At 40.3% G+C, this 123,508-nt stretch overlaps 1 protein-coding gene across 1 annotated transcript; it reads left to right on the forward strand.

Moving 5' to 3' along the window:
- The first annotated feature begins 47,762 nt into the window (after positions 1-47,762).
- On the forward strand, positions 47,763-108,944 carry TFAP2D (transcription factor AP-2 delta). The gene is made up of 8 exons (XM_004018884.5): positions 47,763-48,112; positions 49,157-49,654; positions 53,199-53,259; positions 63,653-63,818; positions 64,148-64,266; positions 82,084-82,225; positions 86,797-86,910; positions 108,192-108,944. The coding sequence occupies exons 1-8, from the start codon at positions 48,074-48,076 to the stop codon at positions 108,409-108,411; spliced, it is 1,359 nt and encodes a 452-aa protein (XP_004018933.2). The 5' UTR covers positions 47,763-48,073; the 3' UTR covers positions 108,412-108,944.
- Positions 108,945-123,508: the final 14,564 nt, after the last annotated feature.

Here is a 123,508-nt window from a genome sequence, read left to right on the forward strand (position 1 = left end):
CACATTGTTGCTGCTGCTAAGTTAGTGGGCAGATTTTCCACTGTCTCTACTCTAGGCATCACCAAATGATAAAAGATAACAAATCTAAATCTTTTTTATTAGGGTGTAGTTGTCTTACAGTGTTGTGTTACTTGATGCTATACAAGGAAGCGAATCAGCTGTATGTATACATGTATCACCTCCCTCTTGGACCTCCCTCCTACCTCCACCCCATCCCACCCATCTAAGTCACCACAGAGCACCGAGCTGAGCTGCCTGTGCTATATATTATCTGTTTCACAGGTGGTAGTATACAGATAGGTAAACACTCAAGTACCAATAACTCTTACTGACACCCCTACCAACCCACCTGGGCATCCCCAGACCCCACAATGGCTCCTTTCTCAAAGATAGGGACTTCTACCATCTTCTTCCACAGCAGAAAGTTTCCCAAACAATTGGTATGACAAAAGAGACTGACACCAAACAGGCACAGCTTGACTTCATGGCACACCACATGGAGTTTTTCTAACAATGAAGAAACTTTAGTATTTCCTTGTTATTTGAGGGTATAAAGCCATAAGCCTCCCATCTATCCTGTGTCGGCTTTGAAATGAGCAGACTGGCTGGAAAACAAGAGGCAATTAGCATGTGAAGAATAAATAAACAGAACTCTGTGGCAAACCATGTTAAAAAAAAATAATGTCTTTGTTTAGAAAAGAGGAGCTGCAAAGTTTAAGATGGGGAGACAGTAGGTTAGTAACAGCACCTTTCTGTTTCTGACTCCTAATACACAGTTTCAATAACCTGACTTGACCTCAATACATCATCAATAACCTTTTTTCCCCACAGCTCCCTGATTCAAAGTTTTTCCCCACTCCAATGCATCAGACACACAACTTCAATTTTCTTCAATAATGTTCTCACCATCAATTAAATCAATTAATTTTTAATCAATTTATTTTTAATAGCATTGAGTTTATATTCCTCTACGTGGTATACATTGCCTTCCATATAAACCCTTCCTCTGTCAAATTTCCAATTATTTTTCCATTGGTATTTCATCTCCCCCTTACCCCATCCCTCAACCTACACCCATTCATATACATCCACCCATTTCAATAAGGCCAATATCTTCACTGTCTTCCAATTCAGGAATTCTCATCTCTGCTTCCTTGTTTCCTATGATTTTTCAGACCAGTCTAAAAATATTTACTGAGATTCAGCTTAAATGACTTACAAAGCCCAGCAAGGAAACTGTCAAAAATGTTAAGACTTAAGGAGCTGGTCTCTAACATGGGTAACAAGACATGTATTCACACACACATATGCACACAAACACATACAGAACAGACAGCCTATGTGATGGTTAAAATACATTTTCTAGGGATTTCCATGGTGGTTCAGTGGTTAGGACTCAGTGCTGTCACTGCTGTGGCCCAGGTTCGATCCTGGACAGGGAAATAAGAGCCCAGCAAAAAAAAAAATTCCATTTTCTATTTCTCTTGAGCAATAGTGTCTCTTGAGCTGGGACACTTACCTTCATGTCCCAGCCCTCCTTCAAAAAAGTAAGACCACATGTCTCAGTTCTGGCCATGGGATTGGGATGAAAGTGACATATGTCTCTTGCAGGCCTGGCTCATAACAGCTTATTATACTCATCAGCACTTTTTTTCTTCCTCTGTCTTTCACCAACTACAGAAGAACCAAGAGAACTCTGAAACAGTGCAATCTAATAGAAATTCAATATGGTCACATGTGAAATTTTAACACACACAAAAGTCAAATTAATTTGAATACTGTACTTTATTTAATCTATTACATACCAAATATTGCCATTTGCACATGTAATCAATTAAAAAAATACTATCAATTTTTTATCACACTAAGTTTTCAAAATCCATGTGTATTTCACACTTGCAATACATCTCAGTTTATTAGGACATCACGTTACAAATGCTTGATAGCCACATGCAGGCCCCTGATGACAATGTTGGACAGCATGGCTCTAGGGGATAGTAGAGACCTAAGATGGAAGGAGTGGAGTTTCTGAGTCACGCATCAAAGGCCACCTCCAAAGTACTCTCTGTGAATTACTACATGAGCAAGACTAAACTACTTTGTAAAACTACTAGGATTTTGAGGTTGCTTATTACAACAATTAGTCTGTCATATTTCATACATTCTTATTTTATGAAGGCACATGCATTATTATACTTTCAGATACTTTTACCATTGTATCAATGGTACAGACAGAGGGTACTCTACAAGTCTAGAGGAGACAAGATCTCTGTAGACTGGGATAACCCTGAGCGACTTCACAAAGGAAAATGGTATTGGAAAGGAGAAAAACTAAAATAAATGAGAAAAAACAAGGAAGGCATTCTAGAGATGAGTCAAGGTAGGGGAAAGTCTGTGCATATAGAACTTAATTTCACAACAAACTAATCTATCATAATAAAGCATTCTTTTAGGAGATGATGAAATTATGGTAGAAGACATACTTTGAGACCTTATTGGTGCCATCTTCACAGAAAGACTGAGTAGATGTGAACTTTAATTTCATAAAGTAAATCTTATAATATTACTCTGTAACTCAAAAAAGTTTTTAAATCCTCTGCAGAGTAGTCTGGTAGAACAGTTTAAATGAATTAAACGAGAATGACTTTAAGCAGAGAAGTCCATTTGGAGAAAATTTCAGTAGTTTTGGCAGAAGAAAATAAAGTCTGAAGTAGGGAGTTTGAGAAACAAAAGTAAACAGGAAAACATTTAGGGAGTACCTATCATTCACCAAGTTCATTCACATATAATCCCCCTTTAAATGTTTTGGGAGTAATATCACCATTTTTGCTAAAGTAAAAGTGGGCTTAATGAAGTGAATTAACATATCCAAGTTTTCACACTAGTAGAGGCTAGACCTGGGATTTAAACGTAATTTCACTTCTCTTTTCATTTTGGAGTCATTGTGGACTAATAAATTGTCTGTAAAGTGTACTCAACACTCAGAAGAGTAGTATAAAGTATGACAGGAGAGGAAGCAGTCAGAACTTTAAAAAAATAGAAGAGCAAAGTGTTACTAGAGTGAGGAGGAGAATGGAAGCAAAAAAATAACTTTAGGAACTTCCTTAGTGCTCTAGTGGCTAAGACTCATTAATCCCAATGCAGGGGGCCTGGGTTTGATCCCTGGTCCTGGAACTAGATCCCACATGCTGCAACTAAAATCAAAAATCCTGCATGCTGCAACTAAGATCCAGCACAGGCAGATAAATAGAATAAGTAAATAATTTTTAAAAAAATAATAAGACTTTAGTTAGTGGAGGTAAGAGGATAGAGCACAGTTTTGTTTGAAGAGAGAACAAATAGTGCTTATTTGTAGACAAGGAAATTAAGCAGAGGTCTGGACTGGTGATCTGTTAGGGAGAAGAAGAATAATCAAGGAAAACCTCTCTTGCCTTGTTTAGTTTTTCTAGCTCTTGTTCTCCTCTAAACCCACAAAGAACTCCACAGTTTATTCCAGGTTCAGTACAGTATTCATCTATCTTATAGCGGAAAGAGCAGAGAGGGAAGATATAACAAACATTTATATAAGACCAAGATGGCTGAGTGATCTTGGTCAAGTTTCTTAACAGTGATAGCTTTTAGGACTTATTACAGATATTCCAACTCTTTGTAGGCATAGGGTAGGATTTAACTTTCTTGCTCCCTTTGATGTGAGGCATGCCCATGTGGCATAGGTTAGCCATTGCGATATGAGCAAAGATAACAAAGATGCTTTAAGATCCTGCATGTGATTTACCACATTTTCTTCCTCTGTCAAATAAATCCTAAAAGCATGTGTTAAGATAAAGCTTCAATCAACTTTGGTTCTTGAATAGAAATTTTTTAAAGATCCTTCTTGCTAATCTAGAAGAGCAGCAAGGAAAACAAAAAATTAATCCTCACTATGTTAGGCCACTGAGATTGGGTTTTGTTTATTGTTACAGCATAATCAAACCTACTCTGATTTATATAATAAACATTCTCACATTCAGTCTACGTCTCGTGTAAGTGAGATGATTGGATAAGTTTAGTTTTTGTTTTCCATTTCTAAAGCCAAGTGAGACTGTTAAGATGAAATATTATTCACTATGTGTGATATATAATAGTAGAGCACATTGATTAAATCAGACAAGGGTGCCCAATCTGGTTTTTTTTTTTTTTTTTTTTTTTTTGCTAATTTTTCTCTCTTTCTGCCTTCTTGTTTGTGTGATTTAAATAATAATAATAATTCTATTATATCCTCTTTCTTAGTTTATTGGCTATAACTTTTTAATCACTTTATAGGTTGCTTTAAATACTTATATTTTTAACTTATTACATCTTTATAGATCTTTAACTTATCATAATCTACTTTCAGATGAAAGTATACCATATGCAATGTAAGAACTTTAGATTATTGGATTTCTGTTTGTTCACTCCCAACCCTTATGCTATTGCTGTCATACATTTCACCTTAATCCTGTTATAATCCCTCACAACACTGTGATTATTTGTGTTGAAATAGCCAGTTATCTTGTAAAATGATTTGAGTAACCAGAAAAAAATTGTGTTTATCTATGTTGCTATCTATGTTACATAACCTTTTATGTTGATTCGTATTTCCATCTGATATCATTTTCCTTCTGCCTAGAGAACTTGCTGCAATATTGTGAAGGTCTATTGCTGATGAATTGTTCAACTTCTGCGTGTCTGACATAGTCAGATACTCTAATACATTCTCAAATGGAACTTTGTAAAATTCCTTCTTGCTTTTGTTTTGTCTATAATTTTAAGATTGATTGATGGTTTTTCTATTACAAATATTGCTCTTACATATCAAACCATAATCCCCACCATCATCACAACCATTTACTGAGTACTTACTGTTCTCCATCAGTCACATGAGTACTGTAACATACAGTGTCATTGAATATTTGTACCTAGAATGAGGTATTGTTACCCTCACATAATCTGCAGGGAAACTAAATTCAGGCAGGTTGTTATTGCCCAAGGTTACTAAATCACTAAAACTCTTGATGACACAAAGGACGAAATTATTTAGAAAAATATTGACATCGACAACCCTAAGTTTAAGTCATCCCAAGTAGACTAGACTTGGAGTGTAAAAAAACTTTAGAAACATCTTGAACAATTCATCTTGAATTTATTTTTATATGTTATATCCAAGTATGATAAAATATAAAATTTGTGTCTAAATAGATATCAAAATCTATTTTTGATAAATAGAAAATAAACATTTTAGTAATAAGAAACCATTGTATCATAAATGCTTAGCATTATATTTTTCTTTCTTTATGGTATATAAAATAAAGGAGCATCTTATATGGCAACCCACTCCAGTACTCTTGCCTGGAAAATTCCATGGATGGAGGATCCTGGTGGGCCACAGTCCCACCAGGGACTCTTTGGAGTCCCAAAGAGTCGGACACGACTGAGAGACTTCGCTTATAATCAAAAGACATTTTGGATACACTAAAATGTGGTATGTCACTGTCTTTTGATGTTTTTTCTTTAACAAGATATTTGCAGAATCAATGGTATCTGAGCACATTACAGCCCCTGAACACTTATAAAAAGGGCATAATTTCTCAGGATAAAGAATCAAGATTAGAATTAGACTTTTCTCTGTAGCTATAAAACATAGCAATGAAAATCAGTTATTTAAGATGTCTAACCTTGTCCTCATTAGTTTTACATTCAGTTCAGTTCAGTCACTTGGTCATGTCCGACTCTTTGTGACCCCGAGGACTGCAGCACACCAGGCTTCCCTGTCCATCACCAACTCCCGAAGCCAGTGCTTACATTAATCACTGGTAAAAGTCATTTTTTCCCCACAAAAAAAAATTGCTCTACCAATTTTTTTTGTTTTTATTTTATTCTTCCTTGTTGAACTTTGAAGCAGAAATAAAAGTTTAGATCAGACTACTTAAATTATTAGTAAATGGACTCTTCTTTACCAACATAACTCCTAAGCATGAAACTTTGGAAGGAAACAAACAAAAAAACCAGAATGAGCAAAGAGGGGAAAAAAAAACAGCTAAATGCAATTTCTTAAGTAACATACCTAACTTGGAGTACTATTAAAAGAGGACTTTTCTACTTGTCAAAACAGTCATCTTCTCATTACTGAACTGACCTTCCAATGATATATTTCAATATCTCATGAGAAATTAACTGTGTCAAGCTATCAGTAGTGTTCAAGGAAGAGTAGGGAGTATGAATGATCTGCCCTGGGTGCCAGCAAGGAAAGACTGTGTTGTCTACAGAAAATCTTACAACAGTGATAAAAATCCAGCTAAAAGTTGATCTGCTTTTTTTTATTACCATGTACTAGATTCTGAATGATGTCAGTAATACTCTTCCTCCCTGCCAAAGTGGGCTGCTCCCACCTATGTTTTCCCTTTGGTTCCCAACTGGGTCATCACATGCAAAAAAAAAAAAAGAAGAAGAAGAAGTTAATATGGAGAAGTATGGGACAATAAAGGCGACATGGAGAAGCTTGTCAATCTTTCCAGGTACCCTACAGGGGAGCTGACGATTCCCAGTACATAGAAATTCAAATATCCACAGAGTTAAGGGCTTCATAGAGAAGCTTTTTTTAAGGTTTTCCTACTCATACCCGATACACGAATAAGGAAATGATAACATTCAGCATTTGTACAATTAATGAATCAAATTAAAACTGGCAATAACACACTTCCTCCTTGTTCTTTTCTGTCATGCACCACACCCTAAGGCAGGAGCAGATCGCACAGAGCAGCTTTCTCTGCTGCCTGGAGGACAGCTTGGCACCTGGATAATGAGGCAAAAGCAATAAATGCAAGGTTTCTGAAGCTATACAAATTGGAGAGTAGCAGAATCATTGGTCAGGAACCAAAAAAGTGGAAAAAAAATTGTGATTCTTGTACAGAACATGTGTGTTCCTCTCGCCCCTGGGGTTACATATACAGCAGACAATCCATGCTGACAAACTATCTTTTATAGACTTTGTGGGCTAGTTGCATAGGGCTTTATTGTTGTGGGTGTTTTTTTTTTTAATTTACCCCCCTGAAACCATGTGGGTAGACAGGTGTTAGGGTTAAAAATTCATATGGTATGTGATAGGATTTTGGTGAGGAAATGGAGCAGAAGGGATGGACATTTGAACAGCTTGTGAGGTTTGAGAAGTGAAAAGGGAAGGGGGGGAAGGATTTTTGCCTATTGAAAAAAAAATAACTGAAATATACAATTGTGCATATTGAGGAATCCAAAGGTCTAGCTCTAAAATTAGAGAAGATATTTTATAATATATATCAGGACTAACAGTCTATGTACTAATAAAATGGGAATATTTTTTCCTCCAGAGACTTTCCTAATTAGCCCAAGGACACATTAATTCCATTATTAATCAATAAATCAATGTGAGACACAGAGAGAAAAAAGAAAGCAGGCTCCTGTTACAATTTTAGTTCTTAAGAGCCTGTCTGCATCTATTCATTTATTCAGCAAACATTTGTTGTACTCTTAATAAGTGCAAAAATTCTACTAGCAACTTTGGAGGATGTACAGGATTTTTTTTTTTAATCAGTGATATTGCTTTTAATTTATAAATAGGAAATAATATTTAATAAAAATAGTTATAGTATTTTTAATCCTCCATATGCATCTTTGGGAAGGTGTTTTATATGAATTATTTATAAACGGACAATAATGACACAGTGAGGCAGAGATTTTTTTATTTCTATTTTATAGGAAATTCAGGATCAAAGATGACAGAAATGGTACATACGGAGTCAATATTTGAACTCGAATCTTTTTGTACTTTGCTATATGAAGGACAAGAAGAGCACATGTAGGAAGCAGCAGCAACGCAGTACAAAATAATTCAAAGACAGAAGTGCAATTTCAGCCCTCTTCTCTCTGCATCCTTCATGTGTTTCAACATCTTAACATCAATCTCTATTTTGCTATTTATTCAATAACTCATTAATGAATATTGATTGAGTTCCTAATGATATCTGGTGCTATTCTAATGTTGGGTGGCAGAAGTAAATAAAACAAAGTCCTTGCCCTTATGGAGCTTACCTTCTAATGTGGGAGTTAGGCAGACAATAAACAAGTAAGCAAGTATATATAAGCAGACAGTGAGAATTCCCTGGACCCAGCACATTCCCTGCCAAGGGCCTGGGATCCATCCCTGGTTGGGCAACAAAGATACTGCAAGCTGAGAGACACAACTGAAATATAAAAAATTAAATAAAAACAAATTAAAAACAGTATTAATGTCAGGTAGCAAAATGTGCCATGAAGAAAACTTAAGCAGCATAATAGAGAAATGGTTCTATTTTAGACCATTTACGAGAATCTTTGAAGAGAAACCTCTCTGGGGAAATGACATTAGAGGAACTGCAGTAGAGTAAGCCATGCAAATACCTGGAGATGGACGCTCTGAGTAGAGAGAAACGCTACTGAACTAGAACGTATTTGAAGAATTCAAGGGACAGCAAGGGTCCAATGTGTGTGTGGCTACAGTAGAATGATGCAAAGATTCTGGTGGAGCATTAGGTCAAAGGTGATAAAGTACAAACCAGATACTATAGATGCTTGGGGGTCATGAGATTCTCTAATTTTATTTAAAGTGTGATAAGAAGCTATTGGAGAATTTTGAGCATGGAAATCATATCATATGAAGCACAATTTTTTAAAATCACCTTGATTGCTACCTGGCGAACTGACTCTATGGGGGGAAAATTGAGGTGGGGGCGGAGAGAGAGAGAGATTCTTTCATTTCTGTAAGAACAGAATGATCTTTTCAATACATGGCACTGGGACATGGATATCCATGTTACTGGTTAAAAAAAAAAAAAAAAAAGTGAATCTTAACCTCTTCTTTTTTGGGGTAAGTTTTTGGCCATGCTGCACAGCCATACCCCGTGCAGTAAAAGCATGGAGTCTTAACCACTTGATCACCATGGAAGTTCAAATATTGATCTCTGATTCACATCTTACACAAAACTTAGTCTAAGAAGTCTTATAAATCTAAATGTAACAGATTGTGTACCTTTAATGCTAATAACTGTTGAATTTTGTCAAGCATCTTTTTTCTTGTCAAATGATAATATATTTATTCTCCTTAGCTCTCTCAATATTTTGAATTATATTACTGGTTTTCCTCTTGTTGAACTACCCTTGCACTCCTGAAGTAAACTCCACTAGGTCATGATGAATTTTTAAGGGTCCTCAGAATCTGTTTGCTAACATCTGATTTACAAGTTTGGCATTGATAAGCTATAGTTTTCTTTTTGGTTCAATTTTTTTCAGGTTGTTATATCAGTTTGTATTTGTTTCATTATGAGAATTATGGAGTTTTCCTTGTTTTACTATGACCAGAAGAAAAGTATAATTAGCTTTGTGATAACCTTATCTTTATATATTTTATAGAATTTTTTATTAATATCTTGCAACCCATACTTATACCTAGACTAGAAACTTGAGAGATGCTGTAGAAAAATATCATGATATTAGAATTTGCTGGCTACTTCAGTGAGGAATTACGAAAAGGGAGGCTCTTCAGGCTGATTCATCCCTTGAAAAGAAAGAACAAAACAGTAAGAATCTTTTGTTGCAAGAGAACTTTTTTGCCAGGAGCAAGAAACCTAAAACTGCTAAGGGTTATATTAACCATGTATTTTTCAGCCCATTAGGTAGCTTTGAGTCAAATAAAGCATAAGCAAAAATTAGATGTGGGAGGGTAGAAACTGGGGAAAATTAAGTTGTGATATGGAAAGAGCTAGAGAAAGGGGGGTCATGATCTGACAGGCCCCTCCAAACTCCAGCCATGTGCCCCAGCCTAACAAAAGTAATAATTGTCTACATTATAAACACTGTCTATGCAGACCAAAAAAAATGATTGCATGATATCACTTATATGTGGAATTCTAAAAAGCCAAATTCATAAAATCAGAGAGCAAAACAGTAGTTCCCAGGGGTGAGGGTTGGGGCCAGAGATTAGGAGTAGGAGAGATGTTTAATGGCACAAGAGCTAGTGAAACCGAGCAGGACCCTGTGGGACTCCTGGACAAAGAGGCCTTCCTGTGTCCCCCAGTGCTTGTTTGATAATGGGCTTCAGCCTCCAGGAGCTTCCCTGGGATCCAAAAGGTAGGTCAAATAGTCATTAATCAGGGGAGAGAGGGGATGCAGTGAGAAGGGAGGTGCAGTCAAGAAACAGGTTGCTGTTGTTCAGTTGCTCAGTCATGTCCGACTCTTTTCAACTCCATGGACTGCAGAACATCAGGTTTCCCTGTCCTTCACCATTTGCAGAAGCTTGCTCAAACTCATGTCCATGGAGTCGGTGATGCCATCCAACCATCTTGTCCTCTGTTGTCCCCTTCTCCTGCTGCCTTCTATCTTTCCCAGCATCAGGGTCTTCTCCAATAAGTAGGCTCTTTGCATCAGGTGACCAAAGTATTGGAGCTTCAGCATCAGTGCTTCCAATGAATATACAGGGTTGATTTCCATTAGGATTGGCTGGTTCGATCTCCTTGCAAGTCCAAGGAACTCTCAACAGTCTTCTCCAACACCACAGTTTAAAAGCATCAGTTCTTCAGGCCTCAGCCTTCTATATGGTCCAACTCTCACATCCAAACATGACTCCTGGAAAAACCATAGTTTGACTACATGGACCTTTGTCAGCAAAGACCATTGTCTCTGTTTTCATTTTTCCAACCAGTTGTTATTTCCACAGAAAAGAAATGATCATCCTGTGACATGATAGAGATGCTACTGCTATAATGGTAATCATATTACAATATATAGTTGTATCAAAGTAACACGCTATACACCTTAAACTTATTTAAGCCTTTGACTCTATGGATCACAACAAACTGTGAAAAATTCTTAAAGAGATGGGAATATGAGACAACTTTACTTGCCTCTTGAGAAACTTGAATGCAGGTCAAGAAGCAACAGTTTGAACCAGACATGGAACAATGGACTGGTTCAAAATCGGGAAAGGGGTACGTCGAGATTGTATATGGTCATCCTGCTTATTTAACTTATGTGCAGACCGTGTGTGTGTGTGTGTGTGTGTGTGTGTGTGTGTGTGTGTTATTGCTCTATCACTCAGTCATGTCCGATTCTTTGTGACCCCATGAACTGTAGCTTGCCAGGCTTCTCTGTCCATGGAATTCTCTAGGCAAGAATAATAGAGAGGATTGCCATTCCCTTCTGCAAGGGATCTTCCTTACTTAGGGACTGAACCCAGACCTCCTGCACTGCAGGCAGATTCTTTACCATCTGAGCCAACAGGGAAGCCCCTATATGCAGAGTACATCATGCAAAATGCCAGGCTGGATGAAGCACAAGCTGGAATCAAGATTGCCAGGAAAAATATGAATAACCTAAGATATGCAGATGATACTATCCTTATGGCAGAACATGAAGAGGAACTAAAGAGCCTCTTGATGAAAGTGGAAGAGAAGAGTGAAAAAGCTGGCTTAAAACTCAACATTCAAGCAATGAAGATCATGGCATCCAGTCCCATCACTTCACGGCAAATAGATGGGGAAACAATGGAAATAGTGACAGCTTTATTTCCTTGGGCTCCAAAGTCACTGTGGACAGTGACTGCAGCCATGAAATTAAAAGATGCTCCTTGGAAGAAAAGCTATGACCAACCTAGACATCATATTAAAAGGCAGAGACATCACTTTTCTGACAAACGTCTATATAGTCAAAGCTATGGTTTCTCCAGTAGTCATGTATGGATGTGAGAGTTGGCCCATAAAGAAGGCTGAGAGCTGAAGAATTGATGCTTTCAAACTGTAGTGTTGGAGAAGACTCTTGAGAGTCCCCTGCACTGCAAGGAGATCCAACCAGTCAATCCTAAAGGAAATCAACCCTGTATATTCATTGGAAGGACTGATGCTTAAGCTGAAGCTCCAATACTTTGTCCACCTGATGCGAAGAACTGACTCATTGGAGAAGACCCTGATGCTGGGAAAGAAAAGAAGGAAGGAGGAGAAGGGGATGACAGAGGATGAGATGGCTGGATGGCATCATCAACTCAATGAATATGAGTTTGAGCAAGCTCAAGAAGATGGTGAAGGACAGGGAAGCCTGGCATGCTGCAGTTCACGGGGTCACAAAGAGTTGGACACGACTGAGCAACTGAACAACAACAATACCTTAAATTTATACAATGTTATATGTTAAATATTTTGATAGGTAGATAATTTGAGTGATTAAACAACAATTTCTATATTCCTTCCATATAGAAAAAACCTGGGGAAGTCTGTCCTTTCCTGTTGATCGAAGGAACAAGTCAAGACTAAAGCCAGTGTTAGAAAGATGAGAGAAATGGGCAGAATTCTGAAGCTGATTGCTAAGGAGGCAGGAACTACAAAAGGAGACAGGGGTGAAGATTTTGATGGCAGTCTATAATTATGGACCACAACTAGATAAAAACACCCTGAACAACTGACAGAAAAGAATTTCAATAAAGTAGCAGTTGATCAGACTGGCAATACAGCATTTGCATTGCCAAAAAAAAAAAAAAAGTCTAAGTGTGACAAACAGAAGCTTGTCACCCATTTCCCATTCCTGGGCTTAAGGTAATTCATTCTCTACCTGTTGCTGCACCACCAACAAACCACACGTTATAGAGATGAAAGTCTAAAGAGGTTCAGCTCCTACAAGAGAAATTCCTGTCTATCTAGTTCTGCTGCGGTCCTGGAAAACAAGGAGCCAGGTAGAATTTTCTGTTGGACTCACCAAGAAGTCATCTCCCTTGCCAAGGCAGAGATGCCTTGTTCTTCCCAGGAGAATGTTAGAAAGAAAGAAAGAAAGAAAGCGCTAAGTTGTGTCCGACTCTTGCGATCCAATGAGCTGTAGCCCACCAGGTTCCTCTGTCCATGGGATTCTCCAGACAAGAATATTGGAGTGGGCTGCCATTTCCTTCTCCAGGGGATCTTCCCAACCCAGAAATTGAACCCAGGTCTCCCGCATTGCAGGCAGATGCTTTATCGCCTGAGATATGCAGGAAGCCCAGGAGAGTGCTAGGGACAGTTAAATTTATATTTTATTCTTTGTCAAATCTTGAGGAGCCATATCTGGATCCACACCAAGGAAAACATATCCACTGGAATGAGGACTAGACATAGTAGCCAGAAGTGACAACACATCTCCCACTGAGGATTGAGTGCTTTTCTGTTTGCAACTGATATGATTCTTAAAATCATAGCTGGGAAAAGCACACACACACATGTGCTACTGTATGTATGTCCAAATATGATGGGTTAGGAAACCACAAGTGCAATGCTGTGTGTGCATGTCTGACTCTTCGCAACCCCAAGGACTGTAGCCCACCTGTCTCCCCTGTTCATGCATTCTCAAGGCAAGCATATTGGAGTGGGTTGCCATGCCCTCCTCCTGAGGATCTTCCCTACCCAGAGACCAAACCCGTGGTCTCTTAGGTCTCCTGCATTGTCAAGTAGGTTCTTTACCACTAGCGCCACCTGGGAAGTCCCTCAAATTCAGTAAACTACTATTTTATCTGTCTGGCAACTCAACTCCTGGAAAAATTCCTCTTGTCCAATGGAAAATCTATTATGTATTGTTCAGATAGGACCAACCTCATTCCTCCCTAGCCTCTGTTCTGTGTACTATTCAGATATAGTGGTCAGCAAAATATTATTAGACCATATCCCCTCTGCCTCTCAGAGCTCTCATTCTAGTCATTAGAGAAAGTCAGTCAACAGAAAATGTAATATATATATAATATGTCCAAAAATCATAAATGCTAAAAAGAATTAAGAAGTATAAGGGGGATGGAAGCATATTATCCAATGAGTCCATACGTGATTTCAAAATAACATCTATTGGATGTTTATACATAATATGTTCCATAATTTTGAAATAAGGAGAAACTCAAGTAGAAAACAATAATCACTTATGAGTAACATTTGAAATTTTGTTTCCTTCTTCTTTTTCGAAAAAGTTCTTAAAGTTTTCTCCCACATCTGAAGCTTATCTAGTCAATACTGAAGATATTTTCAAGCTGATGTAATATAAGCACCAAAATATGCCTTTTATTTCATTTATGAGGTGGCGATGCAAATATTTGGGAATCTGCAAATATTCCCAAATTCACTTTTCTTTGTGTGGAACTGTCAAAGCAGAATCAGTGACTTTAAAGTATTTTAAATACATCTCTGAGACTATTTCTACTTTTTGGAAAATTTATCATTCATATGTAATCATTTGACTTTTTAAACCATGTGCAAAGGAAACAATAGAAGGAAAGGTTTGTCTTGTAATCATTTTTAAAGAATATATTTTAAACCATATTCCCCGAAATTCATGAAGCTTTAAGAAGAAAAGAAAGATTGTATGTCATCAGCTTAGCCATACCAAATAAGAAAACTCATGCATTAAACATTGCAAAAGGAAGTAATACAGCTTTAGTTCAATCTGTAATTTGTGAGCTATCACAGAGATTCTGTCTTGGCACCACTCAGAATTGTTCACTGAATGTCATTGTAAAGGTTTGAGAGGACTCTCCAAGGACCAATTAAAGGATGGAGAACTAGGAAGATTGTTCACCAGGAGGAAAAGCAAGGATAATGGTGCAAGATGGATGCGGTTTTCCAATTTTCTTGTTCTGTTTACAGCTAGCGAAACACAAACCAAAAATTAATAATAATAATAATAAACATCTCACTCAGCTATTTGTTTATGATCATTAAGATGGGATTTTGGGAGACTTCCCTAGCAGGCCAGGGAGGACTCTGTGTTTCCACTGCAGGGGGAACGGGTTCTATCCACAGTCAGGGAACTGTGATCTCACATGCTGTGTCCTGTAGCAAAAAAAAAAAAACCTCTTCAAGAAGGGGTTTTCATGCACTTCATGCTGAAGTTGTCTCTTTAATTCCCAGCAGCCTCCACTGTGTGTGTGTATACATACATATATGTGTGCGTATAAACACACACAGGCTTCCCCAGTGGCTCAGTAGTAAAAGAATCCACCTGCAATGCAGGACACTGGGGTTCAGTCCCTGGGTCAGGGAGATTCCTTGGAGAAGGAAATGGCAACCCATTCCAGTATTCTTGCCTGAGACATCCATGGACAGAGGAGCCTGGCGGGACACGACTTAGCGACTAAACAACAGCATATATACACAAACATACATATACATTTCCAACTTTTGTTCATTTTGTTATGACTCAAAAATAGAAATCAAAGATTCTTACCTAAGTATAGAAACCAAACATTTTAAAATATATTTTTATCAACTTAGACTCATTATCAATCTTCAGTGTTCATGTTTTATGTATTCTATATTATGCATGGATAATTGATACATAGACTCTAGCTTTTAAAACAGTTGAGCACCTATAATGGACACTCAAATGTTGATTTACTTATTAAATAAATGTTGATTGAATTCTTTAATAATTAACTAATTGAGTAATTGGGCTGATTGGATTGTCATCTGTACTTATTATGACCTTTAGGCTGAAAAAAAGTCCTCTTTTCTCTGGTGTATTTTTTACCTAAACCTAACTGATGTTTTCAGAGAGTTAAGAGAAAGTTACTGAGTTCATAACAGATAATGCTTCCTTTCACTTAGGAGTGTCTGTAAGGGTGGAATATGGATGGAGAAATCTACAGAAGGAAGGAGGATGGAATGGAGGGATATGTAGGGTTGCTTGCTAAGCCCATGGATTTTAACTTTCTCAAAGGTGTCAATCTTCTGTATTTTTCTATATGCTCACAATACCTGATGAGACATCCTGAAATAATATGTGTTCTGTTGAGGAAAAGCAGAAATTTAGAAAAGATTTAAATCCCCTGGAATGACTCTGTCCTGAAGAGCTTCATACATTTCTCTTTTGTCTCTTTTTCACTTCTTGGTTGCTTTCGTACTTTTCGAGTTTAATCTCTGAAGTAAACTGCAGCAATTTCTGTTCTGAAACTATGAAAGAGTGGAAAGTCTTGCAAAGGAAAAAAGTTCAGTACCAAGTCCAGTTAGAATAAAACTGGATAGAATGAAAAGTATTATAGTGCCTTGGGTTGAGTGAAGCCCTGGTCTGGAGCTAGCAGGTGGTGAAACAGAAAGAGTCCTGGTTGAGAGTCACCAGGCTTGTCCTTTAAGGCAATTTGCTTTCCCTCTCTGAGGTCCCTGGTGGCTCAGAGGTTAAAGCGTCTGCCTCCAATGCGGGAGACCAGGGTTTGAACCCTGGGTCGGGAAGATCCTCTGGAGAAGGAAATGGCAATCCACTCCAGTATTATTGCCTGGAGAATGCCATGGACAGAGAAGCCTAGTAGGTTACAGTCCACGGGGTTGCAAAGAGTCGGACACGACTGAGTGACTTCACCTCACCTCTGAGATCCAGCTTCTTCATTTGTAAAAGTAAGAGATTGAATCATATGTCTCAGTCCAGCTCTGATTTTCTGTAACCCTAACAATGTCCCTAAATTTCCTTAAAGCACATATTTTGCAACCATTTACAAATACCACAGATATATTTTGCACAGACATGCCAAATATCAAAATGAATAAGCATTCTCTTAAGATCTTTTTTTTCTTTTCATTTTGCTATGACCATTTGGTATGTAAACAACTGAGTTCCATTCAGTGTAAAGTAAGTCATGAGCACACTTTATATTAATATAATTACTATAGAAATTGTCCCAATATTTTTACTTTTTGTTGCTTTAGTCCCTGAGCCATGTCTGACTCTTTGTGACGCTTTGGACTGTAGTCTGCCAGGCTCCTCTGTCCATGGAATTTTCCAGGGAAGAATACTGGAGTGGGTTGCCATTCCGTTCTCTAGAGGAACTTCCCAACCCAGGGATCAAACCAACATCTCCTGCATTGCAGGCAGATTCTTTATTGTCTGAGCCACCAGGGAAATATTAGTTTAAAGGCCCTTCAAATTCAGTAGACTATGAGCTCCTTAGGGGTAGATATGCTTGCCTGGTCATTTTTATATCGCCAGCATATGACATTTAGCATGAAAAAAATAACATTTTAAATAATTGACCTGAACAGTGTATTCAGGCTGAAAAAAAAAAGTCTGCTGACTTGATCTCACTTCCAATGTATGACCACAAATCTCAAGCAGATCCTCAGTACTGCTTGGAGATTATACTGTCTTTTCCTGGTTCATTCAAGCAACACTTACAGATGTCTATTTTAGACTTCATGTTCTATCCTCAATCCTCCAACACCCCCTGCTTCATACTTGCTTCAAAAGAAAACATCCACAAGTTCCCATACGCTTCCTATCAGCATCTGTCCCCTTATGATATGTCTTCCTGCTACTGTTAAGGATGAGCCATCTATGCTCCTGGGCAAGTCAACCCATCCACGTGCACAATATATCCCATCCTCTCACACCAACGCAAAAATAATTGCTCCTTTGATAACTTCCTTTGCTATCTATTGAATCATCATGTCCTCTCTTTCTACTGGGTCTTTCCCATCAGTATATAAACACGTTATTACATCTCTTAGCCTAAAAAGAAAGCTCGTACTTAACCCTACTTCTGCCTCTTCCTGCTGTTCTATTTCATTTTGAAATCCAATCAGATCTCTCTCTCTCTCTCTCTCTTTAAAGAAAATCTGCAGTTATCAAAGTCACCAATGACCTCCACCTGCTGTTACAGTTGGCACTCCTTAATACTCCTCCTGGATCTGTCAGCAGCAACGGGCTTCCTTAAACAACTTTTCATATTTATCTTCTGAGACATACACTCCACTGGTTCTCCTCCAGGCTCATTGCATTCCTTCTCAACCCTTTTTGCTGATCTCCCCTCCTTTTCCAAACTCTAGACAGTGGCAGACACCAAGACTCAGGCTTTGACTTTCTTTTTTCCTATCTTTGTATTTACCTGAGCCATGTCTGTGGGTTTTTAAATGATCAAAATGTTGATCATTCCAAAATTTATACCAAATATACACCTTGAGCACCAACCTGCCTCCTTATATTGAATTGCCTCTTTTACACCTCCACTTTGAAGTCTGACAGGCTTCTCAAACCCAGTTATTCCTGGAATCAAAGTCATAAACTTCTCCCTCAATCTGTTCCTCTCTTAAGATTTCTATCATAATTCTCATTCAGTAATTCCAGTTATCATACCAAAATCTTTGGTGTCTTGCTTGATTTCTCTCTTTCTCTCCACCCCAGTCTGTCATCAAGTCCTGTCAGCTTTAAAATATATCCTGAACTGGACTTTTTTTTTTTTTTTTTTTTTTACCACTTTTGTCATTTTGGCCCAAGACACCATCATCATTCACCTGAATCATTGCAATCACTTTTTTCGCCTGAGCTTTCCTGGAGAAAATACTCGGCACAGCAGCCGGAGTGAATCTATTAATACTATGTCACATGAGGTCAAAATTCTTCAATCTTTTCATATCTCATTCAAAGTAAAACACTAGGGGTGGGGTCAGGGGCAGCCTCATCAAAATGATCAAGCCCCTATAACTCCTCTCATCTCCTCCATTCCTCCTTGCTATCTTCCCAGCTGACACAATGGCCTCCTTGTTATCCCTCGGAGACTCCAGGTACTCTCCTACTCACATTTTTTTCTTGCTGTTTCCTCTGCCCACAATGTTCCTCTCCCAGGTGACTTGCTTCCTCACTTCCTTCAGGTCTCAATCAAATGTCAGCTCAATAAACTCTCAGTCCTCCCTACCTAATATTTCAGCCCCACCCCATCAACCTCCAGCAGCCTCTAACTCCCTTTTCTGCACTATTCTAGAACACAGTAAGATCCTGTTAAATATATATTTAATGAGTGAACCAAAGGAAAGGGAGCAACATTAACACAGAGTATGTACTGGACACTTTTCCATTTTATCAAACATCTCAGAGTCTTCCCTAATGGTCCAATGGTTAAGACACAACACTTCCACTGCAGGGGGCCCAGGTTTGATCCCTGGGGGATGGAACCAAGATCCCATATGTCTCATGGTGTGGCAAACACACACACACACACACACACACACACACACACACACACACACCCCTACATATCTCAGAGTCATGAAGCACTGTCTCAGTTCTCTAAAGTCTTTCTATAATTAATAGATGAGAGCTATTTGTAATTAGCACATAAGCCTTTTGAAAACCACTGGATGCTATTGGGCTTCCCTGGTGGCTCTTAACACCTTACTTAAAACAGTTTGAAAAATCATTTGGAAAAAAATGCTTCTTGAGAACAGATGCTGCTCATAGAGCTGAGACAGAATGCCCAAGGAAGGGTTCCCTTTCTCCTCCACCTGTGGGGCTGAGTCACACTTGTTGGAGAGGTATGTTTGAGGGCCCTCAAAATCACACTGAGGTTCAGTGATTTGTGAGGACTCAAAGAACTCAGAAGAGCTGTTGTACTCAGGGTTGCGGTTTATGAGAGTGAAAGAATATAGATTAAAAACAGCAAGGAAAAAGGCACTAGGGCAGAGTCCAGGGAAGATAATTAAAAAAAAAAAAAACAAAAACAATGCTTCTTGAGAATGAGAAATATTAACCAGTGAAAATTACCCAGAAAAAATAATTGTTCGTCTTTGCTACACACTTAAGCTGGAATTTTCTTTTTCTCTAAGAAGACCTAGTAATAGAAAGAAGAGGACAAAATTTAATTGTAATTTGAATTGGATCTTTATCCACTAAAGAAAAAAAATTAGATAACACACCAAAACATACAGTACCTACCTAGTACACTCATAGTAGGGGAAAAGCACATCAAAATTCCCTTCCTCTAGTACATTATATGCATTATTATTTTGTAAAGTATTTTTTACAGTTTACCATTCAAACCATTTTTCATATCATAACCACAGTATTTTCCAAAACAATTTAAAATATCTATCCCAATTATATAATTTTCTGCAAGAAACAGATTTGATCACTAAATAGAATAAAATGTAAGGCCTTCTTTTTTGCTTGTCTTACTGTTTTTTTAAGGAACGATGTTATTACTTTGGCACTGCCTTCATGAATTACCTTATTTAATTACTACTGCAGATATTTTAAATATTGAAGGTTCTGAAAACTAAAAGTCATGAATACAAGATGAATTTAAATTTTAAACCACATTCGGGATATTAAGGGGCAAAAGGGTGGCAACTTGGTCAATAACTTCTCATCATATAATGTAAGTGGACGTTAAATGAAAAGAAATGCAATCATTATTTTTTTGAGGGAAGATGATGTTTGGCCATCTTCAGATGATTTCTTAGCCTGGAGGGAAGCTTCTGAATGTAAGCTGCTAGAATGACAGTGGAGAACTGAAGTTCAGCAAAATCTGGAGAGATTTAGGAAAACAAAGAAAAAGGGTTTAAAATAGAAAAAGAAGTATGAAATTAGTTCTTAATCCAGAGGGCCAGACTCTCCTGGTTTCAAATGAGCTCTTGAACTGCCATCAAGCTGCTCAAAATGGGGGTTGCTGATTGAAATTTGGGGGGGAAGCGACTCGCTTCTTCTGTTTGTTAGTGATTTACCCTTCCTCCGGACATTCTGTTATTTTCTTTCAAAGCTGCTGGTGAATCTATTGTTTAGTAGATGGTTTTTCATTTACCCATCAAAGCACCCTCCGTCCTTCTTTTCAGAGTATTGTCCAGGGGTGCGTACAGGAAGATGAAAGGAAGGATATAAGGTCGATGGTCACAGGCAGAAATTAGCTACAGTTACAAAACTAAGTAGTGGATATCTAGTGGTTTAGACTTTCTTCTCTTTGAATGTCTCCCAGGAGAGATGGGGCAGGGAGAAGAACATCCCTTCAGTTCCTACAGTTTTCCTCTCTAGTTAGTCATAAACCTGAGTGACAGACAAAAGATACTGCAAGGCCCCTGCTGTTCCCAGGAAAAGAAATTCATACAAGAATGCTTTTACATAAGCTTACACAGAAACCATCATTATGTGTGGCACCTCTAGCTCCACCCAAAACCATTCCCAATTAAAGTGACAACAGTACTAAAAATCATGCTGAGAATCATTTCTCCAACCACTGCAGCCCTCCTTTTTTTGGACTGAAAGAATATAAGGTCGCCTTTCTTTCTTTTGGTTCTATCCCTGTACATTTCCACTGGTGGATGAGGTGAAAACCTTGAACTTCTGTACTTTTAGAGCCTCCACTCCAGGGCAAATTACCGTATAATGACAGTCACATCCCCAATATTTTCATATAAGGCCATACGTCTTTCTTAAGATTATAAGAAATATAAAATGTAAACATTATATTAGCCATTAAGATGGGTGAAGACACTTCCCTGGTGGTCCAGTGGCTAAGACTCTGCACCTCCAGTGCAGGGGACTCTGGTTTGATGCCTAGTCAGGGAACTAGATCCTGCATGCCAATAACTAAGAGCTTGCATGCTGCAACTGAAAGATCCCATATGCTGCAACTAAGACCCAAACTAAGACCCAGTGCAGCCAAATAAATAAATATATATTTTTAAAGATGGGTGAAAATTGATTTTTCAAACTTATTAGTCTGTTCTACTTATGCTGTGATATGCCAAGAAAGGAGATGAAAAAAAAAAAAAAACCTCTAGAGTGGTAATATTGTAACACAACTAGTTTTGCACTCTCAGACCCCAAATTCAAGCTTGTGACAAGCTGAGCAAAGGGGATAATCATCCATGCGTGCTCAGTCGCTTTAGTCGAATCCTACTCTTTGTGACCCCATGGACTGTACCCCACCAGGCTCCTCTGTCCATGGGATTTTTCCAGCAAGAATATTGGAGTGGGTTGCCATGCCCGCCTCCAGGGGATCTTCCTGACCCGGGGAGTAAACTCACGTCTCCTCTGTCTCCTTCTTTGTAAGGAGATTCTAACACCGAGTCACCGGAGAAGCCCATCCATAGTCATCTATATTAGTAGTCCAATTGACAGGGAACACAGGCCAGGTATGGATGTGTGCATGTGTGTGTCTGTGTGTATCTTGCTACTTTCTGCTGATATACTTTGGAAGGTCTCGGTTCTGTTCAGTCACTCAGTCACATCCAACTCTTTGAGACCCCATGGACTGCAGCATGCCAGGCTTCCCTGTCCTTCACCAACTCCCAGAGCTTGCTTAAACTCATGTCCATTGAGTCAGTGATGCCATCGAACCATCTCATCCTCTGTCATCCCCTTCTCCTCCTGCCTTCAATCTTTTCCAGTATCAGGGTCTTTTCCAATGAGTCAGTTCTTCACATTAGGTGATCAAAATATTGCAGCTTCAGTTTCAGCATCAGCCCTTCCAGTGAATATGTGGAAGGACTGATTTCCGCTAGGATTGACTGGTTTGATCTTGCTGTCCAAGGGACTCTCAAGAGTCTTCTCCAGCACCACATTTCGAAAGCATCAATTCTTCAGAACTTACTTCATCCCTGTGTAGATTACAAACATATTCCCACATGAAGCAATGGGAAACTAAATAAGTCATAATTAACACATTCCATCTTGAACCAGATCCCATCCCCAACCCAATCTATATACTGGATTTTGCTCTGCTGTCAAATGTACATAAGTGCTTTCATGGGCCAGAGTAAACAGGAATCCCACCTGACTACTGACATGGTATTTGTGTGTCCTCCGTTGTTTCTGTTGTGGCTGTTAAGATTGTAACCAAGCAGAAACACAACACACTTCTCATTTTCACACTGCAACATGCCATCCCCACCAAACATGGTGGCGGCAGGTTTACTTGCTAAGTCGTGTCTGTCCAACTCTTGTGACCTGTAGATTGTAGCCTGCCAGACTCCTCTTTTTATGGGATTTCCCAGGTAAGAATACTGGGGTGAGCTGTCATTTCCTTCTTCAGGGGATCTTCCCGACACAGTGATTGAACCAGAATCTCCTGCACTGCAGTTGTAGTCTCTACAACTGAGCCACCAGAGAAGCCCACTAACAAGCATACACTTTGACAAAAACACGCTTACAGCCCTCTTATTACAAGGCATTTGTCAAGAGTGTTTCAAAAGTACCTATAACATATATGAGTACTCCCTCAACATTTGCATTATCAAGGCAACAAAACCATGCAATCCGGGCATCCTTACTACTAGAGAGAGAAAGTGACTCAAAACTGACTCACTATAACTTTAGAAGACTCTTGAGAGGCACTTGGACTGCAAGGAGATCCAACCAGTCCATCCTAAAGGAGATTAGCCCTGGGTGTTCATTGGAAGGACTGATGCTGAAGCTGAAACTCCATACTTTTGCCACCTCATGAGAAGAGTTGACTCATTGGAAAAGACTCTGATGCTGGGAGGGATTGGGGGCAGGAGGAGAAGGGGACGACAGAGGATGAGATGGCTGGATGGCATCACTGACTCTTTGGACATGAGTTTGAGTAAACTCTGGGAATTGGTGATGGACAGGGAGGCCTGGCGTGCTACGGTTCATGGGGTTGCAAAGAGTCAGACACGACTGAGTGACTGAACTGAACTGAACTGTAGAAAAATTATTTTAGGAAAAGTATAGTAACATTGGTGAAATGTGGCCTAAGTACTGCTGAGTTTTTTGAAAATCTAAAATGTACACATTCCTAAAGATGAGAAGGCCAAAAGCTGAAGATTCAGAATAATTCTGGAGATCTTCCAGAAGACAGTAGGAAAAAAAAAGCGAAAGTACTAATTAACTCTAGTACAAAATAAGGACTACTCCCTGGAGAAAGGGTTTAGAGGAAATATAACCCAAGTAATTGAAGTAAGTAGGACATGGGAGAATCTCAGGAAAACAAAATTTGAGAAGGTGTGAATGTTTGCAATTTATAGAAAGTTATAAGTAAGATTAACCAGACTTTGTCACCAAATTCAAAAATTTCAAAATCAGGACCTAAGTCATGAAATTTGAAGGAATTGTTTTTAGGATAAACCACTCACCACTGTGAGCAGTAAATCTATGATACAGATTTCATCAAGTACTGGCATAAACTAGAAGATTTGTACGTTGGAAAGAGATAAAAATAATAAACCTACAGCTAGAGAAAAGAAATCAGGTTATATATCATTGAGGTTTCTTTATAATGCTTTCACACAAAACACTATTTTATGTTCCTATCAGTGTGGTATCACTGGAGATGCATAAAGAGATGTTTTACTAACCTAAAGAGATGTTCCCTTATTAGATCAATGTCAAGAGTATGGTCTTAATCCCACTTGCCTGTTTGAATCCTAGATCCACCATTTAGGGCTCATTCCATTGAGGCTCAGTTGGTAAAGAATCCACCTGCAATGCGGGAGACCTGGGTTCGATCCCTGGGTTGGAAAGATCCCCTGGAGAAGGGAAAGGCTACCCACTCCAGTATTCTGGCCTGGATAATTCCATGGACTGCACAGTTCATGGGGTCACAAACAGTTGGACTTGACTGAGCAACTTTCACTTCACTTCACTTCCAACATTTAACCAGCTAATGATTGTGGTAAAGTTATTAAACCTCTCTGTGCCTTCATTTTCTTAGCTCTAAAACAGTAATGACTTGGCCTACCTCTCAGAGTTATTGTGAAAATTAAATAAGATGCTCCAGGAGACTTCCATGACAATCTAGTGGCTAAAACTCCACATTCCTAATGCATGGGGCCCAGGTCTGATATCTGGTCAGAGAGCTAGATCCCACATATTGCAACTAAGAGTTCTAATGTTGCAATTAAAAGATAGAAGGGTTTCCCAGATGGCCCTAGTGGTAAAGAACCTGTCTACCAAGGAAGGAGACTTAAGAGATATGGGTTCCATCCCTGGATCGGGAGGATCCCCTACAGGAGGGCATGGCGACCCACTCCAATACTGAAGATCCCATGTACCCAACTAAGACCTGGCATGGCCAAATAAATAAACTCAATGCTTTAAAAAACAATTTTTTGATAAATAAGATACCCCATATAAAGGATCTAGTAAGTGCAGGATATATATTATAGCAAGTACTCGATTAGTTTTGAGCATCATCCATAATAAATAAAATAAGCAATTTACTCAAAGTAATAAAGTGATAGTCCCAGTGTCACAGCTCATGTATGCTCTGAGAATCCTTTTTCCTTGCCTTGATGTATCTGTCACAAAATGTTAGATCAATGATTTTACCCATCAGTATAATCAGCTATTGCCACAACAATGTTGAATAACAACTAATCGCATACCCTCAGTGTCTTATATCAACACATACTTACCTTTCTCGTTCCCAGGAGTCGAAATTTCGCTGATCTCAGTCAGACGCAGCCGGGCTTGGCTCTAGGGCAAGGGCTAGGACAGACCTGTTCCATGGGTCAGATTTTCGGGTCAGGCTGAGGGTCAGCAGCCACCAGGACATCATGGTCATGGCAGAAGTACAAGAACAAAGCAAAACTGTGAACGCATATATTACACTTCCAGAACACTCCGCCGGCCAAAGCAAGTCACATGGCCAAAGTCAAATTAAACAGGGCAGTAAAGCATCCTCTACCCTCAGCAAGAGGAGGGAATGAATGTACGTTGAACAATAATCCTGACTATTATGACAACTGATAGCCAAGGTGAGAATTTTAAAATAAAGAACAGTGTAGAGAGGAAAGCCTGCCATTTGTGAAAACATGGATGGACCTTGAGGGCATTATGCAAAGGAAGGCAGAATGCTATGTCAGACAAAGACAAATACTTAAATATGGAACCTTAAAAAGCCAAAGCTGTAAAACAGACGGGGGTGGTGGTGGAGGCTGGGGATTAGAGAATTCGGGTACAAACTGACAACTAGCTGATACATAAGTTCTGAAGGTTGAATGCACAGCACTCTCACTATAATCGACAATACCACATTATAAACTTCAGAGTTGCTGAGAGGCTAGACTTTGTGTCCTCACTGCAAAAAGAGGATAATTATGTGATGTGATAGCAGTGTTAGCTAATGCTAGGATGGCAATTGTATTACAGTGAATCAAAGTATCACACCAACAGATTGTGAAGCCAAATCCAACCTCTATACCCTGACATCTATTTAAATCTCAGAGAAAGAGTTTCGGGGGAAGTCTAAAAGAATTGTTTTATTGCTTTGCAGGCAAAGGGGGCTACAGTGAGCTAATGGCCTCAAACCTATGTGTACTAACCTGGAGGGGGTAATGAGTGAGTTTTATTGTAATGATTCAAAGAGGGCATGATCAGCACATGGACATTCTTCTGATTAGTTGGTGGGGAGGTGAATGGGAGTCAATATTATCAACCTTCTGTTTCTAACAAGGTCTGGGATCTACTTGCTTGTGGGCTGCTGCTGCTGCTAAGTGACTTTAGTCGTGTCCGACTCTGTGCGACCCCATGGACGGCAGCCCACCAAGCTCCCCCGTCCCTGGGATTCTCCAGGTGAGAACGGCACTTATCATTAATTTCTCCCACCTAGTGGAGGTTTAGGTATCTGCCCAACAGCTTAAAGATAATGCTATGTATATTCCTTGAGGGGGAATCAGGACCTTAACCCCAAGGCTGCTCTATTGTTTCTTTTGACTGTTCCTTGTCTCAGCTTCCCTTCCCTTCTCTAATGAGCAACTATTTGAACCCTGCCCCATTTGAAATTAGGGAAGATCATGGAAGCTGAATGAAGCCCATCCTGTAATCAAGAAATGGGAGACACAGAAAGGCTTTTGGGCCCAGGAGCCCCACAGGGTTCTGTTTGGTATCAATCATATGGCTTAAACTCAAACAATGTTATATTTCAATTATATCTCAATCAAAAATAGGGGGAAAAAATTAAAGGAATCTGGAGAAAGATTCTCATTGTAAAGCAAATAGCCAGAAATCACACTCAAGATGCATTTTTCACTTTAAAGTGAACAGAGTCAAGTTTGACAAATATAGACAAAAAATATAATGGGAGCATTAAGCTATTCCCAAGGAAATCCAATAGACCCCAGCATCCAGAGCTTTCCAGAGGCAAAGTGGCATGATCTCAAAAGTACACATTCCATTGACAAGATGGAAATAGTAACATCATTATTCACTCAAGGACTATGCTCCATTCAATAGTGTGCTTATGTCTGTCAGCTAGCACTTATTCATGGAAGGATCTATGCTGTTCAAGAAATAACATGGAGCCTGTGGAACCATAGCATGGCTTCATTAATCTTGACTATAAAATACCTAGCTAGAGTTTGCACATCAGTAACAGCAGCAACACAAAACAACATCTTTAGCCCCACTGTGAAAAAATGCGCTTCCCAGGTGGCTCAGTGGTAAAGAATCTGCCTGCCAAGCAGAAGACGCAGGAGACGCAAGTTCGATCCCTGTGTGGGAAAGATTCCCTGGAGAAGGAAATAGCAACCCACTCCAGTATCTTTGCCTGGGAAATCCCACAGACAGAGGAGCCTGGTGGGCTACAGTCCAAGAGGTCGAAAGAGTCAGACATGACTTAGCAAACTAAACCACCATCATCAAAATATATTGGAAAGAAGCAAAGTCCTGAAGGAGATAAAAAGATGCAGGGATCATTTGTCCAGAAGCAAATGTACTGTGAGGGTTCTGGTCAAGGACATCAGTTACTTTGTAAGTGAATTGGAAGTCCTAATTCTGCTGTGGTTTAGAAATCTGATTATCCCAGAGCTTGTAAGAAATCAGCTTTAATCCTCTTTTAAATGTCATTCAACAGGTTCTCTGCTGTACATGGGATGCAAATGAATTTTCCATATCAGATCCTTTCTAATTCATTTTCCTTCCACAGGACATTCTCAGAAATAATTTAAGACTGGACTCTGAAAATTGTTCCAATCTTGAATAACATATGTTTGAAGCATATTGTCTCTCCAACCAGCAAATCACTCCTGAATCGTTATTCAAAAGCAGAGATTCTTGTTACTCCACATAAAAATTAAACATGAAATTTTTCTGACACATCGTGTCCACATCTAAGCTGCTCTCTCTACATTTCAGTGTTGGCTCAAAATTAAATTTAAAAATCTCATCATTATCTATGCTATTCATAAGAAACCAGATATATTTTCTTATTATCGTGCGATGATAGCCAAGTTTGCAAGGAGGTGGGGGACATAAACCAAATTTCACTTTGTTTAGACATACACACACACAAAATAGTGCTAGTAATTTCCATTCAAGCAAACCAAAATGAAAATGAGCATTGAAATGGAGTCCAGATCCTGGTTTTGATCTCCACTGGCCTCAGCCTGCAGTAGCTTAAAGTAGGGCTTTGGTTCCCTGCCACAGATTGAGGTCGACTCATGGTGGTAATAGCACCAGTACTAGCCACTAAACCAATGGTCAGTGACAAGGCCCTGGCTCTTCAACTTTGTGGACAAAGAATTCCCACAAAGACAGAGTAGAGAAACAAGGAAAGTGTTTATTGGGAGGGAAGAGTACAGTATATGTGGGCAAACTCAGAGAGACAGTCACGAAGTAGCACCCTTGTGGCAGGTTAAATCACTTATATGGGGCTTTTCTTCTGGGTTTCTTTTGCTCGGTCTTTTGACTTGCCTGGTTCAGAGTCCCTACTTTGTATATCTCAGGATCCTCCCATGTGTGCACAAGCATCTCTTAGAAAAGATGGATTCCGCTGAAGAGGCCTATGAATAATTAGCATCACTTAGCGTTACTCCTCTTTTGACCTCTAAGGAGCCTTTCTGCACATGTGTAACTGGAGAGGTTTCCTACTTCAAGAATGAGAGATATGTGTTCTCGTATCTTCTATTTGGGCAGGCCTCAGCCTTCTCTCTCAACTGTCCTGATATTTTCATCTTGGAGTATCTACCCTAGAAGGGGCCTATCCACCTCCTGCCTCAAGACTATAGCTCAAACATTATTTAAATGAAACTATTATTTAGCAAGCAGTGTGTGTGTGTATATATATGTACATATAAAGGCATCTTTTACCCTTAATTCTCTATTTCAGAGTTTGTAAATATGTACCAAATGTAACAGACAGAATATATTAGCAAAAAAGCATTTGTCATAGTAAGAACTTTCTCAAAATAATTGTTAAAAATACAAATTAGATGTAAATGCTATGTATTTTTGTAGACAACAGATGATATTAAATAGTCTTGTAGATTACAAGTTTCCCCAAACTTCTCTCCCTAGAATTGCCAGTGCATTGGAAATGATGGACTTGTTAAAAAGCAATATGCTTAGTTTGAAATCTCACCTAACCAATTCTATGGTTCCCATATTTTAGTTGCCATTATTTTAAATAGGAATTATTCATTTCAATTTATTTCAGATCAAGTCTAATATCTGAGTCTGTGGTACTCTGTGTGCTACTTTATCACTTTAAAAGAAACTCAATTAAATGTTCAATGACAGGAATATTATCCTCATTTAGGAAGACTTAAATTGCAGAGCTGACCTGAAAATGATCAGATACAAACAAAATTCACTAAACTTGACTCTCGCCTCATGCTTTTGGTTTGATATGATATGACCTGCACTTCTGCCCTAATGTAATTCTCTTATCCAGTTATCATCCAAGCTATCCCATGGGAAGTTCAGGTTTATGCTTTGAATGTGAGTATCATTTCCTTCCTTAGAGCAAAGAGAACATGAGAGTTCCTTGGGAGAAAAAAAAAAAAGGCTTCATATAAAAGACAAAATAATAGCCATGTTCTCATATAGAGATGGAGAAAATTTTATCTGTCAAAGAAGAATTAGAGGTTGAAAATGTGAATAAATTATTATGATTTTGTAACTTGATTTTAATGCCATTAATCAATGCCTAGACTATGACCATGTTGTTTTAGACTGTCCCTCTTCATCAAATCCCAGAAAACTAACCTATGCCATTCTCTGACTCACTTCATGAGTCACACTTTATTATCACATTTTACCTTTCATTATAATTTGTTTTGTATTCTTAATTTACTTTTTTATGTGAATACTGTTTCCCCAACTAGATTGTAAATTCCCCACTGAAAATTATTTTTATATACTTCCTAGTGCCTTCCTCACTATTTAATAACATATTAGATATAAATATAATAGATTCCTACTAATTATGTAATTGTTTTATTGGAATTTAATTAAATTATTGAGAAGCAACATGTTAAACTTACATTTAAATAGGGTCAAAAATAGCGTTGAGCATCAGAATCAGTTTAATTTTGTGTAACAAAGTTTTTCAAAGTAAAACAAAACTTTGATGATAAAAACATCAAGTCATAACCTTGATTGACTATTAAGAAATCAATAATAATCATTTCATGTTTTGACAAACAATTAATTATTCAGCAACAATACCACCTAAAGGAGATAGGAGTAAAAAAATAAGAGAGTAAATGTCAGAGACAATAAGTAAAAACTGAAATAATTCTGGTGATTTCAGCTCTGTTAACTAAAATCTCCATTTAACTACCTCTTTATTAAAGATAAACTAAAAAGTGACTCAAGAAAACTTTTAACTTAGATAAGAATATCATGATGGGCTATGGAATGAAAATTTCAGGAGCTGAATTCAAAGAAGATTAGAGCATGAAAAAATCTGAAAAATGCCTAATATACTGGCCTGACATCAGAAGTAAGTCATCAGAGACCGAGATATTTGTTATAGATGGAAAAATTAAAGACTAAACCAAGAATGTAAAAAACTCTCTGTACGTTTATAGGCTATTTTAGCACAATATACAGATATTCACTCATCTATGGTGAATAGTAATGCACTTGGGCTCAATTGTAATGCTGCTGTTTTGAATCAACTAAAAACATCTACTTTTCCAAGATATGTCTGATTGTCCATTTATCATCTTTATTCTCCACCTGCACAATATGTCAATAAAGTAATACTGCTAACCTTCCAAGTTGTTAGAGGAAACATTTGTTTATGTCATCCAGCACATCATGGACAAAGGAAAACATGGGATTGAAATGGACTCTTTAAGAGTCTAAGGCTATATGCATGCATACTAAGTTGCTTTCAGTCATGTCCAATTCTTTGCGATGCCGTGAATTGTGGAAAATTCTGAAAGAGATGGGAATGCTAGACCACCTGACCTGCCTCTTGAGAAACCTATATGCAGGTCAGGAAGCAACAGTTAGAACTGGACATGGAACAACAGATTGGTTCCAAATAGGAAAAGGAGTATGCCAAGGCTGTATATTGTCACCCTGCTTATTTAACTTATATGCAGAGTACATCATGAGAAATGCTGGGCTGGAAGAAGCACTAGCTGGAATCAAGATTGCCAGGAGAAATATCAATCACCTCAGATATGCAGATGACACCACCCTTACAGCAGAAAGTGAAGAAGAACTAAAAAGCCTCTTGATGAAAGTGAAAGTGGAGAGTGAAAAAGTTGGCTTAAAGCTCAACATTCAGAAAACGAAGGTCATGGCATCTGGTCCCATCACTTCATGGGAAATAAATGGGAAACAGTGTCAGACTTTATTTTTGGGGGCTCCAAAATCAGTGCAGTTGGTGATTACAGCCATGAAATTAAAAGATGCTTATTCCTTGAAAGGAAAGTTATGACCAACCTAGATAGCATATTCAAAAGCAGAGACATTACTTTGCCAACAAAGGTCCATCTAGTCAAGGCTATGGTTTTCCAGTAGTCATGTGTAGATGTGAAAGTTGGACTGTGAAGGAAACTGAGCGCCGAAGAATTGATGCTTTTGAACTGTGGTGTTGGAGAAGACTCTTGAGAGTCCCTTGGACTTCGAAGAGATCCAACCAGTCCTTCCTAAAGGAGATCAGTCCTGGGTGCTCATTGGAAGAACTGATGCTAAAGCTGAAACTCCAATACTTTGGCCACCTCATGAGAAGAGTTGACTCATTGGAAAAGACCCTCATGCTGGGAGGGATTGGGAGCAGGAGGAGAAGGGGATGATACAAGATGAGATGGCTGGATGGCATTACCGACATGATGTACATGAGTATGAGTGAACTCCAGGAGATGGTGATGGACAGGGAGGCCTGGTGTGCTGTGATTCATGAGGTCGCAAAGAGTCGGACACGACTGAGTGACTGAACTGAGAACTGAACTGAACTGTAGTCTACTATGCTTTCTCTGTCCATGGGATTCTCCAGGCAAGAATACTGGAGTGGGTTGCCATGAGCTCCTCTACAGGATCTTCCTGACTCAGGGATCGACCCTGGGTCTCTTAAGTCTCCTGCATTGGCAGGGGGGTTCTTTACCACTAGTGCCACCTGGAAAGCCCCAGTCTGATGCTACTTATTACGAATAGATAAAGTTTGAGCAATGAAGTGCTGACTTCACATTCAAATCTCTCATACCCTTAAAAACTAGTTTTACTAAAATTAATACAAACTTAAAATTTTAAATGCATATTTTAAAAATACATTAGCTTATATTCTGTGTGCATTCTGGCAAGATAAAGCAAGAATTAACCCAACTTACGAGTTTCTTTCACTAATTTAGGATTGTCCAAAATATGTAATCAAAAAATAAGTTTGGAAAATATATCATGTGTAAAAATCAGCAAAGTGAATGCTCACAAAGAGCATGTGACCAATAAATATGCATTTAATAAGTTAGATTTTTTTAAGATAGTGTTAGAGCTTTGATCTCTCTTTGCCTGGGGATTTACTGTCTGGTAAAGGGTCTTCCCTCATAGCTCAGTTAGTAAAGCATCTGCCTGCAATGCAGTAGACCTGGGTTCAATTCCTGGCTCAGGAAGAGCCACTGGAGAAGGAAATGGCAACCCACTCCAGTATTCTTACCTGGAGAATCCCATGGACAGAGGAGCCTGGCAGGCCACAGTCCATGGGGTCCCAAGAGTCGGAATCAACTTAGCAACTAAACGATGATGACGAAAAGGGCTTCCCAGGTGGCACCCATGGTGAAGAACCTACCTGCCTAATGAGGAGATGTAAGAGACACAGCTTCAATCCCTGGGCCAGGAAGATCTCCTTGAGTAGGAAATGGCAACCCACTCCAGTATTCTTGCCTAGAAATGGAAAATTTCATGAACAGAGGAGCGTGGCACAAAGAGTCGGACATGACTGAGCACACACACACAAAATTATAAAAATCTTGCACAAAATTAAGTAGGAGCACCAAAAAGTATATTATCAGGGCCAGATGTAGATGCATAATACAGACAGTATGGGCTCCATCCAGTAGTTCAGTGGAAGGATAATGCTTGGCAGGGGGCGGGAGGATGAAATGACCCACATAACTGAACTGGATGTTGTTGCTACAGGAACTCTTCAGAAGAAAAATAAGAACGACTCTACAATTAAAGACTTTGAAGAGTGGTTTCACTGTTTCCATATAGAAAACTTTTGAATGCTCTGTGTTGGACAGCATACCCAACTGAAGCGCAAAACCCCTTTTCAAAAAAAAACACCTTTTTCTTATTACCTTAGGATCAAATAATAAATAATAATAATAAAGGCAGCTTGAGGAGGAAAAGCCACACTCCCATTTATTCTTTTTTGTGTTTTACCTTAAAAGAAGCTTTGATATTTTTATACATCAGTCAGCATCCAGCTCATTTCCGTGCTGGTGTTTTAACCTTCTCCCTCTGGACACGTGCGATATTAATATTATCCCCTGCAACAGTGAGCAGAAGAAATAAAGCACTTACGCAAATACTGCAAATTAGATTAAACTGCAGTTCTGATGTAACCCTGTGACATACAGTTTCTTGCGAATTAAGCCAAATGTACAAGCATTTAATGACTAATCCTTTTAGGTATTTTAATGCCCAGATGAAGATTTATTGAAGAGAAAGGGAAAGCATATGCGGTTTTCCGTTAGAGCCTGCCTGCGGGCGGAGGATTGAGCAGATTGGCTTTTTTTAATTAATATTTCAGTTCTTTGTGTTTTGGCGGGCAGGTTGCACGTGGCCCTGGTACTGAACGGACAGCTCCTTTCTCTTAGGCTGTGTGCTGGGGGCTAGCAGTGTAGGAGGGCAGCGGCAGACCCAGGAGAAAGAAGAGAAAGAGGGGGCAGGAGAATGAGAACAAGTGCTGACTCTCCCCTCACCCACTTCTTATGCCCCACACAACCATTGCCCCCTCCAGAAATTAACCTACTGATCTATATTGTTAAAATTAGTCATACTAGAAGCCTGCTCAGTTCAGCCACAAAAGGGGAGGAGAAAGCTTGTCAGACCCTCCTCTCTCCCCTGGGCTTACTACAAACAACTTTTCTGATGCTAGGAGGAGACCTTTGAAGATAAGAAAAGGCAAGTTCCCTGCATTTTAGGAATCCCTCCTGCAGATGGGAGGATTCTTACTAATGAAATCTCCAGGATCACATTTGTTTTTAATGTTACAAATCCTTGTTGAATAAAGTAATACATGCAGGTGAAATGTCTGTGTGTGTGTGTGAATACCTATACACACACATACCTGTATGTATATGTATAATGAGACATGGAAATAGAGCTGATATAAATATAGATACAGACATAGAGCCTGATCCCCAACTGGAGAATATTAATGATCTTGGAAAGCTTCTTCTTTTTCTATTTAATTCAATTATATACTGCTTTCAAGCAAAGTTTCAACTTTCTTTTAAGGTTCACCTAGATATAAGAGAAAAGATGTAAGGAATGTGAGCTATTGGTAACCACGCATTTTGTTCATTTAAAGCTTCCCTGGTGGCTCAGATGGTAAAGCATCTGCCTGCAATGCGGGAGACTCGGATTCGATTCCTGGGTTGGGAAGATCCCCTGGAGAAGGAAATGGCAATCCACTCCAGCACTCTTGCCTGGAAAATCCCATGGATGGAGGAGCCTGATAGGTTACAGTCCATGCGGTCGCAAAGAATCGGACATGACTGAGCAACTTCACTTGGAACTTTAAAATGTTATCAAAGAAATGTGAGTTGGAAAACTTAAGCATTTTTTGGACCATGTGCTCAACATTGCAGAAGTTCTCTGAGTCTAGGTCTCCTAAATAAAATACCTGAGGCATGTATCAAATATGCCACAAGTTTGTGTTAAATTGAGACCTAGAACTTGTATTTCTATTTATATTTCTCCCCTTATGGAGGGTATTAATTACTATTGTTCCTCATTTTCAATTATCCCCTCTTTCTGAGCATATGGGAAGATTACACTCTCTCTCGGCCTTATTCTTAACCAGTGCCACATGACTAGATCTGGCCACTGTATTTCTGGAAAAAAAAAGATCGCTTTCATTTCAGTTCAGTAGCTCAGTGGTGTCGAACTCTTTGCAACCCCATGGACTGCTGCATGCCAGGCTTCCCTGTCCATCACCGACTCCCAGAGCTTGCTCAAACTCATGTCCGTCAAGTCAGTGATGCCATCCAACCATCTCAGCCTGTCTTCCCTTCTCCTCCTGCCTTCAATCTTTTCCTAGCATCAGGGTCTTTTCCAACAAAAGAACAAAGGATAATTTACTTAATTTACTAGTGCTAGACCCTGCAGAGCACTCCCAAACCTCCACCTTGAGGTACTGTAGAGATAAGGATCTTAGTAGGTCCCTGAGGCTATGGAGATAGAGGCTAGCAGCAGAAGGACTCCAAACCCAGGATCAATTGTGTGTTTGAGAGAAATAAACTTTTGTTGTGTTCAACCACAGAGATTTTGGAGTTGTTACTACATTGAAGCATTTTATAATTTAACTAATAAACTCCTTTAGAAGAAAAAAAAAAAAAAAACCTGCAGTAAGCTGCCCATGGTTGGAATTCTTAATAATTGACATTTTGGGGAACATTATAAATCAACACTGTTCAAAAGAAATAAAATGTAAGTCACATAAGTAATTTTAAATATTTAGTAGCCACATTTTAAAGCAATGAAACAAATAAGCATTTAATAATGTATTTATAACTGTATCCAAAATATTATCATTATAATTAGTACAAAAATTGAGATATTTCACATTATCTTTTTTATACTAAGTATTTGAACATCAGGTATATGTTTTGCACTTTACAACACATCTTAGTTTGGACTAGCTTCATTTCAAATTGTCAATGCCTTCTACTCAAAAACCACAAAACACACTTCTGCAGCTGAAGAAACTGAGTTTATTATAACTTGTAGCAAGAGAGGACACACATCACAAGGATCATGGAACATCCAACAAAAGGTATTAGGAAGAACTTATTATAGGATATGTGTCTTGGTTGGGTGATTTCAGGGATGGGCAGGGAAGCAGAGGTTCACACTAGATAAACTGCTCTCAGAAAGAGAGAGAATTTTATGATTGGGTATATCAGTAAACCTTTTATTTTGCCATGCCACAGTTTGTGGGATCTTAGTTTCCCAACCAGTTTGGGCCATGGTAGTGAAAGCTCCAAGTCCCAACCACTAGACCACCAGGGAAGTCCCCCAATGAACTTTTTATAGAGAGGAAAAACTAAAGCTAAAGTTGTAGTGGGAAGGAAGCAACAGTAATCCACATTAACCAAGAGATGTATATGCCGGGTGCTTCTCTGTTCTGTGTTCAGAGAGGCTTCCCGAGTAGTTTTATTTCCATCTTAATCCATCATGGTCAGTGTGGCACTGTCTGATGCTGACATTCTGTGAAGGCTTGTGTTCAACAGATCACCCAGATCTGACTGTGAGTGTCAGTCTGGCCAGCCCATAGCAACACCAGGGCCTAACTGATACTAGTCCAACACTTGAACAATGGAGGATCACTTTGCTTTTTGTATTTCTTGTCTTCCTCAAAGTGCCTGTATTAAGCTGGTAAGTTCACCACAATAAAACATCAGTGACTGAGTAGATTAAAGGACAGAAATGTATTTTTTTTTACAGTTCTGGAGGCTGGAAGTCCAAGATTAAGGTGTTGGCAGGTTTAGTTTCTCCAGGAGGCTCTCCTTAGCAGGCAGATGGTTGAGTTCTTATTCTGTCCTCACATGGCCTTTTCTTTGAAGGTGCACATTTCTGGTGCCTCTCTCTCTTCTTATAAGGACATGAGTCATTCTTATGGCCCATTTAACCTTAATTATCTTTTTAAAGGCCCCATCTTCAATTATAGTCACATGGGGGTTAGGGCATCAGTATATGAATTTGGGGGGTGGGGACACAATTCAGTCCATAACAGTGTTCAATAGCCACATGTGGCTAGTTATTACTGCATAAGACAGCAGTTATTTCAGACAATCTGAAATTGAATGCGTCTATTTGTTAGAGAGTCACATTGACTGGAGATATTTTCCAGTAGAATCAAAATGATTTTGCAAATTTCACTGCTAGTGAAGAAGCTCTGGATTTTCTTTGGTCTCTCTTTCTCATCAGCTTTTTTTCACTATCATGTAATGTACTGACTACATTACATGTGGTGAAGAGTTCTGTAATGAGGTTTGTGAACATGGCCCAGTTTTCTGTGTTGGTGTGGAGTTGCAAAAGCAGTTCAATAAATGGGCGAAACATCTTTCTACTTTTTAGCATTTCTGAGTGTCTAGTCAATGAATCATTTCTTAAAAATAGATTCTATGATGTTATAAAACCCTAACTCTGTCATTTCAAGTCACCCTACTGACATTCTTCTCAACCAAGTAAGAGTCCTAACATAACCTCTGTCTCATGTTAGACATACCATCTTGGGAAGAGGTAGGATGACCGTCCTACCGTTATTTTCTACAATGATGGTAAAGACATTGTCAAGGTATACAATTTCTACATCTCAAGGACTTTGAATTTTGCTGCCAACTGTATATCTGAAATGCACTTGATCTCATCAATGAAAAGAAACATTAAAATGATGTTGCTCTAACATTCTGCAATAGTACAGCTCTTCCACCACCAGAGTCCAGATAATTAATGGAAGAGTTTCTCTTCTAAGTCAAAACCGAATGTGCCAAAGCAGAGCAGCTACATGTGCTTAGTTTTGTCACCATCTAAATCTTAGCATTCAGATTGGAACACACTCCTTTCAACGTATTTAACTAGGGAAAGAAACCTGTTCTCTTTAACTGCTGCCAGATAAATATATGAGAAGTAGATAGTGTTCAGTCACACAAAGAACCTTACACTGTATTATTTATCAGAATGTCTGCATTCATTACAGATATTTCTAATATATGGCACATATTTAATACATCACAGTCTATACATGTTTCCAGTGCCTTGTACCAGAGAGAAATCTCAGTGCTAGGTTTAATCTCTAATTCCTCCAAAAGGGAAGGCTTGAGAGGTATCATTTTCACATCTAACGATCACAAAACATTAACCCATACTGTCCCACTTTACTAAACTTCTTAAAATGGACCTTCCATAACATGATCTACTCCTAGAAGACTAGTGGGGTACCCCTCAGGGGACAAAGCCCCAAGTAGGTTGCTTCTTTCCTGAGGTAATTTCTTCCTTCAGTTAAGACTCTCTATCTGAAGACAGGGAGAGAGAAAGGGAGTGAGTAGTTGAGAGTGGAAAAGGAAATTGATAGGAAGGGGATTACCAGAGGGCAGGAGTGTTGATGAGTTGTTTCTGAGACTGCGAGCTCCATCTTTCAAAAAGAACACTAAGATCCAGGGAACTGGGACTTCCCTGGTGGTGCAGTGGTTACGAATCTGCCTTGCAACGCAGGAGACGCAGGTTCCATCCCTGGTTTGGGAACTAAGATCCCACATGCTGTGGAGCATGTGTTGCAACTAAACCCATGAGTCACAACTACTGAGCCCTGGAATTATGGAGCCCATATGCCACAACTAGAGAGTCATGTGCTACAATGAAAGATCCCACATGACTCAGCAAAGATCCTGCAAACTGCAACTAAGATTCATCGCAGCCAAATAAATAATAATAATAAGAGATCAGCAATATAGAGGGTGCATATAGGTTCCCTCGAGGCTTTCTGTGATTCCAGAGTGGAGAATAGACTTGATTAAAAAGTGTCTCCTTCTGATTCTAGACTTCTGGAACACAGTCTTCTGATGTGGAAATTAGTAGAAATGTAAACATTTCTACGAAGACAGGCAGAGCAGAATTTACTGTTGGAAAGGATGAGTCATGGAAGAGAAACAACACTCTTCATCACAATTAGTGAACTGAAAGTCACTCAGTCACGTCCGACTCTTTTCAACCCCATGGACTATATAGTCCATGGAATTCTCCAGGCCAGAATACTGGAGTGGGTAGCCTTTCCCTCCTCCAGGGGATCTTTCCAACCCAGGGATTGAACCTAGGTCTCCTGCATTGCAGGCAGATTCTTTACCAGCTGAGCCACAAAGGAAGCCCTCATCACAATTAGGGTTGATACAAACCTAATGAGGCAACTTGGCTTATCAGCAAGAAGGTGATTTGCAGAAATAAATCATACCCAATCATTTTAAAGCACATTATCAGTTACAATGCTGGTTCATACATATTTACCCCCCATTTAACATAACCTGGTTGTGAGAGAGAACAGAATGGTGAAGTAACTTGTCTAAAGTCACAGAGCTAATCTGTGGCAGGATCTATGCATTCTTTATCATCCTCCACTTGCTCAAAGGGAAATCAAAAGAGAGAAACTTAGCAATTGTCTAAGGACCCCATGAACCCTATAACCAGAAATGACTTGGAAAGAAGGGGCATTATCACAGGCTGCCAAAAATGGCAGGACCAAAGTAGGAAAAAAAAAAAAAATTTTTTTTTTTTTTAAACAGAGCATCCTGTTAGGTAAGATGTGCAATAAAGCAGAATTGGTGCAAATTTCTGGACAATATCTGTGGGCATTCCAGGCAGCAGACGGATAGTAGGAAACAAAGGAATAAGGTAAATATGGATGGACTAGGAGTTTCAAAACAAAACTATTCAAGGGTAAGTAAAAGACAGACGTGAGGTCTAAACAGCATGCACAGAGCGTGGAGATTCGGCAAGATTACATAATGAAGTCAAGAAAGTGTAAAGGCAAACACTAGCACAGCCAAGTTGAAGAATAAAAGGGTGATTGCACCAGAGATTAAGATAAATAAAATAATAAGGCATTGTTCCAGTACATAAGGAAGAAAAGGTCAATGGAAAAATAAACGGGACCTCTGAGAGGCTGCTGGGGTAATTGACAGAAGAAGCAGACAAAGCTCTTTTAGTAAAAAAAAAAAAAAAAAAGGAGGCCTTGGTTGCCTGGATGCCTCAAAGCTCCCCAAGGCTACTAGGAGGGAGAAGAAGCAGAGGCAGGGGCTTGGGGTCAGCAACTAGGCAGACCCACAGGGGGTGGTTAGAAAGTAGGAGGTGAGATAGGTACTAGGGTGACTGGAACTTGAAATACTGAAGATGGAGAAGCACACAACCCTCCTCTCCCCGGCCATATCACTGAGAAGATGCCCAGGATATTGAGCCCAAGGTGAGACAAAAGCCTTTGGAAATTAAAGTTGTTTGTTGTTGTTCTTTAGTTGCTCAGTCGTGTCTGACTCTTTTGCAACCCCTATGGCCTGCTGGGTTCCTCTGTCCATGAGGTTTTCCCGGGCAAGAATATATTTAAGAATACTGGATCCTTCTGCAGGGCATCTTCCCTGCCCAGGGATTGAACTCTTGTCTCCTGCACTGGCAGGCAGATTCTTTACCACTGAGCCACAGGGAAGCCAGAGATTAGAAAAGAGGGAGATAAATGAGCAGGATCCCAGGAAGCATATGGGGACCCTGGGGCAAAAGTAGGGAGAGAGGAGGAGGAAGGGAAGGAAATAAAGAGGGGAGAGAGAGTGAATGAGAAGAAATGAAATTCAAAATTTTTTACAGACCAACATGTTAATTAAATCAAGGGAAAATACTTATTAGCCATAAAAGAAAGTGGGGTGGAGGGAGTGAGCTGTCCATTCCCTAGATCCTGAATGAGAGGCCTTGGACTATGCGGATGCGAGCACAGGAGCCCGAGTTGCAGTTCTCGCCCTGGCCCTGTGGCTTATTTAGTTGTGTGACTTTACACTTTAGCAAAGGATAGGATCTTGTGGCCTCTGGAGTCCCTCTCAGCTGGATTTTCTTTGGTGCCATCTGTCCAAGGGCTGCAAAAATGGACCCTAAAGAAGCTGGGATGTCCTACTAACAAAACCTCTCTTTGGGGGCCTTCTTAACAATTGTCCTCCTTTCAAATAATAATACCCAACATTTACTAAAAGCTCCCCTCGGTCCAGACTGATCAAAGGGACAGATAGATAATAAGATTATTTTTCCACTTCAGCCTCACAACAGGCAGAGGAAATAAGTGTTAGTAATTCACCTTCCGTTGTACAAGTGAGAAAATGAAGTAACCTGCTCAAGTAGAATCGGGGATTGAAGCTCAGATTTTGTGGTTCCAAATCCGGCGGTTCTACAGCAGCACTATTAGCCATCTCAGTTACAAGAGGGCCCGGGAGGCCCGCGGTGGAGCCACAAAACCACAGCCGCCGCAGAACTGGGAAGGACGTAGAAGAGGAGCTTGGCGAGTACCTCTGGCCGCCCGTGCGGCCTGGCTCCGGGTTCGCGCCGCAACCTCAGAGAGTACATGCTGGGGCCGGCCGGCCAGAACCACTGTCTCCCGGGGATAGAGCCAGGGACAGACCGTCCTGGGGGTGGGGAGATGGGGGGCAGACTCAGGAAGCCCCCCACACCAGTAAAGGGAGGGGCCAGATCTGGGAACCTGGATTTGCAGCCAAGAGTGTCAAGTCGACCCTCTCTTACTACTGCAGAAAAAAAACTGGACCGGGCCTCGATGTGGGTACCTCGTGTGGGTGCGTTCTGTTAGACATCTAGAAAGGTATGGAGCCTTGGCATAAAAGGAGGAGATTAAAACCTGGTAAAAGTTTAGATGCAGTAGAAGCCAAAAGATGTAGTGGGGAGGGGGACGGGGGAGAGAGATCTGCATCTGAATCCGAAAGTTGACCCAGGCGATCACTCAAATCTCTTTGAACCTCACTTTCACCGCTTGCCCTCCTGCTGGGCGAGGAAGAGTCTTGAGCCGCCGAGCGCTTCAGGGTCCTCGTTGGCGCTCACACCTGTCTCACACAGATGGTAACACTGTACCTACCTCGTGATATTTGAGTCGTATGGATGCTGGAAGGATGTGTACGGTGACAACGCTCCTGAAGAGCTCGGAACCGAGCTCACACGTAGAAGTGCTCGGTGTTAGTGTTGCTGTTACTTAATTGCTATTCTTTGCTTTATCAAAAGAAAGTAACGGGGAGAGAGTGTGCTCTCGGGATCAGAGCAGTCAACACTTGTAAAAGTGCTTTAGTGAACGAGGGCTCAGGATACGGGAACTCCAGCCGGCGGACTTTCCAAAACCCCTAACACGCTCCAAGGTTAGACCAACGGAGGGAGGAGCGAGCGACGCAGCGCGGTCGTTTGCGAACTAACGAGTTTCTTAGCTAAAAGGCAAGTTTCCCTTGGGAGAGCAAGGCCTCAGCTTCCTGCCCAGGGAGAGCGCAGCCAGCCGGGAGACCTCCGGACGCCGCGCCCTTCAGGGCTCGCCCGGCTGCCTAGGGTGAGAGCCCCCAGACCCGCGGGGCTGCGGCTGCGCCGCGGGGAGAGGGTGGGCGCCCCGCCCCGGCCCAACTCAGCAGCTGCTGCAGCAGGGCGAGGAGTCCGCCCTCTCGGATGAGGGCCTCCGCTCCAAGTTGCACTGTTATCAAAGAGAAGACTTCGGACGAGAGAGTGCTGCCGCTTAATTTTCGACTAATACGTTCGCGGGGCTTTTTAATTGCTTGCAAATGCATTTTCTCTGTACGATTACGGAATCCGCGTTGCCTGTGGGCTGCAAGGCTACGGCAGAATACAGATCCGCGTCAGGCTTTTGACGAACAGCCGAGAGGGCGGGGCGGTAGGGTCCTGCCTGATGGTTTTATCCGGGGAACAAAAAAGAAAAAAAAAAAAGTTTACAAAAAGGAAAGAAAGAGAAAGAAAACAGAATTTGTTTATTTTTAAGTTAATGACAACCCTTAAACTGAAATGACTGGCGAGTCTATCAGAATTGTTAATTTCTCCTAAACACCCCACAGTTCTTTTTAAAAATAGTCTGCCATTTCTCATTTGCAATTAAGGTAACGTTTTTTTCTGAAAGTGGCCCTTTTCTTGTGGATGGATGGATGAATGGGGTTGGGGATAGGGAATACCCCCAAGAGGAAGAAGAGTTCGCGAATCCTCACCGGAAAGGCAAGGGGAGGGACCCTTAGAAAGACGTCCAGACTCGGCACCGTCTTAGGCAAACAGAAGTAAGAAAGGCAAGTTACTCATTTTTATCTAGGGGTAGAGGGAGGGGAATCTGACCCCGAGCGCCTTGCCTATTCACGTTGCCATGACTTTTCTTCTCTAATATCCTGGTCCATGTAACTGGGTCAAGTTTTAGATTCCTGGCTCCCGCCCGCCCGAATTTTCCTGATATTTGTAGCACTCCTCTCTCCCTAGCTTGTCTAATTAGGAAAACTGAATGAACCAGGGATTATGATACTGTCTGGTGGACCTAGCTTGTCTCCATTTCCACCACCTGAAGGATTGTTCCCCCACCCATCCACCTACCCACTTCGCGGAGATGCCAGGAGAATCACACCAGAGTAGGTCCTTGGATAAGAAGATGCTTCCAAGTTATTACAATCCTGAGGGACTGTGAAACCGGGTCCCCTGTGTGGTTGGTTCTTGGAGACTCTAGGCTGATGTCTTAGAAGACTATCCAGCTCAGAGTGCTCAGAAGGTGAGAGATTCACAGGGTGAGGGCAGATAGAACCAAAACACCACCCAGATAAGACACCATAAGATAGGACACTGTTTTTTGTTGGTTTTTAAAATCTCTAAAGGCACCTCTTCTCTTTATGTGCATCTGAAATAAAAAGTGAAAGAAGAGGGGCTTGAAAGCTTGAAAGGGCCAGGAGAGGTACTGATAAACAGATTTACACCTCCTGGCCGCTCTGTGGAGAGAAAATATTGGATCGTCAGTGTTTTGCTGTCTTCTTATACAAGTATTGTTCTGAAGCCAGGGTCTTTGTGATCGTAAAAATTGTCTCCTCTTCTGCCAACTCATGTCTGGGTTATGGAACCACATCCCCCCACTGGGAACAGACCACACTAAATTTCATTATTAGACAATGTACACAATGCTGTCTTAAAGCTTGATGAGTTTAATCTCTACCTTCCTCTAAGGAGGAAGAAAGAAAAGAAATGAGGAAAAATGGAGAGAGGAAGGAAGAAATCTTGGTTGGTGTATGTGAATATACAAGGAAGGGTTTTTTTGGTTGAAAAATGCCCATGTAATTACAGTCCTTAACTACTCTACTTCACTTAGCATTATGCAAGCAATTTTGTAGGGAAAGTCAATTCAAGCAACAGGGAAAAAAAGTCCATTTGGAGGAGCAAAAGGAATCCCAAGTAGGAAGAAGCAGGAGGAGGAAGAGAAATACATTTTAATAAAGCTAGGGATAGGCCCTTGCTTGTTGCTAATTGTCTACAAAACTCAAACGCACAGTAGGTGGCAGGCCTTTTCTATGGAGATGCTTGGGACTGGATGAAAACTGAGGTGACCAATATGCTTGCTACCAGCCTAGAAGATCCCCTGGAGAAGAACACGGCAACCATGCCAGTACTCTTGCCTGGAGAATTCCATGGACAGAGGAGCCTGGTGGGCTGTAGTCCATGGGGTCACACAGTCAAACTCAGCTGAAGCGACTTAGCATGCATGCTCTCAGAAGCCCAGGACAGGTCCTGAGCTTCCCGTATCAGAGTCTGAAACTATAAGAAACTGTTCAGAAACTCTCTTCTCCAGCTCTGGATCCCAACCAAAACAGTTAGGATAGATACAAAGATTTCCCTGCAGATCTGTAAAGCGACTGCAGTGGAACAATCCCTCCTGGAGTGTGGAGCATGGAATCAGAAGGCAGAACAGAAGCGCTGGGTGCTAAGAGAAACCCTCTCCAGCTTCTAGGGTTCCAGGCTAGTGCTCTGTGCTTTTATGAGCCATCTCGAGTGGGCGGGAGCCAGCCAAGCCTCGGGGCTCAGGCTGGGATGCTCACTATCGGTTTCCTGAGGGAGGGAGCCCCAGGCGATTGTCACTGTGTCTCCAACTTGCCTTGGCCAGTTAATTCAATTACGCCGCCCGCTGGAGAATGTGTGGCCAGTCGCTCTCCCGGAAAGGGCCCAAGCAGAGAAAGAGGAATGAGCTTTGCTGAAAAGCCCAGCCTTTTGGATCAAGCAGGATGGCATTTATTAATTGCTTAAGACTATTAATTGGATGGGAAGGGAAGATGGGGGAGGGGGCTGTCTGACAGAAACATATCCTGTGTTCTCATATCACACACAGACACATATATACACACAGCGCACACACACACACACACACACACACAGATACCAAGCACAGCACACACCTGCCTCAATGAGTTTCTTTAGAAAAGGGGCACGTTGAACAACCCCCGAGCAGATGGAAGGGAGTTGCTGACCAGTTTGTGCATATGGCATACATGATTCCCCCAACTTCTCTTTCAGGGACAAATAGCTTTTTTTTTTTTTTTTTTTTAAGTTGGGATGAGGCAAGAGGAAGCAGTTGGCCAAATGGGGTTTCCCTACAGTTTTGAGACGTTGGTGTGGGAAGCTGGGGCAGTCGGGTGAGAGGAGCACTTTCCAAAGAACACTGGGTCCTGGCAAAGTAGACTCCTAAGCAAAAAGAGAAGCACTTTATCTTCCACACTTCATCTCCTTTAAATACAAGTTATTATTATTATTATCTTCACCCTTCATGATCTTTAGTTTCCTCTAATATCACAGTGAGGGCGGCGGTGGGGGGTTGTCTTGTCATGGGGAGGTCAAGAAACCCAGTATATGAAGCCCTGGGCGTCTTTTGACTTGATACCTAGAAGTCACTCAGGAGAACAGAGAGGGGTTAGGGAGCGGAAGGGAGAGGTACATTTGCCAGGACTTCGGTGATGTCCAGAAGGATTCAGATGGCCGAGACAATCAGAGGTCATTCTGTGGATGTGCTCATCTCGAGGCAAAAGCTCATCACCAGGAGGATTAGAAGTGCAAGGGCTGCCTGTGGATCTTTGCCTCGACCTGGACAAACGCAGGGCCAAACAGACTGGGACAGCAGGCAGAGCAGGCGGCCAAGATATCTTGACCAGGAGTGGTCATTCCTGAGGGACAGGGTTTTGCGTCTGCTGCCTGGACCTAGCCGGGAAAGACGGTCCCTTCACCTTCAGTGAAGATGTATCTGACAGTGGGGGAGCTGGGGGAGGGATTTGCAGCTTGTCTGAGAAGGGGCCATCCTTCTCAGGTGGGACTTACTGGGAAACCAACAACAGTCACCCAGGGAAAGAAAGGGTGTCTGGCCATTCCCCAGATAAGCTGCAGGCCCTACACATTCTTCTTTTGCAGGGGAAGTATTGTAGGGGTGGAGGTTCCTGAGGGAAGGTCGTGGGAGCACGCTCCCACGGACACTTGTTTTGTCTGTGGGCTGAATATAGAGGCCTTTCTTGGTCCTGCCAAACAAAAGATTTCACTGCAAGCATTTTTGGAAGTCATCTTCTCAGTGGCAATGGCCCTTATCTTACCCCTCCTACTTAAAGATCAAGTTGGTCATTCTTGCTTTTCATCTTCATTGGGCTGGTTTCATTAAACCAAAATATGGAATTTCAAGAAGTTGGGAGGGGCCACGTGCACACCTTGATAAGGGGAGCAAGTGTTGGCAGCTGACCCTTGCTCAGGACTGAAGCATCACGGATCTCCATTTCAGACAGTGCATTTCAATTCTTGTCGTGTGCCTTTGTCCATTTATATAAAGCGAAGAGCGCTGAGTGACAGCCCCAGTTAGCCTGCATGAGCAGATCCTAATAAACCCTCCCAAACCCCGACCTAAAAAAAAAAAAAAGCCACATGCCTGTTTGCCTGCGGCTTATTATTAAGACACCTTCTTAGCTTAAACACTTAAAAGCTAACCAAATGAAATGGCAATTAAGACCAAATTACCCCTTCTATCTCTGAGATGAGTCTGTGGGGCCAGCCAGTTCTTAGGAGACAGGCAGAGTTGGCTAGCGGATCAGCAGAGCCTCAGTATTGAGGGCCTGTAGCCACAGCTACCCGTTCCAGGCACTAGGGCACTTAGTGTGGGAAGCTGAATTTTGAACGAAGTAAAGCTCAAATACTGTTTGGAAGTTGACAAAGCCACCAAAGAGACCAAGCTAGGTGTGCACTGCCTCCTTCCTGCCCTCTCTTTGTAAAATATTACATTCAAACATATAAGCGTTATTTAGGGGGTAATGGTGTTCAAATACCTTGTGCCAGTGCTAAAAGGTCCACACCCCACCCCCTATTCAGCAGTCATTCTGAAAAGGAAGAAGGAAAATACAAAAAGAGGGGGAAACGGGTTGGATTGAGAAGTGGAAGACAATGTTTCACCTAAATGTAGAATCTTGTCACAAGTCTTTATTCTCATATTTTTCTTAAGTATATTGCCAGTTACACTGTTTCTTTATGATGGAAACTGGGGACTGCCCATCATGGTTATTTGTTTTAAAGCTGCTGAAAGTGAAAGCTACTGCCAGGTGTTGCCTTTCAAAAAAGGGAAAATAACCCAAATTCATGTAAATGTGGAGAGAGGAGTATTGTTCCCACTTGGGCAAAGGCAGATACCCCAATCTGGGTGAAATTGATTTGGGTGCTCATTGGAAAAAAAAAAAAAGCAGCTTTCAGCAACCAGGGAGTGGAACCAATAGGAATGAACACTTACTTGGAAAAGGAAGCTTTAATTAATATATATTTCTATCTCTAATATACACACAGCGGGGCTAGATCTTTATCTTCACAATAAAATGTGTGCAAATGCTCTCTGCAGAGATGAGTCCCCACCTCAGTCGGTATAGAAAAGCATGATAAAGGTTGGAAAAATGGATAAAAATGTTGAAAGAACCTCCAGTTCCTTATTAGGCGAAGATACAATATTTATTCCTTGTCTCCTGGGATAAATCTCTTCTGCCTATTGTCCTCCCAGTTCTCAGTGCTGATGCTTAATTTTCAAAACTTCTATATTACCAAGGGACCTACGACATCAGCCAAAGAAATACTCAGCAAGTACAAAATCTGTTCCAGGGAGCTGCTTTTGTGCAGAGGGAAAATTTTGTTCCTACAGGTTTTTAAGTGGGTACGAGGCAAGGAGCTATCTGATCCGGGCAAAGCCATTACAATTTAGATCTCTATCTATAGAACATTTTTTTTTTCCTTAAAAAAAATTGGAAAATACAAGAAGTTTGGATTTTTTTCCCGATTCTTTTTTTGGAGGGGGAAATTGCATCGTAAGCTTTCGGAGAAACCCAACATGTCAACTACCTTTCCGGGACTAGTCCACGATGCCGAGGTATTATTACTTTTTTTTTTTTTTTTTTTTTGAGCGCGCGTGTGTGTGGCGGCGGTGGTGGCGGCGGTGGTGGCAGCTTTCCCTGTCTCTAATCTATATTGGACCGTTACGTTTAATTATAATCTGGCTTTCGGGGGGAAGTTAAGGAAGGAAAGGGAGGAAAGTTCGTTATGACATCTGTCGCCAGGAAGGGCAACTCTCTGCCACGTTAAGAAACATTTGCCATAATGAGGGGGAAAAACATAATCCTAATAATAAAGAAAGGGAGGAGGGGTGAGGAGAAAGAGATAGAGATGGAGAAAAGATACTCAGAAAGGCAAAGTAAAGAGATTGATGGGGGGGGGTAGGTGGACAAGGGGGGGTGGGGAACACGCACCCGGTTAGGAATGGGCTTATTCTAGGAAAGTAAAGCAGAACAGGGGTTGGGGGGGGGGGGGGGTCGGATTCCTTGCCCCAAATGGTTAAGAAATGAGCAAGTTGGACGATTTACACGGACTGGATTTTTTTTAAAAAAAAAACAAACATAGATAATGATTTTGAGAAGCTCTGGCAGACCATCCCAGCGGGGACCGCCGAGCCATCTCGCTGTCGGGCGCGGGCTGGAGTGGCTCCGAGGCGCCTGTGGACTCTCTCGTTCTGCTCCGGGCAGTCCCGGAGTCAATGGCAAACCTGGCTCCCGGAGCCCAGTGCCCTGCGCAAGTTGGGCAGGGGCTGAGTGTGTGTGTGTGTGCGCGTGTGTGCGCGCGCGTGTGTATGTGTGTGTGTATGTGTGTGTGTGTCACCGCACCTATATAGGGTGGGGGATTTTTTTTTTTCTTCCGCGCTCTCGACTGTGAGGACGAGGCCGCCCACCCCAAGTCCGCCTGCTCGCAGCCGCTCCCTGGCAAAGGCGCGGAGCCCGGCTGCGGCTCGGCCCGAGCCCTGCGCGCTCGCGCCGCTTGGAGAGCCAGAGAAAGCTCCCGGGCTCCGGAAGAGCTGCGCCTCGGTTGCAAAATGACAAACCTCAAGTTTTTCTGCTCTCCCCTTTCCCCCTCTTCCTTCCAGATACGTCACGACGGATCAAACAGCTACCGTTTGATGCAGCTTGGCTGTCTGGAGTCCGTAGCCAATTCCACTGTCGCCTATTCCTCCTCCTCCCCTCTAACTTACTCCACCACCGGCACCGAGTTTGCGTCCCCCTACTTCTCCACTAACCACCAGTACACCCCGCTGCACCACCAGTCCTTCCATTACGAGTTTCAGCATAGCCACCCGGCCGTCACCCCCGACGCCTACTCTCTGAACACGCTCCACCACTCGCAGCAGTACTACCAGCAGATCCACCACGGGGAGCCCGCCGACTTTATTAACCTGCACAATGCGCGGGCGCTCAAGTCGTCCTGCCTGGACGAGCAGAGGCGGGAGCTGGGCTGCCTCGATGCCTACCGCCGTCACGACCTGTCCCTCATGAGCCATGGCTCTCAGTATGGAATGCACCCAGATCAAAGACTCCTGCCAGGGCCCAGCCTGGGGCTGGCCGCCGCGGGAGCCGACGACTTGCAGGTAAATAAGCATGCGGCGAATTTGTCTGCGCCCTCCCCTCCTCTCCCTCCCCCTCCCGCACCGTTAATAGTCCGGCTATAAGCCGTTTCCTCTCTCTCTCTCTCTCTCTCTCTCTCTCTCTCTCTCTCTCTCTCTCTCTCTCACACACACACACACACACACACACACCCCACTTATGGAAAGTTATCAAAACAATTAGAGGAGGCGTGTGCCATTCTGTCCCTCTCATTGGAGCAGGCATTTCACCTGGACGCTCGGGAGTCCGGCTAGCTTCGGGGCCCCTATTTCCCGGCGGTCTGCACCGAGGTCTTTTTTGAATCCGCATTTCTGTCCCTGAGGGGATGGGGTGGGGGAGATCAAGGAGGCTGAGGTTGAGCCAACTGGACTCAGAGTAAGACCCGATAAGTTGATGACCAATCGCACCCTCAGTCTCGGCGCTTTGCTGGGTCTACCCGCGTGTTTCAGGCATTTGTCCCAGACTGAGGTTGTGGGGCACTTACTATGAACTAGGGGGGCTGGTTTGCTCCAAAACTTTGCGGGGCGGGATGAGGGGGAAGCCCTGAGCTCCAGCGAAAGTTTCACCAATATTCTAGATTGCTGTGAAAAGTGAAGGATCCCAAATGAAATCCTCAAAAATGAACCACAGTCAAAGCCTCTGCACGGTGCGTTTGACCCGGGTGCAGGCTTGAACCTCATTCTCGCTGCCTGAGGAGTGCCCACTCTCGTCACCCGCTGGACGATTCACAACTTTATTATTTTTTTTCTGCTGTCTCTCCAAGCCATTAACTTTTACATAAGATGCAACTCTTTAAAGAGAAGGAAATGAAATAAGGAAAGGGGTGGTGGGGCGGGGGGGGGGGGGGGGATGGGGGGGGGGGGGAGGGAAGAGAAAATGAGTAAGAAGGGAGGAAGAAAAAAGAAAATGTAGAGAGAAAAAGAGGGTAAAAAGAAAGAGGAAGGAAGGAAGGAATTCAGATACAGTGAAGGCCATGACTCAATCAGATGATGTACTTTCTCTCTTTCTGTATTTTTGCACATTGTTTGCCAACAATAGAATTTATAATTATGTAGATACACTGTCACAGCCATATTTCCAAGTCTACACATGTCCCAAACAGACCCAGAAGACACAAATTTGTAACTTCTTTTGGCTGAAATTACAGCTTTGCTTGTGAGTCTGCACAAAGCTGGCTACTTTCTCTAAGGTCCCCAAAGCGAAAAGGGAGATTCTGGAGGAGCACGATTTGGAGACAGAAGAGATCCCTCGTTGCGCACAGAAAATCTTTCCCCCTCACTTACCTCTGAGCAAGGGATTATTTTAAAATTAAAGTGAAAGCCCTTACAGTCCCAACAAAGAGCCCAAGCCACAAGATCGGTGCACAAGAAAAAAGATTTGGCTCCATAAACCTTGACTTTCTACAATTACATTCACGAAATAATTTTATACGCTCAGGGCATTTTTACATTTTTCACAAGGATCTCCTTATGTCTCAAGAGGAAAAAAATCTGCCATTCAATGCTTAGCTCAACTAAAACCTATTTACTTCTTTTAATAGCCGCGTCTGCTGCTGATTTTTTTGTATCTGAACAAATTTTTTTTCTGTGCTAGGCACAAAGCCGGGCATTTTTCAAAAGAGGGGATTAGAACATTTGCAAGCACCAGACAAAGAGCGAATCCCGTGCAAAAGAACACCGTAGTTTATCCAATTTTCGACTTAGTGCCATTCAACTGGTCATTTATGCAATGTCATCCGACCAAACAACATGTTTTACTTATGAGAGGGGAAAGTTTGTTAAGTGAAGAGACCAAGATTCGTTTCTTCTAAGAAAATAAACACCTTAACAGTGCGCCAGAGCCTAGGAGGAAAAGCGGTTTCCTCCCTTGGAGAGCTTCCGGGCCTCTACCGTCTCCATTTCAGATATTTTGAAACCTTTATTTTCATCCTGTTTGTTGTGTGTGTGTGTGTGTGTGTGTGTGGTTTTTTTTTTTTTTAACATTCTTAACCTCCTTTTTCCCATTTATTGCTCACACTGAGGGAATATTCATACTGAGAGACACACTCCAAGATAATAGCAGAAATGAAGAACAGAGGTATATGATATATTTATGTATCTATGTCTATAGAAGTGTTTATATACATTTTTGACATAGATAGGGATATATGGAGAAAGTTGTAATTCTGGCAAGTTATTTTCTTCCATTCCTCCTGGACTTAGTTGTCAAAATGAAAAAGAAAAACAGTCATAGCTACTTTTAAAAGAGAAATGGGGAGGGGATGTGTGGGAGAAACCCGTCTCTCTCCTTTTATTTCTTCCTTTTTAAAACATTCATCAGCATATGCCTCATTTCAAATGCAACAAATGTAAATATACTTTTCCCTGCACAGAATTTTAAGTGAAAGTCCAATGGTTTGGAGGGCGGTCTAAGTCTGCCTAACAGATGCAAACAGTCTTGTGGCTTCAGTTCCATCTTTGAGTCCCCTAAAAAGATTTGCTATGGCCAACAAAGGAAACTGTCACACCTTTTCCCATCACCGCTTTAATTTATGCTCAGTCTCTAAGTTTTTTTTTTTTCATATTGATTTGATAATCACTTTAAGGCAGAACAGTTAAAATAAGAAAGAGCTCGTGAGTAAGTTGAAAAGGGGGGTCTTACAGGCCTGCCTCAATATGGTGAAAATGGGGAAGCAAAAGGGAGCCAGGGCTGTAAAGGTTGTTTTGTAAAGTGGGTTTTTATTATGCACCGACTCTCTCCGCATTTACTTAACTCTTCACGGGCTGTTGGGTAGGTTAACACCCTTCAAGGCCTCTTTCAAGTCCAATACCTCGTTTGTTTGTAAAGGAAAATGAGCCTTTAACACATTTCGACTCAGGAAAAAAAAGAGAGAGAGAGAGAGACAGAAATTTTTATTTTTCTTAATCAAAAATCAGCAGGCCTTTTCCTTCTTCCCAGCTCAAATGATCCCTCAATCCACTAGGAGCCTGGAGATATGCAGTGAGTGACGCTGAAGTTGTTCCCTCTATAAGACACATTTTGGGTAGCATGATAGGATGTTCCTACATCTGGGGTAAAACAGTACCTTCATAAGATACCTTGAATCCTGCACTTGAAATAGCTCCTCTGAGCTCCCAAGAAACCTGCAGTGCCAGACTTGACACTCACAGTGTAATTTGCTCCATGCAGAAAGTGCTGTGGAAACTGTCTATATATATGCTATGTGCCTTGATGGAGACTTAAAGGGCTTCTCATTCTCTTATGCCAAGATAAAAGGCACTCAGGTGCTTTGAAGTGTAATATTGTATGGTGCTGTAAAATGCATACCTTAAGATTTATACAACTTTTAGATTGTGGTTTTTCTGGCAATTTTTTTCCCCCTTACAATAGTGTGTGCTGCCAAAGTTGCTTCAGCTCAATGGTTGCTCTTAAATGTCTACTATGGGGTAATGAGGATATGGGGTTCAGCGATTGGGCAGATTGAAAGACTTAACTCATGTATCTGTTAGTATCCACATGAGTAATTGTATTTCTTTTTCTTTCATTAAGGGCTCTGTGGAAGCCCAGTGTGGGCTTGTTCTCAATGGCCAAGGTGGTGTGATAAGAAGGGGTAAGTAACAACCTAATGAAACTAAACATTCTTCTCTCACTGGTTACTTTGTTTTGAAAATCCAAAGGTGCTTTTAAACATCAGATCCTCTCCTGATGATAAAGAAAACAATGACTTGGTCAATTAGGCCTGTCCCACACAGGCATATCCACATTAAAAAGCTTCCCTTACTCCACTGAGGCTTGAACTAGCCTGTGCCCAAAAGAGAGTGATAGAAGAGATTTGCTCTTCCTCAATGAAACAGTGACAGAATCAAAGTTAGAGGCAAAAGAGAAAAGTAAAAAGAAGGAAAAAAAAAATATTTCTCACAAACCCTTCCCCCATCGTCACATCCTCGAGCAGAATTTCTGGTCTCTTTTAGCCTTAAATGTGCCAGCCACAGCCTGGGTGTTTGAGGTGTTGGTGTTAGCTTGAGGCTTTGAAGGATTCTATGAAAGGCTAAATTCATTGAGCTTCAGGGAAAACTAATGAAACACCAATATTGTAGCTGCCCTTATTTTTCTAAATGTCCAGAACATTTCTTTCTTTAAGGGAGGGTGAGAAGAGGAGGTGGTGTTAACTGTACCAGATAAAGCTTTCTTGTTCCCATCTGTTGAGGAAAACATCTGAACCCAGAGTTACCCATGGAATGGGAAGGTGGGGGGAAGACAAGAATGGAGAGCTGTTGATTTCGGCCCAGACGCTGAAGACGGCTGCATCTCAAATGTTCCATTTTGACAAAAGGTTTTGAACTATGACATTTTATGAGCCTCAAGGCAATGCCAATTTCACTGGCTTCCTCACTTCACTGTACTCAGAGCTTCTGAAGCTTATTTTCCTAGCAAGCTGAGTAACCCGAGGAGCACACAAGGCAAGGGGGACCAGCTGTTATCCCAACTTCATACGAATTAATAAGACATGGCCTATTCACCAGGACTAATTCCAGCTCCAGGGCCGCAGTTGTCTCCTGTAACTGAACCACTAAAAACTGAGTCAATCCTGATGGCACCAAATAAATGTTCTTCAGTCCCTCTCCATCCCTTTCAAAGCTTGTTGAAAGACTACAGTGCTTTTCCAAAGAAAGGGTTGCATGGAGAGGAAGCATTGGTTTCTTTCATGTTTAAACTGCAGGTTTTACAACCCAGTGTCCAGTGTGAAACTCCATTTAAATTGAGGTGGGAAGAAAACAGAATGTTTTCCTTTGAGAGACTATTGTCAGAGTGGATATTTGGGATTGCCATTACATGGAAAATGGCTATTTAAATCTGTTGTTTCACCCTATGGAGATTTGAAAGTTGTCCCCCCACCGCCCCCCGCCACTGCTAGTGTTGTTCCACAAAGACTTTTTAAAAATGAGCCACATTTAAGCTTAGGCCATATTGAAAAGACATGAAATAGGCCCAGACTAGTGAAAATTGAAATAAAATATACATACTGTTGGAGCCAGGGGGTTAAAACACACAGTGAAAGAGGGACCAGGTGACAAGTGTGTTGAGGCGGCCACACTAAAGGTGACGCCAAGCAGTCAGGGCGCACGAAGATGTCGGTGGTGCTGAAGGACAGCGCCACTAATTAGCGCCCGGAGCCGGCTCCTCGCAGAGCCCGACTCGCGCTACTGCGTTATTGCGTTCAGTTCCGCGCTTGCTCCAAGATCACCTTTTCAAATGCATCAGATCATACGATAGCTGACAGGGGGTTAGAATTATTTGAGACCCAGGCCGGGAGCTGGAAAGGCTGCACAGGCTGCTGTGCAATGAGTTGAATTTTTGAAGAGATTTACGGAATAGACTTCACCAGCTATCCACGAAAGGCCAACGCTCTCCAGTCACCACAAGATGGGAACTGCGTTCCTATCCTCTCAGAGCCACGGAAATGGTTTTCCTTAGGTGATGTTTGATTGCTCTTGCAGAATTCGGTGTCATTCACCTAAAAATCACAGCTGAATGTATTTTAAACCAAATATTTATCTTTTAGAAGAACAGCAGGACTCCAAGCAAAAATGGGAGGTAACTTGGGGTTTACATATCTATTGTTTGGCTAAGCTTGATCCATCCCCCTCCATGCGAAGGAATTCAGAATTTAGCTGCTGAGTTTATTCCATTTCCACGTGTCTTTTAAAAAGACCAGTTAACTTAGTTGTGCCTCAGAGACCAGGGAGTGTGTCTCGGTGTGTCTGTTTACTCTGAAACGATCAATGTTCATGACAATTTACAAATGGATAGCAAGGGAGTCTTGTATTAAAAGGCGGTGTTTATCCTGCCGCCGGCCCACGTCCTTCATCTTAGGACTCGTTTTTTCAAGAACAGCTAAGGAAGTTTCCTGCCTCTATTGTCATGGCAGCACACAGCATCCTAATATCCATAGTTCAAGTCACCTTTGTTCATCAAGAATTGGGAGGACTATAACTCAAGCGCTCTGCTATATGACCACACTGTGCAATATAGCTCAGATGGAGCTTTGCAGGTTACCCACCATATGAAACATGATTTGAAAAGCACAACTTTTTGCCATTGTTTCTCTACTGCTGAGCTCTTGGATAAACTTAAATTACTAATGATTTCTAGAATTTGCAATGGGAGGGGGGAAAAAATAGAGATTCTCTTTTACTTCTCAAGACCCCTGGATGCTCTTCTAGAAAAAAAGATCTCTTAATGCCCTACACAAATTCACCAGGGAGAGGCTGTCCTGTTTACAGTGTTGTGTGTGCGGGTTTGTTGGGGGTAGGAGAGCAGCGGTGTCTCCGTTCTTAAATTTAGCCACTTCTGTTTGCAGAGAACAAAATACCATTTCCCTGACTCACTTTGGTAAGTAGTAGTTACATTGTTTTTGCCTATAATGAAGCCCTATAGCCAAAGAAAGCGGAAGAGGGGCAGCGGCAAGGTAATTACCACCTAGATAAAATATTTGCCACCGCCTCGGAGGTGCAGCTCCCCGCGCGCTCACTCTCGGTTAATGGTGTGCACGATTTTGCCCGCAGCTCCGCCACTCCAACCATCAGAACCAATAATCTTTACTTTACCCTGTGCTCGCGTATCGATAGCTTCTCTCGCCTCCGGCATCGGCTTTGATATGTTAATATTTCTGAGTAGCAAATTCTGCAGAGATCATATTAATGTTGTACGTACAGAGTGGAGCTTTGCCTTCGTTGAATATTCAGATAGTGGGTTTCAAAAGGCATCTCTTGAAGAAATGAGGCTTCTATTTACAGGAGTCGTCTGTGTTTTTAATCATTAAAAAAAAAGAAAGAAAGAAAGGAAAAACCACTCTTCTTTTCCCCATGAATCTTCTGAGGCTCCCTCATGGCCCCCTCCCATTTGTCAGATGCTGGTCCCTTTCATTTCTTGCTGTGAGAATTTAATAGAGGGAGAACAATGTTGATGACGACGATGATGATGATGAAGCTAATAATGAGTGTATCCAGATTGAAATCGCGGGGGTAGGGGTTCAGTTGGGTAGGGGCTCCTGGCTTTCAGAAGAGAATGGAGATTAGAAGAGAAGACATAGCGTTTCCATATTTGGGTGAAAAAGTGACATTTTGGCCCTGGTCTTTTTTGTGTGTGAAATCGGAATGGCAAACTCAAAAAAAAAAAAAAAAAAGGAAGAAAGAAAAAAATGAAAAAAGTGAAGAGGGGAAGCGCCCTTGTTTCGCTTTGTGATCACTCTGCCTTGCAGCCCCAGGCTAATTTCAGAAGCTTAAATACCGCCGTAGCCTCTGGGCCACGCGGAGAGGGAGCGGACCCGGCCACGGGCAGGCAGGAGCGCTTACCGGATTGCCCGTGGCTACACAAAATACAAACTACTTTGAATCAAAACATTTTTGGGGAATTAATATGATCTGAACTCTGCACGTTTTAAGAGAGTTGGAGTTTGTCAGATCGCTTAGAGGTGACTGGCACGCCAGCGGAGGCATTTACGCTACGGTACAAACATTGTCAGATCTGATTTAATTTCAAAAAAAAAAAAAAAAAACACGCTTCGGTGAAATGGAGCTTAGCATCAGTCGCCCAGTCTGCCAATAACAGGGGATGGGCCTGATCGCTCTTCCTGTCTGCAGCCTTCATGGCTGCCCACAGGCGGCTTGGGCAGGAAGATGAATTTCTTCTGCTTTTTCGGTTTTCGCGAGGGTCCTGAGTTTTGGAACTGGAGTTAGAGAGAGCCTTTTGGCTCTTGCAGCAGTTCTTAAAAGGAGTAAGATTGAAGCGGGTTGAGAAGCCTTGTTCCTCTTCTTTCGTCAGAGCCCAGGGAATCGCTCTTAAATCTCCAAAACTCATTTCTGTGGCTCATCCATTGTGAAAATATTGTCAGAAATACACCAGGAGCCTCACCTGTCTTGCATTACCCAAATACAGATGCTGCAGATCCAGAATTCAGTCTCCTTTATGTTTAAAATTCATGTAGGGAAGGGATCTAGAGGCCTGGTTTGTGGGAAATATATTTTACGGGGAGGGGGTGCTACTTTTCCATAGCCTACTGCTGCCTCTCTTAATTTCGTTATTGCTTTGAACATCACCAAAAGCCAAAGCACTCTCTGCGCTGGGGAATGGGGATTAATTTCACCCCCTGCTCCCCACCTCCACCCTCCCCACCCCCCGCCAACACACACCATTACACATCCATCGCCACCTTAAATCAGTAGTTTCTCTATGCAGACTTCCCTTTCTTTTGTTCTGCGTGGAATCCGCACCCGGAGAAGCGCACTCAGACCTGGTAATCCAGTAATACCTGTTACTACATAACCTTCTCCTAAACACTGCAACTCGCTGCAGATACAGTATCCTGAGGCCTATTTAATTGCAGTTAAGCCCCTATCCCTTTGGTGTTTGATTACAATTAACATCCGCTTTGCGTGGAGGAAGGGGATTCATGGGGGGTTTGGGATGGAGAAGGTCGAGAGGCTAGAGAGGAAGCAGTCGAGAATGACCCCACCCCACCCCATTTACACCCGCACCTCGCAGAAATGCAGCCGAAGAACAAACAGGGACAGGAAACTCCTGTAATCGCTTACACATTTTTTAATGTGTCAGAAAAAACGAGCGATCACTGGAGATGAAGAACGAGAGAGAGAGAGAGAGAAAAAAATCCCTGCCGTTTGTATTTCTTTCATTTGAATTGTAAACATCTGTTTGGCTGTAAGGCGAACAGAACATTTATTTTGCTCTCAAGATTTGGTCTAATTATGTCAACACCGAGGCGGCGGCGATTGGGGCGGCGCTGCGGCTTTGGGGAGGCTGCGCGCACGGGCCCGCGCCCGGAAGCCCGCCGGGAAGTATTGATCGCACCTGCAGAGCGCGTGGGGCCTCTAGCCATCACCCGCTCTGTTCCGAGACGGGAAGGCACCCAGTGGGGGTGAGTAGCCTAGAGGCAGCTTTAGGGGCTCCAGGGGAGCCGCAGTTCCTGAGAGGGCCCGGGCTCTTTCCTCGGCCCTAATTGCCTGGGAGGAGAAGAAAAAGCGCGCCCAGGCAGCGGCGCCTGGCTTTCCGATTCCGTAGCCGCGCACAAAGTGGGCGGGGCCTTGTCGCGCTCCACCGCTTGCACCCAGCTCCGCGGCGGCTTCTCAGCACAATGGTGGGGTTCAGTGGCTTAAACTCAGGATGCTGAGGCCGTGTGCCTCCGTTTTGCCTATTTACCTCCTCAAGCTAAATAGGGCAGGTGTGAGCATCCCACTTTTCATACGGGCAGACTGAGGCCCAGAACTACTCCCCTAAGGTGGCATGGTTCACTAGTTGGCCAACGTTTTACTTCTTTCCCGCCCCGACACCGTCCCCGCCTACACCAGGAAAGGCGCAGCTCCCTCCCCGCGCTGTTTTTAGCTTCATAGGATCTGACAAAGTCTGGCAGCTGGAGGATCTGCCTCTCTGTGTTTTGTGCTGGTTTTGCCCCACACACCGTCTTTGGCTGACTTTTCAATATAGCTGTGGCAAAGTTATCCCTTTTATGATAGCCATGTCCTAGACAAGTGACCTTGCGTAGGTGATTTCTTATGCTGTTACTATAGCTACCCATCTGAGTTTGAAGCCTTACTGGAAATAGGAATCTCTATCTCCAAATTTCGATTTTTAAAATAATAAGTCCCGTGGAAGTATTATTGCCTCTGCACACTATGAATGGAAAAGAGATGTACTCTTTGGAGAAGAGAGCTGGGCATGAGGACTTTGGCCATGGCAAGAGAGATGCCCTTAACTGGAGTGCTGGATCTAGAATGAATATTACATGATTAATCAGAGCGGACATGCAATGCAGGGACCATGAGGAACTTCAGCGACACTGGGGAGGAACACTGTCAATGGCTTGGCATCCTTGACCCTGTCATGCCTTTCCTTCTTTGAAATCTCATCATTGCCATCTGTAGTCTGGATCCTCTTAGCGATGTCCCACCTTCATTCCAAATGCAAAACTCTGGTTAAGTTGACCTATGACTCTTTTCTTCCTCCTTAAAAAATAAAGCACTGGGAAGAAAGACATCAGGTTCCTCACGCTGCTGTAAACTCTACAAGTTGCCAAATCTTCAGCCAGGACAAGAGAGTTCCCCAAGGCTGCAGCAATGCCAAGTATCAAAGTAACAGAAATTCCCTTTAAAGATGCTGTGACATAAAAAATAAAAGACTCTGGAGTTGATGGCTAATCCTGAATACAAAATAAATCCTCCAGGCAATTTGTGTGTGCATAAAACATATTCTTAATATGCAGCCTGTGTGACTTACCTAATAAATGCTTATTTGAGCATATGCCAGAAGACTAACCTGGATGCAGGAGAAAAGGCCTAGGGTTCAGGGATTTCACCTTTGGTTAGGTAGCAGACTCAGTGACTTCCTTGAAAGTAGCTGGCTTTTAGCACGCGGGTTCATTTTGTCCAAAGGGAGCAATTTTCCAGTTGGAGAAAGCCCAATTTAACTTTTTTTTTTTAATTTTTAGAAAAATTACAATCTTCTGCAGCTCCCTAAATTTCATATCTCACCTACCATAGATTAGCCAAGATAGGAAAGTTCTAAAACTATGCCCTTTCCTTTCTTGGAAAACAATACATACACCTATAATAAACTTGAGACCAGTTGAGTGAGATTCCTGTGTCTTCCGCTGTGTACTGGCTAGTGTGCAAGAGAAGATTTATGCAAGAATATAAATTTGCTAATGATTCATAGTGACCACAAGGAAAGGCTCATTTTCAGGTGAAAATGTGTGAATTTTTAGTAAAAACAGTATCATTTCATTTCTTTTTTGTTTCTGGCTGTGTCATGGGGCCCCCAGTAGTGCAAATACAGAGTCCTAACCCACTGAACCTCCAGGGTAGTATCTTCTTAATATTCCTGCTTCAGATGAACTCAGTGTGACCTAAGTTCTGAAGCTCACCGTGTCATGATTCTTACATGACAATGAAATCCAGATTCACTGATACCTAACTTACTTTCTTATTCAACTTTTGAGTGGTTGCTTGAGTTTATTTATTTAATTTTGGTTGCATTGGGTCTTTGTTGGGCTTCCCTCGTGGCTCAGATGGTAAAGACTCTCTGCCTGCAATGTGGGAAACCTGGGTTCAATCCCTGGGTTGGGAAGATCCCCTGGAGGAGGGCATGGGTCTTCGTTGCTGCACGTGGGCTTTTTCTACTTGTGTTGAGTGAGGAACTACTCTTCGTTGTGGCCACATGGCTTCTCATGGTGACGGCTGCTCTTGTTGCAGAGCGCAGGCTCTAGGCACGCAGATTTCAGTAGCTGTGGCACGTGGGCTTAGTTGCTTCACAGCATCTGCCTGGACCAGGGACCAGGGACTGAACCTGTCTCCCCTGCACTTAGCAGGTGGATTCTTACCCAATGTGCCATTGGGGAAGTCCTTAAAATACATTTTGCATCTACAAGTACAAAGTGAGAGCATCAGTGAAAGTATAGTGGTAGTTTCTAGACCATTGTGTGCAAAGTCACTCTGTCCTGTCTGAGTCTCTGTGACCCCATAGACTGGAACCCTCCAGGCTTCTCTATCTGTGAAATTCTTCAGGCAAGAATATTAGAGTGGTAGCTATTTCCTTCTCCAGGGAGTCTTCCTGACCCAGGGGTCGAACTAGGGTCTCCTGCACTGCAGACAGATTCTTTATCATCTGAGCCACCAGGGATCTACTTCTAGACATCTGGGGAAATTATTATTATTACTATTATTATTATTGGTTTTAAAATCTTCTCTGAGAATATGAGGTGAAGAAGCACAGTTGAAGCTGTGTTCCCTGCTCCTGAGGCAGGCATTTGTATGTTTTTTCATTATATTGGCTACAAGTTTAATTACCAAGAAAAAGATTTCAAATCTGATCATTGAAACTCTTACCTTTCAGATTTCAAACTGAGGGCAGGTTTCCAAACTGTAGCATTGGGAATTTAGCCAAGTGTACATGGCCCATCTTCCAACTTGTAGTGAGCTGGCTGCTTGGATATTCTTATTATCTTCTCTTGTGTTTTGGGGTAGGAGGCATTCAGGGTGATTTCCAGCCTTGGAATGCTTCAGGAGAAAGACCTTGGTGGGTGCCAGCACTTTCAGGAGAATCTTGGATAACCCTAGGAAAGCAGGAAGAATTCCAGACAGCACAGGGGTAGAAATCCCCTAAGAGTGGGGCAAAGTTAGTCTGTCCTCTGCACCCAGGTCCGTGGCCTCTTTTAGCTTTTTAAAGATCCTCCCAGGTTCCTTAACCTCTGTGCCTAGAAAACACACCTGACTCTGAATGCCACAGACCTGATGGACATAACATTCTATCTGAGCTGCTTTGTCAAAGAAAGGAAGGCAGGTGGTGAGCCCTAGGCCAGCGCTTCTCAAAACTTAAAGAACCACCTGAGGGGCTCGTTCAAATGCAGGCTCTACTCAAGATCTGGGGCTGGGCTTGAGATTCAGCATTTCTGATAAGCTCTCAGGAGATGCTAGTGCTGCCAGTTGAGAACCATCCTTTGAGTAAAAATATTAGCCAACACTCTCCTGCCCATTTTTCTTTAATCGTCGTCTCTCTCTCTCTCTCTCTCTTTTTTTTTTTTCTCATTAACCACATTGAACTTGACCCTTTTCTGGAGATGGGTCTTAAAATTGCCCATAACTCAAGAAATCCAGTGTATGCTCAGAAAAGTAACCTTTGAATTTGAACTTGCTACTGAACCTCCAAAGCTCTGCCCTTGGTGCCCGGGGATGCAGCCTTGCATCCTGGGGCTATGCAGTGGTGTGGACACTGGCTCAGGATTTTTGCAATAAGGGAAGGTCTGACAATAGGAAACTTTCCCCACTGATGATTGATGGATTGCTCTGGGTCCTCAGTCTACTTCAGCTGCCTGAAGTTAGGGGATGTTCTCCGTTATTCCTGGGGAACAGAAAAGCTCCAGGGGCTTTCTGGATCCTGGAGACAGAAGGCTTCTTCTCCAGGAGCACCAGCAGGGGGATATTGCTTTGGTGATTTTTGCCAACAGCAGTTATCTTTGCTTTGTTCCCTAGTAGTAGTAATAATAATAAGCACAGCAGTACTAGTTGTGGCTAGTGGCTAGTGGCCACTAGCGTTTTATATGTTAGTATTACTATCTTCTAATGTTAACTCAAGTTCATGTGCCCCATGCACAGTGCAGGGCTTCCTTGCACTGTGGCTCAGCGGTAAAGAATCTGCCTGTAATACAGGAGCCACAGGAGATGGAGGTTTGATCCCTGGGTCTGGAGGATCTCCTGGAGGAGAAAATGGCAACCCACTCCAGTATTCTTGCCTGGAAAATCCCATGGGCATAGGAGCCTGGTGAGCTACAGTCCATAGTGTTGCAAAGAGTCAGACAGGACTGAAGCGACTTAGCGTGCAGGCATGCACATGTGGGTTGGAAGTATCTGGCAATGGGCACATGATTTTTAATGGTACCTGGGGAGTAAATGACTTTGGTGCCTGTACTTGGAAGATAGACGAGGGAAGAGAGATGGCGGTTCTCAATCATTTTAGAACAGAGCTTTCAAAACTTTTATGTATATAGTAAGTCATGGATACAATTATATCTATTCATTGTGTATATGTGTATACACACACATACACAAAGCCATGGCTATATCATACCTACCCTTTGTGGGCTAGTTGGTATAGTTTGAGGTTTTTAACTAATTGAAGTGTTTCTTGGTGTGGATGATGGCAAAATGAACATTGGTGGGCCAGCCAGCACTTCATAGGATGCTAACTTTGGCTAAAATGAAAATCATACCCTCACAAACATTTTCTGTATGATATTTAAAAACCAAAGCTTGAGTGTTATTGGAAGAGACATCTTCAGAGCAGCTTTCTGAGATGACCCAGGTGGTGAATGTGTAAGAAAAATCATACTGTGTATTTCCAAGTCCTAAGTAGTACCACGATAGTGACTATGTTTTATATAGGTATTAGTATCTGTGCTCATGGTCATTAATATATAATACATTTTCCCTCCAAAGGTGGCACCTGTGTGGTCAACCCCACAGACTTGTTTTGCTCTGTCCCTGGTCGTCTGTCCCTTCTCAGTTCTACTTCCAAATACAAGGTGACCATTGCCGAGGTGAAGAGACGCCTCTCTCCCCCTGAATGCCTCAACGCTTCACTCTTGGGAGGCATTTTGAGAAGGTAAGACAAAGGAGTTTTCTGATACTGTAGTTTTGAGGTGGGGGGGGCGGTGTTTTATCCTTTGGCCGCACTGTGTGGCATGTGAGATCTTAGTTCCCTGACCAGGGATTGACCTGCGCTTTCTGCATTGGCAGCTCGAAGGCTCAACCACTGGGCGGCCAGGGAAGCCACTGGCACTGTGATCTTCTAACTATGCTGGTACCACACTGCTCAACCCTCAGCCCTTATATCTTCTGTCCCACGTTGAACACCTCAGATGGTCAAGTCTTCTCATTGTTTTCCTCTAAATGTCAACCTGCAAAACCTAGCTTTTGTTTGTTTTTGGGCAGAGCAAAATCCAAGAATGGGGGTCGCTGCCTGAGGGAGAAGCTGGATAGGCTGGGTCTGAACTTGCCCGCGGGAAGACGGAAAGCAGCCAACGTTACCCTGCTCACTTCCTTAGTTGAAGGTAGGACTTTTCAGCACAGCAAAGTAATGATGGAAGGTTAGCAGTTCTTTGAAATTCAGGTTTGTTGATGATGCCATTTCATTTTTGTTTATATGTTAAAGACAGTTGATTTACAGGTGAATTTCCCAACTAATTGTGATAGTAGTGATTCAGTTAGACTTAATAGGAGGCTTAGATGTAGATTCATAAGCTATCATTTCATTTACTAATCTTAGCAGTCATAGGAAAGATGATAGCAATGGAAGATTTTGATATTTAGACAAGTATTCCCCACATAACAGCAACAAAAAACTGAGCTTTTTTTTTTTTTATTGTTTATTTTAAAGTTCAGATCAGTCTGGCTTAACTAATTGTTATTCAGTGCAGCATGACCTACAGGATAACCAGCAATCCTTTATAAGGAGTTCACAGGACTCAGTGCATGGTCACGAGTCTGAGAGCACGTTGTCTTAATCCTGTAGACATCTCTTAAGGTACAGTGAAGTTCCATGGCTTTATGAGCGAGTGAGCTGACCCAAAAGGCTAACCAATGGGGTAGACACAGAGGTAGAAACATATTCCCAGAAGTTTGTTTTTTTTTTTCTCAATTTATTTTTTCTTTTGTGTTTCTTCTGTAAGAACTAAGCTTTACATATTCTCGTTCAATCTTCTAAGAAAAGATATCATTGGACATCTTTCACACCTTGTAGAGGAGCCGTTGAATGTCAGGGAGAGTTGTATAACCTAGAATGCTATTGTTTTAAAAATGAATGAAAGAACCTTTTTGCCAAGACTCACCTGCACACACCTCTGACACTTTTCTTGCATTGATTTCTCACTTGTCTATAAGGCAGTGTAGGAGGTGAAAAGTAAGTGAAACACAAAAACGAATATCTTGTCCTTTTCCAGATCATCAACACACACTATTTATTGAACAACTCTTTGAAGTAGTGTGTTCTTGACATTGATCTTGACAAAATCACTTTGGTGATTTTGCTTTTAACAGGTATCTTTGCTTTACTTCCCAGCTGTAGTAATGATAACAACCACAATATTATTATTGGCCATGAACATTTAATAAACATCACTGACTCAATGAGCATGAGTTTGAACAAACTCCGGGAGATAGTGAAGAACAGGGAAGCCTGGCGCGCCCAGTCCATGGGGTCACAGAGAGTCAGATGTGACTTAGCAACTGAACAAAAACAACTGTTATTATGTTGTACGTCTTATACTACTTGCCTGTGTGTACTGATACTGAGAGCTGGCAAATGGTAAGGAAGTTGACTCATAATCCACTCATAGGGGTTGGAGGTACTAAAGGGAGAACAAAGTAGAAAAAATGACTCATGGGTTGATTCAAAAGAGAAGCAAATTCCTGCTTAATTTAAGTAAAAACATCATTAAAATTATAGCTACCTAACAAAAGAACAAAAGTATGTTCAAAATACACGAATAGAAGAACTTGATTGCTTCTCAAACGCAAATCCACAGTAAAATCAGCCGAGGGTGGTTATTAAAAATCCTTGGACCCCATTCCCAAACCACTTGAAATGTAGTCTCTGGGGGTATGGTGCACGTATCTTTATTTTTAAAAACACCCCCTGATATATAATGAGGTTTAAGGATCCTTGATTTAAATGTTCCTTGAGATACTTTTCATGTATCGAGTATGAAAAGCAAAGACCTAAGAAAGACCTTTATTCACGGTGTCTGTGAATGTGGATATTCACATGCTGGAATGGCAGCACACACAGGCAAATAGTGCAAGACGTACAATATAATCACAGTTGTTTTCGTTTGGCCGCTAAGTCACATCTGACTCTCTGTGACCCCACGGACTGCGCATGCCAGGCTTCCCAGTAAAACCTTGAGAACCCTAAAAGCACATATTCACATTTCTTCTTCTTGCTTTTTATGGGATTTCTTTGGAAGGAATGATGCTAAGGCTGAAACTCCAGTACTTTGGCCACCTCATGTGAAGAGTTGACTCATTGGAAAAGACTCTGATGCTGGGAGGGATTGGGGGCAGGAGGAGAAGGGGATGACAGAGGATGAGATGGCTGGATGGCATCACCGACTCGATGGATGCGAGTCTGAGTGAACTCCGGGAGTTGGTGATGGACAGGGAGGCCTGGTGCGCTGTGATTCATGGGATCACAAAGAGTCGGACACGACTGAGCGACTGAACTGAACTGAACTGAAACACGAAGTACCCTGTGAGGGAATCCTTGAGCAATGCTACCAGAAAGGGTGCAGGTTAAATGTGTGAAATCCTAGGACCAATCTCCTGGTTTTGGCATCTACTCTTCCAGCAAACCTCTCTTATCACAAAAATGCCTAACTTGTGTTCTATTCATTTGACCTCTGCTCACAGAGGAGTTACGTCAGCCTTGGCTGATGAAACTTAAAATTGTATTCTTCCCAGATACATCTTACTTTATGTTTTTCTCTTTTAAACTTTTTTATTTTATATTGGGGTATAGTCAATTAACAATGTTCTGAGAGTTTCAGGTGAACAGGAAGGAACTCAGCCATTCATATACATGTGTCCATTTTTCCCCAAACTCCGCTCCCATCCAGACTGCCACATAACATTGAGCAGAGTTCCACAGATACGTCTTACTTTTCATGGGATGCTTTTGAAATCCCCGAGATATTCACGATGTAGAGAAAGAAATATTTTATTGTTGAATTCCAGGCCAGGCATTTTGATGGAACTGAAAAAATGAGGTTTAATGGCAAAAGGACTGTTTGCATCTCTCAACTCCCCACATATTATGTTATGACCTTCAAGTGTGTGTTCTCTCTCACACATATGCACACACACATGCACATCTTAAGTTTCATTTATATACTATATTATATACATTAATATGTATTATAGTATTTTTGTTCTATTTCATATTTTTGTATTATTTTAGAATGCTAATTGTAGATCCATTACTTTTAAATGTTAAACATAAGCCCACTAAATTTATTTCAAGACTCACTGTTGAGTCACACGTCATGACTGACAGTTTTAAAAACTACAAGTTGTCTTAAAATAAAAGGAGAACTTAATATTTTGTGATCTTGGTCCTGTTGGTGCTAATGTGAATTTGATTTAGTTATTTCAAGCATGTTTTGCTTACATAATTTTAGCTAGTAAATATTAAAACTTTACCATATTTACTAGTTGGTATTCATGGACCTTTCTTTGACCATGTCTTTGGGTAATAGTTTTGCCCCTCAAGCAAACATTTTTACAGGAGCCAGCAACATTTTACATGCATTTCTCCAGAAATTCTAAAATAATATCTCTAATTGTCAAAAATAGTTCATCAGCTTTCTTGTAAACCTCTGGTTTTGTAGGAAAGAATACTTGTTTTTTTCAATCATTTGGAAAATTTTTTTAACTTTCAATCAAGTTTATTTGCATTTTACAAATACACTGATTATGAATGCTTTTTTAAAAAATATAAATTTATTTATTTTAATTGGAGGCTAATTACTTTACAGTATTGTAGTGGTTTTGCCATACATTGACATGGATTCGCCACGGGTGTACATGTGTTCCCCATCCTGAACCCCCCTCCCACCTCCCTCCCCCATCCCATCGCTCTGGGTCATCCCAGTGTACCAGCCCCTTGCACCCTGGCTCATGCATCAAACCTGGACTGGTGATCCTTTTCACATATGATAATGGAAAAAACTTAACTTCCTGATGACCCAATGCATTCGGCAGTGGTTCAGACCTTTCCCACTTTGGTATAGCACTTGAGAACAAGACAAGTAATATCTGATTGGCCTCATTGACCACACTTAGAAATACATCTCCTGAAGGTCCATCTTCTGTGACGTTTCAGTACTTGTCTCTGCTGCTTTCTGGGAATGATTTGAATTCATCCTTTCCATTGTTGCTATTTTGATAAAAATCACAAGGAAAGAGAGGTATATGGAGATCCAACTAGACCCTCCATGCAGACATGACTTAACCATTGTCAAGATACAAACAATGAACAGTAAGGTTCCTTATGATGGGGACTGAAATTAGCAAATGAAAGTTTATTTATCAAAAAAAAAAAGGAAACAACAACTAACTTGTCCCTAGTCTAGTAGTGGTTTCATCATGATATTCCTAGATTTCCATGTTTGCTTTGGGTTTTCAATCATTTAGTTTTAAATTATTTTTATAATCATTCCTTTCTATATTTCTTTTAAATAGAATCACTCTACTAACAGTGCCATCCTAGCACCATTGTCAAATCAACGTATTAGAGTCATTATTTTAGGAACAGTTTTAAGAATGTATGAGAGGACTGTTTCATGCAAATTTATAATATTTAAATTATTCACAACTTGGTTACAAATATCATTGCACCTAGTAACCAATGGGATAAACTCAAAAGTGGCTGACTTTTTTCACCTTTTAAAGCTGTTTGAAAGGGGACATTTTAGTAAGGTACATCTTTAGAATGGGGATTTATTTTTTGGTCCACATGTACAGATATATTTGATCTACAATAAAATATAAGTATTTGAGTTCAGAATCCCCCGAATGTAATACTAATCCCCTGAATAAATTGTTTCCTTGTTACCCATATGCCTTCATTTAATAGGGTTTAAATACATAACTAATGGTTGGTACAGCTTCTTTTATCCACTTTATTGCAAGGCTGAAGTTCTTTTTATTTCCCCTTGTTAATCACATTGCTATGACTTCTCCTTGGTCCACTCTGGTATCTATAATACCAAAGAGTTGTCCTTCTCTGGAAAATTCAGATTAGAGTTGCTTAACCCAATTTACTGGAGAAGGCAGTTGCACCCCACTCCAGTACTCTTGCCTGGAAAATCCCATGGACGGAGGAGCCTGGAGGGCTGAAGTCCATGGGGTCACTAAGAGTCGAACACGACTGAGCAACTTCACGTTCACTTTTCACTTTCATGCATTGGAGAAGGAAATGGCAACCCACTCCAGTATTCTTGACTGGAGAATCCCAGGGACGGGGGAGCCTGGTGGGCTGCCGTCTATGGGGTCACACAGAGTCGGACATGACTGAAGCGACTTAGCAGCAGCAGCAGCGACCCAATTTATTGATCTTCCTGAGATCTTGGGATAATCCCAGACTCTCTTAGAGTGGGAAAAATACTGTCTCTGGAAAGCATTCAAAGAAATGGCCAATATTATTGTCCTAGTTCTAATATCCTTGCTATATATTTATTATTTATGAATCACCAATTAACTGCCTCCCCTACATTTTACAATCTTTGCAGTGTTGGTGGTGTTAAAACAAATATGAGGAGTCAGGTATGTAGTCATTCTTGCCCATCACTCCCACCTCACTTGATAGTCAAAGCTGCAGAGTGTTGCTGAAGGGAAGTTTTGTTTACTTGAGTGGGGTGCTTTCCTGGGACAGTTTTGCTGAACTTGCAAAAGCTCACATAGCATTCTCAGGTAACACCAGGAGTTTGAAGCACAGTTTAAGTCCTTAAACATAAATGCCTTGGCTTTCAGTTTGTTATGTATGTGTGCATGCTAAGTTGCTTCAGTCCAACTCTGTGCGATGCTATGGACTGTAGCCTGCCAGGCTACATGGGATTCTCCAGGTGAGAATACTGGAGTGGGTTGCCATGCCCTCCTCTGAGGGTCTTCCTGACCCAAGGATCGAACCTTGTGTCTTTCTTATATCTCCTGCATCAGCAGGCGGGTTCTTTACCACTAGCACCACTTGGGAAGCCTTTTCAGTTTGTCATGGCTAGAGGTCAAATTCTACTCATTAGAAAAGACTCTGATGCTGGGAAAGATTAAAGGCAGGAGGAGAAGCAGACAACTGAGGATGAGATGGTTGGATGGCATCACCGATTCAATGGACATGAGTTTGAGCAAACTCCAGGAGATAGTAAAGGACAGGGAAGCCTGGCATGCTACAGTCCATGGGGTCACAAAGAATTGAACACAACTGAGCTTCTGAACAACATATATATTTTAAAAACCAATATAGGGGGAGGGAAGGGTATAAATATCCATCAGCAAAAGAAAGGGGACCATTTACAAATATGTGTATGATTTCTATTCACTCTTTCAAATCTAAAACCTTTGTTGCTATTGCTTCCTTCTTCAGTTAAAAAGAAATCAGTAGGCTTCCAGACCCTATCCTGTACACCCCCCATAATATCACTTTTGACATTTTGTCTGACTTTGGGTCAGTTGCTTAGCCTGACTAAGCTTCATTTTCCGTATATACAGACAAAGGTGATGCTATCTGTAATGGTTAGGGTAGTGCTATCTGTTATAACAGTTAATTTCCAAATTTTCAGGGGCTTAACACAATAGACTCTTGAGAGTCCCTTGGACTGCAAGGAGATCCAACCAGTCCATTCTGAAGGCGATCAGTCCTGGGATTTCTTTGGAAGGACTGATGCTAAAGCTGAAACTCCAGTACTTTGGCCACCTCAGGCAAAGAGTTGACTCATTGGAAAAGACTCTGATGCTGGGAGGGATTGGGGGCAGGAGAAGAAGGGGACGACCGAGGATGAGATGGCTGGATGGCATCACTGACTCGATGGACGTGAGTCTGAGCGAACTCCGGGAGTTGGTGATGGACAGGGAGGCCTGGTGTGCTGCGATTCATGGGGTTGCAAAGAGTCGGACACGACTGAGCGACTGAACTAAACTGAACTGAACTAACACAATAGAAGCTTATTTCTCAGTCTTCACAGATGACATGAGTGTTCCTCCTCGGGACCCTTCCTTCGTCTCATAGTCTCATTCAGGGGCCAGAATCCTTCTGCCTCTAGCTATGCCCTCCTCTAGGTTCTCGAAGCCCTGTGCATTCAGCTCACAATAAAGAAAGATCGGATGGTAAAAGGACACAGCTCGCTACCTACTTGGCCAGGAAGTAGCCTACATTGCTACTGTCTATGTTCCATGACAACTAGTCCCATGACATACCTAATTCCAGAGGTGGGTGTGAGATATGCTAGAAAATGTCATGTCCCGAACCTTCTTTGCAACAACTCTGTAGTGTAAAAGAAAGGACAGACCTTGGACGGTCCAGCACCCCTTTCTTCCATAACATCTGCCTTGTATGTCTTTTGTAGCATTAAATCCATTTGCTAGATTAAACACTTGATGCCATGGGTGACAGAGGCAGTTGTTAAAAATTAGTACCTGTCCTCTCGTTTTTCTCTCCCTAAACAACAGTATTACTTCATAGCAGAATTTACTCAGAATCATAAAACTTTAGCCCTGGAGGGAAATGGAAGACTGAGTAGTCCAAGGTACGAAGTACCTCTGCTTAACAGTGTGCTTCTGGAGTCAAATAACTTTGTATGAACCCACTTCTACCACTTACCACTTGCTAGCTGTGTCCTATAAGGAAAGACACACAGCTTCTCTGAGCATCAGTGTTAAGAAGTGTTAATAACAGTTCAGTTCAGTTCAGTCACTCAGTCGTGTCCAACTCTTTGCAACCCCATGGACTGCAGCATGTCAGGCTTCCCTGTCCATCACCAATAACAGTACCCTCCTCATAAGATTGTCATGGGAGTGAAATCGGGATGTTTGTAGAGTGGTTCCCAGGGTTCCCAGCACAAAGTCGGTGTCAATTAAATTTAGTGATCCTTATTCTCAAATGAGAAAACTAAGGAAGGTACAGTGAGATTCACCATTTTGCACAGGATTATGAGAACAGCAAGGAGGAGAATCCAGGTCTGGTTTGCACCATGATCATGTGTTTTCCACTCAGATTTATGTTCAGTTCAGTTCAGTTCAGTTCAGTTGCTCAGTCGTGTCTGACTTTGCGACCCCATGAATTGCAGCACGCCAGTCCTCGTCCATCACCAACTCCCAGAGTTCACTCAGACTCACGTCCACCGAGTCAGTGATGCCATCCAGCCATCTCATCCTCTGTCGTCCCCTTCTCCTCCTGCCCCCAATCCCTCCCAGCATCCGAGTCTTTTCCAATGAGTCAACTCTTCGCATGAGATGGCCAAAGTATTGAAGTTTCAGCTTTAGCATCATTCCCTCCAAAGAAATCCCAGGGCTGATCTCCTTCAGAATGGACTGGTTGGATCTCCTTGCAGTCCAAGGGACTCTCAAGAGTCTTCTCCAACACCACAGTTCAAACGCATCGATTCTTCGGCGCTCAGCCTTCCTCAGAGTCCAACTCTCACATACACACACGACCACTGGAAAAACCATAGCCTTGACTAGACGGACCTTTGTTGGCAAAGTAATGTCTCTGCTTTTAATTTATGTTAGTGATATAGATTCTGAACAGTTGCATTGCTGAACTACTTCTGAATTCAGCTATATATTTATAGTTATAACAGTGTAACAGTGTAACCAAGGAATAGAAAGAAGCTGGCCTATTTTTCACTATGGATTGGACATCCCATGTTGGTAGGAATCCTGAGCACATTTGTTGAGCTTTCTTGTCCTTTTTTTTTCTTTTTTTAAACGTCCTGATATACCATCTGCTGCCACTTAATCCCTCAAAGTTAGGATGACATTAAATCTTGGTTCTTTCCATTTTTCTGGGATAATTATAAAAAGTATCTCTTGTCCTTTCAAGAGGATGCCAATCTAGTTAGTTAGACTATCTTACAAAATATTTTCTTTCCACTTTAGCCAAACCAACCAAAGATAGGAGAAAGGAGTGCTATCAGTTGGTGCTATTTCCCTTTTGTCTCTAATCTTGAGTCTGTATGACTGCATTTCGAGAAAACAGGGAAAAGAACCATCAACTTGACAATGAATTCTTTTCCTTTAAAAGAGATGATAGGGAGCAGATTTTTTTTTTTTTCTATAATTAGTCCATGGCTGTTTGGAAGAGATATTGTTCACTATTTGAGGCTTCAAAACACCAAATCCTTTAGTATCAGTAATAATACATTCACAGGGTACGCTCAGGATTGTTTGCTCTTTAGGACAAAGCTGATATTACCATGATATTCACACAAGTACCACAGTGGATTTCTCTGGGTATGTGGAGTTTAAGGGTGACCTCCAGGGACTCACAGCATGTTAGTAGGTCTAAAAGGACCATCATCCTGATATAACGTCTCCACCATCCACTCCAGATGTATTTCCACTTTAGTCCCTCCTCTGAGATAACAAGGTCTAGCTTTCTTCTAAAACTGTGTATGATTAAAGAAAGACCATAAATTGACTCCTTGTTATATTATAACTGTTCTCATTGGTGCTCGTTTTGGTCATATGATCAGCTGGAAAACCCCAGTCACTAGGGGACCCTGCTATCCTCTTTTGCACACACTCTGGCATTGACCGTGTCTTCTCGGGCACAGTTTTGCATTTCAGAGATGCCAGTGGAATTGGACTCAATAAGTAAATGCTAGTGCAGTCTATGTTATCAGTCATTTTAAGGTCTTTCTTGGAAAATGGCTCTTTTTCAGAATAATAGGTATTGTCTTATCTGTATATTTCTTATTCTAAGTCACAGAATAGTTTCTATCTGAGAGACTCTGCTTTGACTAGTGATAGATGACAGTCCGATATCCTTGTCTAATATTTGAGAACTAATATTTATCAGAATTGTCAACGACTGGTCTCAGCGTCTTATATTATCCATAAATAGACACAATCTCAGAGGAATCTTCTTAAATTGTTTGCTTACTTCCTAATAGTACTCCTCTGACCTGAATCTTATGGTTCTTTCATTTTCAGAGAGAAAGGTGTTTACATGTAGGGGTAGAGGAAATAGGCTATTACACGCATGCCTTTGTGTCTGACTGTGTGCTTGTGGGGTCCTTAGAGTCCTACTCCTATTCAGGCACAAAAAGTCAAGTTTATCCAAGCCTTTTTGGCTCAGTCCTTCCCTACCCCTTAGGTCCAGCTTAGTATTCACTCTCATGAATCGTGATGCTCCCTTGAAAGCATATCTCTTCATTACTTTTCTAGGTTTTTCATTTCTGTTTTCTATTATACTCTCTTTCAAAGTTTATACCAACTAATGTGCTTTTCAAACACTCCTGTTTCTGCTTATTTCCATTGTTAAGATTTATCAAAATTTGTAGGTATTCTAATAAAACTGTAAGCTGTATAATTCCTAGTGATATCTAATGCCCATTGAATAGTAGTGGAAGTTTTTAGGTTTTAATTTGCAACAAATATTTGAGTTTTGAATGAAAACTTTCTAAGATCTAGGTCAGAGAGTAGTTTTGTTTTTAATTAATATAATTTTAAATAGATAATTTATATAGAGGGTAAAAACCCAAAAGTTACAAAAGAGTGAAATAGCTTCTTTTCACCGTATCCTTCATTTAGTTCCCCTCCTGGAAGAAAGAAATGTTATTGGTTTCTCTGTTTTCTTCCAAAGAGGTGTGTGTGTGTGTGTGTGTGTGTGTGTTTATTGTATGTATGCATAGTTTTGGTTTTCATTTTAAAAATTATAGCAGTCTAAGCCAATGGGAATTTGTTCTATGTCTCAGGGAACTCAAACAGGGGCTCTGTGTCAACCTAGAGGAGTGGAATGGGGAGGGATGTAGGAGGGAGGTTCGACAGGGAGGGGACATATGTATACCTATGGCTGATTCATGTTGATGTTTGACAGAAAACAACCAAATTCTGTAAAGCAATTATCCTTCATTAAAAATAAATTATTTTTTAATAAATAAAAAATGTATAGCAATCTATACATACTGTCCTACACATTTTTTCACACCTTATCTTAGTGTTCTTTTTATTTCAGTTTTTGGAAGTTGTTCATTCTTTTAAACACTCACAGTATTCCATTGTTTAAAGGCATCGTATTTAACCAGTACTCCACTAGATATCATATAGGAGTTTTTAATCTTTGGCTCTTACAAATAGTGCCACAATGGGCAAGCTCACATTTATACAAATAATTCTACAGATATGCAAGTACATCTATTCAGTGAATTCCTAAGAATGTGTTATAGGATCAAAAGATATTTGCATTTGTAATTTTGGGAGATTACTGGAAGATTGCTGTTTACAGTAGTTTTAAATTTACAGTTTTATCAATGATGGAGGTAAGAAGTATCAATACTCGAGTACTTCCCTCTATACACTAGTCCAAACCGGGTACTATCAATTTTTTGATCTTTGCTAATTTGATTGGAAAAAAAATAAACTCCATCTTTTATGAAAGAGATTGAGTATATTCTTAGGAGAATTTTCTGAGCTTTTTTGTCTCTTCACTTTGTCCTGGGGGGGTAATTTTTGACATTTCTCTCATTCATTTGTAAGTGTTCATTATATACAAGGAAAACAGGTTGTATGTCTCTGATATGAGTTGCAAAGCCTCTCCACCCCATCTCTGGTTTGTCTGTTTGCTGTTATGACTTTTTTTGTTTGGTTGCTTATTTGTTCAGGTCAATATCATACAGAACTTTTTTATATTGATATAATCATATTTCTCACATACTTCATTCCATAGCTTTTAGCTTTTATTATAACACTTTGAAAGTCCTTTTTTTATTCCAAGATTATAAAATATTTCTCCTACATTATCTTCTAATTACTTTGTGGATCTATACTTTAAATCTTTGATCCATCTGGAGGTTTTTTGTTGTTGGATGTATGATATAATTTTATTCGCTTCTTTGGCCCAGATGGCCAGCCAGTTGTCCCAACACCTTTTATTGATAATTCATTTTCCCCTACTGTTATGATAAGCAAGTTTTGTCTTACATTAAATCTCCTTATACAAAAGTACTTTTTAATAGACTGATGACTTTTCTCCCCCAAGAATGCTATGTCTCCATTACCATCACATCGCTGTTTTTGTTTCTAGAGTGGGTTCTGTGTTAAAGCCAATAAGGCAGAACGCAGAGAACCCAGATAGACAGAGGCCTTTACAGTTTAATATTAACTCTGTAGCGACTGCTTTCTTTTGCATAAGCCACAGAATCCTGGTTTGGGGGAAGGTGTAGAGTTCCTTCCCACATAATGCTTTCCTTTCAACTTAGGACAGTAATTCTCAAACCTGGCTTGAGAGGAGGTCAAGAGCTTTCAAAAAATGCAGATGCCCTGGCTCCAGAGATTAAATGATGTAGGATGAAACCCTGATGTGTGTATGTGTGAGTGTGTGTGTATGTGTGTGTGCACTTGTATATATACGTATTTAATAGACTCCCCGGTTGTGGGAATAGCAAGGGTTGAAAAACGCACTCTTTAAATTTACCTATTTTATTAAATGGCTTCACTGATACAATGATATACTCAGTGTTTTTTTTAATTTCATTCTTTCTAGCAATTCTCTTTTGTTCTAATTTTTCATTTATAGTCTTTGTAAAGGGTACCTCTCAAGACTGTTGTTATAATTTGCCAATGAAATATTTGAAAGCTTTTCCATTTAACAAATGTTTACTAAGTACCTATTATGAATCAGATACTGTACTAAGTACAGGGCATGGAATGGGAAATAAAACTATCACTTTGAAAACAAAGTATTTGTATTGAAACAAAATCATCATTAAATAGAGAAACTACCACCTTCTAAGACCCTTATCTATAACCCAGGTTGTATGATATATAGTGTTACAGAATGCACTCCTATTAGAATCGTTCTGGATGCCTATAACAGATACATTAAACCTGTTCTTCAGCTTTAGGATTTACTGCAGCTTGATGTTATAAGATAACTTATTTAATATAATATCTTATCCAAATTTGAAAATATTCTCAAATTTGCTTTCCAATAGGTACTTCTTGGAAGAATCCCAGAGATAGATTTGAATGTATTATTTTCCATACATGTAATTAAAATTGAAATCACAGATATGTGAGTAGAATTTAACACATATGAATTATTGCTTTCATTGAATACTATTGAGTATTACAGTAAGAAGTTAAACCTAAATAGGTTCTAAGGCAATGTAGTTAGTGATGTTTGGTGAGAATTATCCAGTGAATAATGATGTAGAATTATCTTCAATACAAACTAGTTTTAGATATTTATTGATAGTTGTCTAAAATATATTTACCTCTAAAATACAGTAATTTTAAAGGAAAAAAAAAGTCCTTAATGACTGGATAAAATGTTGAAATCAGATGTGTTCATTTCTATTTTAAAACTGCATTTAGATATGAAGGAAAAGAATATATGTATACATATGGCTGATTTCATGCTTGTTGTACAGGAGAAACTGACACAAGACTGTAAAGCAATTATACTCCAGTTTTTAAAAATCTTTGAAAAAGATGCATTTAGATCTACTTCAGGTAAAATAATGGGGAAACCCAGAATGTCAGGAAAATGAGCAATTCACTTTCTTCAAAAAACATTTTTCCATTAACTGTCCATTTCTGGGCTACATCAATAATTGCCATTTACATTTTTCCTAATATTTACCCTTCAGTTTGTTTGTTTGTTTGCCTTACAGTGTGAAAAACGAATGCCCTGAAACCAGGGAGCAAATTCTCTCTTTATGTTCTTCCCGTACTCTGTAACTTTGCTTGTACCAGCTTTTGGAAAGAGATCCTCAACATGGGTCGTCAACTGCTGCTGTTCCTGCTGAAAAATTGAAAACCCTGAGTGGTTTCCCCTTTTTTGGAAGGGGAGGATGGCACTCCTTGGCCTAGAGAGCCTAAAGCCTTGCACTGAGAACACTCTAAGCTCTCTTACTATCCCCCTGTAACCTACTTCTAAAATAGTAATTCTTGCAATGGCATGAAATAACAATGGACGTATTTGCCAAAGTTACTGTGTTGCTTCGGTGGTGTAAAAAAGTGGGGGTGGGTTAGTACTGGTTTGTCAGGTGCCACAATGCATTGAAATAAAGGAAGAGATTAAATCCACTTTGGAAAACAGCCACCATGGGGCAGCCTATCTCGTCATGCGCAGAAATGAGGCAACAGCAGCCATGTTTGTTGTATGGGATATAACCCTTCAGGGATCACTCTGCCACCCCAGGTTACTGCACCTACTTGTTTACATGGGTACTTCGTCCCCGCACAGAGACAGAGAAGCTTGTAGATCTTTATTGTTACCAATCAGTTGAATCCCCTAATGTCTTATTCACATGCTTTTCTGCTCCCCACATTTCATTTTTCTTAAACCTGTTGACTCGATGATGCCTGTGGTACAGGATTGAACTATAGATTTGTCATTGTTCCTGAATATCACGTGCCTTTCAATTCACGGGCCCATTTAGTCGTTCATTCTTAGGTTTTCACACCCAAAGCTTTGTGGCACAGTCTACACATTTTAACTACTACACATCAGTGTCTTCACTTGCCACTTCTTTTGATGTAGCGTCGTTCTACATCCAGTAACAATGCTACCTCGCAAGCAGGAAAAAGCAGTAGACAGAGCTAAGGGAAGAAAGGATCTGGCTGTCAGTGCAAATGTAAATAGCACCTGTTCCGTCCAAACTGTTTGTAAAACTTCCGCACGGTGAGAGCTTTGCATAGAATGACCCAGATCCTCAAGAATCAGGTTTTAGCACAAAATTTAAGAGGCATGCTGCCATTCCCCTGTAGGCACTGTTTCACGCCTCCTCCTGTTGCACAAAGAATAGAGGAAAACAATGTATTGTACATATATCCATGTGTATATATATGTTTGTGTGTATCTGTAATAGTCTCTTAAATTTTTATTTAATATCAGTTTCTGTGTGAATACTGCAATATGAAGACAGATCAATTTATATAACTCGACTTGCTCTACAAGGATGAAGTTGTGAAAGGTGTTTGTGTTAGTTGCAAAATACTTCTGAGTCCTAAGGTCACATGAGTTTGTTCTCTGATCAGATGCTATAGCCATTCTTTGCTGGGTCAAGCTTTAAGATTTTTTACCTCACATTTGAAATTTTTTGAATTATCTCTCATCTGTCATTTTCTTAGGAAAAGTCATCATCCTACGTGGCATTACAATGTCCTTTTTTTAAAAGTTTTTTTTTAATGTGGGCCATTTTTAAAGTCTTTATTGAATTTGTTACAATATTGCTCCTTTTGTATTTGGTTTTTTGGTCACGAGGCATGTGGGATCCTAGCTCCCCCATCAGGGATCGAACTTGCACCCCTTGCATTGGAAAACAAGGTCTTAACCATGGACCTCCAGGGACATCCCTACAATGTGCCTTGAAAACAAAACAAAACAAAACAAAACCTTTGTGCCTTTTCTTCTGTCAAATAAGCACACATTTTCTTTCCTAATTGGTTAGGGTGATCAACTCCTGTGATAAGCACTTTTAAAATATTACTCATACCTTGCAGCTTTATCCAAATGTGTGACCCTCCAATAATTAGCACTACCCAGACTAGTCAATATAGAGACCTTTTTTTATCCATTTTGTCATTTTTCTATTTTGAATAGAGGAAAAATGATGTTTTCTACCACATGAATATAAAAGTCTTAACTTAAGACCTGCCGCTGCTTTGAAACAGACTAAGGGGAAAATTATGACTGGATCATTCACAAAGCATTATCTGATCTGGCATTTTACCACATTATCATATTTTTATATTAAATTAGACACTTCCAAGGCCTAGAAGAGGGCTTTTCAGGTTTGGGGAATGAAAAAAATTGTTAAAGACTCAGGGAATGAATGAAAAGGATGAATCGCAACATTCTTATCTCATAGTAGCATAAATAAAATTTAAACACACTTCTATAAACGGAAGTCTGATTTTGATGTATGGTTAATATTTGTACACATTGAAACTTCAAATCAGGATATTAACTAATATCTGCCTAGTGACAGTGGAGCTGTCCATAGGCTAAGTGTGCCTTTCTCTGAAATAAACAAGAGCAGGAACCCTACCAATTTCCATTAGCTCTATGGGCGTAAATCATATAACTAAACCATCATTAAAGAACCCTTCATCTTGTTCCTTCTTCTCCTTAAGACAGATAAGGAGAAACCTTTGAGATAGAAGCTTTTAAGGAAAAAAAATCCCACAAACAAATATTGAACATTATTATTTACATTTTTTACAACTAAAGATCCTAAGGGGGAAAAAATGTATCTAAGAAAAATTTAAGAGAAAAGTACTCTCAGGATTATATTTTTTCAGCTGTATACTATCCTAAAATGTTTTCTTGTTTTCTGTTGTTGATAATTTTGGGGTCATTTTTATAAATATGAGCTTCCCAATCTGAAAGATTAATATTTCTCTTTTTTTCTACAGGAAAAAAAATAGTATCTTTACTAAGGGATGTTTCATTGAAATTAGTTAGCCTATTATGTGTGTGTATCTATAAACTTTTCTTCCTTCTCTGTAGTAATATTAATCATTTTTATTTCTTCCTGGTATTGATTTATTAACTACTATTTATTCTATGAATATAAAACAGAATCAAATACATTGCTTTGGCCAATCACCAAACAAGTGTCATGAGGTTTGACACATCAAACCTGACTATTTTTTAATTTCTTCATGGCAAAATTTGATTGACTGTTTGGTCACCTTTCCATGAGTACCACCTTCTCCTCTGAAAATCTTTTATTTCTAATAGTCACTTGATTCTTGTAATACAATATGATAACATTCATTATATATAATATTAGTATAATGTTAATGAACATGTACAGATTATAGATAATGCTTATATAGATGCAACATAATTTATGAGTGCAACTAAGGTGTTTTCTGGGTTTATTGTTGCTGTGACTACTATTATTGATATGATTGTCATCTTCCTAGAAACAGGGACAATCTTTGGTGTCCTTTTATACCCCCTTTACTCATACCTAGCACTGCACCTTGAGTAAAAGAGGTGCTTAGTACATATGTAGCAAGACCTTGCTTTTTTAAAGTTTTAGTGGTCAGCTAAGAATTGGCTTGATTGAGTTTTTAAAATACTCTAACATGTATACTATCATGTAAGAATTGAATCGCCAGTCTAAAATACTGTTGTTTTCCAAACTGACATCCGTGGCCAAATCTTACTTTGCCGATAAGTCATTTTATGGTTTGTCTTAAAAGTTTGCTCAGGGTTCAGATTATATGAAAGAACAAACATTATTAATCATTATACTATACTTTAAAATATTATTATTTTTAAAAATGTACTGAAGAAGCACTGTACATGGTGCTAAAAGGTACTGAGGCTCACCATAAAGCCTGACAATGCTAGTACTCTAAGTATGCAGTATGCTTTCTTTAGCAACATAATGTTATGAAATTGACATAATTCGATTATTTGCCTTTCCAAAGTGTTCCAAATTCTTTGAAAAATTATGTGGACCATTTGTCGATGCTTTGATAGGTCTCATGGAAAAGGCAGTGAAGTGAAAGTGAAAGTTGCTGAATTGTGTCTAACTCTTTTGCGATCCCATGGACCCCATGGAATTCCATGGAATTCTCCAGGCCAGAATACTGGAGTGGGCAGCTTTTCCCTTCTCTAGGGGATCTTCCCAACCCAGGGATCAAACCCAGGTTCCCCGCATTGCAGGCGGATTCTTTACCAGCTGAGCCACAAGGAAGCTATTATGGAAGCCACAAGGGAAGATATCATGGAAAAGATATCTGAATATTTCAGTTACATTGAAATAAGTTATAGGTTGAGCAGCAACAAAATGACATGCCCATAGAGCTTTTTGCCCAGGGCATTAAGATGTAGGATCTCTGATGTGTGTCTGGTCTAATGGTCAGAGCCTTCCGGGGAGTCAGAACTGCTTGACTGTGGTTCCGGTTTTCCTCCTACAGTTTTCCACATACCCCTGCCTGGTAAGTAGCTTCTGTTTCTGTTTCTTCACCGACCCCCCAGAAGCTCCTTTCCTCTTGGATTGTTTACAGTGAATGGGAAAAATGATCCATCCATTTGACCCCCCAGCCAGGAATGAGGCTTGAGGAAAAAGCAGGTGTTCCTCCCGTTGAGTGTGGACATCAGTGAGAAACTGACTTTTACTGTCTGCCAACAGGGGAGGCGTTACACTTGGCTCGAGATTTTGGCTACACTTGTGAAACAGAGTTTCCAGCCAAAGCAGTAGGAGAACATCTTGCCAGACAACATATGGAACAGAAAGAACAGACAGCAAGAAAAAAGATGATCCTAGCCACCAAGTAAGCAGAATGGGGAAGCCTCTGTGTGCCTTCATCCTGTTTTTTCATTTTCTTTGAATGAGGGAAAACAGTCTAGAAAACACCCATTCTCTAAAACAAGAGGGTCTCCCACATCAGCAGTTAGATGTATTAAATAAGGACCTCCTCAACATGGTACCCGTAGCAAGATTTGCCAATTGTCTTAGTGATAGAGCTACCATTGACCCTGATGAAAGTTCATAGAAAATCTCTTCAGAATAACAGGAACTCTTAGGAGAAAAGTGTGTTTATAAGATGTTAAGTTCCAGGCAGATATGCCAGTTAGTTGGTATTAAATATGTAATTTGGTCTAAGCCACTCACTGTGCCATAGTAAATGGGGATAAAGATCTGAAACACTAGAAGTGTTCAGGGAGTGTGACAAAAATTGAGGACCCAGATATGTGAGAGGTAACAGGGAGACCTCTGGGATCTAGGATCGACGTCAGTGCCCTCATTTTTTTCCTGTATATGATTAAGCAAATGATCCCTGTACTGTCCCAGCTTTCATGTGATATTGTAAAAAAAAAAAAAAGATAGAATGTATGAGAACTTCTGCAAATTGTAAAAGGCTCAGTTAAACTATGAATTAAGATAATGAGAGAAATGATGCAGAAAGGAGGAAGCTTGCATAAGATGATTCCATATGCCCTCAAACTTGAAAGCTTTTTGATAATTAAAGCAAGAACTACCATCTACTGTGTGAAAACCCAGTAGAAGTACTGCTTAAGTACTTAAGTACTGCTCAGGTCACAGTCAGATTTTTAGACCAAAATCTTTCAAGTGGTAGCTAATTCTTGCTCTCTTCTCTTTACTAAAATAAGTTATTGCTACATAAAGAGTCTTAATAGTCTTGTTTAATTTCCTAACTCTGTGTTCACATTTTAGAACTAATAGTTCCAGCTGATTAACATCATTTATAAATTAGTTTCTTATTTAGGGGAAACTTCTAAAGAGAGAGTATATGGTAGATAGTGTTGGAAACATTGCTTCAAAAAATGACCTTATGATATGTTGGCTAAAATGTAAATGGTCTCAAAATGCATAAAACAAAAACTAAATATTCCTCCTTCTACCCCATTCAATGAAAGATAGGTCTTTTTTAAAATTTAAGGCTGTATATGGGATGCCCAACAGGCTTGCTCAAGAATGCAAACCCCTCATTTGGTGTTTGTGCTGCTCATGGCTGTCACTGCTTGGTTTCAGATATATTTACTCATTGCTCTTCTGAGAGTACTAGATAGTTCTCTCATCTTGCCCCCAGAGAGAAGAGAAACATAAGGTAGGGCAAAAGAAAAGATAAAACAAGGAGATAAAGAGGAAAGGAATAGCAGAAAGAGAATGAAGACCAAGAGTTAGAGAAAGAATGTTGTGAGGGATATAGCATTTGGGCTTAAAATTTTGAGATGAGCTTTGTGGTGGGGAAGTTCCTGAATACTTACTAGTGAAAAGACCTAAACCTAGATTTTTCTGTGCTGTTATCTCCCTGGGCATCTTCACTTCTGCTTTGTTTCTACTTTCCCTCTTCCAACAGTTTTGGACTCAGAGGGGCCTTTATCTACCATATTTCAGGTTTTCCAGAAGGAACTGAACATTGCTACCAAAAAACCTGAATGAACTTTGTGGCCGACCCAACACATGTCATTTGTTCATTTCTGTCCTTAATATAATCTCAGGAGACTATAAATATTTGTTACAGATTAAAAGAAACATATAGTGCTAGAAGTTAGGTCCTATCTTCTAGGTGTTCCCAAAGCATTGTAACTGGCAGGATTTTACAGATTTCCTAATATATATAACCCTGTGATACCTCTGAATGATACTATTATCCCCAATACTAATTACCCAAAATAAAACACCTTCATATTTTATACCTCAAAATCACTTGATGATGGTTGTATCATGCATATTCCAAGAATTTCACCTCCCCTGATCCAGAGAAATCCTTGTCCTCTTTCCTCCAGAAATGTCTTTATAACTTTCCACCCCTACCATCCACAGCAATGCTACCATTGCCGTTCCAAACACAAATTCCCATTTTCTTAAGAATTCCCATCACTCTATATTAGTGTTTGGAAGCCAGTGCATTCAAATGGATGCTGAGATTTTGTTTTCATAGAAGTAAACATTCGAAGAAGTTAGGAGAAGTAAGGGAAGCATCAGTGCTTTCATATTTGTCAAAGTTATACAGAGACATCTGTTTTATAGTAGTGGACTCAATAAGGAGCAGTATTTCCCTGTTGCTGCTGCTGCTAAGTCGCTTCAGTCGTGTCCGACTCTGTGCGACCCCATAGACGGCAGCCCACCAGGCTCCCCTGTCCCTGGGGTTCTCTAGGCAAGAGTGGAGTGGGTTGCCATTTCCTTCTCCAATGCATGAAAGTGAAAAGTCAAAGTGAAGTCGCTCAGTCGTGCCCGACTCTTAGCGACCCCATGGATTGCAGCCTACCAGGCTCCTCTGTCCATGGGATTTCCCTGTTACCTGGGATCTAAGTAGGATATATTATTTTAGGTGAAATTTTGAACTTTGATTTCAAACAAATACTTCAAGAACATGTAATTCTCTTTGATCCCTCTCCCATAGCTGAACATTAGCAGACCATTAAATGTTAAGCAAGAACTGAATTCGCTAATTCAAATTATCTTATTTTATACAAGAGTAGATAGGCTATAAACATCTAGAAATCAAGAGACAGACAAAATAATTTGTCTTTGTGGTTATATGTATCCATTCCATCTTTTTTTAGACCGTATGAAGAACTGAAGAACCAGAGACTATGCAGTCATAGCAAATGTACTAAATACAAGTAGTCATTAATATAAGTAGATGAAGTAAGGAGAGTTTTGGAATTAATGCCTTTCTGCAACATATTAGTGCATCCAACATGTGTTATGAGTAGTTTCTAATTTTTCCAGTAGTAAAGCACTGGCTGTTTTCAAATAAAATATTCAAAGTTGAAATGAAGTAGTCTATATGGATATTCATTATATTCTTACTAGTTCACCTTTGTTCACAAGACTGTGACAACTGTATCCAAAATATATACAAAATTCAGAATTCTTTAGATGAGACACCCAATTACTGATCTGCCTCGGCACATTGGGTTGCATATTTTTTTTACCTCTATGAATAACAGATTCTGTTCTATTTAATTATATTGCCAAATATACAATTGTACAAAGGGCTTGTTAAAAGCCATTAGCCTTCTAACTCCTCATAGTTCCCAGGGCTTTGTTGATTAACCAAATATTTTGATTAATTAGACAATTATTTAAAGCGAGGAATAGAAATGAGTTAGACAGTTTGGGGAATCAAAAAATGTACCCGACAAAACATTTATTTGACTTATGAAAAACATGAATAAACCTCTTCATTGAATTTAGAATTCAGTATGATTAACACTAATCTGTGTTAGGGTAAAGCAGAATAGTTAGGGAGTTTTAATTGATAGCGTAACATTGATAGTCAAAAGGAAAAACAGAACTTTAAATTCAGACATCAGCTAAAAAATTATGTCCTTAAGGACAATGATGTAAGTGATAAAGTTAGAATTTATGATTCATCAAAGATCATCTTGTACATTACATAATTCATAATGTGACATTTTGCTTAAAAAAATAAGAATATTTCTTACTGTAGCTTCGTAAATAACAATTTAAATAAGAATGAAATCAAGCATAAAAATAATAACTCAGTAACTGTCATAATAAGATATAATAATTGCCTAAAGGAAATCTACAAAGTTGTCATCTGTTTTTAAGTCTGGAGGCTCTCCTAAGTCAGTGAGTTAAGAAGAATCAAACATCAAGGTTGAAATTCTGAAACTTCTCTGGATACAGCTTCATGATGTACGTGAATTGCTTAGCATAAGCTACATTTTTCCATACTTGCTTTTTCCTCATTTCTTCCTCAGCTTTAACTTTATTGTAACTTGTTCTATTGTTTAAACAGTAAGGCAGTTGATTTGCCAACTTATAAATTAGTTTATTCAATTATCAAAAATATTCAAATATCCTAATATAACAATTAAAGCAATGTCTTAACCTCCATTTAAATGTTTTAATATATTTAAATGATCATCTTATAGTACTTGAGACATAGTTGCCATTGTGAGCCTCATCTGTATATTTTTTTTATAAATTTCTATTTAATAAGAGAATAATTGCTTTACAATATTATGTTATTTTCTGCCAAACATTAAGATGAATCAGCCATATGCATGCATGTGTCGCCTCCCTCTTGAACCTCCTTCTCACCTCCCACCCCATCCCACCCCTCTAGGCTGTTACAGAGTGCTGGGTTTGAAATCCCTGCATCATTATAGCAAATTCCAACTGGCTGTCTATTTAACATATGTTAATGTATATGTTTCAGTGTTAGTCTGTCAGTTCATCCCTCCTCACCTGTATGTTGTAGATGGAACTTCAGAGGTTGTTTTGTGAAATTTTATCAAGCCTTCTTTTAAAAGAAAAAACAAACTTTTGGAAAGATATCATGCAATGAAATTAAAACCCTGTTTAAAGAGTTCAACCTTAATTTTGAGTCTTTCATTTTAGACAAATTTGTAAAGAATTTCAAGACCTCTTGAGCCAAGATAGATCACCGCTGGGATCCTCCAGACCCACTCCAATTCTAGACCTTGACATTCAGAGACACTTAACACATTTCAGGTAAGACTGGTTTTCCAATTTGGTTGGATTCTCCTTTTTAAAAAAAATGTTTTGCTTTATATTGGGGGATAGCTGATTAATAATGTTGGGATAGTTTCAGGTGCGCAGTGAAAGGACTCAGCCATGTGTATACTGTATCTATTCTCCCCTAAACTCCCCTCTCATCCAAGCTGCTGCATAACATTGAGCAGAGTTCTATGTGCTATACAGCAGGTCCTGTTGGTTATCCATTTTAAATATAGCAGTGTGTACATGTCCATCCCAAATTTCCTAACTATCCCTTCCCCCCATTCTCCCCTCTGTTGACTCTCTTTTCAATTGTGGTATGTTTGTACTCCTGCCACAGATCCATTTAGAGATAACATATATATTTATATGATGTTGCCTGATTGTTTTGAAATTCCAAGCATCTGAGATCAAATTGTAAAGGTAAATAAAGCACGAAGCACTTTGGATCAGAAAATTTATATTTTTTTGTGATTTCCAAGAGTTTGTGACTTTGAGAGTGAGCACTGTTATTTCAAACAATAACACTTTCAGATTAGGATACTGAAATCCTTTAAGCAGTTCTTTTTCTTGATTAGATAAATTGTTGAATGGACAGATGAAATTAGTAGGCTATCAGACTGATTTTTCCAGGACTATGTTAATGATTTCTCTGCAGTTAGAAACTGTACAGCTCAGTTAATGGTTCTTAAGTTAGACCACAAAAACATATTTTAAAGAACCCAGGATACTTTTAAAGAACCCAGGATTATTGAAAGCATATCCTTAATTGTCTGAGATACTTTGGAAGAGAATAGACTATTTTTCCTGATTAATTTATACCCTGAATGCAATGTGAAAAAGATTGTGATAATTTTTCAGGTGACTTCCGATTGTAAAACTCTAGAATTCTAATGCCAACATGGTATTTCTCACCAATTAAAATATTTATCCTCTTTTTTTATTACTATCGTTTAGTTTTTTAAAAAAACAATGCTAAGGAAAGACTAACATACATTAAACTTTAAAAAGTTTTTTATACCTCTCGATGACTATAATGCCTTTGAAGAGGATATTTCATTATACAAAGTAGTGGGTATTTAAGTAAATTGGAATTTTATATGCAACTTCAGTTCAGTTCAGTTGAGTTCAGTTGCTCAGTCGAGTCCGACTCTTTGCGACCCCATGAATTGCAGCACTCGAGGCCTCCCTGTCCATCACCAACTCCCGGAGTTCACCCAAACTCATGTCCATTGAGTCGGTGATGCCATCCAGCCATCTCATCCTCTTTCGTCCCCTTCTCCTCCTGCCCCCAATCCCTCCCAGCATCAGGGTCTTTTCCAATGAGTCAACTCTTCGCATAAGGTGGCCAAAGTACTGGAGTTTCAGCTTTAGCATCAGTCCTTCCAAAGAACACCCAGGACTGATCTCCTTTAGAATGGACTGGTGGATCTCTTTGCAGTCCAAGGGACTCTCAAGAGTCTTCTCCAACACTACAGTTCAAAAGCATTAATTCTTTGGCACTCAGCTTTTTTCACATTCCAACTTTCACATCCATACATGACTACTGGGAAAACCATAGCAATTTAGAGATTGTCAAAAAAGAATATTTAAGTTTTCATGCATCACAGTGCTCCTCAAGATGTAACAGAATTTATCTTCTAAATTCTGTAACTTAGAATTTATCTTCTAAAAATGCATCAAATGTAGTATATGTTCCCAGGACTTTTCTCCTACCATTCAGTTGGATTAATGAAGGTGAATGTGCCAAAACTGGATAAAGTATAGTGCCCAGAGGTAAGAGCAAAAGGTTTTGGAGTCAAGAGAACTTGTCTTCAAATCCAGACCCCTAGTACATTTGATCCGGGTTATCCGGGGTAATGTATATATTCTTCTCAAGCTTATCTTTCTCTAGCTTTAGATGGAATAAGAACCTCTCCATTATATACTGGCAGTGGGCTAAAATGAGAAAATGAACATAGCATAAGCATTTGATAAATAATACACTGTTTACTGCACCACTGATCCAAGTTTAAAGGTTTCTACTCTCATATCTGTACAAATAGTTTCCATATGTTTATTTGTGTACATACTAAAAAGATAATTTCAACAGAAGTTCAATCAAAAACTTAATAATTTTTATACAAGTTTAATTCTGGATTTAAGGAGATTTGTTGAGTTACGAATTTAAGAAGGAATTCACTGTTCAAATACAGAGAACTGGAGCGCTATGTCATTTCCAATCACAGATGTTGCAGCTTTTATTGGACAGTGGTCTGTTCTTTATCAGGCTCAAAACAGACTATACATCAATGTGTAAATTGAATATCAGCAACCATTTGTTTGCTTAACATAGGCACAATCTGCTGATTTGTTAATAATTTTTAGTCACTGCCAGCTTAATGTCTCAGGACTCTTTAGAGACAATGTTCATTGCTACACTTGGGCTGAATGTTTTCTAGTGTGTTTTATATGCTGTTTGGTTCCTACCCGTGCAGAATATGGTAACAATCTAGTCTAGAATTACACAGAGAAACTAATCTGAGGTTTCCTGCAGAAGAGCTAAATGTATGGTAAATTACCCCCTCCTTATTCTCAGTTTAAAGAAAAAAGGGAGAGATTACATTTTGGGTATAAAACTCTCGAGAGGATGTATGGCTGCAGATTCTCGATCACAGCAATTTGAAATGTATAACCATATCTTAAAACATTCAACATTACCTGGTATATCTACTTATAAAATTATCACCTGTAAAATTTTGGTGTTGTTATTTGTATGCTGAGTAGTTTGCCATCAGGAAGTTTTAACTCTCATTTACTATACCTTTTTAATATTTGTCAGATTTTTCCATTTATTTTGCTTTAACTACATCCCAGATTATTTACTTAGATGAAATCTTCTGGATTTCATAATGGCAGATAGTATGACACTAGGAATCACTTAACCAAAATTTACCCTACAGCAAATTTCCTAAATTATATCATTTTTTAAAATGTGGTTTAAAAAAAAAAAAACACAAAATTTACCATCTTAATGATTTCTAATTCAGTAGTATTCAGTATAGTCACATTTTTAGGCAAACAATCTCCAAGACTTTTTCATTTTGCAAATCTGAAACTCCATAATCATTAAACAACAAATTTCCCCTTCCCCCCAACCCCTGACAACCACCATTCTACTTTCTGTCTCTATGAATTTGACTAAATACTTTGTATAAGTAAATTGATCAGTATTTGTCCTTTTGTGACTGGCTTATTTCACTTTGCATAGTGTCCTCAAGGCTCATGTATGTTGTAGCACATGTTAAATTTCCTTCCCGTTAAGACTAAATGATATTCTTCTGTATGCATAAACCACATTTTGTTTATCCATTCATCCCAGTGGATACTTGGCTTCTCCATTTATTGGCTGTTGTGAATAGTGCTACTCTGAACATGCATGCGCAAATATGTCTCGGAGCTCCTGCTTTCAATTTATATATATATATATATATATATATATCCAGTAGTAAAATCACCATGTCATTTGGTAGTTCTATTTTTAATTTTTGAGAAAATGTCATATTGTTTTCTAGTGTGGGTGTAGCATTTTACATTCCCACCAACAGTGCACAGGGCCCCCACTTGTTATTTACCACTGTGGTTTGATTTGGGGGGTGGGTAGTAGTTACCCTAATGAGTGTGAAGTGATATTTCACTGAAGTTTTGATTTGTATTTCCTTAATGATTATGATGTTAAGCATCTTTTAATATGCTTGTTGGCTATTTCTGTGATATCTTTGGAAAGATATTTATATCACATCCTTTGCCATTTGTAAATATGATTGCTTTTTGTTGTTTAGTTGTCATTCTTTATAAATCTGTATATAAACCCCGTATTAGACATATGATTTGTATTTTCTCCCACTCTGTAGGTTGCCTCTTTATTCTCTGGTATTCTTTGATGTACAGAAGTTTTTGATGTAGTTCAATTTGCCTATTTTTACTTTCATTGCCTGATTTTTGTGTCATATCCAGGGAATCCTTGCCATTTCCAGTGTCATGAAGCTTTCCCCCTAGTAGGTTTTCTTCTAAGAGTTTTATAGTTTTAGGCCTTATGTTTAGGTTTTTGATCCATTTTGAGTTAATTTTTGTATATAGTATAAGATGTGTCCAACTTCACTTTTTTGCATGTCTTAAAGAATTTTCTTTTAAACAAAGTGTTTCAACATGGTTGAGATTTCCAATTAAAATCCAAATTTAAGTTTCCTGCTGTAAACTGAATTTAAATGTGTGTTTTTTGTTTTTTACTATGCATTTATTAAAAGTAGCCTCAGTAAAATATCTTAATAGGACTATAAAGTCCAGCTTGTTGCCTGACCTTGGAAAAAGACTCTACACTTTAAAAATGTAGCTCTTAAATGTGGCTTCATAGTGGAATTTCTCTTGAAGCTTTTTAAAAATCTTGAAACCTGATGTACATTCTTAAAGATCTGATTTAATAGGTCAGTCTCAGATTGGAGTCAGGCATCTGTATAATTTGCAAAATCTGAAGTTGATTTTCATAGTTAGACAGCTTGAAAGAACCACAGTCCTAGGATATTCCTAGGCTATTAGCTTTTTTTCCATTAGAAGAAAAAATAATTCTAATTCATTTTTAAAGTGACTGAGAATTATGTAAAGTTCTGTCTTGTACTCTAGTGAATTAAAGGAATTCTACATCTATTATCTTACTAATAATCTGGGTAGCAATGTGTTAGCGTAGAGGGTATCTATTTGATAATTTCCTGATAGTGGTAACTTTAATTTTGACAGAAGCATCAGCTCAAGAGAAAAATGACTTAGAAAGGAAGTATATTACATCTGACATTGAACGCAGTCCATTGGGAGAGACTGATTTCCACTGTTTTTGCTGAGTGCTGGCTGGGAAAGAAGTAAAGAGGCAGTGTAATTAGACAGGCATAGAGACAACTCTAACTAGTACTGTTTTATTTAATCAAAATCTCCTTCCCAATGCGAACTCCTTGAATTACACCTTCCAGGGTGGCTGCTTTGATATCTGGAGAACTCTGGCTTACTTTCAACAGATTGACTGTGTCCAGGTAGAGCTGGGAAATGAACTGGCCTTGTGAAGCCCAAATAACTACTTCTAGTTTTCTCTGGTAGCTGACATATCAGAGTGCTCTGGGAAACTGTGGGCAGAGCAGTGACCCTTCTGCTGATTGACTCACAGCCTGGAATGCTGCTTGTTTCTATCAAAATGACAGGAGGCAGGTTTATTCGTTATTTGTAATTTACTGAGTGCCATCCAAAGTGTATATTGCTTTAGAGAACATAGACACCATAACACCTATGGGAAAGGGGAAGATGATTGATAAAAATCTGCAGACGCCCCTACAGACACCATTCAGATAGAAACCAAAACCCTGATTTTCTGAAATGGTAAGGATTCCCTTTTTGGAGAGGTCAAGAAATTAATAACTTTGCCCTGCTTTGTTCTTATGTTCTCATAATATCCTTGAATGTGAAGTCAAGTGAAAGCACAGCAAACAACTTAAAGGGAGGAAGTTAGGCTGTTTCTAATGGGATTCTCCAGGGAAGAGTACTGGAGTAGGTTGCCATTTCCTTCTCCAGGGGATCTTCCCGACCCAGGGATCGAACCCAGATCCCCCACATTGCTGGCAGACGCTTTACTGACTGAGCCACCAGGGAAGCCCTTTCTAATACTTAGTTTAGAGGAAACAGCCTATCGGAAAAACAAGGACGCTTTCTTTCTCAACGCCCACCTTGGGAGCCTATTTTATTTTTTCTTGTATTTTCCCATGCTAATGGCAGGTGGCACAAATGTGGAAGACAATGACATACTAAGATATAAAATACAAGAGAGAGGGAGCTTATAATAGAGGATTAAGCAGAGTGCAGGTAGTTCCCTGGGGTAATTCGGAAAGGATTTCTTCTCTCTTTTTTTTTTTTTTTACTGTAAATACTTTTATAGTTGAAGTGCAGTTGAGTTACAATCATGTTAGTTTCAGGTGTTCAGCACAGTGATTCAGTGATATATACATGTATGTCCTTTTTCAGATTCTTTTCCCTTATAAGTTATTACAAAATATTGACTATAGTTCCCTGTGCTATACAGCAGGTACTTGAAGGATTTCCTCTTTCAGTTCAGTTCAGTCGCTCAGTCATGTCCGACTCTGCGACCCCGCAGTACTTAGCACTAGTAAATGAATGAATGTGTGTGTATGCTCTGTTGTGTCCAAATCTTTCACAACCCTGTGGACTGTAGCCCGCCAGGCTCCTCCGTCCATGGCATTCTCCAGGCAAGAATACTGGAGTGGGTTGCCATTGCCTTCTCTAGGGGATCTTCCCGACCCAGGGATTGAACCCATGTCTCCTGCATTGCAGGCAAATTCTTTACTGCTTGAGCCACTGGGGAAGCTCCTAGCACTAGTATGTGCCCAATAAATATTTTGCTAAATGTAGATTATGATACTAACTCTGTTAGGTCTTGTATGTATTCTCCCTTGGTTCCTTCCCAGGGCCATAGTATTTTAACTGAACCATGGGCTGGGGAAGTGAAATGATCAATGTGCTTAAATTCTTCTGTTTGAGTCACAAAGTGTACTGACATCACATCTTCTTAGAAATAGAAATCCCATCACACTTGGAAATAAGAAATGCCTAGGCTTCCTAGATATCTGTGTTTGCTGATGATTAAATTTTCATCACTGATTCTCAGTGTTGGAAGGCCCCTCAAGTTGCCCACTCTCCTTCAACATTTGGATCGTCCCTCCAAAATCCCTGTCAAGTTGTCACCCATTCCAGGCTAAAAACCTTCCCTTGATAGGTGGTTCTTTTCTTGCCTCAGCATCCCTTCTAGCTCTGACAGCTCTATTAGAAATGCCTTCCTTCCACTGAGGCAACATCTGTCTTCCTAACATCCCACTCCTTGGGGGCCCTACAGAGTCAGTTTAATCCTGTTTCCCTTCCAATTTCTAAAGGCAGCTCTCATGTCTCTCTGAGTTTTCTCTTTCTGGGCTATTCATCTTCCTTTTCTTTGTGTTCCACACATAACATGCACTCCAGTCAACTTGACTAGTGTTTTATGAGTGCTCTGGCTTAGCGACACGTGGAAGATAGGATATGTGTCTCTACTAAATGTGAGCACGTTTGGTCTTCCTCTCCAAGGAGCCTAAGATGTATACTGTTTTTGTTGTTTGCTTTTATTTTTTAAATTTTCTCAAGATGGAAAAATGGTGGGGAGGGTAATCAGGAGGGGCTATTTTATTAATCTTGTGAAAGCATTTTTAATGGCAGAGGAGAAGTAATTTCAATTAAATCTCCAACCTCCAATCCCCAAAGAAAAACATCGTAAAATAAATTACACGACTAAGCTTGGATTTAAGAAATAGAATCATTAGGCCTCCTTGAGGATGTTTTGCCAGTTCAAGGCAACTTCGAAGACCATTTTATTTAAGAATATTGGAAATAATAGGCCTGAATTGTGAAGGGAAAAAAATCTTATGCTTTGCAAACTTAAACTCTTTTTTGTAAGGTTGAAATTAAACTTTAAAACTTAAAGTCAAAAAATGTACTTACACTCACAACTGCAAAGAAAAACATACCTGTAAGTGGTCAAGTCTTATTCACTACTTAAGTTAAAAAGGATAGTCTGTGTTCACATAAGAGAAAAAAACCCATTTCCCTTGAAGTAAAACTTTCAATAGAAAGAAATATAGACTAAAAAATAAAAACAGAGAACTGTTTTCCTTAGCAGACAAGTGAAACCACGATGCCTTTCTTGTGTGAATCTACATTAAATTACTTACCTTCATTTAATGTTAAGCAGGAAATTAAAGTGTAAATCAGTTGCCAACATTTATTATACTTCATAATGTGGTGGTGGTTTAGTCACTCAGTCATGTCCAACTCTTGCAACCCCATGGACTGTAGCCTGCCAGGCTCCTCTGTCCATGGGAATTCCCAAGCAATCATACTAGAGTGGGTTGCCATTTCCTCCTCCAAGGGACCTTCCTGACCCAAGGATCGAACCAGGTCTCCTTCATCGCAGGCAGATTCTTTACTGACTCAGCCACCAGGGAAGCCCACTTCCCAAGGTGCATGGCCCCAAACCAAATGCTGCAAGAGATCCGAACATACAAGCATCTATTGCAGGTCATTTGATAACACTTTAGTGGAGTTTCAGGTTCAGCATATAGGAGACTAGTGTTGTGATGGTTTCAGGTAAACAGCAATGAACATACACATACATGGATCCATTTTCCCCCTAAACTCCCCTCCCATCCAGACCACTGGCATTTTTAAAATAAGGTCCCTGGGTGATTTTTGCATGTATCCAGGGTTGAGAACCAGCAGCCAAAGGAACCACAGAACATTTGTGAGTACTGACAGGCCTCACTAATGAGTGAACTATAAGGATTCCTCACTACCAGAGAACCATACACCTTAATTATGCACCTCAATCAACCTCCATTTTAAAAGCCCTTGGGCCTATGGGATAATATAATTTATGTAGACAATAAGCACAATCAGCCAGTTCCCTTTTTCTCTGCTTCCTCTGCCAGTTAGGCTACAAAGGATAGATGTCATCAAGCAGCTCTGGGTGCAAAGGCCCCAGCTGCTTTTCTCAGGCTGAGGTCTCTCTCCATGACCTATATTCAGGAGACATGAAGCATCTTCCCCTCATGGTTCTGAAAAGAACTAAGGTTTTGCAGAGAAGCCCCACAATCCTTTGCTGGTGTTCTCCAGTGGCTATTTCCCAGCCTCCTGCCCTCATGGCTTTTCTCACGAGGGGAAGGAGGCATTTTTCCAGCTGCCACCTAAAACTGTAGCGAGGAGTACAGACTGAGCCTCAGGCTACAGTTGGACCCAAACCTGCAGTCACTGAATAATCCAGGAGAGAAGGAAAAGAAGACTTATCTTCCCTTTAAATCTTGCTACCTGCATGCCTCCCAGAGGCCAGAAAGCAGCACTGAGGTTGGTGACAGTGGCATCCGTAAGCTATGCAGGAAATCAAAGATACATGACAGCAAGCACACGTTGGATTGATGCAACATAACAAAATAATAGGAGTAGCCCAAACTATTTCAACTTTTACAGACACCAAAACTTTTCCAGATAGAAAGTTAACGTTTGATAAACTAAAATCAGGTTTTGCTCTAATTATCTAAATGATAATTTTCTTTTTGTCTTTTTGTTTTTGGCTTTTGTTTGACCGTGTGGTTTATGGGATCTTAGTTCCCCGACCAGGGATCAAACCTGTGCCCCTTGCAGTAAAAGCACAGAGTCCTAACCACTGGACCACCAGGAAAGTCCCAGGATATTTCCTCTCGAATTTCATTCTTCTAGTTTGTAGCATAATAGTATCTACTACGCCCAGCTTTTTGTTTCCCAAAAGAAAGCCCAAAAAATCTGTCCTTAGTTTTTTTAATGTTGAGACACAACTAAGTGAGGCAGTCTTCAGTGGCACATAGTAATGAGACTTTCATTTTCCTTTTAATCCTGTTAAATTAGTGTTTGCTTGTTGTTGTTGTTGTTGTTATTGTTCAGTTGTTGAGTCTTGTCTGACTCTTTGTGACCCAGTGGACTGCAGCACCCCAGGCTCCTCTATCCTTCACTATCTTGCAGAGTTTGTTTAAATTCATGTCCATTGAGTCAATGATGCTATTTAACCATCTCATTCTCTGCCACTCCCTTCTCCTTTTGCCTTCAATCCTTCCCAGTATCAGGGTCCTTCCCAGTGAGTCGGCTCTCCAAATCAGATGGCCACAGTATTATAGCTTCAGCTACAGCATCAGTCCTTTCAGTGAATATTCATGGTTGAGTTCCTTTAGGATTGACAGCTTTGATCTCCTTGCCTTCCAAGGGACTCTCAAGAGTTTTCTCCAGCACCACAGTTTGAAAGCATCAATTCTTCGACACTCAGCCTTCCTTATGGTCCAACTATCACACTGTACAGGGAAGATTGTATATCTTCCCTAGTGGCTCAGAGGTTAAAGCGTCTGCCTCCAATGCGGGAGACCTAGGTTTGATCCCTGGATCAAGAAGATCCCCTGGAGAAGGAAATGGTAACTCACTCCAGCATTCTTGCCTGGAGAATCCCATGGACGGAGAAGCCTGGTAGGCTACGGTCCACAGGGTCGCAAAGAGTCAAACACGACTGAGCTTATCACATTGTACACGATTACTGGAAGAACTATAGCTTTGACTATATGGATCTTTGTCAGCAAAATGATGTCTCTGCTTTTTAATATGCTGTCTAGGTTTGTCATAGCTTTCCTTCCAAGGAGCAAGCATCTTTTAATTTCATAGCTGCAATCACTGTCCACAGTGATCTTGGAGCCCAAGAAAATAAAATCTCTCACTGCTTCCATTTTTTCCCCTTATATTTGCTATGAAATGATGGGACCAAATGCCATGATCTTAGTTTTTTAATGTTGAGTTTTAAGCCAGCTTTTTCACTCTCCTCTTTTTACTTTCATCAAGAAGCTCTTTAATTCCTCTTCACTTTCTGCCATTAGAGAATGTTTACTTAGTAGGTAGAAAGGATATGTTGGACCTCAGGCCCAACTTTTTTTAAAATTCAAGTAAAATTGACTTACAGTACTATGTTAGTTTCAGGTATATAGCACAGTGATTCAGTATTTTTAGACTTTTTTAAAAGGTATTATAAGATAATGAGTATAATTCCCTGTGCTATACAGTGTATCCTTATTGCTTATCTATTATACATAATAATTGGATATCTTAATCTTATAACCCTAACCTGCCCCTCTCCCTTTCCCTCGGCCCTCTGATAACCACTAGTTTGTTTTCTATATCTGTGAGTCTGTTTTTATAGTGTTATAGTCATTTATTTGGAGAAGGCAATGGCAGCCCACTCCAGTACTCTTGCCTGGAAAATCCCATGGACGGAGGAGCCTGGTAGGCTCCAGTCCATGGGGTTGCTAAGAGTCGGGCACGACTGAGTGACTTCCCTTTTACTTTTCACTTTCATGCATTGGAGAAGGAAATGGCAACCCACTCCAGTGTTCTTGCCTGGAGAATCCTAGGGACAGAGGAGCCTAGTGGGCTGCCGTCTATGGGGTCACACAGAGTCAGATACGACTGAAGCGACTTAGCAGCAGCAGCAGTCATTTATTTGTATTACTTTTTAGACTCCATATGTAAGTGATTTCATACAGTATTTGTCTTTTTCTGACTTATTTCACTAATGATATCCTCCAGGTTCAGTCACATTGCTTAAAAGGGCAGACCTTATTTTTTCCTGCAGTGGCTATACCACATCTTTGTAAATTCATCTATTGATGGACAGTTGGGTTGCTTTCATATGTTGGCAATTGTAAATAATGATGCTGTGAACATTGGCATACATGTATCTTTTTGTATTAGTGCTTTCATTTTTTTCTGGATATATACTCAATAGTGGAATTACTGGATCATATCATAACTCTATTTTTAGTTTTTTGAGAAACCTCCATACTATTTTCTACCAAGCTAAGTTCCTATCAACAGTGTATAAGGTTTTCCTTTTCTCCACATCATCACCAGCATTTGTTACTTGCAGACTTTTTGTTGATAGCAGTTCTGAAAAGTGTGAGGTAATGTCTCATTGTTGTTTTGATTTGCATTTCTCTAATATTAGTGGTGCTGATCCGTCTTTTCATGTGCCACGCCCAACTCTTGCCAAGATAGGAAGAATTCAGGGGAAGATTCCATAGAAATTTGCTGTAGGCCATGCTTTAGAAAATTACCTTAGTAGCTTAATTTAAATGAGTTTAGACAAATCAGTTAAAGTAATGAATAAAGCATTTCTGAAGAACAATTAGGGCAATATGGAAAAAGCTTTGTAACACGTCTCTAGCGGACAGCAAGGCTGTTGAAATGTAAACTATATTTACTTGTTCCTCTGGTAGATATTTATTCAGAATCCTATATTAACCTATATCCAAGTAAGCACTGAAGCTTTGGAGATTTTAAAGATAAATACGTCAGGATTTAGCCACAAGCAAAAAATATTCATTTAGCCAGAGATCACAGGGAGTTTGTGAAATTTCTATTATATAGAAGTCTCCTGATAATTCCTCATGATTAATGTCAAGTAGTTTATAAACATAAATACTGCTGGAGTTAAAGATGGGTTGTTAATAACGTCTTATTAGAAAATTGCCCAGGGAGAAAGAATAAAGAATAATAATTTATTCTTTTTCAAGCAACAATCTCTTCTCTACTATCCTCTATGACCGCTTTCATTTTTCCTCAATTTCTTCTTTTTTAAAAAAATACTTATTTCTTTATTTGGCTGTGCCGGGTCTTAGTTGCAGCATGCAAACTCTTAGTTGAGACATGTGGGATCTAGTTCCTTGACCAGGGATCGAATCCAGGCCCCCTGCATTGGGAACTCGGAGTCTTAGCCACTGGACCACCAGGAAGTCCCTCAATTATTTCATTTTTAATCTCATTAACAGAGAGTACAATTTGAACTGTTGCAATATATTTTCCTTTAAAAAATTAAAATCTGTCTCTGTAGTACGTGTTCAGGTCAATAAAAACAGTGTAAGTCAGTTGTGTGTACATGTGTGTATACACTAACACAGAGACTCCCTAGAAAAGGTGGTTCAACGATTTGGTATCTCTCCCATTGCTGAGATGTGAGCATACTTTAACACTAGGGGCAGTGTCAAAAGTAGAGTTTCACCTCTGGATCCAGCAAAGTGTTACCTACCTTCCTAAACTGAGCCAATTTGAAGATGGTTTATGTGGCAGAAGATGCTCTAGAGAATGTCAATTAAGAGGTCTAGCAAAATAGAGGTTTTTAAAACCATGAGTAAAATTAAGAAGATGACTGTTAAATATAAGTTACATTTTCTAGAACATCGGGTGCTATAAACTACAACAGTCTGGGTTTTCTCAGCAGGTGGTTGTCAAAACCTGTCTGCGCCTCGGTGTGAAATTAGTCACGGGAAAATTAAATCAATGAGCTGGAATCTACTTAGAAAATAGTTCAAGGTGAATGTAGTTAGAAGCCTGACTAGCTAGCATCCAAACTTCACATTTTGACCCTCGTTTTTTGGTTTGACTTACTGTTTGGTGAGCCTTTTCCCTGAAAATTGCTCGAGTCAGCTGTCTCCTTTTCTCAACATACTGCAAGTGGATGTGTTTTCTTTAATCTCTCCTAAATTTCACATCATTGATTTAGCCCACCAACTAAGCTTTTTACCACATAAAGGTATTTCAGAACTTTGGTTCTGTTATCCAATGCAGCAATTTTCCTCTCTATTCTAATGCCAGCCATTAAGTTACAAATCCATGACACTGTCAATCATGTTGTCAATTAAGATGTGGAGCAGAGTAGGATTAATGAGAAAGTCTTGCGGCATTCCACTGGAAACTAAGAAACGTTTAGCTTTTGTTAACTCAATTATTATTACTGAACCCATGCAGTACTTTAGTGATCACTTATATTTTTAAAAAAATATTAGCCCTTTAGATGTATTCATTACATGAACAAATTGCAATAATTCCATTTAATGGAAAAACCTACCAGCAGTAAAAAGAAATCGTCTATTGATAAACACCACAATCTGGGTAAATCCCAAAATTATTAGGCAAAGTGAAAAGAGCCAGTGATAAAAGCCTGTAGACTTCATGATCCAATTTATATGACATTCAGGGAAAAAGTAAAAACTATATATATAGAAATTAGAACACTGATTCCCAGGATCTTGGGGTGAGGAAAGTGTCGTTGACCAAAACAAATCACAAGAATATGTTTTGGGTAATGGTAGTCATGACACAATTTTGTAAGTTTGTTGAAATTCAACTAATTACATCCCTAAAAAGGATTAGTATTACTGTATGTAAATTCAAACTGGGTATACATGATTTTAAAAAATATCTCATTATTAGAAATTTACTATGGGACTAATTAAATGTAATTTAATAACCTAGAATTTCTAAAATCTGTCTCTTTCCCCCCCTGCTTTGATTATTAAGGTATTTGTTGTTCAGTCGCTCAGTGGTGTCTGACTCTTTGCAGCCCCATGGACTGCAGCACGCCAGGCCTGCCTGTCCTTCACTATCTTCTGAAGTTTGCTCACACTCATGTGCTTTGAATCCGTGATGCCATCCAACCATCTCATCCTCTGTCATCCCCTTCTCCTCCTGCCTTCAATTCTTCCCAGCATCAGGGTCTTTTCTAATGAGTTGGCTTTTGGTATCAGGTGGCCAGTGTATTGGAGTATTCTGTTTCACTACTTCTGTTCCATCTTCTATGATTTTTGAAAGATTACTCAGCCACTCGAGTGTCTCAGAAACAAACACCTATGTTTTCTTTATCTTTAAATAGGAGTTTCCTATACTTAAAAAAAAAAAAGTTGCAGTTCCACTAATACCCTTGCCAGTTTTAAAGATTAACCTCTTTGAAAAGAAAGTAAAGTATCTTAATTACCATTTAATCTTTCACTTGCTAACATAGTACTCCCTCACCTAAGCCTGTCTCTGCATTGTTCCTCTTCCTCATTCTTGGAACAAAAATTCAAACTATAGGTCTTGGACTTCCTTGGTGGTCCAGTGGTTATGAATTCACCTTCCAATGAAGGGGACACAGATCCCCTGGTCAGGGAACTTAAATACCACATACCTCAGGGCGACTAAGCCTGTGTGCCTGCAATGAGGACCCAGCACAACCAAAAAAACAGTAAATTCTACAGGCTGGGGTAACAGAGACTCCTGGATGAAACCAAGGAAACTTTCAGTTCAGTTCAGTCGCTCAGTCGTGTCCAACTCTTTGCGACCCCATGAATCGCAGCACGCCAGGCCTCCCTGTCCATCACCATCTCCCGGAGTTCACTCAGACTCATGTCCATCGAGTCAGTGATGCCATCCAGCCATCTCATCCTCGGTCATCCCCTTCTCCTCCTGCCCCCAATCCCTCCCAGCATCAGAGTCTTTTCCAATGAGTCAACTCTTCACATGAGGTGGCCAAAGTACTGGAGTCTCAGCTTCAGCATCATTCCTTCCAAAGAACACCCAGGGCTGATCTCCTTCAAAATGGACTGGTTGGATCTCCTTGCAGTCCAAGGGACTCTAAAGAGTCTTCTCCAACACCACAGGGCAAAAGCATCAATTCTTCTGCTCTCAGCTTTCTTCACAGTCCAACTCTCACATCTATACATGACCACAGGAAAAACCATAGCCTTGACTAGACGGACCTTTGTTGGCAATGTAATGTCTCTGCTTTTGAATATGCTATCTAGGTTGGTCATAACTTTCCTTCCAAGGAGTAAGCGTCTTTTAATTTCATGGCTGCAGTCACCATCTGCAGTGATTTTGGAGCCCCAGAAAATAAAGTCTGACACTGTTTCTACTGTTTCCCCATCTATCTCCCATGAAGTGATGGAACCGGATGCCATGATCTTTGTTTTCTGAATGTTGAGCTTTAAGCCAACTTTTTCACTCTCCTCTTTCACTTTCATCAAGGAAACTTTAGTCTTCGTTAACTCAATTATTCCATACATGGGAGTCCTGCCTCCTCTCCCTCAAGACTCTGCCTCCTGGAAGTGACAGATACCCAAATGGTGGCAATCAGACAATGTCAAGTAGAGTGTAAGTTGACAATATTAGTGCTCCCGCTCAGTCCAGTTTGTTTTAGTTGTTGTTGCTGTTGGCTGGTGGTTTGGTTCTATTTTGGTTTTCTTTGAAGGCTAGACTCTAACATTTGATTAAAAGTTTATGGGAAGAATTCAAGCCACAGATTGTTGGAGATACATTTAACATCTTATTTGCCACTTACATTAAAATCTATGTTAATATAGATTTTATATTAATATACTAAATCTTATATTAAATTTTTTTCTCACTACAAGCTCTTTATTAACAAGTTGAATAAAAAAAGAAGAGAGAGAGAGGTGTGAAAATACTTTTCTTGGAGGCCCCAGGAAGGGGAGGCACTGTCAGAACTCACTTGGCCAGGACAGGCAACCCAGCCAGAGGCAGAAGGGAGATCAGGGCCCAGCCTAGGAGCAGCCCGCAGCCCAGGGTGCTGAGAGCAAGAAGGCTCAGGCCTCAAACAGAGGATATGCAAACACTGAGGCCCTGCAGGGAGTGATGGGTTGAGGGCTGCCTGGAGGAAGCCACGAGCACCATCTTCCCCTGCACTGGGCAGACACACGTGTATGTATGAGAGCTGGTATCTGCTCACAGCTTACGTACACAGAGCAGAAGGAAGGGTCCCAGAGTTGAGGAATAGCTTTGCGAAGTCCCTAGAAGCCTAAGGGCAAGGGCAGAACCTGGAGGCTGCTGTTCCCCTCGGAGCCTCAGGAGCCCAGGCCCTCCTGCTGGCACTGGAGGACCTCCATGACTGCCTTTTCGGGCATGGTCGAAGTTGAAACTTGGACGATCATTTATGCTGTAACTGATATGGCTCCATATAGCTTCCTCTTTGATGATGAGATCTTGCCCTCACTTATTTTATTTTCATTGTGTTCTCTGGGCTCTAGTTTTATATTCTGGGGTGGGGGTGGGGTGGGGAATGTTACTCCTTTCTCTTCAGAATTCAAGTTAAGTTTTCTCATCACTTTGGCAAGTTTCTGTCCTTTGGTAGAAGCACATCCTTTTCAGTGTCTTAATCAGGGGACCAGGAAACTGACTCCTTTTTTCAATATTATCCAAGGAGCTTTGAAGAGTGAATGGTTTTTAGATTGGCTGGAAAAAAAGAAAGGGAGGATAAACAAACACAAGTGGGAATGACCAGGGTAGGTTTAAGGATAGAGAAGAGATACATTAAGAAAGCTGATACAACCTTTGTATTGTCTGCCAAGGTCGAGCAAAATGTGTTAAATGTAGATGATATGTCTAGCACAATGTTGGTTGTCTTTCTCACTTGTGTACTTGAGGACAAACTTTTAGATGAATATGAATTTTTAAAGACTCTTATATTTTGATAACCTACTTCAAGCCATCATGGCTGCTACTTAGCCCAGGTAATATTTACTTGTAAAATGCTCTCTGATATTAATTTGATAAAATAGATGCAAATGCCAAATATAATTTAAGTGTTAAATCTATGGCTAAAAAATATTTTCTAAGGGCAAAAAAATGGCCTTATCAAAGATTTTGAAGATTTGACTATGGTGTGTTACCTTATACATGACTTTATTTTCTGTCTAGGACTGAAATCAGCCTCATCTTTTTCTGTTTTTCTCTTGTTTTTCTGTAGACTCTACATTATTCCTTTTCTTCTTTTTGTGTGTCACTGTGAATGAGAGATATACCTATTTTTTTGAAATTGTTGGGGCCAAAAGAAAAACATGACATCCCCAGAAATTCTTTTAATCATCCTGTGGTTTTATACTTTGTTCTGTGATTCTCATACAGTATCAGATTACTTTAAATTATTTGGATTCATAAACCTCACTGAACACTGCTAGAACAGAGCTATACTTTGCATTTAGCATTATCCCATGTAGTGTTCCATGCATATTTTTTGATGTGCAGGTAATGTGAAATCAAGGAAATTAACATTTACATTATATTTTTTGTTTTGAAGATAACACTTCAGATCCTTCCTTTTCTTACATTGAATATTTCAGAGGTTTAGACTTCTCTGTTGAGCTAAGTGGTTTTTCAGTGTCCATAACCTTCTGTCATGTCCTTGGTTTTAAGAAGTGCACCATAAGCATTATACCAGTGAACTGCAGCTTAGAGCTGGAAAGAAACTTGCAGATATTTTCATCAGACCATCTTACAAGGCTATGTAACTTCCCACAAGTTACACAGTGCCTAAGGTCAAAGGCAGTGTGAAGACTCTATGCAAAGAGTTCTCAACCCAGGGCACATGGGCCAATGCAGCTTACAAAAGACCAGGTACATATTTTAAAAGCAAGAAAGACGATCAGCCAGGGAGGGATGCCAACCTGAGAATCTTTCATTATGGCAACCACTCTTCTCAACATGGAGAAGTAGAGCATTTATATAGACCCGTCTACTTTGTACTTGGCCTTTAAAAAGATTTTTTTTTAATATTTATTTTTATTTATGTATTTGGCTGTACCAGGTCTTAGTTGTGGTGTGCAGGATCTTAGAGCTTCATTGCTGTACGTGGGATCTTTAGTTGAGGCATGTGAACACTTAGTTGTAGCATACGTGATCTAGTTCCCTAACCAGGGATCAAACCCAGGCTCCCGGCATTGGGAGCAGAGTTTTAGCCACTGGATTACCAGGGAAGTTCCTGCAGTTGGCCTTTTAGAATCCTGATCTTAAACAGGAAAATGAGTAAGAACGATCTTTCAGGCTACAAGCCGGCCCATAGAACAAAGCTCAGTTAAAGAAGTTGAGCAGAAATAGCCAACAGACTGATTTCTCAAAATGAAGTCATAAACACACCCACAGCCTGGGAGGGATGTAAATAAGCACAGAGTCAATACAGAATTTCTCAGGCAAATTATTTAATATGTCTGAGTATCTGTTTCTTCATCTGTAAAATCGACATAATAATACTTCTTAGAGTTGTTGCCTGGATTATATCAGAGGTGCAGAAGAAAGCACTTAGAACACAGCCTGGCATATGGTCAGGACTCAAATATTAGCTACTAACCTTAATATTTACCCAAGTGGAACTAAATTCTGTAATTTCTGAAAGAGGAGTCAAAACTGAGAGGACATGGCAATAGAGAGGAAAATAAATTCGTCTAATGGGCTTCCCTGGTAGCTCAAATGGTAAAGAATCTGCCTGCAGTGCAGGAGACCCTGGTTTGATCCCTGGGTCAGGAAGATCCCCTGCAGTAGGAAATGGCAACCCACTCCATTATTCTTGCCTGGAGAATTCCATGGACAGAGCAGCCTGGTGGGCTACAGTTCACGGGGTCACAATGGGTCAGACACCGGACATGACTAAGTGACTTTCACTTTCACTTTCAAAGGTACAAAGAGCCCTAAACAGGAATAAAGCATGAGAAAAGAGGTATCCTGTTAACATGTATAACATCCTATGGAAAAAACTGAACGAACTTTTTGGTCAACCCAATAGTTTGAGCTCAGGGCCAAGCATCTAGACATTAATAGGTCGCCTCATTTGTGCTTTCTGTGGTTGCTTCCATGATTAATTCTGCTACAACTTTAATCAACTCCATTTATGTTCTGTCTTCCTGATAAGTTCTAAAACATTTGGATTCCCCTCTAACTGTTATCATTGTAAAAATGGAGCCGAAGTCAGTTTTCCTGTTCAGCAGTGTGAGATATGTATATGTATATGCTTCAACAACAGTGATGCCTTACTCATAAAAGGCAAACTTTGGTGTATATAGTTGCCCAAGCATTAACCAGTCTGGTTTTCTAAATAATTGGTGACTGAGGTCTGGTTTTTTTTCTTTTTAATGTATATTAGTTATGACTAAGGCATAAGATAGGCTTTGTAAAATGCCAGCATGAAAGATGGTGGCAGCTTGTAAAATATAATAGACATGCAGAAAAATTCACCCTCACCACAAACATCCCACAGCCAACAATTTCCACCATTTGCTGAAACACTTCCTAATAGTCTGGCATCCTCCAGACTCCTTTGTGTGTATTAATATAAGTAATAACTCCATGTGCTTGATCTTACTATTATCACCATTGAGGCATATCAGTAGCTGCCTTGATCCTAAATTCATCATTTGCAATATTTTAAGAGCTTGTCATTTTTGTCCCTTAAGATTACATACCCTAAGAAGGATAACTAGCAAATTAACATATTGTGAAGGATAGTACTATCTGATTTTAAAACTGCTAATGTCACAATGGGCTTCCCTGGTAGCTCAGCTGGTAAAGAATCTGCCTGCAATGCAGGAGACCTGGGTTCAACCCCTGGATTGGGAAGATCCCCTGGAGGAGGGCATGGCAACCCACTCCAGTGTTTTTGCCTGGAGAATCCCCATTGACAGAAGAGCCTGGAGGGCTACAGTCCCTGGGGTCACAAAGAGTTGGACACAACTGAGCGACTAAGCACAATGTCACAATAACTGTAACAACTAGGGCTTGTAAGCAGTTAATGCCTTCATTTATCGAATGTACCATTTATCTGCTATGTTATTTATAGATAAATGGATATAATAACATGTGCAAGATGTACATCAAACACGTTTTTCTATATTTTACAAGATATGAGTAATGGGGAGCACCCTGACAATGTCACTTCAGAAACAACAGACACAAGTGAATAATCTGGGTGGGTTCTGTTTGCAGAAAGAGTGAATCTACGCTTAGGTATTTGTTCAGCTAGAGAGGATGTTTGTTACGGTTGGATGGGCTACCAATGCTGAGGTTGCCACAGCCCTCCCTACATGTCTCATTAGTTATGGTTATTAGTGAATTAGTTACCTGCTGAAACCCCCCAAAAATAGATAGGAGACAGGAGTTGAGTAGATTCCTGCCATCTTGTTCCATTCATATCTGCACAGCTGCATGGCTATTTTGAGAGAAAATAGAGGGCAGTACCTTTCATTTTAAGCAGATGGGAATTGCAAACATCACTTCTTTTGGTCTGTTGTGGAAAGGTTAGTCCTGGGTCCAACTTACCTGCAAGGGAAGCTTGGGAATGTGGCCTCTAGCAGGATGCCTTATGCTCAGATAAAACTTTGTAATTTTGGAGAAAAGAAGAATGAAGTTAGAGGAACAGCTAACCGTCAGGCACACTCAGCCACTTTTGGTCTCTTATTGTGTGATCTCTGCTTATGTAAGGGTATGTGCCATTCTTAAAAGCAATGATTCTCACGATAGAAAGTTGTATTTACTGGCTTTCTTAATGATATAGAGACTCAGAGTCAAGGCATGTGTCAAACACTTGGAAATGCTAATTAGTGCCTTCCAAGTCTATCAGGGTTTCCCTGGTGGCTCAATGGTAAAGAACCCACCAGTGCAGGAGATATAGGTTCAATTCTTGGGTCAGGAAGACCCCCTGGAGAAAGAAATGGCAACCCACTCCAGTGTTCTTGCCTGGGAAATCCCATGGATAAAGGAAGCTGGCAGACTGCAGTCCATGGGGGTCGAAAAAGCGTGGGACACAACTCAGCGACTAAACAACAACAAATCAAGTCTATTAACGACATATTATAACAAATAGACCTAAATTTCTTATTATTCAGAGCAATACATTGACTTGCGTCTGCCTTCCACAATGCTTGGCACCATTTAGGAACACAATAAATGCTTTTTAATGTAATGTTCCAGATTGAATGGGGAGGGAGGGATGATTTGTTATCCCACATCGTACTGCAAATTGCTCATCTCTTTTTCCTACTGTTTCTCATTTCCAGTTTGATCACTCATGGCTTTGGGACCCCAGCAATATGTGCAGCCCTAAGCACTTTCCAAACAGTCCTCAGTGAAATGCTGAACTACTTGGAAAAACACACTGCTCACAAAAATGGTGGAGCGTCAGATTCTGGCCAAGGACATGGCACCTCGGAGAAAGCCCCCCTGCGGAAAACTTCAGAGGCAGCCGTGAAAGAGGGCAAAACAGAAAAGACAGACTAACTACACCAAACAGAATCTATTTCCAGAGAGTCTTGCTGCTGATATTTTTTCTAATTTATATATCATTGAGGGTGATTAATCTTCAGTGGACAAAATCTCAGCCCTCCCCCAGCCCTCCATAAAAAAAAAAAAAAAACGGAAATGAAAAATGAAACAAAAAAGGACAAAATCAAAAAAAAAAAGACAAAAAAAAAAGGAAAACAGCAGTGTAACTGTGTGATGAAGTTGTCACTTTTTAATTTTATGTTATGATAAACTCCTTTTGTGCACGTAATTTATTGTTCCGAATTATATACATCACAATTTTTAAGCACTTCTGGACTTTGGAGAGGCAGCACATGCTTTTTCACATCTAACTGATGCACTTTCTTATCCAACTCTGTAGTTAGGGATCAGAAAGCATGACCAAACTGGAACCCACCACCAGCGCCCGTCTTTCTCGACTTAATCCCCTATAACGAAAGAGTGCCTCTTTCCACTAAATAGACCAATTTGGCGATCAGTCCATCAATAAATGCTTTGGGAACTGAAAAGGGCATTCATGAATCTTTGTCCTGTGAATTGACAGCAATTTTAAAATCTTGGTCACCGCTAGCCCACTTAACTACCAGTGCCTTGGTGGTATTTAAAAACTCCAGAAAACTCTATCCCCTCTTTGTATGATTATTCCCACCCCATCCTAAGACCAATTTTTTAAAAGAAAAGGCTCAGAAGAATGTTTAAGAAATAAGAGATGACCTCTTCTATCCAATCTCCTCACATCCCCAACCTAACAGTTTAGGGAAACAGACTGCACGTAGCAGGTCAGGGCAAGATGGATGTAGGAAAGGGTAGCTCGGCTACTTAGGCTTCTAAAGAAAAGCTGTGGTATTGTCTCACCTGGAAAAGCATGAGAATCGGAACAGCACTTTCCAGGAAGCCCTGCCCCTCAGAGACCGGAGAGGAGCCCTGGAAACTAGTGGAGGCCCCTCGAAGTGTTGGCGGCCAATGATTGTATGGTTATAATGAAAGCCACTATCCTTGTCTCCCTTTGTGGTTCTTCCACCTGCCCAGTAGCTGTGTTCTAAACCTTTAGAGGCTCAAAGCATTCAGGTCTGTGTTCAATAAAGAAAACGAAAACACAATGATCAGAGAAGACTTTTGCTTTTAAGATGCTTCCTTTTTTTTTCATAGCTTGTTCTTAAGCCTTATTGTCCTTTAGTTAAAACACTGAAAACAAGAGGTTCCTGGCTGCAAAGTCCAGGGGCTAGTAGAATCAAAGTTCAGTCCATTAAAACCTGAATGTGTAGAGAAACCTAACTGGCACCACATAGTACTAACCTTTCTACTGTTAACAGTTTTCAAAGTTGTAAGCAAATAAAAATGTAGGTCATCCTCAATGAAAAATATCATTTAAAAAATACGTGAACCCCTGACATTGTTTAGCATGAAAATGTTCTCCTCTCGTTAACATACATCAATTACTTTCAGAAAGTCTCAGCCACAGTATAACCCCATAAGGAATATTATTATTATTTTTAATGGAAAGGAAATTGCTTGAGAGTTTTCATCAAGAGATCACAAGAAAATGCTTTTTACCTGATAATTCTTAAAATCATTTACCTTTTATCTTCAATCTTGTACCGAAAAGAGGAACATAACCAATGAATATTTAAATTTTCTAGATTAAATTCAGTTATCAGAAGACCCTAATAAGGAATTCTATAATAAAGCGGTTTTATAGTTACACAGTAGAAGAGTTTAAAGAAAATGTAAAAGTAATGCATTGTGACTTCGTGTGTATCTCTAGTTCCGTTTTTTAAAATCTTACCATTATTCATGGCTTTAACTTTTTTAAATAAAATAGAATAAAAGCTGAGATTCTGCTGCAGTTCCAAATTTCATCACAAAATAAATTGATTCCATTTTACATGAAAATTCCCATATTGTAAAATATATACATGAAACAAAAAATGACTATTTCAGTTTAATAAGTTGTAGGAAAGCTATATACAGATAATGCGGGCTACTAATTTCCTTAATGAAAGTTCCACATTGACTTTTATTCCTTTTATTATTAACGTACATATGTACTTAATATGGCGTTTTGATATGTATATCTGCTAGGTGCTTAATGTAGTTATATACCATGTCAAATGTTCACCCATAATCAGACAAAAAAATTAGATCCGGCTTATAGTACCAGCTTACTTCACCCATAGATGTAACTAGTTGGGCTTCTTAACACCTCAGTGGGGTGTTATATTTATTAACTTTGGAAACAGAAGTATAACTATAACTACAGTGCATATTATTTCCAGGATTCTGGGTGTCTTCAGAGCCTTAAATGGACAGCACCCATCATTTAACTTAACCAGCCATTAGGACATAAATGAATTAATGGGCTGGTCATGTTCAGAGTAATTATTTATCATATTTAATAGACATTGTTAACATGCCAACTTTTACCTTGTATATAATAGGTACTCAACACTTTTTAAATAAATGAGTAAATGAATGTGTGTGTGTTCTTTGTCCAAAATGGGCCAAAGGACCTTTTACTTTTACTTTTGATTTTTTTTTTTTTTTGGAAACCCATTGCTTCAATCTGGCTGGATTCTTCCATGATAGTTTATGGATAACACTTTTTATTTGAGTAAGAAAGTATTTCCACTCTATCACATTAGTTGCAATTAGGTGCGTTTAATATAAAACAATAAAAGCAACAAGGTAAGTATCAAAATGTCCGCAGAAGTAAAATTATGATCATTATCAGTATCATAATTTATAGCAAAGGAAAAGAGTTCACCAAAGTCTGATTTTCAGTGTTTTAGTAAGAAAGCAATGAAAAGGCTTTCTAGATTAACTATTACTGGCCCAGGCATTTTGTCCAAACCTGTCATTAATTACTTAAAATTAATAAACTTGTGAAAGATGGAGTCAAACTCCCACAAAAAGAAATGTTTGTTTTAAAGCCATTTCAATAACCAATTTAAATGCCATTTCCATAGTTATCTCACTGGAGCTATTTTTTAACTTAAGTTTGGTGGTTCTCCCAAAGTAAAGAAAACTCTGAATTATTCTATATTTTCTTCTCTGGGAAGATCAGAGCACAGGAAAAGTATCTAGTCTATTCTCCTGCATCCCTCTTTCCAGATGCTTTTTAAAAGGGTAATTCTTTCTAGCTTTGCAGTTCCTTTTTTCTTTCCCATCTGTGAGGGTGTGTTCTCTTCAGTGTCTAAGACCAAACGTGACCTTTAGCATAGATGAGCATCCAGAGCCTAGAGTGACAGTGATAGGAATTTGACCTTTTGTCATCTGGCACTTTTAAAGTAAACGTGTCAATGAATTATCCTTGTTAAGATGAGTAAAGCAATGTAATTCCATTGCCCTATATTTTCTTTCTTTTGGGTTTCTTTGCAGGTGTTTTTGACCAGCAATTTTTTAAATGTATCAGCATCTTTTACACAACGAATATGCCATCTCCCTATGAAAGCCAAGTCAGTATATGAGAGGTGGCCTGAGACAGTGACTAAGAGCATAGACTCTAAAGCCAAATTACCTGGGTTCAAATCATGGACCTTTCATTTGCTTCTGTGTGATCTTGGGCAAGTTGCTGAATCTTTCTGTGTCTCCACTTCCCCATCTGTAAAATAAGGATAATGATAGATACCTATTCACAGAATTACTGTCTGAATCAAAGAGTTGACATATCCAAATTGCCAAGAGCAGGGGCGTAGCTACTGCTACTTGAGTATTAGTTGTTGTCATTAATACTTAGAGTTGGGACAAACCATACTTTTTATCTCTTCAGTTTATTGAATCTTCTATTATATATGTCAGGCTCTGTCTGAGAGACTGAAGATAGTGGAATTGAGTGTTTTTCTTGAGAGTTTCTTGCATTCTCCTATGACGATCCCAGCCATTAGAATATGGTTAGTGTCCTGATGTAAATGTGCTCAAGTTACCCCGACACAAACCAGACCCAGGTCCAGGGGGTTGTGGGGAGGGAGGGAAATCAAGGAAGGGGTTGTAAAGGTGGAAGGGAAGGGAAAGGTGGAAGCCAGAAATAGGAGATTTTACGGTTCTGGGTAAGTTAAAAACATTTAGGGCAGGGTGTGATTTTTGAAAACCAACTGATGTTGCTTGTATTTCTGGTTATTTTTCCCTCCATTTGCAGGGGCACCTAACAAGTTGCCCATATTGCCTCAGGGAAGGACCAAGTGGATGCAGGCAGCAAAGGTGTTGCACCTCTATACAAGTTTTCAGCTGCAAAATCCTAGGCCTAAGGAGGACTTGCGGGTTTCTGTTTTGTTTTGTTTTGTTTTTCAGGTGTGGCGCGCAGGATCTTCAGTTGCAGCACGTGAGGTCTAGTTCTCGGACCAGGTGTGGCACCTGGGCTCCCCGCACTGGGAGCGTGGAGTCCTAACCTAGGGAAGTCCTAGGACTTGAGGTTTAAAAGCCAGTCAGGACCTTTATCTTTCTCCTCATACACTCATACACACACACACACACAGATGGCAGCCCCAGAAAATAGTCCTCAGGTTGAAGAACGAGAGGATAAAAGAAGCATTGAAGAAAGGTTAGTGATCATTGCATCCCTCTAAGATGAGACCACATTCTGGGGTTGCAGGAGGGAGAAAGAAGACCCAGCCCTGAGCAGAAGCTGGGGTTCTATGGAGTGTGTCTAGGCAGACAGTTTTCGGACAACCTCACTGGGTTTTTCGCAAGAGTCTCTCAGCATGGCCAGGAGAGACCAGGACAATGTGCATGTGAGCAGAAAACAAAAGCAGCAGCTATTCTGGCAACTCATAGAGATGAAGCAAAAAATGGATATTTCAGGCACACCCAGAAGCAACCCAGGTAGCTGGCAAGCAGGGCAGGTTGGACTCTAAGAAAATGGACAATTATAAATTATTGGGTGCCCTAGAAGTGTTTTCAGATTCACAGTGCCAGAACAAAAAGTGATAGTAGCAAAATATCTCCTGCATTAACACAGAAAAAGTCACTGTCACATTCACCCTCCAGTGTATAAATCCTGTAAGCATGTTGCTAAAACCAAGATTTTAAATGAAAGAGCAATGCAAAATAAAACTGACAACTTGTTGTCTCATGCACAGCAGAGCATTCTTGATACATAGTATCCATATCCTCAAAAAGCACTGAAATGGGTATAAATGCTTATTGTTCCTAATTATCCTAATTATAAAGCCTATTTACTAGCAGTTGAGATGCTTTCTTTTTTTCTGGAGTAGTGGAGAGGGTATGGCAAAGCTGCATTTTCTTTCTGACTTCCTAAATGTTTTATCTAATTAGTTAACTTCCATTTTATAGTGGATAAATTTTGTTTTCTTAATGAATGACAATTTCACTGAAAATTATAGCTTTTTATCCTAGAAGTTATAAAGCTATTATAATGGATTTGAAACAGAAGACTTATAATGGTTTTATTGAAAGGGTTTTGGCAAAGATCGCCTGTGACTTTCTTAGAACGTGTAAGAAAAAGCAGTGTTATGCTCAGAGCACACTGTGTATAAGTTTTTCCTCTATCGCCTGGGTACCCTGAATGAAAGCATGTATTTAATTGTTGTATGGACATGTAACTCCTAGAACAAATAATAGTAACTTTGGGAATTCCAGATTTCTTTACAAATAGGTCAAGCTAAAATTCTCATTTTCAGCAATAGATCATATTGAATAATGGACTTTCTTGAACCCAGAAATTCTCCTTATAAAATCATTTCACTGTCATGATGACAATGGAGGCTAATCAAATTCATTCATCTATTTATTTAGTCAACAAATACTCATTGAGAACTTGCTAGTACATGTTAAATATTTAAAGATTCACATTAATTTCAAATCCTAGACCTGAGATACTCATGCTCATTTCCAGTGGCTATGTAGAATTTCTTATTATGTACTTAATTTTTAGTAAGTCCTTGATCACAGAGTGGAAATACCTTATTTTGTTTTATGCATTTATTCATTTATACCCCTAGATGCTTTAAAAATAAGATTTAATACAGTTTTCAGGAACTTATACAGATAACAACATACTACAATTTAGAAACAGCTGGGAAACACAAATTGATCATCAAAAGTACAGCCAGAAATGAAGCTAAAATAAAAAATAGAGTATTTGCTATAAGTGTGCTCTGTCACATTCAACTCTTTGTGACCCCATGGACTGTAGCCTGCCAGGCTCCTCTGTCCATGGGATTTCTCAGGCAAGAATACTTGAATGGGTTGCCATTGCCTTCTCCAGGGCATCTTCCTGACCCAGGGATCGAACCCACATCTCCTGCATCTCCTACATTGGCAGGAGATCTTTACCACTGAGCCACTTGAGAAGTCCCATTTACTACAGGTAGGTAACAAATTTAATTCTAATAGCAAAATGGAAATTGATCATTTATTCAATTCACTGTGTTTGCACCTAAGACTAAGCCAAAACAATTGCTAGGCAGAAATACAACTATTTCTGACACTTAGATTAAGAGGGGGAAAGTCTTTCAAAAAAATCTTTGGGAAAGGAACAATGAACAATACTCTCTCAGCAAATTAGAGTTTCTCAACCTCAGCACTTCACTTATTCGAAATGAATTAACGAATTGACAAGTAATGTACTATTATGGAAACAAGATGACAAAGATTTAATTTAGGCAAGGAGAGAAAAGGTGAACCTTACTAATGAAATGGAGAATAACTTGAAGGATTGTGGTGTTTAATCCAAGGAGACAGTGAAGATCATTTCTAGTGCGGTAACAGCAAGGCAATGGCACCCCACTCCAGTGCTCTTGCCTGGAAAATCCCATGGATGGAGGAACCTGGAAGGCTGCAGTCCATGGGGTTGCTGAGGGTCAGACACGACTGAGCGACTTCACTTTCACTTTTCACTTTCATGCATTGGAGAAGGAAATGGCAACCCATTCCAGTGTTCTTGCCTGGAGAATCCCAGGGGCAGGGGAGCCTTGTGGGCTGCCGTCTATGGGGTCGCACAGGGTCAGACACGACTGATGCGACTTAGCAGCAGCAGCAGCAGCAGCAACAGCATGTGCTGAGCCCTCGAGGAGGAAGAGAGCTTGGCATCTGCAGGAACTGTCAGAAGCCAATGTGGCTTCCATGGGGTGAGTTAGGACCAGATGAGCCACGAGTAGGGGTGGAGATGAGATGGCAGGAATGTTCCAGACCTGTGGTCCAACTCTAGATCTTGGGTTTCATAGTAGGTGCAGTAGAGAGCCAATGAGAGTTTTTAATCCAGAAAATGATGAAACCAATTGGGGTTTTCAGTTCTCAAAGCCTCTTCCTATCTGTCCTTTAGAACTCTTATGTTTTCCTTTCTTTTTAGGGCTCCCTTCTAGTTGGAAACAGGAAAATAATTTTGGGAGCTTAGAAATAAATGTTCTAAAATCTCTTTGGAAAAGCAGGTGCGCGTCTGTAGGATGAGGTAGACAAAGAGCATTGATGAGATTCCAGAGGGAGGCTGCCCAACCCCCTACCCTTTAGACCTCGGGGTAAGCTTGATAATCTGCATCTTAACAATCCTGGATTGCTGAAGTCCTCAGTGAAGATCATGGCAGAGCCACTTTCTTTGATGTCTGAAGTTTCAAATTCCCCAGGATCACTTGCTGAGAGTGGATCTGGCAAGCAGTTGATGTTCAAGCATTTACCACACCATGTTTTATCTTTAGTATATGGCTTCCTTAGAAACTGAACTTGACTTTTCATTAGCAAGTATTCAGCAGCAAAAGTTCATCTCAAATTTTTATTTATTTATTTTATGTTTTGGCCGTCCTGTGTGGCTTGCAGGGTCTTAATTCCCTGAACAGGGATTGAACCGGGGCCCTCCACAGCGAAAGCATGGAGTTCTAACCACTGGACCCCCAAGAAATTCATATGAACTTGACATTTTAGATGTATTCCAAGCATTTTTGGAAACCATAGTCAAGTGCGTTTTTGTTTGTTTTGCTTTTAATTGAGATATAATTTACAATATTTTATTAGTTTCATGTGTACATTATACTGACCATATTTTGTATGTATTGTGAAATGAGCATCATGGTAGTCCTAGTGAACACCTGACCATCCACAGTCAAGTGTTTTGAATGTTTTGAACATGTCTGTGAACTGAACTTAATTTTCTATGTAAACAAGGTCGACAATTTCCTCAAAGAGAGTTGAAAAGAACAGTTTTGGAGACTAAACCTGTGTTAAATAAAAACTGACTTGAACTTAGTTAAGGAGAAACTTCATTCAAAGAAATCATTGCAGGATGGGAAGGGGGCCTCTTGCAGGAGGGAGACACCCCAGCTGGAAGATCTGCAGGATTTCAATGGTCGTGCAGAAAAGGACTTTAATAAGAAATGGGGAGTAAATAAGGCTAGAAGGAGTCTGGGGTGGGGGAGGACGTGGAGTGATCGACAGTTCAGCCAGGAATGCCTCTTCTTTGGGTCAGCTGATTCTCGGAAGGGTGGTTAAGGAGGGCTTGTACACTGGCTCAGGTTGAGAGTAACCCAAAGTTCAAGAGTTTGGGGGAAGAAACCAACTTCACTTCACTTTGGTCAAGTCAGGTATTTTGTTCAGATTAGTCAGTGGGTACAAACTGTTCAACTCATCATTTATGAGACAAGGAATGAGAATGTGGAGGGTGTGTGTCTGGCATGGCCAAAGGTCAGTGAGCGGATACCTGGGTCTTATCAAAGTCACATGGGGAAGAGTGTTTCTTGGTAGTAATGCATTTCCCGAAAGCAGAAGAGAGGGAGGATTTCTTAAACATTGTTGTTTCCCAAGAATAAGGGTTACCCATAAAGTTTAACACTGTTGGATGAATGTTAGTTGCTCATTGTGACCCCATGGACTGAAGACCGTCAGCCTCCTCTGTCCATGGGATTCTCCAGGCAAGAATACTCTAGTGGGTTGCCAGTTCCTTATCCAGGGGATCTTCCAATCTAGAGATCAAACCCAGGTCTCCTGTATTGCAGGCAGATTTTTTACCACAAGGGAAGCCCAGTGAGATGAATGAGATTGCTCTCTAAATACAGAGCCTGGCCTAAGAAACTCCAGCTCACATCTTAGTTTTTAAAACTATGAATATTCCTGTTGTAACCAGGCAGGACCCTATGGCCCCGGGACAGGCCTTCCCCCATATCTTCTGCTTTAGCTCATCTCTGAAGTACCTCAGTTCAGTTCATTCACTGAGTCATGTCTGACTCTTTGAGACCCCATGGACTGCAGCACACTAGGCTTCCCTGTCCATCATGAACTCCCAGAGCTTGCTCAAACTCAAGTCCATTGAGTTGGTGATGCCATCCAACCATCTCATCCTCTGTTGTCCCCTTTTCCTTCCGCCATCAATCTTTCCCAGCATCAGGGTCTTTTCCAATGAGTCAGCTCTTCCTATCAAGTGGCCAAAGTATTGGAGTTTCAGCTTCCACATCAATCCTTCCAATGAATATTCAGGACTGATTTCCTTTAGGATGGACTGGTTGGATCTCCTTGAAGTCCAAGGGACTCTCAAGAGTCTTCTCCAGTACCACAGTTCAAAAGCATCTATTCTTCAGCACTCAGCTTTCTTTATAGTTCAATTCTTACATCCATACATGACTACTGGAAAAACCATAGCTTTGACTAGACCGACTTTTGTTGGCAAAGTAATGTCTCTGCTTTTTAATATGCTGTCTAGTTTGGTCATAGCTTTTCTTCCAAGGAGCAAGCATCTTTTAATTTCATGGCTGCAGTTACTATCTGCAGTGATTTGGGGGCCCCCAAAAAACAAAGTCAGCTACTGTTTCCACTGTTTCCCCTGTTTCCTCATCTATTTGCCATGACGTGATGGGACCAGATGCCATGATCTTAGTTTTCTGAATGTTGAGTTTCAAGCCAACATTTTCACTCTCCTTTTTCACTTTCATTAAGAGGCTGTTTAGTTCTTCTTCACTTTCTGCCATAAGGGTGGTGTCATCTGCATAGCTGAGGTTATTGATATTTCTCCTGGCAGTCTTGATTCCAGCTTGTGCTTCATCCAGCCTGGTATTTTACATGATGTACTCTGCATATAAGTTAAATAAGCAGGGTGACAATATACAGCCTTGACATACTCCTTGACTAATCCTTGAAGTACCTAGATTATAGTATTTGATGCAGATTTCCTGAGTTGTTTTGAAGATGTGAAAACACCCACCAACTGGAAGATGTTAACTACTTGATCACCAGAGCACATAGCCCCAGGTCTGCTGGAGCCAGGGACTGACAATGGTAACCTCTGTGATGTACCATTAGCTGATCAAAGAGTTTTGCATGATCTGATAAAGTACCCTGCCACACCTGCTCCCTCACCCAGCTTTCAAAGTGCTTTGCCAAAACCTTTGGGGAGTTCCAGGCTTTCTAAGGCATAAGTCACATGTCTCCCTGCATGGCTCTGCAATGAACCTTTCTCTGCTTTCAGTTTCTTTGTCCTCACTGTGTGTTGGGCACATGAATTTACATTAACTCTGTGATATCAAGAAATAGAACTATTGATGACATTCATCTAAAAATGCCCACCCTACCTTCCTCAGAGGAAAAATAGGAAAAAGCTACTCCTATTTAAATAGGTAAGTGTCATCTGGATGTAGCATACAATAGTTTATCCAAAAAGAGAGGACAGGGACTTGGGGCGAAATCAACATTCAACTTTGTGAAGTTGAATGTTCTATTGGATTGATCAATGGTTTTAAACAAAGTGAATCTTTCAAGTGTGAGGTTTTTGCCAAAAAAAATTCTGTGCTTAACTAAGTAAGACACTGGTCCTGTCTCCTTTAGTATTTTAAAATACTTTTATCCATGCAGCTCCCCAAAATGGTTGTTTTGTATGTTTGACAAGAATAGCATTTCTCATTTTTAAAATTTACGATAATTATTGCATAAGAAACTAAATGTATGTTGTATGAAAATACTATAACATGAAACTTTAAAGCATCTAGAGTTTGAGAGTTAAAGGTAACAATTAAAATTAAAATATTATTTATATGATTTAAAATCACTTAGAAGCACTGACAGAGTAAAGTAGCCATCAAAAAGGATACCCAGTCTTAAATATCTACAAAAAATTTGGCCAGAGAATTCTCCATGATAATTTTTTAAGAGCTACCACACTGACAATTTAAAAATTTTTATTTATTTTTTTGAAATTTTTATGAGTATAGTTGATTACAATGTGTTGATTTTTTACAACTGAAGTACAATTGATTTAAAATGTTGTGTTAAGTACTGCTGTACAGCAAAATGACTCAATTATATATATACATATATCTTTTCATGTTATTTTCCATTATGTTTTGTTATAGGATACTGAATATAGTTCCTTATGCTGTGTAGCAGGACCTTGTGGTTTACCCATTATACACACACACACACAAGTTTGTGTGTGTGTGTGTGATCAGTCACATCTAACTCTTTCGTGACCCCATGGACTACGGCCTGCCAGGCTCCTCTGTCATGGAATTTTCCAAGCAAGAATGCAAGAATACTGGAGTGGGTTGCCATTTCCTACTCCAGAAGATCTTCCGCATCCCGGGATGGAACCCAGGTCTCTTGAATCTCCTGCTTTGGCAGGCAGATTCTTTACCACCAGTGCCCCCTGGGAAGCCAAGACACACCAGTTTGCATCTTCTAATCCCAAACTCCCAATCCCTCCCTCTCCCACTCCTCTTCCCCTGGCAACCACCAATGTATTCATCTATGATAATTTTACTAATTAAGCCATTTTCCGGTATATTTTATTTTACCTTGTTCTTATCTTTATACATAAGCATGTAAATGCCACGTAAACAGGAAAGGCAGCTTTGAAGTTTGCTAAAAGGTGGAACAAACTTCCAACAATCACAAAATGGAGGATCTAAAACCGCAAACCTCCCGGCCTCTCAGAACATGTCTGCAGGCAGGACTAAAGTCTGCAGATCTAATGTAAGGAGGTCAGCAAGTCACAAAAACTCACCTGTGCAGACCCACTAAGGATAGATCCAGATATACTGTTAGTAAAAAAAAGAAGCAGATGCACTTCGGTCTCATTTTGCCATATAATAATATCATGGCCCAAGCTTTAAGTTGACTGGAACAGAGACAAAGCTGTTGGAGGACTGTCCTCCATGGGTCTCCTGTGTTCCTGTCCTTTGCTCTGAGTATTCCGGTCTGAACTAGCTCTTCAAGGTTGTTTGGATTGTGCTCCGTCACGGGAGATAGTATAGTATCTCCCTCTGGAGCAAGGGATAGTCCTGCTTCTGTTTACTGTCTTTTATAAAAGATTTGAGTTCAGGAAGCTCAGGTTTCCTCTCTTATAACACAACTCACTGCATGTACAGGTATTACCCAACCCTTTCCACATAGTCCTGTGGCAACAAGTGCTTATGTTCTGGCTCCTAATAAAATCCTTTGTCTCTGACCCAGGATTCTCATATTTTCTGCCAGCTTATATGAAATCAAGCCAGACTAAGACGTTAGCTTGTGAGTAGAGTAAAATCTCAGACTCTACATAGTTCTTGACAACAGTTCCCTGAGTAATTTTCTCCTATTTATTCCTTCAAATGAGTTTCCATGTGTGGGAAAATTTAATGTTTTGTCCCTGATAGCTCAGTTGGTAAAGAATCTGCCTGCAATGAAGGAGACCCTGGTTCGATTCCTGGGTCAGGAAGCTCCACTGGAGAAGGCATAAGCAACCCACTCCAGTATTCTTGGGCTTCCCTTGTGGCTCAGCTGGTAAAGAATCTGCCTGCAATGCAGGAGACCTGGGTTCGATCCCTGGGTTGGGAAGATCCCCTGGAGAAGGGAAAGGCTACCCACTCCAGTATTCTGGCCTGGAGAATTCCACGGACTGTATAGCCCATGGGGTCACAAAGAGTGGGACACAACTGAGTGACTTTCACTTTCCCTAAGTGTTCACTTAAACATTAATGAATAAATGAATGAAATTAAAAGTATTCTTTGGAAAATACATGTTTAATACAGGACCCTTACAAAAGGGCCATATGCAAAGCAAGTATTCACAAACTTGAAAACGGCACCCAATATCAAAGCATATCTAGAAAATATTTCTTAAAACGTTAAGCAATTCTATTGAAATGAATTGCTTCCCAGTACTCTTGTGACAAAGCCCAAACACGTTAACAAAGCAGAGGGACCTTCGACTCTTTTGCTCTGTTAGCCTTTCCAATTTTGCCAGCCGCCAAATTTACTCAGAGATCCTGGGAAGATTCCGAACGGTTTCAACAATCTTAAAGGGCAAGTCATCCCATCTAGATCCGGCACATGCTGGAATGCTCTTCACTCAGCACCTTCCCCTTTACCTCTTACACCTGGGAATCCTTTGGTTCTTTGTTTACATACCACATCCTTTGGGAAGCATTCTGTGATGTCACTTAGCACCACCAAAACTACTACCCACTAGTACATAATACTAGATATGATCAGAGCAGAAGCTTCTCGTGCTCACTCCACATTTGTAGCGTAGTAAACTCTGATGGAGCTTCCCTGGTGGCTCAGATGGTAAGGAATTTGCCTGCAGGGCAAGAAACACCGGTTTGATCTCTGGGTCAGGAAAATCCCCTGGAGAAGGGAATAGCTACTCACTCAGTACTCTTGCCAGAAGAATTCCATGGACAGACAAGCCTGGTGGGCTACAGTCCACAGAGTCACAGAATCTGAGAGTCCATAGGGTCTCAAAGAGTAGTGGCTGAGTGGCTAGCTCAAACACAGAATCTCTGATTACTTTTTTCATAGCACTTGCCATTCTCTGTATCTTATTTATTTGTCGAGTGATTTATTTCATGTCTCCATGGAAGTGGGATACCTGACACAGAGTAGGTCATCAATACATGTCAGTCAATTACATAAAGAAAGGCTAAATAAAGGGGCAACCCTATAATTCTTGATTGGGTTTATCTATTCACTATGAGTTCTACGGAGCTATTAAGTCCATGAGTGGGCAGGGATTTTATCTATCTTATTCCTACAGCCCCTGGGGCAGCAGGAAAAGTTATTGAAGATGTTGCATCAAACCAACCAGACAAACAGGTAAGAGGAGCTCTTTAGAGAATTTGGAGTTGGAATAAACCATACATGTAAAACAACTCAGTCTCTTAGTCCTACAAATAAGAATGAATAGAGTATTTGAGGTAATACAGACTTGAAATCTTCGAAAGAACAACTACAAAAAACTTTGTGACTTTGCTCAGCAAACTTTCCCATCTCTCCTATGATGGCCCATCCTTCTTTCCTTCACTTTGTTTCCCCAGATTCTAGTTTCACCTTCATCATGGCTAGCAAACAACTAAGAGTCTCCAGCACCAGGAGATCTCAAGGAGATGCGACCTGAGGGAACGTTTCCAATTTCTTATTTCCTGTAAGTTGTCCTCTTAATTGAAAATTGGCACTGACATTGATCACTGCAGTGGAAGGAGGGATATTTGCAAATGGTGGAGATGTGTACATGTGGGTAACAGGGAATAAAAATATGATCAAACAGGCAGTGAGATCAAAGGACTGAGGGAACTTCCTGTATATCCTCACAGGCTTACAGGAATGGCAAAAATGAACAAGGATTGGGATAAAATCATCTATAGAGGTGGGGCTCTGAAAGAGGATCTCAGGCTCTAAAACATTTTTAAAGTTATTTTACATGTTTCTTGAATAAAATGGGCTTCCCTGGTGGCTCAGATGGAAAAGAATCTGCCTGCAGTGCAGAAGACCTGAGTTCCATCCTTGGGCTGGGAAGAGTCCCTGGAGAAGGGAAAGGTTACCCACTCCAGTATTTTTGCCTGGAGAATTCCATGGACAGAGGAGCCTGGCGGGCTACAGTCCATGGGGTCGAAAAGAACTGGACATGGCTGAGTGACTTTTACTACTACTTACTACTAACAATTAAGGCACAGTTTTCTCTGACTACTAATTATTTTAGTAACTATAAAGCACAGATTTACCTTACTGATTAAACTAGTAACCATAGGTGTTATGGGGGCTTCCCAGGTGGTGCTAGTGGTGCCTGCAAATGCAGGAGACGCTTTTTGCCTGGAAAAATCCATGCACAGAGGAGACTGGCCGGCCACAGTCCACGGGCGGCAAAGAGTCGGACACGACTGAGCGA

This window comes from Ovis aries, chromosome 20 (genome assembly GCF_016772045.2).
Source record: "Ovis aries strain OAR_USU_Benz2616 breed Rambouillet chromosome 20, ARS-UI_Ramb_v3.0, whole genome shotgun sequence".
In the NCBI taxonomy this organism is placed as follows: domain Eukaryota; kingdom Metazoa; phylum Chordata; class Mammalia; order Artiodactyla; family Bovidae; genus Ovis; species Ovis aries.

Excerpts from the sequence above, each read along its gene's own strand:
- TFAP2D (XM_004018884.5), top strand. The coding sequence starts at position 48,074 with ATGTCAACTACCTTTCCGGGACTAGTCCACGATGCCGAG. Across the intron at positions 63,819-64,147 it reads TTGGGAGGCATTTTGAGAAG|AGCAAAATCCAAGAATGGGG; the intron begins GTAAGACAAAGG and ends GTTTTTGGGCAG. Across the intron at positions 82,226-86,796 it reads AAGATGATCCTAGCCACCAA|ACAAATTTGTAAAGAATTTC; the intron begins GTAAGCAGAATG and ends CTTTCATTTTAG.